Raw genomic sequence first — 114,247 nt, 5'->3', positions numbered from 1 at the left:
CAATGATAGCAACTCAATTCGTTTTGATAAGCCAAGGCTTGATTAGAATTTTAAGTCTTTTAAAAAACCATGCTAGGTCCTGGGCCATGGTCTGCTAAATAGTCTATGGCCTGTCAGGAAAGAGCTTCTGGAACACTGTTCTTCACATTTTGGGAGGTATGGAACCATTTGAAAATCCAGTGAAAGCCCTGGATCCTCTCCACAAGAGTGCAGCCCCTGACACCATTTCACACACGATTTCAGGGGTCCCCATGCTTCTTCCCATGCCAGGTAGAAAATCCTGTTCTACAGCAGAGTGCGGGATCATCCTTTCTGCCCAACATACACTTTCCTGGTGCCTGACACTTTCCCACCCCTGCTTTAAGGGGTTGTTCAGATGTACCCTCCTCCCCAAGACCTCTCCCATCCTGACCATGATCTGTGCTAGTGGAAAGCACATTGGCCTTGTGTCAGGCTGCTAGGGCTTGAAGTCTAGCTTTGAGACACACTGCTGTGGGACTCAGTGCAAGTAACAAATCCCCTTGGAGGTTCAGCTGCAGCCAAAAGAAGAAAATACCAGTCTCAGAGGGATGGCGTTAAGATTAAATCCGATTTGGTTCTGTCAATTCTGCCTTGCGGAGCTCATCACATGTATCCTGCTATTTAATCGATTTACTGAACACCTCTGAGGTGCCAGGCCTTTGCTACGCAGGCAGGGATGAAAAGGGCAGTTGCTCTAAAGGAGCTGAGAGCCTAGTGGGGATGAGCAGGCCCACAACAGGCATGAGATGCTTGCTGTAGAGGGGAGTGGCCAGGTGCTCTGGGAACCAGTGGAGGGGGTGGAATCTGGGGATGAGGAGAGCAGGGTATGAAGGAAGCCTTCCTGAATAGGTGGTGTTTGAGATGAACTTGGGGGATCAGGAAGTGTTTGGCGGTGAATAGAAGCAAGGAAAGGTGTTGCAGGTAGCATGGACAGCATTTATTAGGGCTCAACAGCAAAGTAGGGGAAGGATTTCATTTGTTCCCCCACATATCCGTGGTAAAGTGCAGGCATAAATATTCACCTTTGTTGAAGCAGCAGTGCCTTACAGGGGTCTAGCAGGTGGTATGAGCCTGGTCTAAGCCCAGTTAGTACTAGCTGAATGAATTAGTAAGTGAATGTATATATATATATATATATTTTCTTTCCAGTTGCTGTTGAGTTGACTCCGACTCATAGCGACCCCATGTGTGTCAGAGTAGAACTGTGCTCCATAAAATTTTTGATGGCTGCTTTTTTCGAAAAAAGATAACCAGGCCTTTCTTCCAAAGTACTTCTGGGTAGACGTGAACCTCCCACCTTTTGGTTAGCAGCCAGGCGCTTAACTGTTTGCACCACCCAGGGACTCTGAGTGAATACTAGTCAGAAATTTATACTAGGTGAGAGACAGCTTTTAAATGTACAACTTAACATGATGTCCAAAGGATTGTGAGCAAAAGGGATCACAGTTTGGTAGTGTTCCTATGCTACTGTGAGGCTGGGCTCCTTAGCATCCTGGTTGAAAGCTTGTTCATCATTTCCCTCTCGAATGTGCTTGCGATTCTTCAGAACAAAGTGCCTTAATGCTACTACGGCCTCCCCAGTTCATGTTTAGCCACACTACACCCTGGCCCCACCTCTAGTAGCAGTGTCACCACTGTCACCACTGTCACCACTGTCACCACTGACACTGAAATGAGAAGCATCCTCCCCTTCTGGAGAGGAATCGACGTCTTAACACCTAATCGTACTGACTACCCTGTCCCTGTCTTCTGTGTAAATTTACCTTCCCCAATTTTACCATGGCTGAAGGCAGCTTCTGAGGCTGACGCGCCGCTAAGTCTAACTTTCCTTTCTGCAGCCAAAGGGCATGGTTATCCCATATACAGGGCTGACAATGCCTTTTTGAGCAATTCTTTCCCATGGAGGAACTGAACTAGGAAGATCATAAACTTTCAAACTCAAAAAACTGAATGGTTCTTAGGCCATCCAAACATGGCGGGGGGAGGGCAGGGGAAGAGATTTCGTTATCTGCCGACTGTAAAATCATGAATCCCCTAGGTCCCAAAAGATGCATTTTTTTTTTTCTTGAAAGAGCAGTCTCCCTTTTAGCTTTATCATACAGGAAAGAAATATGTCCAGTTTAGATGACTGTTAGCTTTCCTAAAAACTTTGCTGAGAAAGTAAACGTATTGTTCTTTTAAAATAGGATTTGGAGGTGACAACTGAATTAGAAATTCCATTTGTATTACTACCTCCATGAGAGTCTGTCAGTACTACTTCTTAGAGTATAAAGAGAAAACTACCCTCGCCTACTTGAACTTTCTTCCACTCAACTAAGTGAGCCATTGGGAGCATCTTAATGAAACTTAAGTACCAATACAATGCCTACGCAGGCCAGTTAAGTTATAGAGAATTAAGAATCTAAATATAAGCCAGGCAGTAACTGGTTGTTGCCTTCTTAAAAAGCTCTTTCCCACCAATATTCCAAACACTCAAATGGTTTGTTAATAAATAACATCATCTAGTGATTGTTATTGGTATTTCTTAGCATATATTGCTTTCTTGTATTATCCCTCAACTTTTACATCCTGATTGAAAATATTTTTTTCAATTTAAACACATAACCAAGAATACTTTTATAAGGAATTTTTCAGATCTTTTAATTTGAAGCAAGTTTTGACATTGAAACTTGATTATTTGGGGGAAAGTAAAAGATGAACTACGTAACTCATACGTAAGAGAAAAATTAAGTTCTCTATCTAAATTTTCAATGACAAGCTTATCTTTATTGGACACTTACTACATGCTAGGCACGGTTTTAAATGTTTAGCTCATTTGATCTTAACAGTACTCTCCTTCATTTTTAAATGAGGAAACTGAGACACAGGTTAAGTAACTATGTCACAGGCTAAGAAGGGGTTTGAGCCCAGCTGATTCTGGAGCATGCGTCCTTACCCAAGATAACATAGTGCTTGAAGAAATGCTTAAAGAAGGTAGCCTTGCTCATCCCATGAAACCTTATGCCTTCCAGAAAAGCCACATTTTAGAAGAATATCTAACCACGAGAAAATGCTCACAATATAGTGTTCAGTGCGGGAACAAAACTCTGTATACATAATAGCATAATGGTGCGTGCGAGCGTGCGTGCGTGCGTGTAGGTGCGTGTGTGTGCGTATAGGGGTGTGTGGGTGCGTGTAGCGGTGTGTGGTAGTGTGTGCGTGTGTGGGTGCGCGCACGCACATACATATGCACAAGCCCATACTCACAGATGGAAAAAAACATACCCAGAACCCAGTGCCGTCGAGTCGATTCCGACTCATAGCGACCCTATAGGACAGAGTAAAACTAAAACATACGTAGAAGTAAACGTGTTAGCAGGGTTTATCACTGCATCAAGTTATTCCTGATGGTTTTTATTTACTTCCTATTTGTTCTGTTTTCCGAATTTTTTGACTCCGAACATATACATTTTCATTTATCAGAAAAACATTATTTCAAAACAGAAGTTTTACAGATCTCTGCTGTTCAGAAAAACACACCGAAGAGAGCCCCTGGACGTACGAACCGGGCTCAGGGCGTGCTCCCTCCCATAAGGCTTTGGTGGGTGGATCTCACCTGCCTCTCCAAGACAGAGAGAAAGAAGGGTAGATGCAACCCTGTGCCGCCCTCCCTGGCGCCTGAGCCTACTTTTCCTCTCGCGGTAGTTTAGCCAATCCCTGGGGTTCAGAGAAGTTGCCATAGGGAGCCCCAGGTCGTCGTCAACAGATGGCACCGATGAGGTCTACACTTGCAGTAAGGGGGCGCTTGGGAAGGGGTAGGATCGAGTGTCCTCTGCGATGGGGCGAGGAAGATCGGCAGCAGCTGCCCCAAGCGCTGGATCGGAGACGCGCAGCTGCCCGCGGGTCTCTCCCGCCTGCGCCGCGCACCATCGAGAGTGTCACAGCGGCTCAAGCTGGCGCCACCTCTCCCAGCCCCACCTGAGCCCTCCCCTGTCGGTCCCATCACCTCTGACTTCCCGCCTCCCGCGCGGGCTCTCACCCTCTCGGTTACCTGCAGGGACACAGTAGCGGCGTCCAGGCAGCGGCTGGACCCCGCGCTGCGCTCAGGTCCCCACCCTCCCCGCCGCTACTTCTTTAGGGCTGCTGACCACTGCCAACTGGCTCCCATTGGCCGCGCAGCGCGGCCCGCCCTGCTCTCATTGGGCGCGGACACCAGGGGGCGGGGCGGGGCGGGGCGGGGCGTGGTCCTCAGAGCCGCGCGGCCGCGCTCTCGCCCTGCTAGAAACTGCAAAGGCTAAGGAAGGGCGTTTAAATGAGTTCCTCTCGCTGCTTGGCTGGCTCCCCTGTTCTTTCTCAAGAGGTTGTTTGCAGGGAAACCAGAGAGGTCTCCCCACGGCACCGACCCCACTTGGGATTCCTTTTTTATGTATACCTCTCTTCTCTTCATAATTCCTCGAAACCTGCACTGTATTTTTTTTAGATAGCCTTTATTCAGACTTCTCAAGTCTCCTTATCCGTGTCCGTAGGCACTGTTCATCAGGAATGAGAAGAGGCTTGTAGTTTGGGTCTTTTCTTCTCTTTATAAAGCAAAACTCTTAAATTCTGAACACGTTCTGCAACCATCTTCTTTGTAACTATGGCGAGGGCACAGGACTGCAAGGCCTATTAGTTTGACGCACATCTCCAGCAGAACAAACTCAATGTCACTCCCAGTCTGCAGACACACAGAACGGAGTTGTGATTAACATTGTATTAAATTGCCAAAGAAATGGAACCAGATTTCCCGGTCATATGAGGAGTTAAAAATATTTGCTACTTTTTACTGTATGAAACCTCTTGTTTTTTCCTCGAAATTATTTTCGTGGCGATAGCAATGTATTTCCAAGTAAAGGACAAAAAGCAAATGTTGGGAAAGTGTGCTGGGAAGGAGCTTTAAAACTTCTAGACAATGGGAAATGCACAGGCCAAAGGCAGCTTCAGAACAGTGAGTGCCTTGTTGGGCCTAGCAGTGGCTGCTGGGGAGAGCCCTGTCTATCAGTGTTTAATCAGGCAAATACTACACTGAGGTCCAATACCAGGCTGTATCTCCAGTTGAGACATTTTGGCACCATAGTCATAAGAAACTAGGAGGAGAGAGGGAAGATACAAAGTGCTCTGTTTTATTCTTGAAGTCTAGAATGTTCTTTTAAGACCTCTTTTCAAAGCCACACTCGTGGCTGTCTAGTCTCAAGGAGCAAGAGGAAAGAAGAGTCAATGAAAACACTGATGTCCTTGGCCCATTGATAATAATATACTAGATACAGTGAAAATTCAGTGGAACGTTTAGGGCATGAATCAATTTGGACAATGGAGTTGTTTTTTTTTTTTTTTTTTACTGTTTTATTAAATATTGATTATAAACAGAGAGAGCCGTGGTGGCTTAATGGTTAAGAGTTCAGCTGCTAACCAAAATGTCAGAGTTCAAATCCACCAACCACTCCTTGGAAACCCAGTGGGGCATTTCTACTCTGTCCTATAGGGTGGCTACGAGTCAGAATTGACTCGACTGGCACCCAACAACTATATATATATGTATGTTATGTATGTTCTTGTTAGGTGACATCGAGTCGCTTCCAACTCATAGCACCTGTGTACCACAGAACAAAACACTGCCTGGTCCTGTGCCATGCTCACAATCTTTGCTATGCTTGACCCCATTGTTGCAGCATCTGTGTCAATCCATCTCGTTGAGGGTCTTTCTCTTTTCCACTGACCCTGCATGATGTCTGTCTCCAGGAACCAATCCCTCCTGACAACATGTCCAAAGTATGTAAGACACAGTCTCACCATCCTTGCTTCTAAGGAGCATTCTGGTTGTACTTCTTCCAAGACAGATTTGTTTGGCAGTCCATAGTATATTCAGTATTCTTCACCAACGCCACAATCCAAAGGCATCAATTCTTCTTCCATCTTCCTTATTCATTATCCAGCTTTCACACGCATATGATAGGACTGAAAATATCATGGCTTGGGTCAGGTGCACCTTAGTCTTCAAGGTGACATCTTTGCTTTTCAACACCTTGAAAAGGTCCTTTGCAGCCGATTTGCCCAATGCAATGCGTCTTTTGACTTCATGACTGCTGCTTCCATGGGTGTTGACTGTGGATCTGAGTAAAATGAAATCCTTGACAACTTCAATCTTTTCTCTTGTTTATTATGATGTTGCTTATTTGTCCAGTTGTGAGGATTTTTGTTTTCTTTATGTTGAGGTGTAATCCACACTTAACGCTGTGGTTTTTAATCTTCATCAGTAAGTTCTTCAGGTCTTCTTAACTTTCAGCAAGCAAGGTTGTGTCATCTGCATACTGCAGGTTGTTAGTGAGTGTTCCTCTAATTGTGATGCTGTCTTCTTCTTCATATAATCCAGCATCTCCGTTTATTCGCTCAGTAACAGAGTGAATACGTATGATGAAATAATATAAACTTGTTGCACGCCTTTCCTGACTTTAAACCACAGAGTATTCCCTTGTTCCGTTCAAACGACTGCTGCTTGATCTATATACAGGTTGCTCATGAGCACAATTAAGTGTTCTGGAATTCCCATTCTTCATAATGTTATCCATAGTTTGTTATGATCCACACAGTCAAATGCCTTTGCATAGTCAATAAAACATGGATAAACATCCTTCTGGTATTCTCTGCTTTCAGCCAGGATCCATCTGACATCAGCAGTGATATCCCTGGTTCCACGTCTTCTCTTGAATCCGGCCTGAATTTCTGGCAGTTCCCTGTCAATATACTGTTGCAGCTGCTCTTGAATTATCTTTAGCAAAATTTTGCTTGTGTGTGATATAAATGATATTGTTTGATAATGCCGCATTCAGTTGGATCACCTTTCTTTGCAATGGGCATAAATAATGGATCTCTTCCTGTCAGTTGGCCAGGTAGCTGTCTTCCAAATTTCTTGGAATAGACGAGTGAGCACTTCCAGCACTGCATCCATTTGTTGAAACATCTCAGTTGGTATTCTGTTCATTCCTGGAGCCTTGTTTTTCACCAATGCCTTCAGTGCAGCTTGGAATTCTCCCTTCAGTACTATCAGTTCCTGATCATATGCCACCTCTTGAAATGGTTGAACATCGACCAAATTCTTTTTGGTATAATGACACTGTGTATTCCTTCCATCTGCTTTTGATGCTGCCTGCATCGTTCAGTATTTTCCCCATAGAATCCTTCACTATTGCAACTCAAGGCTTGAATTTTTGTTCAGTTCTTTCAGCTTGAGAAATACCAAGCGTGTTCTTCCCTTTTGGTTTTCTATTTCTAGGTCTTTGCACATGTCATTATAATACTTTACTTTGTCTTCTCTAGCTGGCCTTTGAAATCTTCTGTTCAACTCTTTTACTTCATCACTTCTTCCTTCTGCTTTAGCTGCTGGATGTTCAAGAACAAGTTTCAGAGTCTCTTTTGACATCCATTTTGGTCTTTTCTTTCCTGTCTTTTTTTTTTTTTTTTTTTAATTAAGCTTCAAGTGAACATTTACCATTCCAATCAGTCTGTCACATGTAGGTTTACATACATCTTACTCCCTTCTCCCACTTGCTCTCCCCCTATTGAGTCAGCCCTTACAGTCTCTCGTTTCGTGCCAATTTTACCATCTTCCCTCTCTCTCTATCTTCCCATCCCCCCTCCAGTCAAGAGTTGCCAACACACTCTCCCGTGTCCACCTGATTTAATTAGCTCACTCTTCATCAGTATCTCTCTCCCCCCCACTGACCAGTCCTTTTCATGCCTGATGATTTGTCTTCGGGGTTGGTTCCTGTCCTGTGCCATCAGAAGTTCTGGGGAGCATTGTCTCTGGGATTCCTCTAGTCGCAATCATACCATTAGGTGTGGTCTTTTAATGAGAATTTGGGGTCTGTATCCCATTGGTCTCCTGCTCCCTCAGGAGTTGTCTGTTGTGTTCCCTGACAGGGCAGACATCGATTGTGGCCGGGCACCAACTAGTTCTTCTGGTCTCAGGATAATGTAGGTCTCTGGTTCAAGTGGCCCTTTCTGTCTCTTGGGTTCTTAGTTGTCATGTGACCTTGGTGTTTTTCCTTTGCCTTTCCTCCCGGTGGGTTGAGACCAATTAATGTATTTTAGATGGCCGCTTGTTGGCATTTAGGACCCCAGGCGCCACAATTCAAAGTGGGATGCAGAATGTTTTCATAATAGAATTGTTTTGCCCATTGACTTAGAAGTCCTCTCAAACCAAGTTCCCCAGATCCCAGCCCCTGCTTCGCTGACCTTTGAAGCTTTCATTTTATCTTGGAAACCTCTTTACTTTTAATCCAGTCCAATTAGGCTGACCTTCCTTGTTTTGAGTGTTGTCTTTCCCTTCACCCAAAGCAGTTCCCATCTACAGATTGATCAATAAAAAGCCCTCTCCCTCCCTCCCTCCCTCCCCCCTTTGTAACCACATAAGTATGTGTTCTTCTCCGTTTTTTCTATTTCTCAAGATCTTATAATAGTGGTCTTATACAATATTTGTCCTTTTGCAACTGACTCATTTCGCTCAGCATAATGCCTTCCAGATTCCTCCATGTTATGAAATGTTTCAGAGATTCGTCATTGTTCTTTATCGATGCGTAGTATTCCATTGTGTGAATATACCACAATTTATTTACCCATTCGTCCGTTGATGGACATCTTGGTTGCTTCCAGCTTTTTGCTATTGTAAACAGAGCTGCAATAAACATGGGTGTGCATATATCTGTTTGTGTGAAGGCTCTTGTATCTTTAGGGTATATTCCGAGGAGTGGGATTTCTGGCTTGTGTGGTAGTTCTATTTCTAACTGTTTAAGATAACGCCAGATGGATTTCCAAAGTGGTTGTACCATTTTACAATCCCACCAGCAGTGTATGAGAGTTCCAATCTCTCCGCAGCCTCTCCAACATTTATTATTTTGTGTTTTTTGAATTAATGCCAGTCTAGTTGGTGTCAGATGGAATCTCATCGTAGTTTTAATTTGCATTTCTCTAATGGCTAATGATCGAGAGCATTTTCTCATGTATCTGTTGGCTGCCTGAATATCTTCCTTAGTGAAATGTGTGTTCATATCCTTTGCCCACTTCTTGATTGGGTTGTTTGTCTTTTTGTGGTTGAGTTTTGACAGAATCATGTAGATTTTAGAGATCAGGCGCTGGTCGGAGATGTCATAGCTGAAAATTCTTTCCCAGTCTGTAGGTGGTCTTTTTACTCTTTTGGTGAAGTCTTTAGATGAGCATAGGTGTTTGATTTTTAGGAGCTCCCAGTTATCTGGTTTCTCTTCATCATTTTTGGTAATGTTTTGTATTCTGTTTATGCCCTGTATTAGGGCTCCTAGGGTAGATCCTATTTTTTCTTCCATGATTTTTATCGTTTTAGTCTTTATGTTTAGGTCTTTGATCCACTTGGAGTTAGTTTTTGTGCATGGTGTGAGGTATGGGTCCTGTTTCATTCTTTTACAAATGGATATCCAGGTATGCCAGCACCATTTGTTAAAAAGACTATTATTTCCCCAATTGACTGACACTGGTCCTTTGTCAAATATCAGCTGCTCATACGTGGATGGATTTATATCTGGATTCTCAATTCTGTTCCATTGGTCTATGTGCCTGTTGTTGTACCAGTACCAGGCTGTTTTGACTACTGTAGCTATATAATAGGTTCTGAAATCAGGTAGGGTGAGGCCTCCCACTTTCTTCTTCTTTTTCAGTAATGTTTTGCTTATCTGGGGGTTCTTTCCTTTCCATACGAAATTAGTGATTTGTTTCTCTATTCCCTTAAAGTATGACATTGGTATTTGGATTGGAAGTGCGTTATATGTATAAATGGCTTTTGGTAGAATAGACATTTTTACTATGTTAAGTCTTCCTATCCATGAGCAGGGTATGTTTTTCCACTTAAGTGTGTCCTTTTGAATTTCTTGTAGCAGAGTTTTATAGTTTTCTTTGTATAGGTCTTTTACATGCTTGGTAAGATTTATTCCTAAGTATTTTATCTTCTTGGGGGTTACTGTGAATGGTATTGATTTGGTTATTTCCTCTTCGGTGTTCTTTTTGTTGATGTAGAGGAATCCAAGTGATTTTTGTATGTTTATTTTATAACCTGAGACTCTTCCAAACTCTTCTATTAGTTTCAGTAGTTTTCTGGAGGATTTCTTAGGGTTTTCCATGTGTACGATCATGTCATCTGCAAATAGTGATAGCTTTACTTCCTCCTTACCAATCTGGATACCCATTATTTCTTTGTCTAGCCTAATTGCCCTGGCTAGGACTTCAAGTACGATGTTGAATAAGAGCGGTGATAAAGGGCATCCTTGTCTGGTTCCCGTTCTCAAGGGAAATGCTTTCAGGTTCTCTCCATTTAGAGTGATATTGGCCGTTGGCTTTGCATATATGCCCTTTATTATGTTGAGGCATTTTCCTTCAATTCCTATTTTGGTTAGAGTTTTTATCATAAATGGGTGTTGAACTTTGTCAAATGCCTTTTCTGCATCTATTGATAAGATCATGTGGTTTTTATCTTTTGTTTTATTTATGTGATGGATTACATTAATGGTTTTTCTGATATTAAACCAGCCTTGCATACCTGGTATAAATCCCACTTGATCAGGGTGTATTATTTTTTTTATGTGTTGTTGGATTCTATTGGCTAGAATTTTGTTGAGGATTTTTGCATCTATGTTCATGAGGGATATAGGTCTAAAATTTTCTTTTTTTGTAATGTCTTTACCTGGTTTTGGTATCAGGGAGATGGTAGCTTCATAGAATGAGTTGGGTAGTATTCTGTCTTTTTCTATACTTTGAAATACCTTCAATAGTAATGGTGTTAAGTCTTCTCTGAAGGTTTGGTAGAACTCTGCAGTGAAGCCATCTGGGCCAGGACTTTTTTTTGTTGGGAGTTTTTTGATTACCATTTCAATCTCTTTTTTTGTTATGGGTCTACTTAGTTGTTCTACTTCTGAATGTGTTAGTTTAGGTAAGTAGTATTGTTCCAAGAATTTATCCATTTCTTCTAGGTTTTCAAATTTGTTAGAGTACAATTTTACGTAGTAATCTGATATGATTCTTTTGATTTCATTTGGTTCTGTTGTGATGTGGTCCTTCTCGTTTCTTATTTGGGTTATTTGTTTCCTTTCCTGTTTTTCTTTAGTCAGTCTAGCCAGTGGTTTATCAATTTTGTTAATTTTTTCAAAGAACCAGCTTTTGGCTTTGTTAATTCTTTCAATTGTTTTTCTGTTCTCTAATTCATTTAGTTCAGCTCTAATTTTTATTATTTGTTTTCTTCTGGTGCCTGATGGATTCTTTTGTTGCTCAGTTTCTATTTGTTCAAGTTGTAGGGACAGTTCTCTGATTTTGGCTCTTTCTTCTTTTTGTATGTGTGCATTTATCGATATAAATTGGCCTCTGAGCACTGCTTTTGCTGTGTCCCAGAGGTTTTGATAGGAAGTATTTTCATTCTCGTTGCTTTCTAAGAATTTCCTTATTCCCTCCTTGATGTCTTCTATAACCCAGTCTTTTTTCAGGAGGGTATTGTTCATTTTCCAAGTATTTGACTTCTTTTCCCTAGTTTTTCTGTTATTGATTTCTAGCTTCATTGCCTTGTGGTCTGAGAAGATGCTTTGTAATATTTCGATGTTTTGGATTCTACCAAGATTTGTTTTGTGACCTAATATGTGGTCTATTCTAGAGAATGTTCCATGTGCGCTAGAAAAAAAAGTATATTTTGCAGCAGTTGGGTGGAGAGTTCTGTATAAGTCAATGAGGTCAAGTTGGTTGATTGTTGTAAGTAGGTCTTCCGTGTCTCTGTTGAGCTTCTTACTGGATGTTCTGTCCTTCTCCGAAAGTGGTGTGTTGAAGTCTCCTACTATATATGTGGAGGTGTCTATCTCACTTTTCAATTCTGTTAAAATTTGATTTATGTATCTTGCAGCCCTGTCATTAGGTGCATAAATATTTAATATGGTTATGTCTTCCTGATCAATTGTCCCTTTTATCATTATATAGTGTCCTTCTTTATCCTTTGTGGCGGATTTAAGTCTAAAGTCTATTTTGTCAGAAATTAATATTGCTACTCCTCTTCTTTTTTGCTTATTGTTTGCTTGATATATTTTTTTCCATCCTTTGAGTTTTAGTTTGTTTGTGTCTCTAAGTCTAAGGTGTGTCTCTTGTAGGCAGCATATAGATGGATCGTGTTTTTTTATCCAGTCCGTGACTCTCTGTCTCTTTATTGGTGCAGTTAGTCCATTTACATTCAGCGTAATTATAGATAAGTAAGGTTTTAGTGCTGTCATTTTGATGCCTTTTCATGTGTGTTGTTGGCCATTTCATTTTTCCACATGCTTTTTTGTGCTGAGACGTTTTTCTTAGTAGCTTGTGAGATCCTCATTTTCATAATGTTTAACTTTGTGTTTACTGAGTCGTTACGTTTTTCTTGGCTTTTTTCTTGAGTTATGGGATTGATATTCCTTTTTGTGGTTACCTTTTTATTTACCCCTATTTTTCTAAGTAAAAACCTAACTTGTATCCTTCTATTTCGCCTTGTATCACTCTCCCTCTGGCAGTTCAATGCCTCCTATATTTAGTCCCTCTTTTTGATTATTTTGATCGTTTATCTATTGATTTCCATGATTTCCTGTTGTGTGTATTATTTTGTTTATTTATTTTTTAGCATTAGTCTTAATTTGTTTGTTTTTGTGCTTTCCCTATTTGAGTTGCGTTGATATCAGGACGTTCTGTTTTGTGACCTTGTATTGTGCTGGTACCTGATATTATTGGTCATCTGGCCAAACAATCTCCTTTAGCATTTCTTGCAGTCTTGGTTTAGTTTTTGCAAATTCTCTAAACTTGTGTTTATCTGTAAATATGTTAATTTCTCCTTCATATTTCAGAGAGAGTTTTGCTGGATATATGATCCTTGGTTGGCAGTTTTTCTCCTTCAGTGCTCTGTATACGTCATCCCATTCCCTTCTTGCCTGCATGGTTTCTGCTGAGTAGTCTGAACTTATTCTTATTGATTCTCCCTTGAAGGAAACCTTTCTTTTCTCCCTGGCTGCTTTTAAAATTTTCTGTTTGTCTTTGGTTTTGGCAAGTTTGATGATAATATGTCTTGGTGTTTTTCTTTTTGGATCAATCTTAAATGGGGTTCGATGAGCATCTTGGATAGATATCCTTTCATCTTTCATGATGTCAGGGAAGTTTTGTGTCAGGAGTTCTTCAACTATTTTCTCTGTGTTTTCTGTCCCCCCTCCCTGTTCTGGGACTCCAATCACTCACAAGTTATCCTTCGTGATAGAGTCCCACATGATTCTTAGGGTTTCTTCATTTTTTTTAATTCTTTTATCTGATTTTTTTTCAGCTATGTTAGTGTTGTTTCCCTGGTCCTCCAGATGTCCCAGTCTACATTCTAATTGCTCGAGTCTGCTCCTCTGACTTTCTATTGCGTTGTCAAATTCTGTAATTTTATTGTTAATCTTTTGGATTTCTACATGCTGTCTCTCTATGGATTCTTGCAACTTGTTAATTTTTCCACTATGTTCTTGAATAATCTTTTTGAGTTCTTCAACAGTTTTATCAGTGTGTTCCTTGGCTTTTTCTGCATTTATCCTAATTTCATTTGTGATATCTTTAAGCATTCTGTAAATTAGTTTTTTATATTCTGTATCTGATAATTCCAGGATTGTATCTTCATTTGGGAAAGATTTTGATTCTTTTGTTTGGGGGGTTGGAGAAGCTGTCATGGTCTGTTTCTTTATGTGGTTTGATATGGACTGCTGTCTCCGAGCCATCACTGGGAAACTAGATTTTCCAAGTAGTCGGCTAAAAAAAAATGCAGTCAGATCCCTATCTGAATTCTCCCTCTGGCTCCGGGTATTCGGATGTTAATGGGGTCTCCTGGGGAGGGTGGGGGAGGGATCTGAGAGCTAGGAGTGTAGCACCACAGAATATAGAGCTGAACACCACGTTTGCGCTCCGCCCCCGTTCGCCAAAATCCGGGCTGGACGGGTCCCTGGTTAGGACACTGCTTTCCTTGCTCGGAAACCAGTCACTTCCTCCTGAGGGCTTCCTCCGGTGCACGGCACCACTCGTGGGCACTGGGTGGGCGTTTCCCGCACGAACGGGTGGGCCCGCCCCCAGGGTCTATTCAGGCGATTATAATTGGGTCCCGCGGTCACGCCCCGCCCGTGCGCGCACCCAGATCCCAGCGGGATGACTTCCGGGTTGAGACGCTGCTTTCCCTGTTCCGGAACCAGTCACTTCCTCCCGGGGACTTCTCCTTCCGGTGCGCCACACCTCTCGCGCGAACTGGGTTGGCGTCACCTGCACGGCCAGGTGGGCCCGCCCCCTGGGTCAATTCAGGGTAATAAAAATGGACCCCGCGCTCACGCCCCGCTCGTGCGCGCCCCAAGTCCCAGCAGGACGGCACCCCATCTGGGACACTACTTTCCCCACTTCGGGACCAATCACTTCCTCCCGGGGGCTTCTCCCTCCGGTGTGCCACACCTCTCGTGCAAACTGGGAGGGCGTCACTCGCACGACCCGGTGGGCCCGCCACCTGGGTCAATTCAGGGTAATAAAAATGGACCCCGCGCTCATGCCCCGCCCACGTACGCACCCAGATCCCAGCGGAATGGCTCCCCGTCTGGGATGCTGCTTTCCCTGCTTTGAGACCAGACACTTCCGGGGATTTCTCCCTCTGGTGTGCCGCGCCACACGCGCGGACTGGGTGTGCGTCCTCCCGCACGAACGTGTAGGCCCCGCCCTGGGGTCACTTTAGGGAAATATAGTTGACCCCAACCCCGCTCGCGCCCCGTCGGCTTCTCACCTAACTCCCGCCGGGACGGCACCCCAGCTGGGATGCTGTTCTCCCCCCTCCCAGATCAGTCACTGCCTGCCGGGTGCTTCTCCCTCCGGCTGCGCCTCTACGCCGCCTGCGCCAACCCGCTAGACTTCCTCCCGGGATGGGTTCGGGGGGGAAGGGGTGGGCCCCCTTTCTGTGCCGTCTGCCCCCCTGGGCTCTGCCCCAGATTGGGCTCCGAAGGTCACCTGCCTGGTGCGCTGGCTCCTGGTTTTGAAAACAGTCGCTGTCTGCCCGTATTTGTTCGTTTTCCGTCTCTAAGTCTGTGCTTGTTGTTCAGAGTTCGTAGATTGTTATGTATGTGATCGATTCCCTTGTTTTTCCGAGTCTTTGTTGCAAGAGGGATCCGCGGTAGCGTCCACCTAGTCCGCCATCTTGGCCCCGGGTCCTCCTCTTTCCTGTCTTTTTAATGATCTCTTGCTTTCTTCATGTATGATGTCCTTGATGTCATTCCACAACTCTTCTGGTCTTCAGTCATCAGTGTTCAAGACGTGAAATCTATTCTTGAGATGGTCTTTAAATTCAGGTGGGATATACTCAAGGTTGCACTTTGGCTCTTATGGACTTGTTCTAATTTTTTTCAGTTTCAGCTTGAATGTACATATGAGCAATTGATGGTCTGTTCCAGAGTTGGATCCTGGCCTTGTTCTTACTGATGATATTGAGCTTTCCCATCATTTTTCTCCACAGATGTAGTTGATTCGATTCCTGTGTATTCCGTCTGGCGAGGTCCATGTGTATAGTTGTCGTTTATGTTGGCAAAAAAAGGTATTTGCCGTGAAGAAGTTGTTGGTCGTGCAAAATTCTATCATTCGATCTCTGGCATCGTTTCTATCCCCAAGGCCATATTTTCCAACTACCAATCCTTCTTCTGTTTCCAACTTTCACAGTCCAGTCACCAGTAATTATCAATGCATCCTGATTGCATGTTCAATCAATTTCAGTCTGCGGAAGCTGGTAAAAATCTTTAGTTTCTTCATCTTTGGTCCTAGTGGTTGGTGCATAAATCTGAATAATAGTTGTAGTAACTGGTCTTCTTTGTAGGCATATGGATATTATCCCATCACCGACAGCATTGTACTTCAGGATAGATCTTGAAATGTTCTTTTTGGCCGTGAATGAAACAACATTCCTCTTCAAGTTGTCATTCCTAACTATTCAAAATGGGAAATCCCAGTCCATTTCAGCTCACTAATGCCTAGGATCTCAATGGTTATGCATTCCATTTCATTTTTGATGATTTCGAATTTTCCTAGATTCATACTTCGTACATTCCATATTCCAATTATTAACGGATGTTTGCAGCTGTTCTCATTTTGAGTTGTGCCACATCAGCAAATGAAGGTCCCAAAAGCCTTCCATGTCATTAATATTGACTCTACTTTGAGGACGCAGCTCTTCCCCAGTCATCTTTTGAGTGCCTTCCAACCTGGGAGCTCATCTTCTAGCACTGTATCAGGCAATGTTTCAGCGCTATTCATAAGATTTTCACGGGCTAATTTTTTTTCAGAAGTAGCCTGCCACGTCCTTCTTCCTAGTCAGTTTTAGTCTGGAAGCTCAGCTGAAACCTGCCTGCCGTGGAAGACCCTGCTGGTATCTTAAGACTGGCGGCGTAGCTTCCAGCATCTCAGGAATACCCAAGCCCCCAAATAGGACAAACCAATGTGGGGAGATTATATATATATATATATTTGTTGTTGTTGTTAGGTCCCATCAAGTTAATTTTTGACTCATAGCAACCCCATGTGACAGAGTAGAACTGCCCCATAGGGTTTTCTTGGCTGTAATCTTTATGGAAGCAGACTGCCAGGTCTTTTTCCCATAGTGCCACTGGGTCAGTTCAAACTATCAACATTTTGGTTAGCAGCCAAGCACTTAACCATCGCACCACCAGGGCTTTTTCTTAATGTGCGTGCGTGTGTGTGTGTACATACACATACACACATTTATTTAAAAACTAAAAGGCTCTATTTATCAACCTACCAGCCAGCTTAAGAAATAGAATATTGCCTTCACCTTTGAAGCCTCCTGTGACCCTCCTGGTTTCAATCCATCCTATCCTCCACATTCATTCATCCATTCAAATATTTATTAGCGTCTCACTGTTCTAGGTTTTTGAGAAATACCAAGTCAACAAGACAAAACTTTATTCTTGTGTTGCATTTTAGTAAGGGGAGATGTTAGGTAGTAAGTGTTGTTTAAAAAAAGAGTAAAAGGGAAGGACAGTCTTGGGTATGTGGGGAATGGATGAGGTGAATTGCAATTGCAAATAGGGTGGTCAGGATAGGTCTCTTTCAAATGACACATGAGTAAAAACCTGAAGGAGGCGAGAAAACTGGCCAGGCAGATCTCTAAGGGAAGAGCCTTCCCCAGCCAAGGTAGTATCCAGGGCAAATGCCCTAAGGATGGAGCTCCCCTGGCAGGTATGAGGAACAGCAAGGAGGACAGTATGGCTGGAGCGTGTAGTGGGAGAAGAGGTCAGAGAGCAGGAGAGGAAGACCAGGCAGATCATGGAAAGTCTTGTCCAAGTCCTTTGCCTTTTAGTGGGAGTGAAACAGAACCTGTGAAGGATTTTTAGTGGAGGGCTGACATGATTTGGTCTACGTTTTAAAAGATCACCACTTGTACTGTGTTGAAAATAGACTATAGGGAGACAAGGATGGATGCAAGATCCTTATTGTAATAATAATCCAGAAAAGGACTAAGGGTGTCTCAGACTCAAGTGGTAAGAGTGGAGGTGGTGAGAAGTAGTTCAGATTCTGGATTCATTGTGAAGGTAGAGTCAACAAGAGGCCCTGATGGATTCTACAAGAGGTGCTAAGGAAATAACTGAGGACAACTCCAAGACTTTTGACCTGAACAATTAGAAGGACCATAGGTAGAATAAGTTTGGTTGATGGAAAATAGCTGACACTCGGTTTTGGACATGTTTCATTTGAGATATCAGCCATCAAAGTGGAGATGTCAATAGGCAATTGGATAGCTAAGTCTGGGCTGAATATATAGACTTGGGAGTTATGAACGTCAGGATGGTATTGAGAATCTTGATATTGGATGAGCCTAGAGATGAGCTTCAGAGGACTCCAACATTACAGAGTTAGGGAGAAGAGAAGGAACTAGCAAAGGCAATTGAGAAGAAAGGATCATTGAGGTAGGAAAAAAACCAAGAGTACATGGTATCCCAGAAACCAAGTCAAGAAAACACATCAGATGAAAACATATGTCAAGTAAGATGAGGGCCGAAATTTTGAATTAGCAATGTAGAGACCACTGGTGAGGCTGACAAGTTTTAATACAGAGGTGGTGGGCAAAATCCGATTAGAATAGGTTTAAGAGAGAATGAGAGAAAAAAAACCAGAGAGAGCAATTACAACAATTTTTTAGAAGTTTTGCTGAAAATGAAAGTAGAGAATCGTGGTGGTAGCTAGCAGGTGAAGTGGAATCAAAAGGCTTAAAAGCATGTCCATTTTTTGATAGGAAAGTTTCAGTAGAGTAATAAAATGATGATGTTAGAGAGAGAAGAGGGAATTGCTGGGACAGTGAACCTGAGAAAGTATGAGGAAGCGGGAAATGGTGCAAAAGCTGAGGAACTCACTTACGAAAGGAGCAAGGAATAGTTCATCTGTAACAACAGGAGGGAAGGTAGGGTACATAGGTACAGCCATTGGTTGGTGGGCAGAGGTGGGAGTCTGGAAGTTTGGTTCTTTTAGTGAATTAGAAAGCAAGATCATCACCAGAGGGTGAGGATGCAGGAGAGCTGTTTGAGGTATGAGGAGCAAAGAGAGTGTGTAACATGGTCCCCTAGGAAAGAGAAAGTGAACAGACTGAGGACATAGATGATTGCTGGGCAGCATTAAGAGCCCATCGAAGTCAATGGTCATGGATTAAGTGAGGTCAGCCAGTATGGTTGTTAAATTTTTCTTCAGCTACATGGAATTTGTGGGTACAGGGTTTGATACAAACAGGGTTGGCAGCCCTGGTGGCACAGTGGTTAAGTGCTCGGCTGCTAACTGAAAGGTCAGTAGTTTGAACCCACCGGCCACTCTGTGGGAGAAATGTGGCAGTTTGGTTCTATAAAGATTCACAGCCTTGGAAACCCTATGGGTCAGTTCTACTCTGTCCTATAGGGTCACTATGAGTAGGATATAGTTTGGCCAAGTGAGGACAATGAAATGAGAGAAGCAGGGCAGCAAAAGGTCTATGCATAATGACTGACCATGAATTTGAGTTGGGTAAAGAGGAAAGAGAGGACATTAAAGACACAGGGGTAGTGACAAGGTAGTGGAATCAGTGAATTGGGGGTTCTGGGGAGGTGCATCAAGGGATTGCTGGAGTTGGGATAAGAGATGGAGGGGCTGAACATATGGAAGTAGCATTCCCCAAGGGTAACTATTACAGTGAAGTTTTATTTTATCATTCTTCCTTTTTTTTTTTATAGGCTTATCACATTTCTGTATCTGTATATAATACATGGTCTAGTGTTTCATGTTATTCATCCTTACATGAATAAAATTATATTTATATGCATTATTCTATAAACTTCCTTTTTTTAAAAAATCTCATCAATGGTATAGTCCTGAGGTTTATACATACTGATGTATTTATGCATCATTTATGTTCACTTCTGTATAACATTCCACTGTATGAATACAAGTTATTGATCTATTTCACAGTTGATAAATATTTGGCTTTTTAACACTTTTTGCAATTACAGTGTTTTTCTGTGAACATTCCTGTACGTGTCTCAGTGCACATGTGAAAGAGTTTCTCAAGTATTTTCTCAAACTTTGCTGACTTGCACCTGTAGTAGGAAATGATTACATGGTGACTCAGTAAACACACACACACACACACACACTACAGAACTGCAACAAAATTTTCACCAAACAATACTGGTCCTCACTGATTGCTAGGAGATACTAAATACTGATACTTTCTATTTTATTTCATTTAATAAAATGTTGGCCATGACCCACTAAACCCACAGTTTGAAAAATACGTAACTAGGTGATAGAATATGTGCATCTTGAACTTTAACAAGATAACCTAAATTATTCTCCAAGGTGTTTTCGCCAATTTACATTACAATCAGCAGCATATTGGATTTTCTGTTGTTTCACACCCTAGCCAACACTTAATATTGACCAATATTAATTTTTTCACCAATCTGGGGAATGTGAAATGATACATCATCATAGTTTTTATTTGCATTTCTCTGATTATCAGTGAGGTTGAGCATATTTAAATGCTCATGGGCCATTGGAGTTTCCTCTTCTGTTAAGTGCCAGTTCATATCTTTTGGCTATTTTTGGTAACTGGTTATCTTTATTTATTGTTTTTTTTTTTGTTGGGTTCTTTATAAATTCTGAATACTAAACCTTTGGCAGTTATATATACTGCAAATATCTTTTTCTAGTTTGTGGCTTGTCTTTTTACCTTCTTATGGTATCTTTTGATGAACAGAAGTTCTGAATTTCAATACAATTGAATTAATCATTTTTTTCTTTTATAGTTTGCACTTTTAATATCTTGTTTAGGAAACACGTCCATACACTGAGGTCATAAAGACATTCTCGTATATTGTTTTCTAAAAGTTTCACAGTTTGGACTTTCGCATTTAAGTCTTTAACCCACCTGGAATTGATTTTTTTTTTTTTAATGCAGCAAGCTAGGGAACCAATTTTATTATTATTTTTTCCAAATGGATAGCCAGTGTCCCAGCATAATATATTGAAAAGTCCCTCGTTTCCCCCACTCATCTTCAAATGCCAGCTCAGTTATAAGTGAAGATTCTATACAACTATGGGTCTGTTTTGGGGCTCTCTACTGGGTTCCATTTGTCTGTTTGTCTTCCACACCGTCTTATTCACTATTTTGTTCTTTTTCAGAAACGGCTAGTTTTGGCCTTTTGCTGTTCCATATAAATTTTAGCATTCATGTGTCAAGTTAAATGAAAGAAAAATCTTGAATTTTTCTTGGAATTGAATGGAAACTATCAATGGGGGAGCCGACATTTTTGTGATACAGTTCTACTGCTTATGTATCTCATAGATCTTTTCCAGCTAGCTATCTCATTTAATGTCTTCAAATAAAGTTTTCTAATTTTCCCTGCAGGAAGTCTTTCTACATCTTTTATAGATTTATTTCTAAGCGACTATAATTTTTGATGCTGTTGTAAACTGAGCATTTAAATTTTTCATCTCTTATTTGCTTGCTACTGGTGTGAAAGGAAATTGACTTTTTTCCTTTCTTTAAATAAATACTGATTCTTTATCCATCAACCTTAGCAAAATCTCCTTTTAATTGCAATTATTTTTCAGTAAATTATTTTGAGTTTTCTCTGTAGCAAATATATAGTCTGTGGCAGTTTTATTTATTGCCTTCTGTCTTAGGCTGGGTTCTCTAGAGAAGCAAAACCAGTAAAGCATATAAATATATATAGAGAGAGATTTATATCAAGAAAACTGCTCACACAATTGTAGAGGCTGGAATTTTATGTCCCAGGTCCGTGGATCAGGATAGAGGCTTCTCCTGATTCACGTAGCCACAGGAGCTGGCGAACGCAAGATTGGCAGGTCAGAGAGTAATGCTTTTGTTCGCAGGCTCTGAAGATCAATGAGTCCCAAGATAGGCAGGTAAACTCAAGTCCCAAGAATCAGAGGTCAGATGAATAGGATGCAGCTACAGGATCCAATGCAGGCAAAAGCCAGAATGTCCAGCACAGGCAAAAGCCAGAATGTCCACTTACATTCAGATGTAAAAAAGGCACCCAAGGAAACTTCCTTTTAGCTGATTGGCTATTCACAGCAGATCCCATCATGGGGGTGATCACATATAAACACCGAGAAGTGTGGTCCGGTCAAGTTGACACACTATCTTAACCATCACACTTTCCAATTCTCACACGTTTTCTTTGCTTCATTTTCTGCTTTATCTGGGATCTCCAATATAACAATGAATAGAAATAGTAACACTGGACACCCTTAACTTGTTCCTTAAATGTAGTAAGTTCAGTGTTTCACCATCAAGTGTGATGTTTACTGCAGTGGTTTTATTCATATATATATATATAAATCAAACCAAACCTGTTGTCATCAAGTCAATTCCAAATCATAGAGACCCTGTAGGACAGAGTAGAACTGCCCCATAGAGTTTCCAAGAAGCACCTGGTGGATTGGAACTGCTGACCTTTTGGTTAGCAGCTGCAGCTCTTAACCACTATGCAACCAGGGTTTCCAAAGTATGTGTGTGTGTGTGTGTGTGTGTGTATATATATATGTGTGTGTGTGTATGTTTTACTCCCAAGGAACCTCTCTCCAATTTCTAGTTCACTAAGATTATTTTTTATCATGAATGGATATTGAACGTCATCAAAAGCTTTATTTTTATGCTTCTACTAAAATGATCATATAATTTTTTCTCCTTTAATCTTTTAAAGGAATAGTTTATATTAATTGATTTTAACCTGTTAATTAGACCTTGCATTCTTCATTAATCCCAACTTAGTCTTGATGGAATATTTCTTAACATATTGCTGGATACTGTTTGCTAATACTTTAGACTTTTTTGTACTCATGTTTATGGGTAAGGCTAGTTTGCAATTTCCTTCTCTCAAACTCTTCTTTTTGGTTTTTAGTGTTACTGTCAGGCTAGCATGAGTTGGGGAAACATCCTCCCTTTCCTGTACTCCGGGATGAGTTATATAGGAGTGAAATAATTACAAACGAGAGAAGGTCACACAGATAATGACATCTGAGCTGATTTTTCCCGTTGCTGCCTCCTTCACTTCCAGTCCCTGGGGGTAAAGCCCACTTTAAAAGTACACAGGAAGCTGAACTCTTTATCCCATCTATTCTTCAACTTCCAGCCAGTGAGTGTTCTATAATGCAACTATCATTATTCACTCTCTCTGCTTATACATTTCAATGACACCTCATTTCTTATGATACACTCCAAACTGTATGGCATCAGAAGTTGCTCTAGAGCTAGAAAAACCCTCCGTAAAAGTTATATATGAAGCAAGCTGCATTCTTCCAAGGTCAGGTTTTTAAAAACATAGATTAGTATTTTTAGTCCATGTTATATTTTTTCCTGTTTTGTGACATTTCTGTCACTGAAATTTTATTTTTTATTTATTAGTTACTATCGGGGCCCTGGTGACACAGTGGTCAAGAGCTCAGGCTGCTAACCAAAAAGTCGGCAGTTTGAATCCACCAGCCACTCCTTGGAAACCCTGTGGGGCAGTTCTACTCTGTTGAACTATAGTGTTGCTATGAGTTGGAATTGACTCGATGGCAACGAGTTTGGTTAATCAGAAGGATTAGCTTTTTCCTTAACCTAAGTAGTTTAAAATGGTTGTATGAATTAACTACATTAACTACTGTGATCTGGCTATCCACTTCTGATAGTTGGTTTTGTGTGGCTAGTTGAAATTGTTTAGGGTTTGATTGGTCTGACATCTGTCTATGACGAATATTCACAAGAGTGTAAGAACGGTAGTCAGTGCCAGAGCGCGACTCATGCTGGTGCTGTTTACAAGAAATGAATCTGCTAGTGCTACAGGAGTCATTACAAACAGGCCTGGTGGGAGAAAGTAAAAACAAGGTGTCTTAATGCTTTCTAAGTCAAGTTATAAGACAAAGTCAGTGATGTCAGAGACAGTGAATTAATGATTACGGTGCTGGGTGTAGATCATAAATTTAGGTGAATAAACGATTTCCTACAATGAGCACATCTAATAAATAAAATTTACTGAAAGAAACAACAGACAACTAATATAATTCCCCATAACAGATAACTAAGTAAGCATAGCCTGGAGATTAAGGGTTACAGTTGGCATTATTTTAAGGTCACGATGTCTCAAGGGGACTTCTTGCAACAAAATAAACTAGGATAATTTCATTGTAACAAATTTAGAAGCAGTATATATCTCATGAGAGGCGCTCTCATCCCAATTTGGCTTAATGTTTATATTTTTAGTCTTCAAAAGAGAGGTCTCATAAATAGCTTCCAGCTTTTACCCAACCTAGCAAGTTATAATGGCTAGCTTTGTCTTCTCAGAGCACCACTCTCAGCAGTCTCCCATTTGTTTAATGTTCCTCATTAAACTTGTGAAGTTTGCAGCCTTTGGTTTCAATTATAATATGTAGCTGGGCTCAATTAAATTACATACTGCTTGTCTTAGTTATCTAGTGCTGCTATAACAGAAGTACCATAACTGGGTGGCTTTATGAAAGAGAAGTTTATTCTCTCACAATCTAGTAGGCTAGAAGTCCAAATTCAGGGTATCAGCTTCCGGGAAAGGCTTTCTCTCTCTGTTGGCTCTGGAGGAAGGTCCTTGTCATCAATCTTCCCTTGGTCTAGTAGCTTCTCTGCACAGGAACCTCGGGTCCAAAGGACACGCTCTGCTCCCAGCACTCCTTTCTTGGTGGTACAACGTCCCTCTGTCTCTCTGCTCACTTCTCTCTTTTATATCTCAGGAGATTGGCTTAGATTGTAGGTTACTCTTGTAGATCGAGTTTACATAACTGCTGCTAATCCCATCTCATCAACATCATAGAGACAGGATTTATAACACATAGGAAAATGACATCAGATGACAAAATGGTAGACAATCATACAATACTGGGAATCATGACCTAGCCAAATTGACAGATATTTTGGAATAACACAATTCAATTCATGACAGTGCTTATAAACACATCTTACATATTAACAATGTTCAGTTAACATATTCTGAAACTGAACTCTGCCAAACAAAATGCCTAACATGCAGGTATTTCCCCCTTCTTCTTCTTCTTCTTTTTTTTATTTTTTTGCCAAAGAACCCTAATTTTATTCAGTTATGGAGCCATAATGTGTTCAGGGAAGGTGGGTCCAACTTCAAGAGAAGAATTGTAATTGACCTAACCCAGTCTGGTTTGACTCATTCACCTTTGCAAGTGATTGGATTAGGTGTGGGCATGATGTGACCCAGTTCAGGCCAATGAGCCACAAGGGGAAGTATTTTGGGGCTTCTGAGATTTTCTTTCTGATGAAAAAGAAACACATGAGAGAAAATGTACTGCCTTTAGATGTGATTTTGTAGGATGTGATGACTGGAGCTGTGACTGCTAAACTGTGGCCTTGAGGGGACAAACTTGAGGGTAAATTTCAACATTCTAAGCAAGCAAAAGGGAAAGATAGAAAGACTAGGTTTTTGATAAACTTATGTGCTACCAAATGAGGTAGTCCTGGAACTGCCAACCTCCATGCTTCAATGACAGTTAGGTAATAAACTCCTTTTGATTAAACCACTTTTAGCAACATGTTTTGTTACCTGCCGACTGAAGGGGTTATTGTCCCTGAAATTGGATTAAAATGCGAGCATCTTTAGACTATATAATTTATGCAAATGGTATGTGTGTGTATGAAGAATAAACATGTTCTTGTACAACAGCTGAGTGTTCTGCACTCTCATTTTAGGCCAGTGAGGTCTTTACTGTGGTCTAGCCCAGGGCCCAAGGCCTCTCGTCTGGTGAGGGACTTGCATACAGGAGACCACAGGTGAGCACTTCTCAACCCTGGCTGCACATTCACCTACATGGAAGAAAAAACAAAAACCCGATGCCTGCTTCCCATCACCAGAGATTCCGATTTAACAGCTGTAGGGTAGGGCCCAAGAAGCCCTGGTGGCACAGTAGTTAAATGCTCAGCTGCTAAACAAAAGGTCAAAGGTCCAAATCCACCAGCCGCTTCACGGGTTAAAAGACCTGGTGATCTGCTCCCATAAAGACTTAAAAAAAAAAAAACCCAGCCTAGTAAATCCTACGGGCAGTTCTACTCTGTCCTATAGGGTCACTGTGAGTCAGAATAGACTTGACAGTGCACAGCAACAACAGGGTACTGCCTGAGCATCAGGAATGATGTAGCAAAAGTTAAGATCCATTGTTTGAAATGATAACTTAGCTCCCCTTCTCAGTACAGCCTGTGAATAACATATGTGGTCCTTCACGATCAAGTCCTTCTGACCTTTCCAACTTTATCTCTCACTGCTCTCCTTACCCACAAATAGGCATACTCTACTCCTTAACTTAAAGCGGACTACTTTAAGTTCTCATTTCTCCAGGATTACATAATGCTGCTGCTCCACTGTCTGGAATGCCCTCACCCTACCTCCTTAACCAGCCAACTCATATTTCCTACATGGCACCTCCTCCAGGAAGTCTTCAGGAGAAGTATCTTTAGTCTGGTCTATAAGATACCATATGGCCTGGCCTCTAGCCACCTCACCTTTCCTCTCTTCCTGTGTTCACCTTCTTTCAAGGGCAACAGGGCACAGGGCCTCCGCCTGTTCTCACAGGCCAAGCACACTCCTGCCTTAGGGCTTTTGTACTGGAACACTCTTCTCCCAGGTATCTGCATGGCTCGTTCCTTCACCTCCTTCGGGTCTTTGCTCAAATGTCACCTTCTCAGTAAGGCCTTCTTTTATCACTCCATCCCAGCAGCTCTTTTCTCCCCTTCCTGCTTTATTTTTTTTCCCCATATACTTGTAATCATCTGACGTACTATATACTTTACTTTTTGTTAGTGTCTGTCTCGCCCATTAGAACTTGTTTTGTTCAATGCTTTATCCCAAACATTAGAATTCAATAAACTCTGTACCTTTTGAAAAAAGGAAGAAAAATAAATGTTTTTTTCATTCTTATATATCCAGCATCTAACACACTGCCTGGCACATAAAAATTGGTAATAAATATTGTTAACAAAGTAGAAGGTTATTTATATTTTTGCACCATATATATACACAGTCATATGTACATGTTTCTATCTTAAAAGTGCTTCTCCATCATTTGCTCTGCTCATGTTGCTTCAGCAAGAATTTGATGATAACCTAATTTATGTAAGTATCTATACCTTAAATAATTCTAAAATTTAGGGCCTGTTTATGTACCATTATGGCATATTCTGTACAGTCACTTGCAGACCATTTTCTATCATGTATATACTTTATTGCTAGAATTGGTACTGGCTCTGTAGGACCTAAGGAAAATTGAAACCGTCTAGCATTATGCGAAGCCTCTTCCCTCAAAAAAGAACATACCAGACTAGCCTCTGATGATCTGATTTAAGGTCTTCCAAATTTCTCTTGTTTTTTTTTTGTTTGTTTTTTGTTTTTAATAGGGAATAGCTCTGCTGAGGATCTGAAGACCTTGCACATTTCCACATGGCCAGGTAGCCAAGGCTTGGGTACAGTCTGACCCGAGTTTTGGTGGAATGCCCCACAATTCCTCCATGAGCGTGGCCTCCTTATCTTATAGGAGACCCCCACAAGGGTGTTTCTCATCCATCTCCCTAGTGTCAGCTGAGTCTAGTGCTTTCTCCCTCATCCTCCCTCCCCACCTTAGGGTATAGCTGCAGGCTTCTGTGTAATTCTAAGAATTGCTTGGCTGAAGTTTAAATTTGGTTCTTCAATGGCAGAGTGACCCACCACTTGTACCACCTGTCATCTGGCCTCTGGGACTAGGGATATTGTCTCATGGAACTAGGGATGCAGGAAGTTGACATTCTTTCTTGCTTTTGCTGCCTTGTAAGTAATAAATAGTTAGGCCCTTTGTCTCCTTACCGGCCATATCTATGGAATTGTGGAGAGCCAGACTAGCAACTGCCACCATGCTGCTGCTTAGGGGGACTGTGCAACTCTTGAAGCTCCTCACAGTGACATTGCCTCTATGGAAACAGATACTCTTTGAAACATTACATAGTCCTAACTAGCAGGGCTTCTGATAGCACAGACTCAAAGCCTGTTTTTGATTTTGTAGCGAATTATTAAAAGTTTATTTTTAGTAACTGATTTAGAGTTATGATAACTTATTGCTGTTTTAACAATCGTATGGTTGCTGTCCAGTCAATTCCGACTCAGAGTAACTGTCTAAGACAGAGTAGAACTGCCTTACAGAAGCAGACTGCCACATCGTTCTCCCATGGAAGGGCTGGTGGTTTCGAACTGCTGACCTTTCAGTTAGCAGCCACTTGCTTAACCATTATGCCACCAGGGCTCCTTTTTAACAGTCACACACACAGCAAAGGTCAGAATGCAATAAAGGAAAAGAATAATCTGGTGGTTCTCTTACATTCTTCTATTGACAAACTTTCTTGTTGGAACTTTAACTTAGTTCATAAAAGAATTACAGCCAATGACATAACTTGTCACCCAGCAAGCATCTTAGAGCACTGTTTCATCACAGAAAGCAAATAAAGCTAACAACAGTCCAATTGTATAATTAATAAAAGAAGAAAGCAAAGATGAAACCAAGGTTTTGCAAGATAAAATAATGGAAAGAGCTGATATTAAAAAGTAAAAACTGATAATTCAGCATGCCCATTGCCATACATCATTCAGCATAGGATACTAAATATGTGTTAAAGTAATAATTTATTTTATTTTATATTTACTGTGCTTTAGATGAAGGTTTATAGAACAAATTAGTTTCTCATTAAACAATTAATATACATGCTATTTTGTAACATTGGTTGCCAGCCTCATGACGTGTCAACACTCTCTTTCTTGACCTTAGGTTCTCCATTGCCAGCTTTCCTGTCCCCTCCTGCCTTCTTGCCCTTGCCCCTGGGTTGGTGTGCCAAGTTAGTCTTGTTTTCCGGACCTGTCTAATCTTTGGCTGAAGGGTGAACCTCGGAATGACGTCAGTACTGAGTTAAAAGGGTGTCCAGTGGCCATACTCTCAGGGTTTCTCCAGGTTCTGTCAGACCAGTAAGTCTGGTCTTTTTTTTCTTTGTGAATTAGAATTTTGTTCTACATTTTTCTCCAGCTCTGTCCGGGACCCTCTACCATGATCCCTGTCAGAGCAGTCCGTGGTGGTAGCCGGGCACCATCTAGTTGTTCTGGACTCAGTCTGGTGGAGGTGGTGGTGGTTGAGGCCCATTAGTCCTTTAGAGTAATCTTTTCCTTGTGTCTTTGGTTTTCTTCATTCTCCCTTGCTCCAGATGGGGTGGGACCAGTGGAATATCTTAGATGGCCACTCACAAGCTTTTAAGACCCCAGATGCTACTCACCAAAGTAGGATGTAGGACATCTTCTTTATAAACTATGTTATGGCAATTGAGCTAGATGTTCCCCAAGACCATGGCCCCCAGGACTCAGCCCAGTAATTTGGCCCCTCAGAGTTTGGATGTGTCTACGACACTTCTATAACCTTGCCTTGGTCAAGTTGTGCTGGCTTCCCCAGTATTGTGTACCGTCTTACCCTTCATCAAAGTTGCCACTTACCTATTGTCTATTTAGTGTTTTCCCCTCCTCACCCATCACAACCCCTCACAACCATCAAAGATTGTTTCTTTCTGTGTGTAAACTCTTTCATGAGTTTTTATAATAGTAATCTCATATAATATTTCTCCTTTTGTGATTGACTTATTTCATTCAGCATAATGCCCTCTAGATTCATCCATGTTGTGAGATGTTTCACAGATTCATCGTTGTTCTTTACCGTTGCCTAGTATTCCACTGTGTGTATGTAGCATAGTTTGTTTATCCATTCCTTGATGAGCGCTTAGGTTGTTTCCATCTTTTTGCTATTGTGAATAATGCTGCAATGAACATGGGTGTGCATATATCTATTGGTGTGACGGCTCTTATTTCTCTAGGATATATTCCTAGGAGTGGCATTGCTGGACCATAGGATATTTCTATCTCTAACTTTTTAAGGAAGTGCCATATCATTTTCCAAATGGTTGTACCAGTTTGCATTCCCTGAAGTGATACTTTAAAGACTATTTTGAGAATCATGGAAAACGTTATATAGAAAGAAAAATAATATAAACTTTAATCTATATTAAGACTGTAAAAACACATAAATGTGAAATCAACTAGAAGGGAACACTGAAAGAAAATGTGTTTTGAGGTGATTGAATCATGTGAGAATTTAAAGATAAAACTTTTTTGTTGTAATGTTTGTACACTACAAATGGTAGAAAATATTATCTGAATTATAACTGTTCACTTTAGTTAACTTTATTGCCAGTCTTAAAATAGACAAGCAATAAAAGCAGAGAAGCCATAGTGAATTTTTTATTGACTGAATTCTTGGAAGGTTGTCACTGGATTCATCGTCACAGCTGTATATATCAAGCAGGAACTCTTCCAGGAGCCGTGCTAAGGATCTTACATAAATTACCTCTTCTAATCCTCACAGCACGTATTATTTTTATCACTTCACAGAGGAGGTTAATTAATTTGCCTAGGGTCATATGCCTAGTCAGTGGTGAAGTTAGGATTTCAGCCTAGGCAGGCTAGCTCCACAGCCATGGAATACAAGAGCTGGTAATTTTCATGGAAGGAGCCCTAGTAGTGCAGTAGTTAAGCACTCCGCTGCTAACCAAAAGGTCTGCAGTTTGAACCCACCAGCCACTCCGCGGGAGAAAGACGCAACAGTCTGCTTCTGTAAAGATTTACAGCTGTGGGAACTCTATGGGGCAGTTCTCAAAATGTGCTCCTGGACCCAGCAGCAGCAGCAGCATCTAATGCAGCCTTGGCTCCACTCCTGACGTTCTGAATCAGAGACTGTGGCTGGGCCCAGTGACAGGGCCAGAATCTGACCCGATGCAGTCTGCCTCTGGGGTCTGCATGGTTAACCACCACACTGTGTATTAAGGCAGTAAGATCTTAACACAGAGGAGGGGGAAGATCTGTACGCCTTTCTGTAGCTTCTTTCAATGGCTCACAGTAGGGGCAGTGCCATGCAGTAGCTACCAAACTTTTGGATTTAAAAGGCCAGTAAGATTTAACACAGTCCCTGGGTGGCTCAAATAGTTAAGCACTTGGCTGATAACTGAAAGGTCAGCAGTTCAAACCCACCAGCCACTTTGGCGGGGTGGGGCGGGGGGAAGATGTGGCAGTCTACTCCTGTAAAGAGTATATATAGCCTTGGAAACCCTATGGGGGCAGTTCTACTTTGTCCTATAGGGTTGCTGTGAGTCAGGATCGACTCAGCAGCAACAGGTGATCTTCATGGAGCAACTGTAAACTGAGATGATAAACTATCAGTCTGGAACCTTAAGGGGGATAACTGCATACCTATTTCCTTCCTATTACACTAACATTCCAATTAGATCTCTGCATCTCTATTTGTCTTACAGTTTAAAAGCTGAGGCTACTTTAGAACTGCATGATGTTTGTAGTTTATCATAACAATGAACTAACATGAGTCACTTTATGAAACAAAAGCCTGTTGTTATGCTCAAACTTGTAACTTTGATCTTTTCAATCTAATTGTGTTAAAAATCACATTGTACTCTACCCTGTGTATCCTGCAATAATCTTTGACCAAAGGCAACACAAGTTTTGGTTTTATTTTTCTGTTTACTTTATGGCCAGTTACGTACTACATAAAAAAAACCTAGCTGCCATCAAGTTCAAGTTCACTCTGACTCATGGCCGTTCCACATGAGTTAGAAGAGAACTGTACTCCTTTGGGTTTTCAATGGCTGATTTATTTTCTTTGGAAGTAAATGTGGGGGTGTTCTTCTTTCATTAACCGTTTGCACCACCTAGGGACTCCAAGTACTATGTAAACCAAAAAACAAACAAACAAAAAACCTTCCTAACCCATTGCAAGGGAGTGGATTCTGACTCAAAGTGACCCTATAGGATAGAGTAGAACCACCCCATAGGGTTTCCAAGGAGCTGCTGGTGGTGGAACTGCAGCCCTTTGTCAGTAGCCAGGCTTTTAACCACTGTGTTGTAAGGGCTCCATTTTACTATGCGGGTTGTGAGAATTAAAAATATAGAAACTAGACCAAAAAAGAGTAGTGAAGATGAGGCAGGGACAGAAGGCTGGAGAGCCTCAAGACCAGAATAACAGGCCCGTTGATCTGGGACTCTATCCTGTGGGTGATGTTACAAGAGAACCTACACATGCAGCCCGTGACGCACAAAGTCTTACATATCTCTCTCGTTTTTCAAGACCCCACTATAGGAGTGGCATCTTACATCTCTCTCTCAAATTGTTTTTCAGGACCCCAACATAGGAGTGGCATCCTGCATATCGCTCTTGTAAGTTTTTCAGGACTCTACCATAGGGTGGTATAGTGGTTAAGACGTACAGCTGCTAACCAAAAGGTTGGCAGTTCGAATCCACCAGGCACTCCTTGGAAACCCTACCGGTCAGTTCTACTCTGTCCTTTAGGGTTGCTATGAGTCGGTATCTACTCGATAGCAACGGGTTTACTATAGGGGATGATGTTACAAGATAACCCACTTCCGGGACTCTCATGAAGTTCTACGTACTTTCCCTACAAACTGTTTTCCAAAGATGAACAGAATCAGCCAATCCCCAGGGCATGCACAGTGAAAATGGGTACAACCTTACAGCCTTGTCAAGTGGCCACCGAGACTGTGCAGTGGTGATGTGACATCGTCCAAACTGACTCCACCGTGGATTCCAGATGCGCACCCACCTAATTTCTTAACCTATTTGTCCTAGAGGGTCGCTCGACGGCACTGGGTTTGGGTTATTTCTCAGAAAGCCCCGCCTTCCCCCCCCCCAAAGCAATGAATAAAACATGAGCTCCTTTCTGCCTAAAGCCCTTTATAACTCCAGGAAAACCTCCGTTCAGGGAGAGACTGGAGGCTAGCATAGGCAGAAGCTCCTCTCCCCTCCTCGCTCGCGAGCCTCTGCTTTCTGTCACTAATAAACCTTTATTCATGTGGAACCTCTGAGCCTCTCCTGGTCACTCACGGTCAGTAGAAGGCAAGAACCTAGGCAGGACTTGATTCCAAGCTGGGAAACCTTGCCCTGCGACAAAGAGATTGAAGAAAGGAGCAGGATATATAGAACAGGAAAAGGAAGGGGCCCAAATTAGAGCGGAACAGAAAAAGAAGGGGTATAGAAGCTTTTTAGGCCAGAAGCAACCTACTGTCTTCTACGTTCTAGCGAAGGGTAGATCAAGAGGTTCTGATCACTGACCGTTAAAGTGTTAATCAGCTGTTTTACCAATTCCTGACTTCCCAGCGACTCCATTCCTGACCGCTGAGTTCTCTGTTGGTTGGAGCAGCCACAGTGAACATTGGGAGGAATATTCTGAACTGCCTTTCAATTACTCAGAGCAGCCCTTATTCTCCTCTCTTTAAGGTGGCTCAAGATTCTCCACATTGTTATCTGTAAACCACCTCCTCAATTTATCTTGCTTTTCTTGTTCACAGGGATTAGGCAGGGATTCGATGGAGACTGGCTCAGTGGGACAGGCAAGGACTGGGGTTTTGGGTGTCGCGTCCATTCCCACTCATAGGGACCCTACAGGACAGAGTAGAACTGCCCGATAGGGTTTTCCAGGCTGTAAATCTTTACCGCAGCAGACTGTTACATCTTTCTCCTCCAGAGGCTGATGGGCTCTGGTGGGTTGGAACCGCCAATAGCCGCAGAGCGCTTAACTACTGCGCCACCAGGACTCATCACATCTCTTGCAAAAACAAACCCGTTGCCATCGAGTTGATTCCTATTCATAAACCCACCTATTCATAAAAAAGCGACCCTATATTGATCCTGTCGGACAGAAGTCTCATAGGGCTTGCAAGGCTGTAATCTTTATTTACCAAAGCAGACGGCCATATCTTTCTCCCCTGGAGCAGCCTACGGCTTTAACCACTGAGTCACCAGGGCTACCCTCCGTCTCTGAGGCAAGCCTAGGCAAGACAAATACAGAAAAGCGAGAAGAGATAGTGCGCTCAGATTTATGGGCGCTGTAAAGTTCGAATCTGCCAGGCGCTCCCTGGAAACTCTATGGGGCAGGTCTACTCTGTTCTATAGGGTCGCTATGAGTCGGAATCGACTCGACGGCACTGGGTTTCAGGTAGAACTTGGGTTAGAAGAAAGAAGGTGCCAAGGCGACAAAAGATGCCCTGAGGGACTTTCATCCATAAAAACATTCACTCAAAAGCCACAGAGCAGTCGAGACGGCGATTACGTTACCGTAGCAACCGGAGGGTATCGCGAGACAAATATCGCGCCTGCGCACTGCCGGTTCAAGGCACGGCCGGGAGGTTTCACCGCCGGGCCGACTTTCAGGCGTTTGTAGGCTGCCTTTCGCTTTGTCGCTTCCGCGTCACGCTGCTCTTTGGACCTACTTTCCCCATTGGGAGTGGTTTAACTCAGGGTAATGAAATTCGAAGATTATTTTAGCGATTCTGCAGCGCCCCATTTGTAAGGCGGGGCCTGAGAAAAGGCGAGCGCTTTGTGCACACGCATCGCGGCCAGTTTGTAGCCGCAGCCCTCGCGAGCCGGTGGCCGCGCTGTCGCCATCTTGATTTGGCGCTGGGGAAGGGGCACGGAGAGGAGGTAAGAGGGCCGGTCTAGGGTGGGATCGAGCTTGTGCCCACCCCCAGCTGACACGCAAAGTGTCTACGGCTTTCTCGGACGCCCGTCGCGCCGCCGCTGCGCCCGCCCGCCTTCCCGGACTGGCTTCTCTCGCCCGGGGCGAGCTATCCTCACTCTGCCTGGAATATCTCCCCCCAAACCTGTGTGGAGGATCTGTTGGATACTAGGAATGGAAAGATAAAACGCGACCCTAGCCTTTCAGTCCTACACAGTTTGGAAATAGAGACGACAAAAAAATAATTACAGTTCCTTATGCTAAGTGGTAAAGTAAGGAGCCCTGGTGGCGCAGTGGCTAAGCGTTGGGCTGCTAGCCGAAAGGTCAGCAGTTCTAACCCACCAGCCTCTCTCGTTCTGCAGGAGAAAGATGGGGCAGTGGCCTTCCATAAAGAGTAGTCTTGGAAACCCTACGGGGCAGTTCTGCGCTGTCCTGCAGGGGTCGCTATGAGTCGGAATGGGCTCCACGGTACACCACGACAACAAATAAAGTAGGAAGGTACCAGGTACAGTGGCGGCATATACTCGGGAGGATCAACTCTTAGGAATTCAGCGATTGAGAACTGGTGCCATCATCCCTTCAGTTAGAGTTATGTCCTTCCTTAGTAGATCAGTAGGTTGAGTAGGTTTTACCCCGTATTTCAACTAGCATGTATTTCTCACCATTCACTCTGCGGCAGCTCCAGTGCAGGCCACCATCCCTATTTCTTACCTGGCCTACTCCCATAGCCTCTTTGCTGCTTCTAGTCTTGTACGCTTCCAGGCTGTCCTTTGCCCTGAATCACAGAAGTCTCCTTGTAACACCGTTCTAGTCATGCTGTTCCTCTGCTTTAAACGTGACAGTCACTTCCCACTGCAAGGCTTGCAGGGGTCCTCACCATCTGTTCTTACCTGCCTTACCTAATACCTCACCACTTTCTCCACCTTCTCTGCTACAGTGATGTGGTTTCATTTCCTTTAATGCTGTTCCCTGGAAAACCATTTTCTACTTCCTACTCCCTTTGGTTTTTTTTTTTTTTTTACTCCCTTTGGCAGGTATTCTTCAGATACAGGGTAAAAGGTCACTTCTGACCCTCTAAAGTAAGTTTTTTTTTTTACTCCCTTTGGTTTTTTTTTTTTTTTTAACTCCCTTTGGCAGGTATTTTTCAGATATAGGGTAAAAGGTCACTTCTGACCCCCTAAAGTAAGTTGTTAGTTGCTGGCTTGACGACCCCATGTGTGCAGAGTAGAACTGTGTTATGTAGGATATTCAAGGCTGTGACTTTTTGGAAGCAGCTCACCAGGACTGTCTTCTGTGTTGTCTCTGGGTGGCTTTCAACCACCATCCTTTAGGTTTGTAGTTAGGCGCTTAACTGCTTGTGCCACCCAGGGACTAGCAAGTTAAGTTAGGCCTGTTACACGTTCTTTTAGCTTCTGTTGTTCCCTAATTTATTATTACCTGTTTGACATGTCTTCTTCATAGACTCTAAGCTCAGTGAGGTCAGTGCCTGTACTTACCTGTTTAATACTTTATGGCCTGGTGCATTGTGGATAATCTATAAATGTTTAAGAAAGCGGTCACTGGGGTGAGGATGGGAGTGGTATTCCCGGCAGAGGGGATAATTCAAATAAAGGCATGGTTGTGAGAAACTCTTGGCCTCATTAAATAGTATGTGATTCAGTGTTGGGGTGTAATGTGCATGGTGGGACATACGGAGAAAAGCTGGTGGGGAGACAGGGCCAGAGTGTGGAGGGCCTTGAACATCACCTTAAGGAGTTTGTAGTTGATCCTATAAGTAGTAGAGACCTCCAAAACATAGCTTAAAAGACACCTGAGGGAGGCTTTCCCATTTCACTCCCTTTCTCCAAAGCTGTTACTTTATCAGTACAGGTGTCCCCAGCTTATAATGTATTCAAGTTATGACAAACTGCACTTATGACCGTCTTATTTTTTTAATCATTAGTAATACGTACTACATACAGTGTTGTAGATTGGAATTATAAAGATACTGATGATAAAAGGCGGTAATAATGAAAAAAAAAGAGGTATTTAACTTAAGCCAGAACTGATTTACCAGAGTCGTAGGAATGGAACCCTGTCATAAGTCAAGGACTACCTGTGCTTTGTTCTTGGATTATGTTGTATGAGACTCTTATTATTCTAACAACCTGGATCTCTTTGTCTCCACACTAGATTTTGAAGACAGGAGGAGTTAATATATATCTTGCTATCCCTCCAGAGCACAAGACTGTAAGTACCAACCCCGTGTTGTTCGAATGCTGAGATGTATTAACTGACCTGCAGTTTGGCAGGAGCTATATTAACATATGTCTGGCCACTCAGTCATTTATTTCCCTGTTCTTGACCATCTTCAATGTGATGCCAGCCTCTGCCAACCAGTATATTGGCTTTGGATGAGCTGCTTTTCTTCCTGATTCTCTGAGCTTGAGGGGGAGCAGGGAGTAGAGGTGGGGAGAATGGGGAGGACTGTACAGTTAGGCTGGTGTGAAGGCAGCAGAGATACTGGGTGCCTGTTATTGTTAGTTGCCGTTCAGGTTGGCCCCCGACTCACGGTGACCCCATACACAATGGGATGAGATCCACAGGGTTTTCACTGGCTAGTTTTCAGATCAGCAGGCCTTTCTTCCTCGTTCATCTTAGTCTGGAAGCTATGCTGAAACTTGTTCAGCATACGAGCAATACACAAGCCTCCGTCAACAGATGGCAGTGGCTGTACTTGAGGTGCACTGGCCTGGAATCAAATTCAGCGGGTAATACTGACACAAATGAGGTTTCATTTCTAACCCCAAGGAGCTGAATTTTGGTTTTCTGTGAGAAAGTAACTAGGAGGAACATCGGAGACCAGTAGAGGTGGGGTGACCATTTCTCAGGGCTGTCACATGGGGAAAAGGTAGCCTGTCCGACACCAGTGACTCCTAATTATGGTTCTCAAGTTCACTTGGGAAGCATTTTTACAAGTACAGATACCCTGGTCCCATCCCCGAGAGATGGCAATTCAGTGGATCTGGGGTGAGGACCAGCTATCTGTTTGCTTTTAAAAGCCACAAATGATTTTTGAGGTGCAGTTAGTGTTGAAAGAGCATAAAATTTGTATTTGGAAAACTAGTGACTTTGGGCAAGATATTTAACCTGAGACTGTTTCCTCACCCACACATTGAGGATTCTGTAAGAATTCTGTGAGAGTCAAATAGTACGTGGGGAAAGTGCCTTATAAATTCTGGCTCACTCCACAGGCACTTGTTCTTCAACCTCAGTATCCAGCCTGGTAAGTGGAAATTTAACTGGAGAGGACTTAATCCTGCATGGGGTACTTAGGGGAGGGCAGGCCTAGGTGGGATAATGACCTGGAACGAGGGAGCATCAGTCATCTGGTTCCCAGAAAACAGGGACTGTTCCCCACACTCTAGACTTTTCCAGGTCAGCTTGTTTAAATTCCTTTAGTTCTGCCAAGTGCGCCCCTCTGGTTCTCAGCCAAGTCCCTGGAAGGAGAGGAAGAAAATTCAGGAAAGAAAATGGTCTATGCAGTTGCCTCTGGGATAGATAAACAGGACACACTCCCTAGACCAGTGGTTAATAACATTTTCTCCCATAAGGATCCCTTTTATTATTACTCTTATTTTTTCTTAATGGATTACTATCTTTAAAATTTTATTATTAAGTTTCCCTAGTTTAGTCAACTGCCAGGCAGAACAATGAGCTTGGAATAAGCATAGGAAAGAAGGACATGTCCATCTGTCTCAGTGTTTTGGGAAGGATATACAAGAAACAGTGATGCACTTGTGGAGGTGGCCTGGGGTCCAGGGAGGAAGAGATTTGTAATAACAAGGGCACAGAATGAGAGTGTTTGGATTTTTAATTGTGTACGTGTATTACTGTCCCAGTGTCTTAAACAGTCATACCTGGTAATTATGAATGGCAAAGGGTCTTCAGGAGTCCTGGCGCCCCAAGTGGTTAAGTGCTTAGCCGCTAACTGAAAGAAGGGCAGTTCATTCCTATCTAGCAGCTCCATAGGAGAAAGACCTGGCAATTTGCTCCTGTGAAGATTCCAAACCCACTGCTGTTGAGCTGATTCCAACTCATGGCAACCCTACAGAACAGAACTGCTCCATAGGGTTTCTAAGGCTGTAAATCTTTACAGAAGCAGACTGCCACATTTTTCTCCCCCAGAGTGGCTGGTGCGTTTGAATTACCAACCTTTTGGTTAGCAGCTCAGCACTTAACCACTGTGCCACCAGGGCTCCTCCATGAAGACTACAGCCTAGAAAACTCTATGAGGCAGTTCTACTCTGTCACATGGGGCAGTATGAGTCGAAATTGACTCGACGGCATGTAACAACAACAAAGGTCTCTGTGGTCCTCAGATTGTGAGCTCTGCGCAGTGACTTGTTCGCCGCTGAAAGTATCTACAGTGCTGCCTGCCCTTCGCAGGCACTCATTGAGTAGTTGTTGAATGAATGAAAATCCAACTAGAGAGCAATTTAGAAAGTGATAACAAATCTTTAAGATTAATGCCATACAGCCGCCAAAAGGATAATTGTGAACAAGTAGAAACATGGAACATTTTTAATAAGTGAAATGAACAAATAGAATTTCAGTCTGATTTCAATAATGTAAAACATACTACCTACATATGAATAAAAGACAAAGTCAATATGAGAAAATGGAGGAAAGTAAAATTACTTAACCTTAAAAGAGAGGTTAAGTGTATGCTCACATAATTGGACCTATATAATTAGGCTTGCTATAGCTGGTCAAGAATCAGAAAGTACAACCACAATACTCTTAGGACATGCATTTCTAATTAACATTAATTTTCCTGTGTCATTTTGCTTCTCTATGAAGGATTTTCAGAATGGCTGCAGCTCCTCAAGCTGGGAGGGGATCTGTTCGGAAGACAAGACCTTTAGTTGTAAAGACATCATTGAACAATCCATATACTATCTGCTGGAGTTCTCTAGAGAGAGAGGATATGCACTTCATATTACAGACACTTGAAGACAGATTTCAGTATATTGGACTTCGGAAGATTGAGGATAAGAAGAAAAGGAAAAAACAGCCTTCTTTCCAAAAGCAAAGCAGAGAAAAATGTAACATAGATGTCGATATTAGTGAAGATCTGAAAGAGAAAAAGCCAGATGATAACCAACAAGTGTCAGGGTGGACTCCCGTGCACGTCAGGAAGCAGCTTGCCATTGGAGTCAATGAAGTGACCAGAGCGCTGGAGAGGAACGACCTGCTTTTAGTCCTGGTGTGTAAGTCAGTCAAGCCTGCCATCATCACCTCACACTTGATTCAGTTAAGCTTATGCAGAACTGTGCCTGCTTGCCAGGTTCCCCGCCTCAGTGAGAGAATTGCACCTGTCATTGGCTTGAAATGTGTCCTAGCCTTGGGGTTCAAAAAGAATACCACTGACTTTGTTGATGAAATAAAAGCTATAATTCCCAGAGTACCCAGTTTAAATGTACCATGGCTTCCAGACAGAATTGAAGACTCGAGGGAAAATCAAGAGACTGAATTTTTGGGAAGGCAAGACAAAGAGATTTTGGAAACTTCATCTGAAGACCTCTCTAAACATAAGCGGAAGCTGGTTGAAGGTCAGCAGGGTTCTGCTGTAGTGTTACAACCCCTGAAAATAAAGAAAATAATTCCAAACCCTAATAAGATAAGAAAACCACCCAAAAGTAAAAAAACTACTTCAAAGTAACCTTGAAAAAACTTATTTTACAGAATTTGTAAACTGACACCTGTAAAGAAACCTTGGAACTAATAAAATGAGCTACTCTTACCTGTGTTCTTAGCGTACTGTTTGCTAATGTTCTTTCAAACACGTAAGACTCTGTATAGCGCAGATACGCTGTGCTTTAAAAATGCTAACTGCAGAAAATATTCAAAAGTGTGAATATCAAAACCAACGTTTATTGACACTAATGTCCATGCTTATGTAAATTTACTTTTTAAAAAGGCTGGTACGATGTCACCAAGAACATCTGTATCCTGTAACACTTCATGTTTTCTATCAAACTTGAAAAATGTGCCACAGTCAACCTGGTTCTAGTTAGCAGGGTAAGTGAAACTGGATTGGAGATGCATTATTAGTTTTAAGGGAGTTACTAGATGCTAAATATGCTGTCTTCAGAAACATCTTTTTTTTACTTCATGTCAATTTGCCTTTCTTTGTAGGATGGCACAGGCTTGGGAGAAGGGCTTAATATCTGCAGAAAAGGTCAGACAAGGTCTTTCAGCCAGTTAGAATTCACCCCTTCACATGGTTGACTTATTTTCTTAGGTATCTAACGTGTATAAAAAGTGTTATGGTAGTTAGATGAAGTATCACAGTGGTTAAGAGCTTGGCTGCTAACCAAGAAAAGTCAGCAGTTTGAATCCACCAGACGCTCCTTGGAAACCATATGGGACAGTCCTACTCAGTGCTACAGGGTTGCCATGGGTCAGAATCAACTTGACGGCAAGGGTTTTCGTTTTTTTCAGGTGAACTATGGCAAAGAGGTGGGCCTGGGCAATTATAGAGTGCCCTTCACGTCAGGAAATGGAGCACCGTGGAGCCTAAGTTACCGTCTGTAATTCAGGGGGAAGCTGTGGGTTTGCCAGAATTAATTTTCATCGTAAATTCTGGTTGTATTATAGATTATGGTACTTTAGTTCATTAACATTTTTCACTTAGTGCCATCTTGGGGGGAAAAAAAGGAAGAATACTTCATAGACTATTTTGGTTATAGAATGCAGAACAAGGTCTTTTGAATCTGTAAGACATTATATATTACATTTAAATTGAATGTTTTAATAGCTACGTTATAAACACAAGCAGTTCTACCAGTTCTCTATTTTAAAAGTTCATTGGTAATCTGCTTAAATGACAGCAAGACAAATCTATCATTAATAATTTTAAGATAACTCTGTTTAAGAATTCTAAAACAATTGGAACCCTGTAAATGACTCTTCAAAGAAACAGTTTCATTATGAGGTAAGCTCATGACAAACTGGCAATTCTGCAATTATTTGAAAACCTACTTCGTATGAGACTGCTATAAAAATGAGTGGGACACAGTTCCCAACAAAAGCCTTGACTCCAAATTAAGTTAAAATCACCTTTACTTAATGCTGGTGTCTCAAAAAGTTTGTTTTGCTTCTTGGAACCTTTATCCCTATTAAAGAATGGTAATGCAACTGGGTTTGAGCCGTCCTAAATAGGAAGTTGGAAATCCTGGTTGTGTAGTGCTTAAGTGCTATGGCTGCTAAAAAAAGGCCAGCAGTTTAAATCCACCAGGTGCTCCTTGGAAACTCTGTGGGGCAGTTCTATGAGTTGGAATCGACTCAATGGCAACAGGTTTGGTTTTTGGTAAATAGGAAGTCTTCCACTGCATCTTCAATAAAGTGAACAGTGCTAGTCCTAACTATGCACTACTCTGTGGCCCAGGTGTCCCCTCTAGTGGTAGTCCTAGGGATCCCACAAGCTGTGGGGTAGTCATTAGGATAAGGGCGAGATGTAGAAAGTAGCTTTCAACTCAAGGCCTAATGTAACTCAGAGGTCAACAAACTTCTGTAAAGGGCCAGATAGTATAGATTTTAGGCTTGTTGGCTAGTCTGTTGCAGCAATTCAACTATATTTGTTGTGTGAAGCCAAAAGGCAATATATAAATGAATATAGCTGTGTTCTCAAAAAACTTTATGGACCCTGAAATTTGACATGTCACAAAATGTTACCCTTTTGCCCCAGCCCCCAACCATTCAAAAAGGTAAAAACCATTCCTTAGCCAGATTTTCCCAGGGGCCATGGTTTACTGACCCCTGGTATTGACTGGCTTCACAAGACTACTGATAACATGAAGAAATGCTATTATGTTGTCTAAAAAATTAATTTTTTCTGGACTGAACAGCCTAGGCACTGGTACAGTAAAGGCAGGAAAAAGTATATCTACTTTTGTGGTATCTGAGTCAAGGCCAATCTGTGTGGCCTCATTTAGCATCTTTTTTCCTCCTTGGACTATTGGCAATATATACATAAATATGTACACTGTGAGGCTTTTTCAAATTCTAGATAAAAACACCATCAGTAACAAAATTATGAATACTTATTTACAAATAAGACATTTTCCATTAGCATGGCAGCGTTCATGATAAAGTCAGCTTAAAGGAATATGTGCAATTGTGCATAAGCAATAAAAATATTCAAACTCTCAATGTCCTGATAGTACTAATAAATTCCACTGGGCATTTCTTTTGACTTTAGAGCTTTTATTTTCTTTTCCTCACATAACCTTGATGTTGCTGAGAAGAAACGAGTTTGAGCAGCAGCAGAAAAGTCTAGTCAGTCATGGGTGTATACTCTTTCAGAGAGCACACTTAATGTTTGCACAAAACTTTGCTTTTGAACCAGGTTCACTGATCTGTAAAGATCAAAGTAGAAATTTGTGTCTTTATTGATTTGGCAACTTTGCTTATGGAGAAATAAACGTACCAGTCACCAGCACACTTTGATATTGCTCCACGCTTAAATATTCACCACTTGTCATTGTGTTATGAAAGTGTTGATTCCATAAATTTTCCTTACAATTATCATGTGAGGCAATGTAAGTAAAAATTTTCAGAATGGATCCTTGATTCTCTTAGACTGACAAGTATACCACCACTTAATAAATAGAAATGCAGCAGTCTATCTTCACACAATAGCAAAGAATTTCTTACGTGATTCCATAACTCCTTTGCAGTCCATACAAAAACAGCCCCTTTGCTAGAGAGTGGAAAAATACCTTCTCTTCATCAAGAGACAACCAAAAAACTGAAAGTTAGAGGAATGTGCTCTTTATACCCTTTCATCCCTCCCACAAATGGCTAAACAGTGCAAAAAGGATGAAATTTTATGTTCTAGCTAGAAGTGTCAGCATTGGTCACATACGGATGTTTTTCCATCTTTTCTGATTGTTATCAACTGCTTCAATTTCACTTAAGTTGTGCTTTTATTCTTCTTTGGAATGGCAGTTCCAGGAATCATTAAATAGAATATTAACAAATGATGATGTCAGAGTTCTAGAAATAAAAATATCCAACTACTGTAATACGAGTCCAACCTACAGGAAGGGAAGAAATGGAATAGTGAGAACAAGTAATCAAGAAAATTTAAATGATAATGAATTACAATAGATCTGTATTTAAAAAAAAAAAACCCAAAAAAACAAAACCTCTTAAAAATCCTAAGGGAAGTAAGCATGGGGTTTTCTAGGTAAATGTATTTCTTCTCTGTACAAACTCTGTGTCCATGTCACTTACCTTTTCAGAATCTGTTCCTGGACACCTCCAGTTGTACAAGTAATATTGCAAATTGCCATCTCCTATACCAAACTTGAGTTTTTCCAAGAATGTCTTATTTTCCATCAAATCTAGTGCATTGAATACATCAAATCCTTTCTGCCAATGTAAAAAGAATTTAAAAATACCAAAGGACTAGAGTGCTTTCTACATTATGCATTTTGGTATAACATTTAATTATTAAAAGCTCAAATATTGATGCCTGCAATATACAGTGTAGTTTAAGAATTCAGTTCAAAACTCTTGCTAAACTAATAGTGAATTTGGTGGAGTCACCAAGATAATCCAGAAATGCTGAATCAAAAAATCTGGTGTGAGGGCTAACTCTGACATAGTAAAACAATTATTAAGATTTCAAAAATATTTTGTACCTGTTTTAGAGGAACTAAGGGGGCTCCATCTCCAGAGACTATTAGTTATTGAACGTTCTAATTTTTGACTTAGCTGAAGCTACAGCAAGGAATCAAAGTTGTAAAGACTTTAAATAGTATGTTTTGTCTTGGGTTGATACTGAGAATTAATTTCAGTAAAATTTTCATAGTTAAAATCAAATTTCTTTAATATATTAGACAATGATAAGATAACATGTAAAATGTGGTGCAGGTGAAGTTTCTTGGGGGTTTTGCCTTAAATGATTACTGGCCTTTTTTGTGAAACAGCTGAAAATGGGCAACAGGACCAAAGAATCTGAGGGTAATGTTGATTTCTGGATCCCTAAGTAAGACAGCTTTTAAAACGTCTTATCAAATACTAGGAAGATGCTTTTCTTGTGCTCTTCTCAATGTCTTATAAGCAATATTTTCTCACATTCAATAATTACATCAAAATGCTGATTTCAATGTCTTTTTTAAAGAAAAAATCATTTGTAGCAAGAATCTGACAATTATCCCAACTTCTACACAGAGGAAAGAGAAAACTAGCACAATATAGTAAGGTATATTTTGAATTGAATTCCTTTCATTTTAAAATTCAGAGACTAAATTGAAACAAAAAATTTATTGCTGCTAATTATACACTGTAACTCATGTATTTTCCTTACATTATGGGCTTTATATATTATAGAAGTGTTAGATGTATCTGGTAAGTACAAAATATCTTCTTGTTTTTTAAGTTTGGCAAAAGAATTAATGACAAAAATAGCCACTAAAATTTTAAAAGAAACTCTTATCAAAATTATTCCTTTGAATGATAGTCAACAGTAAAAAATATCTGGAATGAATTCCACCTGTGTGGAAAAAAATACAGTGAGATGTTTATATGTCCTGACATAGTATTTTGAGAAAATGGCACAGAGAAGCAATGAGTTGCTTACCAACTTGGCTATAATGAGCGCGTCATTCATGAGGTCTAAGAGGGGTGTCTCCGTGTGAACGTTGTAGAAGGAGTACGCAGCTTTGAGGCTCTTATGGACAGGGTGATGCATGACTGTTGAAGGGAGTGTGTAGAAGCTCAGGAAGTCAGTTAATTTACCACTTGAGCTCTATAAGAACAAAGGTGATGTCAGGTCAATACTTCCTTGAAAAAGTTTAATCCACACATTTAAACTAACTTTTTGATCTTTGACTTGCATCATAACTTTCTGTGAGGATGCTAAGCAATAACACCTCATACTTCCTTCTTGGTAGTCTGATTTGAAGCCCCTTATAGTATGTTGAGTATGTTGAGGAGCCCTGGTGGTGCAGTGGTTAAGCGTTCAGCTGCTAACTGAAAGGTTGGTGGTTCAAAACTACCAGCTGCTCTGCAGGAAAAAGATGTGGCAGTCTGCTTCCATAAAGATTACACAGCCTTGGAAACCCAATGGGGCAGTTCTACTCTGTCCTATAGGGTTGCTATGAGTCAGAATCGGCTGGAAGGCAATGGGTTTTTTTTTTTTTTTTAAAAACAGTATGTTGGAAGTCCCTGGGTGGTGCAATTGGTTAAGGGTTGGGCTACTACTAACTGAAAGGTTGGCAGTTCAACCTCACCCAGAGGCATCTCAGAAGACAACCTTGAAAACCCTATGGAGCACAGTTCTACTCTGTAACACATGGAGTCACCATGAACTGGAATCAAGTCAAATGCAACTGGTACGCTATGTTGGGTAAAAGCCCGGAAGAGCATGGAGCTATCTTAGCCTAAGTGCTAGCTGGCTACTTGCATAAAGTTCTTGTTGTTATTAGGTGCCGTCGAGCTGGTTCCAACTCATAGCAACCCAATGTACAACAGAACGAAACACTGCCCGATCATGTGCCATCCTCACAATTGTTGCTATGCTTAAGCCTGCTGTTGCAGCCACTATGTCAATCCATCCTGTTGAGGGTCTTCCTCTTTTTTGCTGACCCTCTACCAAGCATGACATCCTTCTCCAGGACTGATAACGTGTCCTAAGTATGTCAGATGTAGTCTCGCCATTCTTGCTTCTAAGGAGCATTCTGGTTGTACTTCTTCCAAAACAGATTTGTTCATTCTTTTGGCAGTCCATGGTACATTCAATATTCTCCAACACCACAATTCAAAGGTGTCAATTCTTTTTCAGTCTTCGTTATTCGTTGTCCAGCTTTCGCCTGGACATGAAAAAAAAAAAGGACATGAGGCAACTGAAAACACCGTGGCTTAAGTCAGGCGCACTTTAGACCTCAAGATGTCATCTTTGCTTTTCAACACTTAAAGAGGTCTTTTGCAGCTGATTTGCCCAATGCGATGCGTTGTTTGATTTTTTGACTGCTGCTTCTATGGTTGCTGATTGTGGATCCAAGTAAAATGAAATCCTTGACAACTTCAATCTTTTCTCTGTTTATCACGATGTTGCTTATTGGTTCAGCTGTGAGGATTTTTATTTCCTTTATGTGGAAGTGTAATACATATTGAAGGCTGTGGTCTTTGATCTTCATCAGTAAGTGCTTCAAGTCCTCTTCGCTTTTAGCAAGCAAGGTTGTATCATCTGTATATTGCAGGTTGTTAATGAGTCTTCCTCCAATCCTGATGCCCTGCTCTTCTTCATATAGTTCAGCTTCTCGGATTATCTGCTCAGCATACAGATTGAATACGTATGATGAGAGGATACAACCTGATGCACACCTTTCCTGACTTTACACCAAGCAGTATCCCCTTGTTCTGTTCGAACGACTGCCTCTTGATCCATGTAGAGATTCCTCATGAGCACAATTAATTGTTCTGGAATTCCCATTATCCACAATGTTATTTCTCTTAGTCTGGAAGCTCAGCTGAAACCTGTCCGCCATGGGTGACGCTGCTGGTATTCAAATACTGGTGGCATAGCTTCCAGCATCATAGCAACACGCGATCCCCCACAATACGACAAACTGACAGATGCATGGGAGATAAAGTTCTTAGGAAGGAGAGTATCCTCAAAAGAAAAGCTTCCCTCCAGTTGACTAAATGAGTGATAAAAGCAGATTTATTGTTTTTGCAGAAATAATAGCTCTAAGGATTAGAAGGCTACCTTCTTCTCCAGCTAAAAGATACAATATAATATCTAACACCAGCTTAGCCCAGAGCAAGAATTTTATCAGCTTAAAATTGAAAGTGAAATATTGAGCTTGGAAGCTATTCTTCAGAAGTTTGTGAAAGGTATTGGTTCTGTACCAAAACACACACATGTGACTATCTGAGAAATCTGCAAGTATCAAAAATAAAACAGAAGGTAATCAATGGGGTTTATTTCAGCATCACTGGCATAACTTCTAATAAAAGGAAACTAGCCAGTACTGTTGGGGTTGTTTTGATCGGATACGGTGGCTTTGCCGCATTTTGGAATATGATATGCTTGAATTATATGGCTAAAGAAGCTGGACCACATGCATGCCATTGCTAGTTTTTCCAGCAGAAAATTCCAAAGAGATGGTTTATCTGATTTTTGAGCGCTTCTGGTTCATTAGACTTTTTTCCAGACATGAAGAAATTAGAGGGATTAAACTAAAGTGATTTTCTATTGCTCTACATTAGCACCTCAGTACTAGAAATGAATTAAAGACCTAAACATTCAGCTTTAATGAGGATTTTACATTCTCCTATGAATTTATCGATGCTGTATTTTATAGGCACATACACTGTGATCACTCAGGGCAGCTTTAGAACCTGATTAGCTCTGCCTCCCTCCCAATTATCATTATCTGCTTTCTAAAGAACTGATTCTTCATATTCACATCAACGATAAAATGACTCTTTCCTTCTTTGGTGCTAAAACGTTACTAGAATTATTATCTGACTTTTGAGGAAGAGTGGAGTAATCATCTCCTTTGGTTCCTCCCACAGTCCTTCATAGCCAATTAATTGTAAAGACTGCTTGACTTAAAAAAAAATCTACCCACAAACAGCACCATGACTTGGTGGTTTATACATAAGTTCTACCCGATCTCCTACAAACAGATAACTCCTACATTATATAAACTATTCCAGGAAAAAAAGAAATAGAGGGAAAGCTCTTCAACTCATTACCTAGTCTAACTTTGATAACAAAATAGGACAAGGACAGGGTACAAAAGGGAAATTACAGTCTGACCTCAATCATGAGTATAGAAGAAAAAATCCTAAATATTAGGAAACTAAATCTAATGTGTGTGTATGTGTATAAATAAAATATACCATGACTCAGTAGGGCTTAAAGCACAGATGTAAAAATAGTTCCATTTGGCAAACAGTTTAAACGTATTTCAACAGGTGCAGAAAAAGCATGGAATAAAAGTCAACATCAATTCATGATTAAAAACTCTCAATCCCAGAGGCCTATTTTTCTCCTAGTACCCAAGACTCTCCTCTCTCTACCCCTCTAGGCAGAGACTCCAGGGTGGCCAAGGGGCACTGGCAGAGGGGATCCTGCCTCAATAAGCACAGCCTGGGAAGTGTGCTCCATACTCTTTAGGCAGGGGAATCCCACCAAAAGTGCCTGGCCAGTGAAGTCCCTTTGGTGTCCTGAAGTCCCTCTGATGCCCCAAACTTGTGACTCCCCTCCCCCACCAGTAGACACCAAGTAGCCCAGCCTGAGAAAACCTCTAATCACTCTGACAGTATAAGCACAGATCGGTGGGAGTCCCAGAGGCACCAGATAAACTGACACTGCAAAAGCTCTGAAAACTAAACTGTCATTGGAACATCAGGCAACAAAAATGGACCAGGACCTGCGCGCTAAATCTAAACAAGGTGACTACTAAATATTTAAATAGGACCTGGAGTTTCCTAACATAATAGGCAATATGTCCAGGATACAAGTGAAAATTACCTGTCATTCCAACAACCAGGAAAATCACAACTTCAGTGGGAAAGGACAATCGACCGATGCCAACACTGAGATAAATCAAATGTTGGAGTTAGCTGACAAGAATTGTACAGCAACAACTGTATGGCAACAAACTGGATAACCTAGATGAAATGGACAAATTCTTAGAAGCACACAAACTACGCAAACTGGCTCAAGAGGAAACAGAAAGTCTCAAGAGATCCATAACAACTGGAGAGATCAAACCAGTAATCAAAAACTTCCCAACAAAAAAAAAGTCCTGGACCAGATGGCTTCTCTGGGGAATTCTACAAAACATTTAGAGAAGAACTGACACCAATACTGTTTAAACTCTTCCAAAAGATAGAGAAGAAAGGAATACTCCCAAATTCACTGTACGAAGCAAACATAACTCTGATACCAAAACTAGACAAACACACAAGAAAAGAAAACTACTGGCAATATCTCTTATGAATACAGATGCAAAAATCGTCAACAAAATACTAGCGAACAGAATCCAATCGCATATTAAGAGAGTCGTATGCCATGACCAAGTAAGATTTTTTCCAGGAATGCAGGCATGGTTTGACATCAGAAAATCAATGTAACACACCACATCAACAGAACAAAGTAAAAGAACCACATGATCACCTCTATGGATACAGAGAAAGTATTTGATAAAATCCAACACCTTTTCTTGATGAAAACCCTAAAGATGATTGGAATAGAAGGGAAATTCCTCGATATGATTCAGGGCATATATGAAAAGCCAATAGCCAACATTATACTTAATGAAGAACAAGACAAGGGTGCCCGCTCTTACCACTTCTATTCAATATTGTATTAGAAATCCTAGCAAGAGCAGTAAGACAAGAAAAAGAATAAAAGTTATTCAGACTGGAAAAGAAGTAAAATGATCTCTACTTGTAGATGATATGATCTTACATATACAACATCCCAAAGAGTCCTCAAGAAGACTTCTAGAGCTAATAGAGGAATTTAGCAAAGTTGCAGGGTACAAGGTTTAACAAGCCAAAATCCGTTGAGTCCTATACACAAGCAATGAGAAATCTGAGAGGGAAATTAGGGAAACAATTCCATTTACAATAGCATCTAAGAGAATAAAATACCTAGGAATAAATCTAACCAGGGATGTGAGAACTTATACAATGAAAACTATAAGACACTGCTGAAAGAGATTAAAGAAGACTTAAATAAATGGAAAGATGTTCCATGTTCATGGATTGGAAGACTTAATATTGTTAAGATGTCAGTACTACCCAAAGTGATCTACAGATTTGACATAATCCCGATCAAAATTCCAACAGCTTTCTTTACAGATACAGAAAAATCAACCCTCAGCTTTATATGGAATGGCAAGAGGCTCTGAATAGCTAAAACAACACTGAGAGAGAAGAACAAAGTAGGAGGACTCACATTTCCTGATTTTAAAACATATTATATAGCTACAGTAATCAAAATAGTTAGGTACTGGTGTAACAATAGATGCACAGACCAATGGAACAGAACTGAGAGTCCAGACATAAACCCACACGTTTATGGTCAACTGATTTTTGACAAGGATGCTAAATCCATTTGATGGGAAAAGAAAAGTTGCTTCAGTAAATGGTGCTGGGAAAACTGGATTTCCACATGCAGAAAAATGAAACAGGATCCATGCCTCATACCATACATACACAAAAACAAGTTCAAAATGGATTATGGACCTAAATGTGCAAATTAAAACCACAAAATTCTTAGAAGAACAAGCAGAGGCAATGCTGTCAGGTTTACCTTTTAACAATGGATTATCTAATATAATAGCAAAAGCAAAAAAATACAAAAACAAAACAGAGTAGCTGCTGAAGCTTCAAACACCTCATGGGTTTTGGTTCTTCTTTTTTGGAGGTTTAAGGTCATGGCTTCATGGGACATCCCAGTTAACTGGCCTACTAACATGTTTAGTGCTTCTGTTCTACCTTCTAGTTTGTTGCACAGCACCTGAGGTCTTAAAAGCTTGTAAGTGCCCAACCAAGGCACAATTGGTTGCTATTCACCTGCAGCAACAGAGAAAGGAGAGTCTGGAATAGGAGGAAGATACGGAATGTGCGGCTAATCACCTCCATGAACAACTGCCTTCTTTGCTATGAGACAAGAACTGAATGGTGCCTAGCTACCATTACTGAACATTTTGATCAAAGATTCCATAGAAGAATTCTGACCAAAAGGGATAAAATGCAGAAGAGAATTTCAAATTCTCATGTACCCTAGACTTTCTGAAGCCATGAGGGTGGACGAACCGCTGAAACTATTGCCCTGAGATAATCTTTAAGCCTTAAACCCAAAATATCCCCTGAAATCATCTTAAAACTGAACAGTAGTTTAGGTTACATAGTAAAAATGGTCTGTCTTGAGCATTATGCTCTTTTAAAAACTATCTATACGGGATCGAATTGACAACATCGATTCGAAAGATTAGATAGGAACCTTAGGGGGCACTGAATTTATGTTGATTAGGGTAGAACAGCTCAGAAAAGGAGGGTGAGAATAATTTGCACGACTGGAAGAATGTAATCAATGTCACTGAATTGTTCATGTAGAAACTGCTGAATTAGTGTACCTTTTCCTATTTATATTCTCAACAACAAACTATAAAGACAAAATTATAAAGCAGCCATCACAAAATGCTTAAACAGTTGATTACAAACTCTCCAGAAACAAATAAATAAACAGAAGTTAGAGCAAACACATGGCATCTATAGAATCGAAAAGACAATAACAGATAATCAAAAAAACTCACTAGATGGGGTCAATAGTAAATAAGAGCGCAGATGAGAGAGGACAGAATCAGTGAACTTGAGGACAAGTCAGTAAGATTTCCTTTATCTGAACAATCTCTGGTGAGTGAAAAGAGCCAATCCCCAAAGGTTACAAACTTTATGATTCCACTTATATACTATATTTAGTATTCTTGAAATGACAAAAACTTAAAAGTAGCAATAGATTAGCAGTTACCAGCAGCTTATAAAAGGGAAACATGAAGGACCCTTGTGATGAACTGTTTTGTATCTTGAAAGTGGTGATGGATACACAAGCCTACACATGGGATAAAATTGTAAAGAACTAAATATACTCACACACACAGAAACGAGTACAAGTAAAAAAATATGAAAATACGACTTTGAGAAGGACATTGTATCAATATCAAAATTATAATATTGTACTATACTTTTGCCAGATGTTACCCTTGGAGCAAATGGAGTAATGGGTACACGAGAGCTCTCTGGTTATTTTTTGTGGCTGCACGTGAATCTACAGTTAGCTCAATAAAAATTTCAATTAAAGAATATGGAAGACTTTTAGGGAACAAACTAATAGAAGGTAAGTTGCATGATTATTTACTGTTTTTAGCCTTCCTTAAGGCCTAAAAGAGTGGCTGGCTAAGAGCAGGTGCTCAATAAATAAAAGAAATTATAAACATTATTAAAGGACATAAAGGGAAACCTAAATAAGGAAGTAATATTCCATGTTTATTGATGGAAAGACTCATTATTTTAAAGATGTTAAATCTTTCCAAATCAATATATAAACTCAACCCATTTCCAGTCAAAATCCTAATAGTTTTGTGGACCTCGACAGCAGATCCTAAAATGTCTATAGAAGGGTATAAGATCCAAGAAGTTTTTAAAGAAAAAAATGAGAAGCAAGTGCTCTCATTTAAAAGAAAACAAAACAAAAATCAGCACTGTGGAGTGACAGACATATAAAACAACGGAACAGAATAGAGCTCGGAAGCAAACCTATTTATATATGGGAACTTGGTATATGATAACAAGGAGGCACCACAAATGTGTGGGGAAAGGACTAGTTATTAAGAGTGCTAAGACAACTGACTATACGTACAGAAAAAATACTAGATTCCTACCTCAAGCCATATATAAAAATAAATTCCAAGGATATTAGGCCAAGTGAAGGAAGGAAAGCTTTAACCATATGGGAGATTTCACATTTGATAAAATTAACACTCAAAATATACGATAAAAGACAACATAAAACTAAATGGCAACCCACAGACTAGAAGGAATCTATAATACGTACAATTAACAAAGTACTGGTAATCAAAATATACAAAAAATATACAAATTAACAAAAAGATTATAGCCAAAAAAAAAAAATCCAACTTATTTAAGAAAGAAAAATGGTTAATAGATGTATAAGAACATGTCAAATTCATTGGAAATGAGGGAATGTGAATTAAAAACAGGATACCATTTCATGCCCTTCAGACAGGTCTAAATTTAAAGTCTGATAATAACAAGTGTTGGTGAGGATGTGAGGACACAGAAACGCTCATGCTGCTAATGAGCTACTTTGGTGAGATATTTGGCAATCTCTAGTAATGTCAAAGGTACGCGTCTGACCTTTTGACTCAGAAGCTCTACTTCTAAGTACATGCTCTATGGCAACAGTTTTCAAAGTGTAGTGCATGAACCCCTATGCGTACCTAAGACCCTTTTGGGGAACCTATGAAGGCAAAACGATTTTCATTAAAAAACAAAACAAAAAACAGTTGCTCTCAGGTGGATTCTGACTCATGGGTCTACCCATGTGTGTCAGGGTAGAACTGTGCTCCATAGGGTTTTCAATGGCTAATTGTTTCAAAGTAGATCTCCAGGCCTTTCTGTTGAGGCATCTCTGGGTGGACTCGAACCTCTAACCTTTCAGTTAGTGGTTGAGCACATTAACTGTTTGCACCACCTAGGGATCCTTTCATAATAATAAGTTATCTGACTTGTTCACTGTGCTGACATCTGCACTAATGATGCAAAAGCAGTGGCAGATAAAATTGCTGATGCCTTAACACAAAACAGGGCAGTGGCACCAAACCATACTACTCGTCATTATGTTCTTCAACCACAACTTCACAGTTAAAAAAAAAAAGGTCAGTTTCATTTAAGCATGTCCTTGGTAAAGCATTAAGAATTATTAATTTGGTTATCAAGTACCCATCTTTTTAAATTCTGTGTGATGAAATGGGAACTACAAGTGTCTTAGTTATCTAGCGCTTGCTGTGACAGAAATACCACAAGTGGATGGCTTCAACAAACAGAAGTATGTTCTCACACAGTCTAGCAGGCTACAAGTCTGAATTCAGGGACTCAGCTCTAGGGCAAGTCTTTCTCTGTAGGTTCTGGAGGAAGGCCCTTGCCATCAATCTTCCCCTGGTCTAGGAGCTTCTTCATGCAGGAACCTCGGGTCCAAAGGACACACTCTTCTCCTTGTGCTGCTTTGTTGGTAGTATGAAGTCCCCCAACTCTCTGCTTGCTTCTTTCATCTCTTGTAAGATAAAAGGTGATACAGGTCACATCCCAGGGAAACTCCCTTTACATTGGTTCAGGGATATGATCTGAGAAAGGGTATTATATCCCACCCTAATCCTCTTCAACATAACTCAATCTTGCCTCATTAGCCACAGGCAGAGATTAGGATTTACAACACACATGAAAATCATATCAATCACAAAATGGAGGACAATCACACAATACTGGGAATCATGGTCCAGCCACATTGACACACATTTTGGGGGAACACAATTCAATCCATGACACCATGTAAAGCATATCTGTTGCATACTGGGATATAAAGGCTGTTTTAAGGAGAAGCACCTGTGTGATTGAGTTGTGAGACTTTCCTGGAACACCACTTTTACCTCAAAGTCTGAATGACAAACTATGGTCATTCAGACTTGAGTATCTGGCATATTTTCTTAAAAATGAAAGACCTAAGCCTGTCACTTCAAGAAAAACAAGTGACAGGACCTATGCCCAATGATAAAACTTGAGCTTTCAGGTGCAAGTTTTAGAAAATCTATATCCACTACTATACTGTAGCTTTGTTATATACTTTTCTGATGAGAGCAGTGGTGATATTAATGAATCCAATTTTTTGGATATTGTATAATGAAATGTCAATATTTGGAAGCTCTATGTAACTTACTAAATTGTTATTTTCCAAAGACCAATGTATGATGTTACAAAATCATACATGGGTAAAAGATTCATTCAAAGGACAAGACAGACCAATTGATTTTAATGCCAAAGAGTACAGTTCGTTGATATGATTTCAGATAAAAGAATATCCACAATTACCTGAAAAGGCTACTAAAATACTCCTTTTCCATATTCATGAGAGGGAACATTTTCTTCACATGCTTCAACTAAAACAATATCACAACAGATTGAATGCAAAAGCTAACACCTTCTCCTCAGTTGTCGACTATCTCATTATCTGACATTTAGCATTTACGACAATAGTCAAAAATCTACTATCCAATTATTTTGCACATTAACAACATAAGTCTGGCAGTAACAAACACTAAGGTGCAAGGCAAGAGTGATGCTAGCTGTGATGGTTAAGGTTGTTTGCCAACTTGGCTGGGCCAAGATTCTCAGTGGTTTGGCAGTTATGTAATAATGTAATTTGGCAGTTATGTAATGACGTGGAAACCCTGGCGGTGTAGTGGTTAAGTGCTACAGCTGCTAACCAAGAGGTTGGCAGTTCGAATCCACCAGGCGATCCTTGGAAACCCTATGGGGCAGTTCTACTCTGTCCTATAGGGTCGCTTTGAGTTGGAATCGACTCGACGGCAGTGGGTTTGGTTTTTTTTTTTGTAATAATGTAGTCATTCTCCATTTTGTGATCTGATGTGGTCATCCTCCATTTTTGCATAATGCTTATTTTGCATAATGACTTGGTCTTAGGAACTTAACCATGTTGATAAATGAGGAGAAGGTGTATGAGAATCCAGCTGTCTTCTACTAAGCCAGACATTAAAGAAATTTGCAAAAATGTAAAACAAAACCATTTTTTCACTAGCTTTGTTGTTTCAGAAAAGTTATTTTTCATAAAAAATGTTACGGATACTTAACAAAAAGACAATCAAAAATTAGGCAAAGGACTTAAACAGACATTTCACCAAAGAAGATAGGCAAGTGACCAAAAAGCACGTGAAAAGATACTCATTAGTAATTAACCCAGAAAACCCTAGAGAGATGCAAATCAAAACTGCAATGAGATACTACCTTCCTCCTATTAGAATGGCAATGATCAACAACAACAACAAAACAGAAAGTAATAGGTGATATTCAGATTGTGGAGAAACTGGAACCCCCAGCCATTGCTGGTGGGATGTAAAATTTGTACAAAAACTGTGGAAAAGCATTTTGGCAGTTCCTCAAAAAGCTGAACATAGAACTACCATAATACCTAGGAATTCCAATCCTAGATATAAACCCAGAAGAAGTGAAGGCTGGAACACAAACAGAAACCTGTACACCAATGATCATTGCAGTACTTTTCATAACAGCCAAAAGGTGGAAACAACCAAACTGTTCATCAACAGATGAATAAATAAACAAAACAATGAAATACTACTATCTCAGTTACTTAGTTATGATGGGTTTAGTTACTTAGTGCTGCTATAACAGAAATATCACAAGTGGGTGGCTTTAACAAACAGAAATTTATTTTTTCCCAGTTTAGGAGGCTAGAAGTCCAAATCCATGGCACTAGCTCTAGGCGAAAGCTTTCTCTCTTTGTTGGCTCTGTTCCTTGGTGATCTTCATGTGCCATGTCATCTATCTTCTCCCGTCTCTGCTTCTCTCCTTTGCTTGTTTAGTCTCTTTTATGTCTCAAAAGAGATTGATTCAAGAAACACCCAACCCTGATTCTGTCTCATTAAACAAAGACAACCCATTCCCAAATGGGATCACAAACACAGACATACAGGTTAGGATTTGTGACACATATTTTTTGAGGACATAATTCAATCCACAACATTCCACCCTTTGGCACTCCCAAATTCATTCTTTGCCACAGGCAAAAACACTTTCACCCCATTATATCATCCCAAAAGTCTTGTATCAACTCCAAGTCCAAAATCTTATCTTCTGAAACATCTAAATCAAGTATGAGTGAGACTTTAGGTGTATTACATCCTGGAAACCCTGGTGGCATAATGGTTAAGTGCTACGGCTGCTAACCAAAGGGTTGGAGTTCAAATCCACAAGGTGCTCCTTGGAAACTCTATGGGGGCAGTTCTACTCTGTACTATAGGGTAGCTATGAGTTAGAATCAACTTGATGGCAATGGGTTTTGGTATGGACATCCTGGAGTAAAATTCCTCTTCATCTGTGAACTTGCAAAATCTAGACTACAAATTATCTGTTTCCAAAGTACCTCCATGGGACAGGCATAAGATAGGCATTTCCATTACAAACGGGAGAAACTGGAGGGAAAGAAGGAATAACGAGCACCAAGCAAGCCCAAAATCCAGCAGAAAATTTATATTAGCTCTCAAGGCTTAAAAATAATTCTGTTCTTTGGGACCATCTGGGCAAGGGACCCGCCCTCCAGACTCTGCATGTTGGCTATGCTCTCTGGATTCTGGGTGGAGGCCCCTTGGCCCTGAGCTTCAGCTCCACCTTCTAGGCCTACTGGGAAGGAAACTCTTGTTCCCTCAGCTTTGGCGGCCCCATGCTCCTAGCACATCTGACTGGCGACCCCACTTCCTCGGCTCTGGCAGGCCCTGTTCTTCTGACCCTTGGGCATGACAGCTCTGCCCCCTCAGCTTTGGGCAGCAGCCCAATCCCCCTAGCACTCATGAACTGCAGCTCTACACTCCAAAGCTGAGCTGGGGAAGACCTGACTCAAACTAAGGAAACCGTGATTACGCCCTCTGAAACCGATGCAGCCTGCTTCCATACTCCTTCCAACAGTTCTGCTGATTTCCGAGCTGCTCCAGGGATGATCCTTTTCTTTTCTTGGAGGAAAAGAGATGTAGCTCCTTTGGCCTGTTTCCTGGCTGTAGGATTCCAAGAGACAGACAGTATTCTTTCCTTCCTGTTCTTTCTCTGTTCCCTTCGTCTAAGCAGATGGGTTTTCTGCTGTGGTAGTTGGTTAGATCCATTAGTCACAGACTTAGTCTCTTTAACAAAAGATTGTACAGCCATGTCCTTGGTGAAAATTCTAGGACACGTGTCCTTAGTTTGTACAAATAGAATTTTCCAAATCTTTAAGTTCTTTTTTCATTTTTAAGTTCATCTGTTTCGTCTCAAATTTTACTATAAGCGGCAAGGAGAAACCACACAGCCTCTTCAAGATCTTGTTTAGAAATCTCCTCAGCCAAATTTCCAAGTTCATCACTTACAAGTTTTACCTTCCACCAAACGTTGGAACGTACTTCAGACAAGTTTTCTGCAACTGCATGAAAAACATCACCCTTCCACCACTGTCCAATCCCACATTTGTTATTTTCTTTTAAAGCCTCACCAGAAGCACATTTAACGTCCACATTTCTAGCAATGTTATGTTGCTGGTGCCGTATGTATTCTCTAAGATGACAGAGACTTTCTCTATAGCTCTCCTCACTTCTTTCTGAGCCCTCACCAGAATTGCCTTTGACATCCATAATTCTACCATAATTCAAGGCAATCTAGGCTTTTACTATTCAAACCCATTGCCATCAAGTCGATTCCGACTCACAGCGACCCTACAGGCACCTTAAAACTTTTCTAGCCTCTACCCATTGCCCAATTCCAAAACCACTTCCACATAGTAGGTATCTGTTAGAGCAGCACCCCCACTTCTCAGTACCAGATTCTGTCTTAGTTGTCTAGTGCTGCTCTAACAGAAATACCACAAGTGGGTGGCTTGAACAAACAAATTTATTTTTTCACAGTTTAGGAAGCTAGAAGTCCAAATTCACACTGCCAGCTCTAAGGGAAGGCTTTCTCTGTTGGCTCTGGGGGAAGGTCCTGGTTCCTCGGTGATCTTCATGTGGCCTGGTATGTCTCTTCTCCTGTCTCTCTCTGCTAGCTTACATTTAATCTTCTTTATATCTCAATAGAGACTGACTCAAGATATAGCCTACACTAATTATGCCTTATTAATATAACAAAGTCAACCCATTCCCAAATGGGATTATAATCACAGGCATAGAGGTTAGGATTTACAACATATTTTTGGGGACACAATTCAATCCATAACAACTACCCAGCCATAATGAGAAATGAAGTCCTGATGTATGCCACAACATGGATGAACCTTGAAATCATTCTGAGTAAAATAAATCAGTCACGAAAGGGCAAATCTGTATGTCTCATGGATACGAAATAAGCAAATATACAAAACCAAAGATTATTAGTGGTTACCAGGGGTGGGATGGAGGTGGAAAAGGGGGAGTTTTTGCTTACGTTAATGGTGGTAGAATAATTTGGGAGAGGATAGCGAGAATGGTTGTGCAACTTGAAGAATGTCATCAATGTCACTGAATTGTACGTGCAGAAACTGTTAAGATGTCGTATGTTTTGTTACATATATTTTTACCACAATTAAAAAATATTATTTAGGTGACATATAATTGATTTATTATAGGTATATCATTATTAACTAAAATAATAAATCTTCTTAAATTTTTAATTTTGAATATTGTAAATATCTACAGAAATAATCCACAAAAATAAAAGCTCTTTGTGGTCCTTAATAATTCTTAAGGAAGTAAAGGAGTCCCGAGATCAAAAAGTTTGAGAACTCCTGCCTTGGGGAGACTGACAATATGCATTAAGATGTGTGTACAAAAATGTCCACCTTAGCATTGTTTTTGAAATAGCAATTTAGAAACAAAGACTACTCGATTGTTCTTCAGAAATATCCTTTCAATTCACCCTGCTCACTCCCACCATTACTGTCCTAGTTTAGCTTGTAATCCTATATCTAGACAACACATGACAGTGCTTGGTATACACGTTCAGCTCAGTGCTTACGACTGAATGGTGAGTGGGCCATTATAGTAGATTCTATAGGGTCGCCCTAGCTCTTTTCTGTCCTCCAGGTATTTACCAGATTAAATCCTAACTTCTCAACCCATCCCGTTTCAACCAAAAGAGCTTCCAAGTGAGATGTCATCTGAACAACAAATTCCAAGATTTAATAAGAAAAGGGCTTAAAAGCCACTATGTTAAATTCATCTAACCAATACTCAGGAAATCTACTCTTTTTCTTCCACCCCTTGAACAAGAGTTGAGCTAAGGGAGATGAATTATGCCTTCTCAGCTGAAGGCAATTCAGTTCCACCCAGTTTCACAAAACCAAAGGAATAATAAACTTTGGGATTTCTCCACCTCTAATGAGGTCATTCAAATTGGCCATTTTCAAAAATAAGAAAGGCAATTAATGACACAGAAAAGTATCCTAATTTTCCATTAATAAGCGATAAAAATGTGCTCTTATCCAGAAATGGAAACTGTAAGAAGAAAATCTGGCTGTATCGTGATGAACGGAAATCTGGTATAAAGGCAGTTAAGTCATGAAGAGAAAAGAAATGGACACTATATGATCTTTCCAGAAAATAAACTTCATCGTACAGTATTTTCATACTTCTCTTTACTATCTTATCACCTTATCTTTACCTCTACTACAAATGTATCAATAATGTGGTCTTGGGGAAGGAACCAGTGGGCTACTTCCTCTTCATCCATCACCGGTGCTAGATGAAACTGCTTCAGGTAACGGTTGATTAATTCTTGAACCGCTTTGATGTCTTTTGGTCCCATTGGTCTCAAACCTGAAGTCTTTGTAACCTTGTTAGAGTGAAAACAAAACAAATTCAGAAATTTAAACATGAGAAGAGTACAACTACTTCGCTACTCAAAGTGTGGTCCTCAGACCAGTATCACAGCTTGTTAGAGAGGCAGAACCTTGGCTCCACATCAGGCCTACTGAATCAGAACCGTGATGACTCGTATACACATTCAAGTTTGAGAAGCACTGGTTAGAATACACGCTAGACAATGTGTTGTATCAGTCTTATGTCTGTGTGGCAGGTCTTTGATCAATATTACTGGTGACCCAAATAAAATCAAAGGGAACACTCAGTACAAGTTGATACAGGCCGATGCCAAGAATTTTAACAATCTACACGGTAGGGCACAAAGAATTTAGCATGCATTCTGGAGTATCATGTTTTAATCCTGCTAAGTCTGACATTTTGAAAAGAGTTGAAAAGTAACTCGTTTTATTGCATATCCCATGAAAAGGATGTAGTGATTTTGTTCTACGGCACATCAAAAATTATATAAAAGTAAATCCTATCTGTCAGGATGGGAAGGCAAGCATTTTGGTAGCCAAGTATTTTCAAAAAAGCTAATGGCTACCAATTACTGCACCTGGCTTCTCACGTGATCATGACTTACCTGGGGCAGGCGCTGGCATCCACCACTCTACCCAGATACCACGCTAGAACTCCATAATTTTTAAATTAGACTACAGGAATAAAAAGGTCAGAACAGGTCCCCATGGGAATTTGTTCAACCACTTGTCCTCAAGAACTCTCCAGACACTACTTGGCTTTTTAGGACCGACACTAGTGTACTTATGACTAGAAGTAAGAAAGCCTATTCCATTTTTTTTTTTTTTTATATACAAACAAGCATACAAAAAAACTTAGAAATACGATTTCATTTTTCCAATAAACTTGATTTTTTTTTTTCTTGGAGGTATACTGGATAAATTCTGAGAGATGAATAACCCATATATAAATATTGCTACTCTGCCTTTTCTGCCCCAGATTATTTTAAATATTCTTAAATAAAAAACTCCCTGTAGAATTAGATCGTTACAATTCCTACATGCCTGTAGGCTAGTAATATGGTAGAATCCCAAGGCAGAAAATAGGTTTGTTTCTTGGGTGTCAGTTCTGATTGACTGCAATTGACTGCTTGAAGTCCTGTGCTGAGATTTCTACGGTTCAGTGATAAAGAGTGCTGACGGATTATTGATGAGTGAGGGCTGGGGGAGAAGTGAGAACTCATGCTTTGTATTCGGACCCAAAAGTTCTCAGCTGTGTTTACTATGTGCCACTCAACTATGATTTATGTACTCTATATACAGTAATGTAACCTAAAATACAGTTTAATTATCTAAACCCAGAGAATTTAAGTCCTTAGCATTTCATTTAAATAACCCAACCCACTGCCATCGTCAATTCTGACTCATAGCGACTGTATTAGAAAGGGTAGAACTGCTCCAGAGTTTCCAAGGAGCACCCGATGGATTCGAACTAATGACCTTCTGGTTAGCAGCTGTCATGCTTAACCACTATGCCATCAGGGTTTCCAAGCATTTAATAGAAAACTTATGTTTTTAGTCTTTTTGTGGATTTCAAAGCCTCAGAAATATCCAGGTCCCAACTTTGATCCAAGACCTTCAAACAAGCAGAATAATAATAGCCTGAATATTTGTTGAATGAATGAATGAATATCCCCATGTTTTATATGAAAATCATTTACCCAGGAAGCTGAGGTAAGGCCTGTGGACAGGGAGAAAAAAAAAAAAATCCACCGTCAATGCTGACATTTCTATGGCCTGGCCTTTATGTGCAAGCCAGGCATGAAAACTGTATTTTTCTTTTGTTTCTTTCTCCCTAAGCCAATTTTAGTATTTGAAGGCATTTCTACAATGCAAGCCATGGGAACCTATGTAATTCCAAATACTGTTAACTAAAATAAATATACATTTCTAAACGATAGTAGGAAGACCAAAGTCATATGAAATATATACTGCAGTTGTTTAAAAAAACCCTTTCTCTTATGAGGAAGACCTTAATTAAGTTTAGATGGCCTTTTTCAATATCAATTTTTTTTTTCCTGCAGCTACTGATTCAGTAACAATCAACAATATTAGACTAATTAAGGAAAAGCACCAGGATACATAATATCTGTTAACACAGAATATTCAGAAATGAGAAAAAAACTGATCAACGTTTTTCTAGAGTAAAATATTCTTCTGGAGCATAATTCTAATTCACTGAACAATCATACTGTGAAATCACTAAAATCAACATACCTTTTTGCCTAGCTGACAACTTCAAAGCAACAATTCTCAATTTGTTTGGTCTCAGGACCTCTTTACACTCTCAAAAATTACTGACTACCTCAACTCCAAAGTGCTTTGTTTATGTGGGCTATAAAACCAAAAAAAAAAAACAAAAAAAACACCAAACCCACTGCAATCGAGTCGATTCTAACTCACAGCAACCCTACAGAACAGAACTGCCCCACAGGGTTTCCAAGGAGTGACCGGTGGATTTGAACTGTCAACCTCCTTTTGGTTGGCAGCTGAACTCTTAACCACTGTACTGCGAGGGCCGTAACTATTCATACTTATCACATTAGGAATTAAAACTGAGAAAGCTTTAAAATACAATGTATAGGCACACATTCCATATAGCCTTTAGAAAACTCTGCTGTATACTCGCAAGAGAATGAAAGTGAAAAATTCAAATAATGTTTTAGTGTTATTATTAAAATAGTGCTGATTTCACAGGTCCTCTTTTCTGAAAGGGTCTGGGGACTTCCAGGGGTTCCCTGGACCACACTTTCAGAACCACTGTCTTACATCCTTTAAGGTCAGAAAAATGGGTAGTAGAATTTAGATGAGGAAGACTCAGTGAAACAGTATGTTTGGGTGAAAGGAGAAATCATAAACTTGGCAATTTGTAAGCACGTCAACCATGTTTTCACAGGAGCATTAATGCAGAAGAGAACATCAGGGTTTATCAGCTACTCAAAATGTAAGGCCCAGAAAACATGGGAAGAACTTTGACTTCTGCTGACTAACAATAGTACATGTCTCTCAGAGCCTAAAGTTGCTTCTGTCTAACATCATGAAGTCACATACTCTCCAAAAAATCTCAGGAAGAATGAAATAAATTTAAAAATGCAAAATAAATTTTCAGGAAGACGTGGGAAGAACTGAATGAAAACGGTAAGCTTTAGTAATATCCAACAGTGAAGCGGTAGTGTTTTCTAAGAGTCCAATAAAAAGCAAAGAAACATTTCCAGTAATCGAGAAAATATTATGTTTCATAAAGTAAGCTCTATATCTGAATCATGGCCAACTCATGTCCATTACTTGTTGGAACCTATGTCTATTAAAATCTGCTAATAAGTACATAAGGAAATAAAGTTCACAGCTCTACTAAAAAACAGAAGTACTGTGGGTGTCTGCCAAACTATGTGGCTTGAACTGTTTTAGAGCCAAGATTTCAGAGTAGAGATATAAGCAATGATTACAACTATTTATTTGATTGAAAAAAAAAAAAAAAAAGAGTAGCAGGACACTGAACACTTAAAAAAAAGAGCACCTAGTGCTACTAAACACAGAAAATCTTAGGGGGCTTAGGATACGTCTTAGCAAGCATAGCCTTCTTGGAACATAACGCTAAAACCTTGGTAGATTAATTTCTGACTCCTGCTTTTCATCTGCATCAAATTCCTTCACCTTTAAGAGCATTGAGGAAAAAAAAAAATCTCAACTTTGCTTGTAAATCCTGAACACCAAATTAAAAAACCAACGAACATTTAAAGAATACATAAATGTGTCAATCTTGGGAAAATCTTAGTATTTTAGATGCTAACAGCTAGCAATGTGTGCTCTGGGATTGCTCTGATACTGACTATTCGGCTCTGGGCAAATTAATCTTGTTTCAGTGTCCTCTTCTGTGAAATGGGGAGAGCAAGACGTCAGAACCAGCCCTCCTATATACTTTTTATGAATAGCTAATGAGATTATGAACGTGAAATGTCAAGCACAATGCTGGCCACAATAAATGTCACCTCTTATATTCAAAAGTCCATAAAGCAGGCATGATAAGTAGAAACAATATGATCCATCAGGAAACGAGACTGGATCCATAATACAGCAAAACTGATATTCAATAAGGGTCTTCTTTTTTTTGTTTAACAGTACAAAAATGTTCTTATATGATGCAACTGCTAGCCGCGTGGTCACCCACCCGGACCCACGTGAAAGAGAGAGATGGTCTGGCACATGCTTTACTGTCCAGCTCCTAACTCAAGACAGAGACACCCAGCCCACTGCTGTCGCCACCTTCCAGTTCTCCAATATCTGTACTTACATCGCTTCTATCCTTTTTTGTTTACCATTAATTTACTCCTTGCCTCTCCATCCCTATGACTTAAAAATGGGAAAGGGCGACTGGGACAGGTCACTGAGAGCTGTCTGGAGTTTTGGCCACTGTCCTTTCCTGTCTTAACCTACGCACTAATGACTGCATAGCGAGACACTCAGTGGGACTGGGTCATGGTGTCCCCCTGCAGGGAATGCGTGAGAGGCGACAGCAGAAGCAAAGGCATCTGAAGTCCTCCCCTTATTAGTGATATGCCCTTGGCTGAGTGTCACCTTCATAAGCCTCAGTTTTTCATCTGTAAAATGGGGATATTAAGAAGTACCAAATTCAAAAGGTCATTGTGAGGGTAAAGTGGATAATGCACATGAAAGCACTTCACGCACTTCAAGTCACTGAAAAAAAGAAGACAGTAGCTATGATAAACAACATGGCTGGAACAGGACTGCTCTACACAAGGAATAACAGCTACGGCTGTTAACCAAAAGGTTGGCAGTTCCAATCTACCAGCTGCTCCCTGGAAACCCTGTGGGGCAGTTCTACTCTCTCCTATAGGGTCACCGTGAGTCGGAATTGACTTGACAGCAATGACTTTTTTGAGGGTATACAGGGAATCTAGTTTAACTGTAATTAAGATGCCAGCATTTGGTTTTACAACCAATGCCTGACCAGTGATTTATTACCAACTTGTCAAAACTCTATTATCTATGAATCGACCGATTCTTGTGCAAACGTGTAAAGGCTGACGGACATAGTCAAGTCAAAAAATACTTTACCCCCCAGCGAAAAAAGCAGGCATGCTTGATGTTTTTATTTCAATTTGCATACAGCAAAGTATTTAAAACCTGGCAAGGAGGATATTCAGAAGGATGGCACCTTAACAAGGGTGCATTTCACCCTAGCTGTGTTCTGTGGCCCTTTTCTCGCTGCATTTGTGCTTCTGTGTGACTCCGTCCCTCTCAATCTCTTTGAGTCTTGGCCATTACGCAAATTGTTTCTTGTTTCCAAAGAAAACTGACTAGTAAATATGAACTGTAATAGCAAGAGTGTGGCCAGTGTGGCCTCGCTGAATATGTTCCTATTTCACTATTTCGGGGCAGACACCTCTGATGTGCTTACCATCATTTCCGTCACCCTAGCCCGAGGGGCCTGCTCCTTCCCCAGGTCGTGTGTCATCTCACCTATGGTTTTTATTTTCACCTGTTTGGATACGTTCTCCCTCCCTCACTGGCCTCCCACGGAGGCAGTGAGTTCATTGGTTCAAGCCCTCACTGTCCGCAACGACAGATAAAACAGATGGGAGGAACATGCCTTCCAATCCTCTGCCAGGTTGCGAAGCCCAAGAACAATATTAACATTTCCAACTATTTGGCTCCCTTCACCTCCACTTCTCTCCTTGTGAAATTCTGCCTAAAGTCAGAAATTATTTGATTCTTTTATGTCATCAGATAAATAGCTCCGCAGTGCAGTGAGTTACTTAATATGGCCCTTCCAGCCATAGTCTTTGTAACTCCCAACAAATGGCTGGGTGAGGACTATGCAAATGAGGTACTTGTGGCCCATCAAGGGGATTGGATAGGTTGCTAATAATATAAATAAGGGGCATGGCACCCTAGTGCAGATGGACCATACAAATAAGGTATATGGAACTCTAACAAAGGGATTGGTCAGTTTTACCATCTTGCTAGGCTTAAATGAGCAGACAATCCAGAGCAGACAGTACCTACTACCAACAAGAAAGAAGAGCTAGAAAAGGATCCCTATGTTGAGACCTCTTTGACCCAGGAGAGAGAGAGAGTTTTAATATCGGCGATAACAAGAGATGGTGATAAGCAGTAGCAGAGAAATGGGAGCAGCAGAGGCAGCCAAACCAGGAGACCAGCAGGAGACAATGCAGTGGGCTTCCTGGCCCCCGGAGCAAGATGGTTAAGGTGGGGGTGCTGACCCTTGGAGTGAGACAACAGGGTGCCTTTGGGGAGGGGCTTCCTGGCCAAGTTGGGGGCCTCCAGGTACTTAGCAGCAGAGCTAAAAGAGCTTTCTAACACTTGCCCGAGCAGGGCAGAGGCAGAGGGGCCAAAGAAAGGTGTGCCTGTGAGCACGGCTGAGAAGAACCTGTCCTGATTGAAGAACTATATCCAGAGTGTTCCTGAAGCTGAACTGTAACCTGTTTCTTCTCTAATAAATCCAGTAATTGTGAGTATTGTCTGTGAGCTCTGTGTGGCCACTGCAATGAATTATCAAACCCAGCAGAGCAGCAGAGAGTGCCATGAGAGGGACAGCTGGTGTCCCAACTGGTAAAAAGGCTGGAGATAGAGGCACGTTTGACCTCACAGGAATCAGTCTTGGGCTGCTGATCTTGACTCTCCTTCCTCCATGTGAAGTTAGAGGAGGTCAGACACCCTACCATACCATTTTTACAGCTACTGATTACATCTATCTGGTAAACACAAAACTGGACACAAGACAAAAGGCACCATAGTCTACTGTACCGAGAAAGGCTATCACAAGTGAAGTCCTCACAGTGTTCTAGAGAAACATGGCTACGTTCCACATGAATCCTTCAATCAAGTTTAAATATTTACTAAATTACTTTGTAATAACACAAAAGAAAGAGTACCTCTGACAAAACTGAAACTCCAATCAGAAGATCCATCTGTGGTAAAGACTCAAAGAGGGACCCAAAGACTCCCATGCTTGTTGGATTCACGCCCTTGTGTAATCTGCTCCCTTTAAGCGTGAATGGGACCCGTGGCTTGCTTCTAACCAAAAAAATACGCCAACAGTGACTGGGTATCACGTCCATGAATAGATTACATAGGATTCTGACTTTCACCTTGCTAGCACTTCCTCTCTATAGACCCTTTCTTGTTGCCTTTGATGAAGAAGCTTCCATGTTGTGAGCTGCCCTATGGAAGAGCTCATTAGCATGGACTGAAGGTGGTCTCTGGCAGCCAGCAAGGAACTGAATCTTGTCAACAACCACTGGAGCTTGCAAGCAGATCCTTCCTAGTCACGTTTTCAGGTGAGACCCCAGCCCTGGCCAACGCCTTGATGGCAGCTTCCTGAGAGACCCTGAGGCAGAGGACTCAGCTAAGCTACACCTGGATTCCTGACCCAAAGGACCTATAAGATGATGAATGTGAGTGTTTTTAAGCTGCTGAGTTTGTGGTAACTTGTTATGTAGCCAATATTGTTATAAAGCCAATATTGGCAAGCATATTTACACTTTTCCCTTTTAAGACAAACAACTTTTCATACTGAGAATTTGCTAGTTTAAAAGTATGGTAATTTAATGAAACATTATTTCTTCTCCCCAGGTCTTTTGTCTAAACTTTATTCCTTAGTTCCATTATGCTGATATCGTCAGAAGCCTGAACATGTCTTACCTCTTACTCGACGGCTTATGATACTCGAAATTGCAAAACTTACACATTTTGAGTTCAATCCCATTCGACTACAAACCAAAGAATCTAAAAAGCCTTAAAAAAGAAAGAAAGAAAGAAAAGCATAGTATTTTTAAATGAGTGCCCCTGCTTTTCCTAGCCCCTTAGTTCTATGGGTCGTTCTAACTACACAGTCACTTTCTCAGATACGTGAGCCAGTTTTCAGACCTGCAGATAATTCTTTTCTGCATTAAAACTTCAGTTGTTACAGCTTCGAAAAACTACAAATCATTCTTACTTACGTCTGGAAGTCTGTAGAGCTTCATTGTTCTCTGTAAAGTCATATTTCGACTCAAGTGAGAAAATTTCACTTCTACCAGTTTTCTGGGGTTTAGTGATCGATGCCAGTATCTGCAACACAATGAAGGTTTTAAAATCTAATTGATTTCTAATTCTACAAGGTTTCACTCTGTCTCAGCTGAGCTACTATGTAAGCATTTACTGAACATGAATGCTGGACACTAGCCCTCTTCTTAGGCAAAAATTTAATCAGTTTTTTTTTTTTTTTTAACCTCTCCTAATATGTCCTGCATTGCTAGTTATGGTCCCTTAGAGCTTGTGACCTTTCATCTCTTTCAATACAGAGAAGTCTTCAAGCTGCAAAAGAAATGTTAATAATGCCTGGTTTGTAAGTATTTAGTTCCCGTCACTGATTCTACAAAAGGCAAGCCATGAAGTTTAAAAACATGAAAATACTTCTCTCACAGCACTAGCCTTCACTTCTATATAATGCACACCAAAGAAAATAACTTTTTGAGAAAAGAGCCTGAATTTTTCAAGCGATGCCAGCTTAGGCGCTGGGATGCTCTATTGAGGGTGTTACAAATGCACCTTTGAAGTCTTTTACTCTGTTTAGTTATGAATGTAGTAATTGAAGATTCTATAGTAATTTTACAGTTTTACCTTTTATACTATCTTAGTTTCAGCTTGATTTGAGTCCATAAAAATAGTAGAGGGAGATAAGCTCTTTCTGATGCTTTAGAGAAAATTTAGTCAAGTGACATTCTGATAAACAAATTTTTCTCACTGGAATAACTTTTGAAAGCTTGGTAAGAGCAGATGAAGTCACAAAAGCAGAGTACAGGCCTTCTTCTTACTCTTAGAAAACAGGTATGTCTGGGCCCTTCTAACTGGTGTTTATCAAGCTTCTGGAACAGTCCCTGACAGGGCTGCAAAGCATGGTATAGAACCAGTGGGGTAGGGTGAAAAGGAAATGGTATTTCGGGATCACAATGCCCTGGGTTTCTCCATGGTATATGACACAAGTCTTTCAAGGGGAATAGAAATAGAAATATAGATCCAGCATCATCAGCAGGAAAACGTTAAAAAAACTTTTTAATTGCCAAGCAGCAGTGTGGTGTGGGGTATACTGCAAAGCATACTGGACTCAGTAACTCTAGGTTCTAGTCTCCGTGCCTGCTCTCAACAAACCACATAATCACGAGCAAGCCAAAATCCCTGAGCCTTCATTTTCTTGGTTACACATGAGAATAATAAAACCAAACCCATTGCCATCGAGTCAATTTCAACTCATAGCAACCCTACAGAACACAGTAGAACTGCCCTATGTGGTTTCCAAGAAGTGCCTGGTGGATTCGAACTGCCAACCTTTTGTTTAGCAGCCACAGCTCTTAACCACTATGCCACCAGGCTGGGAGTGAGGCTCAGCATGCCTCGTGTATGTAAGGTGCAAGGTAAGAATACGGTGCTATTACCTGCATGTGGCCACTGGCTTAGGAAGAACTACCCCAGCAGTATAAACGGCCTGAAAAATCCCTTCCAGGTTTACTCTTCTGGTTATTTCTCGAATTAACACTGGGGCGACCCGTTTTGATCTCAATTTCTTGTGAACGCAAAGGAAGTTGATTTCTACCATCTTCTTCACACTAAGAAATAAGGTTGTCAAAATTAAAGCAAACATAAGATGAAAACATTTTTTCTAAATAAGACAATACCCATAAAATTTCCAAGAGTGAAAAAATGAAAAAGGCCTCCTTCATGACAGTCTTTAAGAAAATGTTCATTCAGATATCATACAAATTCAGATTAATACACTAGTCCCCATGCCACCACCACCACCAGTTGCCACCGAGTTGACTCTGACTCACAGTGACCTCACGTGCATCAGAATAGAACTGCGCTCCACAGCGTTTTCAAGGGTGCAAACCTTTGGAAGCAGACCACCAGGCCTTTCTTCCGAGGCATCTCTGGGTTAGAGCCACCAACCTTTCAGTTAGTGGTTGACTGCTTAACTGTTTGTGCCACCCAGTGGTTCAAACCAGTTGCCATCAAGTTGATTCCAACTCACGGCAATCCCACGCGTTACAGAATAGGACAAAATAATTGTAAGTGTAGGCCATGGAGACTCAAACCTCCTTGTTCTAAATACATTTTAGGACATTGGCCTTTTATAACATTTCAGCTAAAAAATGGATCAGACATCTCTTAAAGTTTCTGTATCTGTTTTTCCTGTAATGAATACAACTATGGCAATAACTGGGTCATGTGTGCTCCAGAATCTGGTAAGATGTTACTTTGAAATATGATACAAATCCACAGGTTCTCTGTGTGGTGGCAGTTTTTGAGCTAGAATAAGCCTTCTGGAGCTTCAAAGCCAGCTCCATCCTCTGGCTCCAGGTATGCAGGCATTTCTCTTGCATACTGCGGTAATTAATTGCATTCCTGGGAGAGTACCTAGAAGATCTGCTGTGTCTGAAATACAATATTCCTTGAGATAAATGTGTTTAGCAGTAAATAAGCTAACCTAATATACTTGCAGGCAAACAGACCTATTATGCTAGACTTTTAGGACTGGAGACCCAGAGCAAAAATGCATCAAGCTTACCCTGGGAATAGAACATTTTTATCCCTCCTAAAACATTTTAAGTAATCCTTAAAAGCTCATTATAATCGCAATTCTAAAAAAAAGTTGATATTTTCTTCAATTGCCACACTGGTGAACAGTGTTGCTGACCCATGAACAGCTGGGGAGGCAGCCCTAGAAGGTACTGACAAAGAGAGCTGTAAGCTCATATATTCCGAACCAACTCCTAACGGTCCCCACACATCCCCAAGGCAAGTAAAGTGACACTGTGCCTTCCTGCTCTGGTTTGACCTGTGTTCTTATACTTTCCTAGGGAAGTCCTGCTGGCAAGATGATGGAAGAAAGGACAAAGAAGAAGGAAAAGAAACACATAGAAACCAACCAGCTTTAGTACGTACCTGTCATAAATCCGAATGTTTGCGGGGACGGCACTTATGAACCCTACAAGCTTTTTATTTGAAGACACTCTGACTCCACAGTGCCACTGAGGGAGCCAGCCCGGGGGACGCAGAGCCCTGCAGTCAGTGCAGACGAGAGAAACAAGAGCCAGTTAGTGTCCACTGACACAGCAACGGACACGAGCCATCCCAACCCAACCAACACCATCCACAGCATCACGCCAGGCTGAGGCTTACCACAACAGGAACTCGGGTGAATAGTCAAACCGGAACATGTTGTCATCATCTTCTACATAATTCTCATTTAACAACGTGTATAACTCCTTGAGCTACAAGATGAAACAAGTGTCCTATTTATGGTGCTCAGAACCAACTCAGAAGCAACTGGTGTGAACACGGGTGTTGGATTATAGAGTCTGACTCACCACTTCAGCGCTGCTCAAATCTAGAGTGTCCCACATAAAACCCTGTGGCAAGGAATATGGTTCTTGACGTACATTGTCTTTATCGGGCTCAATTGCACCATGAGATGTTATCACTTCATCTGGAGAGGGAGGGAAAATGAAGCAGAGAGAGAAGTCAAAAAAGACAGAACATTAAGTTACAAAGTATCCTAACAACCCAAACTGTCCAGTTACATAAACAAAGTCATATTTGGGACCCTTGGGTACAAGGTAATCTTTAAAAATATGCTATTATTTCATCTATCTCTGGAGTAAAACAGGGTAGTTAGGTGTGGTGAGGAACAACTGCTGTTTCACCAATTAAATAAAAGTAGAAATCCTTGGTCATCAAGCGAAACAACTGATGTCATAAAACAATGATTTTTCAGCCTCAACCCCTAGATAACATATTTATCATGAAGCACCATTACATGCAACATAGGTTTGATGTGGCAAGCTTTAGAGATTTCTTTCTGCGCTGCATTTCAACAAACTGGGGGATAGTGGGAGGATGATAAAAGGGCTGCAGAGACCTGCGACCCCTTCTAGCAAAATCTAAAGTCAGTTTCAAATCTGTTTACTCCTCTCCATTGCTAGTGCCAGAACTCCAGTCCAAGTCATCACAGTCTCCAGCCTTTCTCCAAAGATGTTTGCTTCCGTTTTCTGCAGAGCTTCCCAATGTGGTCAGAATAAAATCCAGGCTCCTACCGCGACCGCTGCCTGCCCCTGCCCTCGGCGCCTTCGGCCCGCCCCTGCCCTCGCCCTCGGCGCCTTCGGCCTGCCCCTGCCCTCGGCGCCTTCGGCCTGCCTCTGCCCTCGGCGCCTTCGGCCCGCCCCTGCCCTCCTCCCGCGCCTTCGGCCTGCCCCTTGCATCCAGCTTTAGCCACACCGGCCTCCCTCAGGCTGGCCCCATCTCAGAACCTGCGCTGGTGCTTCTCCTCTGGCTGGAGGCCCTCTCCTCTGCTGTCGATGGAGCTGGCCGCTTCCATTTTTCCAGACACAAGGTTACACGTCCCTTCCTCACAGCATCTTTCCAGGACTAAAGTTTTTACCTACCTAAAGTATGCCCTCTCTACCCTGCTGCCTGGCCGCCATTTACCCTACTCTTTCTACTGCTATTTGCTCAGAACGTACTCTCACCCAAAAAACCCAGAACAGTTGCCATCAAACAGATTCTGAATCGTGGCGACTCATGTGTTTCAGAGTAGAACTGAGCTGTACGGGGTTTTCAGTGGCTGTGACCTTTTGGAAGTAGATCACCAGGTCTTTCTTCTGAGGCGCCGCTGGGTGGATTCGAATCACCAACCTTTTCGAACCACCAAGGACTCCCAGTATGCACCCCAGTGCCTGTCATTCCGTATTGGACACTCAACAAACATCTACTGGACAAATGACCCTCGTGTACTGATTCTTAACATCATAGAATGTTTCTACAGGTAGAAGGCACAGGGTTTGTACCAGCTCCAAGGAGCTCTAAGGATCTCATTTCCTCTTCTTTCTAACCCCTAACTTTACTCTTATCTCTGTTTGTCAGCCCATCTCCCCAGAACTCCATATGAAGACCTTAGGTTCCCCTGGTCAGCCCAACTGGCCACATTCTCAATGGCTCCATAAAGTCCCTTCTGAGTGACTGCATAGGGCCTGGGTGTTCACAGAACATCCACAGGACAACCTGATTCAAGCAATTCTAAAGAGATGAGTGTGTTTAGACTGAGCCGAGACATTACTCTGGATACACAGAACTGGAGCCAAGCAGTCTCCCTGATTTTCCAGTGCTGTCCCAGGGCTCAGAATTACTCTTCCCCAAACAAGTGGGACATGAAGAGGTTTCTCCCACCTGAGCAGGAGGAGGGCAGGCACCCAGGATGGAGTCTGTGTACCTGCCCCCTCTGCTCTGGCCTTTGCCTGAACTGAGGTCATACCAAGAGTTCTAGAAACTGGAGAATCATGCAAGGATTAGGATAAGGACCAAAATGTGGTGAACACTTGAGCCATCTTCTCAAAGAGTACCCTGGAGTTGGGTGCCAGAAGGAAGTGGTTTTATCATTAGTAACCTAACAGCTTCCAGCAGCTCAAAGAACTAGAGTCTGCTAAACCCAATACATTGAGATCAACAAATTTAGATTCCTTTAGCTGATGGTAGGAGCCCTGGTGGTACAGCGGTTAAGCGCTCGTCTCCTAACTGAAAGGTCAATGGTTTGAACTTGCCAGCTGCTCCACCGGAGAAAAATGTGGCAGTCTGCTGCGGTAAAGATTCACAGCCTTGGAAACCCTATGTGGCAGTTCTGCTCTGCCCTGCAGGATTGCTATGAGTTGCAATCGACTCGATGGCAATGGGTGGTTTGGTTTTGGCTTGGTAACTCAGTTCAATGTCATTTAAAATCCCAGAAATTCATTTAGAGTCTTCCTAGGGTTTCCAGTAAATACGTATCTAGCATCTGAAACAAAAAAGGCAAGCTAAGATAACTCCTTCCTTTTTTCCCTTTTTTCTTTCTTTCAACACTGAAGCTCATTCTTTTTAATTTACTTGGGTAGGGCTGGGTGGAAGAGGAGTGGGAGCTTTAAAAAGTTTGAAAACCACTATTCGAAGGCACAGAAAAGGGTCGTTCTTATTTATATTTGATAAAACTGATGATTTGTACATGGTGTTGTTGGTAGGCACTGTTGAGGCGATCTTCGACTCATAGTTACCCAGTGTGACAGGGTAGAACCGCCCCACGGGGTTTTCTAGGCAGTAATCCTTATGGGAGCAGATCACCAGGTCTTTCTACTGCAGAGGCACTGGGTAGGTTCAAACTGCCAACCTTTTGATTAGCAGCTGAGCACTTAACCATTGTGCCACCAGGGCTCCTTTATTTGTGCATAGCTGGGCTGTTTAAAAGCTTGCATGGCAATTAACCCCTTTATATTATACAGATTCTGGAACCTAATCAATCAAAAAAGAAAAAAACAAATAATTATATGGCAATCTATCTTCATATACGTATAAGATAAAGCAGGTTTAGGTTATAATACATTTTTAGAAACTCTTATGGGACTTATCTTTTTAGCGTAACGCAAAAAGAGGAACAATTAAATTATGTTATGGCAGCTTAACTTGTAAAAGTCTAAGTGGTCTCACAAATCTGATGAAGTAGGCACAAGCACCAAGGGAAGAAGGCCTACTTACAGGTAATTTCTAACATAAACCAAAACCCCTTACAAAGGCCTTCACGAGGTGTCCCGATTCCCTTATTATACTGTCATATTATTGAATTGATACTAATTAACACCACTGGTGAGTGTTCAGAATCGTCTTATTAAACAGTACAAAATTTTTCATTTCAGTAATATTTAATACAGCAAATTCTCTGTGTCTTTTGGAACAACTGAGGCAGAAAACTATGAAAAATTTATGCACAGGCAAAACAATGAACTCTATGATGTTCAGAAGCAAGCAAAAAAAAAAAGGTAGGAAGGGGGGAGAGAGACTCCCTCTTTTACATATACATTTTTTTTTAATACACTAACGTTTCAGGTGTGGACAAATGGGATATTTTAGAGGGATAGTAATTAGACTAAAATTGTATTATTTAAAGTCAACATCACTACCAAAAAATACAATAATTTATGGAAAAAAAAGTTACTTTTAAGTTAATTTCTAACATGAGGTATAAAACAGGTTATATAAGTCGAGCCTCTTTTGTTGTTTATCCAGTATTGTTTGTGGAAAAAAGCAGAAGCACTTACTTAGTTTGGGTACTGGCTGCGTGTCCCAAAACTGGTATCTGTGTTTCGCAGCCTCATCAATGTTCCTGGCTGGGCCCTGGCACGCGGATAACAGCTCCATTGCTCTCTGAATATCCTGCAACTTCTGCATTGGAATGGTGGGATTCTATAATAGCAAAGACATACAGACACAGAATATGAGGACACTGCCACTGCCTTCACACCTAGGGCACACACGTCTCTGCCTTGGAGACTATGACACCTGGAAACTAGTCATTCTCATCTAAGCCTGGTCAAGGTACTGGGTTCAACTATGTTACCATATCCAAGTATAAGCAAATGTATGATGTTAAAGATAACAACAGTTCTATAGTTTAATGGGGCTCTGTGGCAGTTTGGGGAAACTCAAGTCAATCACTCCACCCGTCGCTGCAGTTTCCTAGCCATCTGCAAACGCTCTTCACCGGGACTCGTCCAGGAGGGGCAGGAAAAGGAGGGACATGCAACACGTGCATTACTATCCCAGGGCAGCCAGTCTCAGCCACTATGGGGGTTTCACTGTTAGGGTTAATGCTTGGGAATAGCAATGGGGCGACAAGGCAAATAACTTCCAGAATAGAAACTAGGCAGAAAAGGGAAATTTTAGTTCATTAAAAAAAAAAAGAAGAAGAAACAAAATGAAATCTGAATTTAGGGCTGAGCTGGGAAGGAAGTGATCATCAAGGAAGGAAACATCAATGACTCCTCCTCTTCCCGGACTCGGCCCTGCCCTTCTCCTAAAGCTGACGCTCCTCGAGAGAGAGAGACCTTCCAGGAAGGACAAGCTGTCTCCTCTACAAATCTGATCCTTGGCAACCACAGCCTGCTCTCCCCAACCCAAGTGCTGCAACACAGCCTCCTTTTTCAGTAAAATATATTTTCAGTCTATAAACTTGACAATACCTTTACATTCTAAAGTTCCTTCCTCAAAGCCCGTATTTTTGTCATCTCTAAAGATTTCCCAGCCTCCCCTTTTTTAAAATCCCTCAAATAAGGTAATAATACATGGGAAATGAGACCGTACTTGAAATGAGAAGGCAGGACATGGGATTAAAAATGAAAACCTGTGTGTGTTTTAAATACACAAAATAATAGACAATTTTTAGAATTTTGATACCATACAGAGATTGCTCTTAGCCCTAATTCAGAAGTGGTTAGAAAAAACTTCAGAGCCCTTCAGTTTTCCTGGATACACCATGAAGCCCAAGGAAAGGTACAATCGATCTTCCATGGCTTACAAACAGCAGCCTTGGACTTCTGTTCAACTTTGAATCTGAAGTCTGAGGTCTGGAGCCAGCAACTTAACTTGGGAAGCTGACCCAGTTGACACAGCACAAAATTGCATTTATTTAATATAGAACTTGCTGTGATTGCTCTACTCACTGGGTTTCCTTACAATTCTTGCAACTAAGATGGTTTAAGGAAACAAAGTGCTGAAGTCTAGCTGGAAGCAGGCTTGCTGTCTCTACTTATAAGTCTAACACCACAGCCCAGACTTACCACAATGTTATGAGACTGCTTATCTTATATTTTCATTGAGATCAAAATCCTAAGGCTCATGTCTTAATCACAGAAGCCAATTTAACAAAATACTACTGCGACTCTCCTAATGTATTGTATTTTTTAATTATTTCTCTTGTTCAAGTCTCTCATGAACTTCCAACGTAAAAATACTTGATTTCTAGCAAAATGAAATTTATATCTATTTTAACCCCAACAATATAATCTACAACTTAAATAGCAACTGAGATCTCAGCATAATCAACTAATAAAATACTTGCACACATATCATTTATCTTAAAAAGGCAAAAAAAAAAAAAACTCAGTCTTACAAAAATGTATCCATAGTGTCTGTACCCAATTTGTTATGGCAATTTTTCTTTTGAGATATTTGAGTTAAATCCTCTATCACTAATATAACTGTTGCCGAAGTTGATTCCAACTCACAGCAACCCACGTGTTACAGAGTGGAACTGCCCCATAGGGTTTTCTTGGTTGTAATCTTTATGGAAGAAGATTGTCAAGCCTTTCTTTCGCAGTGCGCTGGGTGGGTTCAAACTGCCAATCTTCAGGTTAGTAGCCAATGGCAAACTGCTTGTATCTCCCAAGGATCTTTAACACTAATGTATCAAACTCAAAAACGTGTGACTCAGCATCTCTGTTCCAAAGGAGCCAATGATATCCCAGCTTCATGAAGAAGACCTCAGAGTGGCTTATATCCCACCTATAATAAGCTTCATCAAGTCAACCAACACTGTCTACATGAAATGGCTATTCATGAAATATTTATATCTCAATGCTCACTATTTAAATTCATCCTTTAAGAAGATTTAAGTAAGCACAATTTTCAAATCCATAGAGACAAAGTGGTAAGGAAAACTCAGCTACATAAATTCTTAAACCTATCCGTTCCATTAAACAACTTCCGTAGTTGCACCACCTGGGGAGAAATGAATTAGTGTTAGGAAGGGTGAGAATGTACACTGACCCTGAATTAGCTCGCACTATTATACTCTGTCCTTTTGTAGGGTCACTATGAGTCGGAATCAACTTGATGGCAGTGGTTTTGGTTTTATTATACTCCTAGGGAAGAGTAAGGCACCCCCCTTCTCCTCCATACTTGTACCTTGTGGAACACTTAACAGCAACTATACTGTTTACTTAACACTCTCCAAATTCGCCATCTTGGAAAAAAATGTCAAGTCATCTACCACTAAGAAGTATACAAGAATCCACAAACAAATATCATTTTTATTTTGGTTCATGAGTATAGCCCAGAATATGCTCCAAACAGAGTCTACTGTACTTCATGGTATTATCTACAGTGGACATCAGTTTAAGGAGAAGGAGCCTCGGTTTTTTAAAAATGCAGTGGAGAAAAGCTCACATTGAAATAATTTTGACTTGGTTTGAACTAGAAAAAAAAAATGTGTAATTCTCTACCATCTAATGCTAACAGTTCCTCCTGCCCTGGTTGGCTCTAGTTTCTCACAAGCGACCAGGGGTGGAGTAAGGATCAGAATCATCAGAGGGACAGAGGATGGGAAGAAGCTGATGGAGATGGCAGAAGCAATAAGGAGATGTCCACAAACTGCGTATGAGCTAACACCACATTTACCTGATGAAGCAAGGTTCAGAAACGAGAGAAATATTTTGCAAGCTTATAGCAGCGTCCTCATTATGAGTTACCTTGCAAATTACGTCTAGTTGGTAGAATATTCATTACATGAGAACCAAGTGGAACAGCTAAGGAGGAAGGCTCCATTTCCTCCTCAAGCCACAAAGTCAGTCAGGGAAAAACTGGGGCAAATCATTTCATTTCTCAGAGACTGCAGATGTAGTAGGAATAAGCACCTGCAAGACGCATCTCAGGGGATGCAATATAAGCTTTATACAAAAGATTTTAAACCCCACAAAACTTGCATGATGGCAATAACTGCAATATACACAGCACTTTAAACCCATGAACGTCGAGTCAATTCTGACTCACAGTGACCCTACAGGACAGAATAGAGCTGCCCCATACGGTTTCTACTGCCACATCTTCCTGTCACAGAGCGCCTGGTGGGTTCTAACTGCTGACCTTTTGGTTGGCAGCTGAGTGCTTTAACCACTGCACCACTAGGGTTCCTTACACAGTGCTTTACGATATAAAAAAATCATTTCATAAAAACTATCTTATTTTAACCTCACAACAACCCTGTGAGTTGGGGTGAAAGTATCATCCTCATTTTACAAATAAGGAAACTGGCTTAATGATGGTCAGTAACTTATCCAAAGGCACACAGCCTGTGAGTAATCAAGCCAGGACTAAACCCAAGGTTTCTACCTCCTGGGCTATTTCCAGTAAACCACATACTCCGACCTACAGTCAATTATCAAAATAATCTCTATCTTGTTGTACTTGTGATCTTGCCCCTTTTCACCTTGAAGCTTCCTGCATCAAGAGGGCTTTGTGCTTCCCAGCACACAAGGATGACTGGGGATTAGCTCCAAAAAATGGGTGGCTGCCGTCTGTACTACAGATGCCCAAGGGACACAAACCAACCCTCTGCCTGCTGGCAATCTGCCAACACAGAACCCAGCTGGATAACTGCTACTTTGGCCTAAAACGTGTGTTTCTTCAGGAGGAATGTGAAGATATATGTCCCACCCTTGGCAAATATAATTAAGAATGGCCACCGAAGACTGGCCTGATTCAAAGTCAATATAAGACTTACCCATGGCTGCTCCGGCTGAAATCTGCTGCCAGATGGTGTTGTGCTATTCAGGTAATTAGACAGACACCCAGAGAAATTAAAATGTGAATATCTTCTGAACTAAAAGTCATCAAATATTAAGTGAAACTTAAAAAACAAAACCAAAAAAACCTAACACGCTTACATTGAGATTTCTTCTGTGGCTACAGTCTAAATACTAACTCACTGAGAAAGAGGAGAAGAACGGGAGGAACCCACAGACACACAAAAGCTCAGTTTGTACCTACTGGTTATTCGAGTGCCGAAGGCAGTTTTAGGAAGGCCGTAAATACCCTCCTTTCACCAGTGCCATTCAATGCGCAGTCACAACAGAAACCCTAACTACACACCTGACTCAGCCGAGTGTTAGGCTATATAAACCCACTCTCACATGCATGAGAAACCACAGAGGTTAAAATAAAGACAAGGCTCTCACTTTTGAAGGCTGTTGCATTTTAATCTCCTGGGAATCAGATGCAGAATCTGACTTGGTGCCTCCAGAATTTGGCTTCTCCTTTTTTCTCTTTTGTTTCTTCTTTTTCTTTTTGGCTCCCAAATCCCCTCCAGGACTTCTGTCAGGAAATTCAAAGGGGTAAACAAGAACAACAAGTAACTGTTATATAAAATATCTTAAAGTAATCATTCAGAAAAACACATGTTACACAGAGTGGAAACACTATGTGAGGATGTGAGTGGAAGATGAAACTTGGTCGGATTAAGAAACTGACAGACAGACAATGGAAGAGAATATTAGTCCACGTTCAGTCACACTGCAGGATGCTTAGATGTCATTTATGCAGGAAGACTGTAATATAAACCATATTTTATAACTGAAGTCAAACGACTTTCACAGTTAGGATATCACTACCTCACTAATCTACGTTTCAGTCAGTCTCGTAAGGGAGGCTTTATATCTTGTAAAAAACTCCACTGTAAAACGTCTCTTGGGTATAACAAACCATCAATCTTGCTGCAACAGAACTAAAGAAACTGCCCCTCTTGAGAGGGAGATATTTTTCTGACAAAGATTTTTTCCTAGCAGGACTAACAAAAAACTCTACGTAAAAATAATATTAACCGTTAGAACATTTCAGTTCGGAATCCTTGTCATCTTACGACTGTTATACTCTGAGAAAGCAAAAAGACACACCAAAAAAACACCATAAGGAGATTTAAATTTTTCATTTACTTGGGCTTGCTCTCCCACAAAAATTCTCAGGAAGTAAATTAAAATTCAGAGTCAGAGATTATTACTGCCTGAGGTAGGCCAAACTACTATAACCAATCCCATTAGATTATTCTAAGTCAGTCAGATCTGTGTCCCCACCAATTTTCTCTTCCTAATTTTTTCCTAATTATAAAACACATGTTCATCATACAAGATATAAATATCAACAATATATATTAACATCTTTTATAATACTGTCCTTCAAAAGCTACCGACAGTTTTTCTGGTATAGATTCTTCTCAAACTGATTTTTTTTAGCATTTCCTTGTTTTTACTCTGAGTGATTTTTAAATAAAAATGGAATCTTCAACATACTATTTATCAACTTGCTTTTCTTCCCTCTACTTAATGTACCTTGAATATATTTTCATGTCAGGATATGCTGGGCTGATTTCTTTTTAGCAGTTGTATAGCACTCTAACTGGTGGCTTAAAACACTGGTGGTATAGTGGTTAAGTGCTACAGCTGCTAACCAAAAGGTCGGCAGTTTGAATCCACCAGGAGCTCCTTGGAAACCCTATGGGGCAGTTCTACTCTGTCCTATAATGTCACTATGAGCCAGAATCGACTTTTTTCTGATAGCATTTCACTGTGTAAATATATCATATCTTGTTTAGCCATTCCTTTATTATAACTGGAGTCCCTAGGTGGTACAAACGGTTAACACACTAGCCTGCTAACCCAAAGGCTGGAGGTTTACGTTTACTCAGAGGTGCTTCAGAAGAAAGGAAACCCTGAGAGTATGGCCCCTGGACACCCTTTCAGCTCAGTGATGAGTCTACTCCTGAGGTTACCTTTCAGCCAAAGACTGAACAGGCCCATGGAACAAAACAAGACTAAAGGTGCACACCAGCCCTGGGGCAGGGACTGGAAGGCAGGAAGAACAGGAAAGCTGGTAGTAATAGGGAACCCAGGGTTGAGAAGGGAGTGTTGACATGTCGTGGGGTCATTAACCAATGTCGTACAACAATGTGTGTACTAATTGTTTGATGAGGAACTATTTTGTTCTGTAAATCTTCATCTTAAATTCAATAAAAAAGAAAAAAAAATGCCCATATCCAATACAATATGGCCATTAAAATGGTTTTATAGCAGTACATTCACAGACCTGGGAAAATGTTCCCGATCCAACTGAGTGAAAAAATACTGGAAAATGTATATGCAATAATATATAATCCCATTTTAAATATATGAGAATATACGTGTATGTATACTTATATAAGTTCATGTGTGTATATTTGTATATATGTGCATATGCACATTAACAACAGCTATCTCTGAGAAGTAGGCTCGTAACTGCTTCTGACAGAGATCTAACTGGCCTTGTGGTGGTTAATTTTACGTGTCAACTTGGCTAGGCTCTGGTGCTTAGTTGCTTGGTCAAACAATAGTGAAAAAAAAAAGGTCTAAGAACTGAACTGAACTAGAAGGTAAAAGTAAGTGAACGCAGAGAATGAGGGGTAACGTGGAATGGAGAAGCTCAGCCAGTCATCCTGGCCTGCTGTGGCCATATTAGGACAAAACCAGCAGTGACTCCAGGTGAAGCAAACAGCAAGGCAACTTCACGACTTTCCCAAAAGGGACAGGGAAACTCTATAGACACACATGGAGAGAAGCAGAGGCAGGGAGGCAGCCAGGATCCAGAGCTGGAGATACTCAGGAACAGTGGTCCCTGGCCTTGGGGGTGAGTGTCACGCATGAGGGCAGTAGACCCGCAGAATTCTCCTACCCAACTCCCTGGGAGTTCCCCCCTCCCTGACACTCGAGAGGGGACAGGTCCCACTTGCTAGCTGTAGTGAATGCGAAGCCCCCCGGCAACCATGTATCCATCCAGGGAGATACACTCTCCCTCACCCCATCCTCCTGATTACAGGTGGTAGTGGATCCCATACCCCAACCGCCTCGCCTGACCAGGGGACCATAACATGAGCCTCTCTTCTTTCCCCTACCCCCTACAACCCCGCTCACTACCCCCCTTGCCCACTTGACGAGTCATACCAGGTGTGCTCCAGTGTGTGCACTACCTGCCACCTACAAGCCCCCCAAGGGCCCAGTGGGGGCACCAGCAGCAAGACAGTGAAAGAGCCCACCTGCCACTCCTTCCTTCTTTCCCCCAACCAGCAAGGAGTGGAGGAGATGTGGCTGCGTGTGTACCCGACACCTCTTCTTCCTTCCCTCAGCCCTGCACAAGACAGAGGCAGAGGCAGCATCACTGTGTACGCATCCACCTGGCACAATTCCCTCTCTTCACCCGCCCAGAGAGGGGTGGAGGAGCTGCAACTTCACATGTATCCCTCATGAGGCATTTCCTCCCTCCCCCGCTCACCACAAGGTGGACATGGAGTAAATGCGCACTCATTCACCTGCTGTATCTTCCTCACTCACCCCACCCACTGATAGGTGGATGCAGAGCAACTGAGTGCACACCCACCTGCTATTCCTTCCTCCCTCCCCCAAACCAGGAGTAGGCTGAGGTAGTTAGACTCTGTGCACTTTTGCCCACAGCCCCGCTCTACTGTCCACTCCCCCTTCAACCAATGAGAGGTGATAACCCTACCTCCACTCACCTGGTACACTGGCTGCTCTGCCTGCAAGGAAAGCACTACTCCCCACAACTGCACCACTGAACCGAAGACACAGACCAAAGCCTGACCAACCTACCCTCAGCCACCCTGGAAGACCCGAGCTCTAACTCCTACCCACTGCCTCACTCGCCTGGTGGCAGGTAGGGAGTACCCCAGCATGGCCAGTCCAGTGACCAGGCCACCATACCAGCCACACTTGCCAGGGATCATCAAAACAAAACAAAAAAGAAACAGGACCCAGGAAACATTTATACAACTAAAAAATAAAAACAGTAGCCTCTTAATGTTCTGAAGACAACAGATAACAGCAAACCACCTAAAGAAGCAGGGCAAGACGGCCCCAGCAAATGATCAAAATAAAGAACCAGAAAATCTCCCTGAGGAAGAGAATGTAATAGAGCTTCCTGATGTGGAATTAAAAAGACTTATGTATAAAGTCTTCAGAGGAATCAAGGAAAACACAGACAAAACTACAGAAAACACAGACAAAAACCATGGAAAGCACGGACAAAATGCTATAGGAGTTCAGGAAAACAATACAAGAACAAATGACAAAATAGATCATTGGAAACCATACAAAAACAGCAATTAGAAATCCAGAAGCTTAACAATAAAATTTCAGAAATTAACAACTCAATGGAAAGTCAAAGGAGTAGAATTGAAACAATGGAAGACAGGATCAGCACAATAGAAGACAAATTCTTTAACATTAATCCGTTCGAGGATCAAAAAAAGAAGAAAAATGAAGAAGGCTTAAGAGTTAGGTATAATTTATCTGTGATTGGAATCCCAGAAGAGGAGACAATAAAAAGCAGAAAGCATTGTTGAAGATTTGCTTTAAAAAATTCCTTAATATCATGGAAGACGAGAAGATAACCATCCAAGAAGCACAACGAACCCCATACAGGATAGATCCCAAAAGAACACTGAGATATATCATTATCAGACTTTCCAAAACCAAAGACAAAGAAAGAATCCTGAAAGCAGCTTGGGAAAAACGAAAGATCACGTACAAAGGGGCATCAGTAAGACTAAACTCTGATTACTTGACAGAAACCATGCAGGCACAAAGGCAATGGGATGACATGTATAAAACTTTATGAGAAAAACTGCCAAGAATTTTATATCCTGCAAAAATATCCCTCAAATATGATGATGAAATTAGGACATTTCCAGATAAACAGAAGTTAAGGGAATTGGTAAAAACCAGATGAACTTAATAAGAAATGTTACAGGGTGTCCTTCAGACCGAAAACTAACAACCCCAGACAACAACTTGATATTAAAACACATGACAACATCAGCCAGATATCAACCCAGATAAAGAACTCTCAAAAATAAAATAAAGCTAGAAGACAGAAAACAGGGAACCAGAGATGTCAATCTGTAAGTGACGATCACTTTAAAACATCAAGGTGGAATAAAGGGTACAGGTTTACAACTTCCCTATGGAGAGGAAGTCAAGGCAATATAAAGAAATAAACGACTGCTTTAAACTTAGGATGATAAAAGTAAATTTCAGGGTAACCACAAAGAAAGTTAACAAATCCACTCAACAAAATGTAAAAGAAGAAACCTGAGACCTGGAGAACTAGATAGTGCCTGGCTACCACCAATGACTATCCTGACAGGGAACACAACAGAGAGTCCCGGACAGAGTAGGAGAAAAATGTAGAATAGAATTCAAATTCACATAATAAGACCAGACTTAATAGTCTGACAGAGACTAGAGGAACCCCCAAAACTATGGCCCCCGGGCACTCTGTTAACACAGAACTGAAACCACTCCCAAAGCTCACTCCTCAAAGATTAGACAGAGCTATAAAACAAAAAATAACTCACGTGAGGAACATGCTTCTTATTTCAATCAGATATAAGAGACCGAATAGGCAGCCCCTGTCCAAAAGCAGGACGAGAAGGGAAAAAGGGAGAGGAATTGGACAAATGGACACAGGGAACCTGGCATGGAAAGGGGGAGTGTGCTGAAACATTAACCTGAGCTGTCAACTTTCACCTAAAGCACAATTAAAAAAAAAAAAAAAAGATAAATAGACCCATGGAACAGAATGGACAGTCCAGAAATAAGCACCCCCCCCAAAAAAGAAGGAAATGAAACAGAACAGAAGAAACAATAGAAAGAATCAACAAGACTAAAAGCTGGTTCTTTGAACAGATGAATAAAATCGACAAAACACTGGTCAAAGTGACAAAAAAAAAAAAAAAACAGGAGAAGATACAAATAATCCAAACCAGAAATGAGATGGGTAACATTATAACAGCACCATCTGAAATAAAAAAGGATCCTTACAGAACACTATGAAAAACTTGCTTCAACAAATTTTAAAACGCAGAGGAAATGGACATACCACCTACCTACACTAACACAAACTGAGCTAGAAAATCTGAACAGATTCATTACAACAGAAGGAACTGAAGAGGTCATTAATAAAACTCCCATCACCAACAAAAAGTCCTGGCCCAGATAGCTTCACTGGAGAATTCTACCAAACATTTAGAGAAGAGTTAACACCAATTCTATTCATACTATTCCAGAATATAGAAAAGGAAGGAATACTCCTAAATTTATTCTATGAAGTCAGCATAACCCTGATACCAAAGCCAGGCAAACACATCACTAAAGAAGAAAACTACAGACCAATATTCCTCATGAATATAGATGTAAAAATTCTCATAAAATCTTAGCCAACAGAATTCAACAGCATATCAAAAAAATAATACTTTACAAGTGGGATTCATACCAGACATGCAGGGATAGTTCAACATTAGAAAGTCAATCAACACAACCCACCACATAAATAAAGCAAAGGAAAAGAATCACATGATCATCTCAATCACAGAAAAGACACTTGATAAAGTTCAACACACATTCCTGATAAAACTCTCAGTAAAATAGGAATAGAAGGTAACTTCCTCAACACAATAAAGGGAATTTATACAAAACCAACAGCCAACATAATCCTCAACAGAGAGTCTAAAAGCATTCCCTTTGAGAGCAGGAACCACAGAAAAATGCCTTATATCACCATTCTTATTCAACATTGTATTGAAGTCCTAGTGACAGCAGTAAGGTAAGAAAAGGAAACAAACGGCATCCAAATTGGTAAAGAAGAAGTAAAACTATCTGTATTCACAGATTATATCTTATACACAGAAAACCCAAAGATTCCACAAGAAAGCTACTAGAACTAATAGGAGAATTCAGCAAAATGGCAGGATACAAGACCAACATACAAAAATCAGTTAGATTGCTTTACATCAACAAAGAGAACTTTTAAAAGGAAACCAAGAAAACAATACCATTTACAATAGCCCCCCCCAAAGACGAAATACTTAGAAATAAATCTAACTAGGGACCTAAAAGACTTATACAAAGCACTACTGCAAGAAACCAAGAGACCTACATAAATGGAAAAACATACGATGCTTTTGGATAGGAAGACTTAACACGGTGAAAATGTCGATATTACCCAAATTGATATATAGATAAAACGCAATCTCAATCCAAACCTCAACAGCATTCTTCAACGACATGGAAAAACTAATCACTAACTCTATATAGAAGGGAAGGAGGCCTGGAATAAGTAAAACATTACTAAAGAAGAACAAAGTAAGAGGCCTCATACTACTTGACCTCAGAACCTACTATAGAGCCACAATAGTCAAAACATGCTGGTACTGGTACAATGACAGACATATAGACTGATGGAACTGAATCAAGAACCCAAGTATAAATCCACCCACGCATGGACAGCTGATTTTCAACAAAAGACCAAAGTCTCTTAAATAGGAAAGAGACAGTCTCCTCAACAAATGGTGCTGGCAAAACTGGACATCTGTTTGTAAAAAAATGAAACGGGACCCATACACAAAAACTAACTCAAAATGGATCAATGACCTAAGTATAAAACTTCAATCTATAAAGATCATGAAGGAAAAAATAGGGACAATGCTAGGCACCCCAATATATGGCTTAAATAGAATACCAAACATAGCCAAAAACGCACACATAGCATAAGACAAACTAGATAAACGGGACCTCCTAAAAATTAAACATTTATGCTCAACAAAAGACTTCTCCAAGAGTGAAAACAGAACCTACAGACTGGGAAAAAAAAATTGGCTATGACATATCCAACAAGGATCTAATCTCTAAAATTCATATAAAACTTCAACATCTTAAAAAAAAAAAAAAGACGAACAATCCAATTAAAAAATGGGCAAAGGATATGAAAAGACATTTCACCAAAGAAGACTATTCAGGCTACTAACAAACATATGAAGAAATGCTCGTGATCATTAGCAATTAGGGAGATGCAAATCAAAACTACAATGAGATACCATCTCACCCTGACATTACTGGCAGTAATCAAAACAACAAAAAACAAAAAAATGCTGGTGAGGTTGTGGGGAGACTGGAACTCTTATACATCGCTGGTGGTACAATGGTACAATCAGTATGGAAAATGATATGGTGCCTCCTTAAAAAGTTAGAAATGTCATATGATCCAGCAATCCCACTCCCAGGTATATACCTTAAAGAAATAAGAGCCATCATACAAATAGACATATGCATACCCATGTTCATTGAAGCATTATTCACAATTGCAAAAAGATGGAGACAACCCAAGAGCCCACCGACAGACGAACAGATTAACAAACTGTGGTACATACACACAATGGAAGGGTACATAACAATAAAGAACAATGATAAATCCCTAAAAACATCTCACAACACAGATGAATTTGGAGGGCATTATTCTGAGTGAAATAAGTCAATCACAAAAGGACAAATACTGTATGAGACCACTATTATAAAGTAACAACGAAAGGTTTACACACAGAAAAAAAAAATTCCTTGATGGCTACTAGGGATGAGAGGGAGAGGGAGGGAAATTTACCAAATAGGTAGCAGACACGTGTTAATACTGGTGAAGGGAAAGGCAATACACAATATGGGAGAAGTCAGTGCACCTTGACCAAGGCAAGAGAGGACACTGAGAGGAACACAAGAATAAAGGGCAACTACGGTAACTACTATAATAAACAAACAAAAAAACCCATTACCATCGAGTCGATTCCAACTCATAGCGACCCTATAGGATAGGGTAGGACTGCCCCATAGGGTTTTCAAGGAGCACTTGGTGGATTTGAACTGCTGACCTTTTCATCAGCAGCTGTAGCTCTTCACCACTTCGCTGCCAGGGTAACTACTATAGCATAGACAATCCTGAATCAACAGTATTAACAAACAATAATTTGCAAATGGATACACAGGTAGATAGATACGCCAAGACGTGTGCATAAGGGAGAACACTCACTGGCGGATACAGGTTTGGTGGTGGATATTTCTACATACCTGACTGTAGGTGCTCCTCATACGTTAACATAGCTAACAGAGCACACAAGGGGCATGCTTAGGGAAACCTCTTAAACATAACCAAACACCTCACAGGATAAAGTTCCTGGGCTCAAAGGCAAAGGACCACAGGCTCAGGGACATCTATATCTGCTGGCCCAACATTGTTCATAACGACAATGTTCTACATCCAACTTTGGTGAGTAGCATCTGGGGTCTTAAAAGCTTACCAGCAGTCATCTAGGATACAACTATTGGTCTGTCTTCCAGACTCGAGGGAGCAATTAGTCCAAAGGACTAACGGATCACATGAACCACAGCCTATATGATTCCAAGACCAGAAGAACTAAGTGATGCCCAATACCATTTCTGACTGCTCTGACTGGGCATCACAACAGAGGGTCCCAGACAAAGAGGGAGAAAAACGTAGAACAAAAAATCAAATTCACCAAAATGACCAGACTTACTGGTCTGACAGAGACTGGAGGAACCCCCAAGACTATGGTCCTAAGACACCTTTCTAACCTGGAACTGAAGCCATTCCCAGGGACTACCTTCCAGCCAAACAACAGACAGGCCCATAAAATAAACACTAACACCCTCAAGGAACATCCGCCTTATAACAACCAATTATACGAGATCCAAAGGGCGGTATTTGCAAAAGCAAAGAAGAGAAATCAGAAAGGGGTAGAAAATCAGGACAAAAAGGAAATGGAGAACCCAAGGCCCAAATGGGGAGTGCTGACACATTGCAAGGAATGAAGTCAAGGGCTGTGAAACACTATGTTGAAACTACAGAAAGGGAATCTAATTTGCTCTGTAAACTTCCACCTAAAGCACAATAAAAAAAGAGAAGATACATTCTAGTACCTACATCTTTGTGCATTCATGCTACGTCCAAAGTATGTCCAAAGGTGAAAACTAGATCAGAAGGCACGTGCATTTTTAGTTTCAGTAAATCATGCAGATTGCTTTCCTAGATACATTTCCACTCCCACCACCAGTAAATCAGAGCACCAGTTTCCCTACGTTTTTTTGCCAGCACTGAAATATTCTTTTTCATCCTTGGCAGTCTGGTAGGTAGAAAATAAATCTCATTGTAAATAAATAAAATTTCACTGTAGATTTCATTTCTTTAATCAGGAGTGAGGCTACACATCTTTTCATATGCTTATTGGACACTTATTTTTTTTCTGTGAATTGCTCATTCATACCCTTTTTCTAAAAGCCATTTAAAAAAAATTGATTTGTAGGTACTCTTGGAGCCCTAATGGCTAAATGGTTAAGGGCTTAGCTGCTATCCAAGAAGCTGACAATTCGAATCTACCAGCCGCTCCTTGGAAACCCTATGGGGCAGTTCTACTCTGTCCTATGGGGTCGCTATGAGTCAGAACGGACTCAACAGCAGCAGGTCAGGTCTTATAAAAGTATGGATAGCAGCTATTATTAAGTATTTACTTTGCATACTTGATCTCATTTAGTCCTTGCAACAGCCCTAGGAGATGGATGTACTTTATCCTTGTATTTCACACTGAAAAAACTGAAGCCCTGGGTCACCAAGTTAGCCAACAGTGGGGCTGGGATCTGAAATGGGACATCCAGAGCCCACGCTCTTAACCACACCACCAAACCGCTGCCTAGTTTGTGATCTATTATTTATGTTGAAACACTTTACCCCGTTTATTTTGTTTAGTTTTCATTTTATTGATGGTATCTTTTCCTGGACAGAAGTTTAAAACTTCTATGTAGTCTAATATTTGAAAATTTTCCTTTGCGGCATTTTGGCTTTTAAATCTTATCTAGAAAGGCCTTCCCTATTACAAAATTACCCTTTTATTTTTATGGCTTAAAAAAAAAAAAACTGCTTTCTAACCCATGTGGATTAAAATGTGTACAACACAAAGTAATGTGCCCCTACTTTTCAAAAATACATTATAAATATAATGGAGCCCTTATGTTATTATAGAGTTCAAATTGTACTGTGCAAAAACAAGCAAATGTAATAAGGGAGACTGACATGCCTACTTACTGAATACTCCTTTTCTCATCCAACAAATACACAGTGAGATACATTTTTAACCAGGCATTGTTACAGGTATAATATTTACATAATCCAACTCGCTTGGACACAACAACATTTATATAGTAGTTAGAGGCAGAGCTCCCCAACTCCTGAATGACGAAGAGCTACTGTTTCATTTCCCAGAAGCCTTAAGGAGACTGGAATTTGGGAATAAGAACTGACAACTGCACTACTTCATAACCACTGGGATGGCTATAATAAAAACGATAAATAATAACAAGTGTTGGTGAGGCCATGGAGAAACTGGAACCCTCATATGCTGTGGGAATGTAAAATGGCACAGCTGTTTTAGAAAACAGTCTGACAATTCCTCAAAAGGCTAAACATAAAGTCACCATATGTCCCAGCAATTCCACTCCTAGGTATATACTCAAGAGAAATGAAAATGTATGTCCACCCAAAAACTTGTACATGAATGTTTACAGCAGCTATTTATAATAACCAAAAAGTAGAAACAACCCAACTAAGGCTGTGAGGTGGGGCCTGAGTTCTAGACATCGGAATACAAACGGAAGTGATACACGCCACTTCCAGGCTGGCCACACATCATCAGTCCATCAACTGATTAGTGGATAAATAAAACGTGGCTTATACCTACAATGGAATGTCATGCAGCAATAAAAAGTAATGGAGTACTGACTACATGGAAGAACCTTGAAAACATTATGTTCAGTGAAAGAAGCCAATCACAAAAAAACATGTATTGTGTGACTCCATTATATAAAAAGTCCAGAATAGGAAGATCTATAAAGACAGAAGAAAATGATTAGTGGTTGTTAGGGAGTGTGAGGATAGGAGGCCTGGGGGAGTGACAACAAAGGAATATGGGTTTTTTTGGGGGGTGATAATATTCTAAAATTGATTGTGGTGATTATTGTACAACTCCGTGAACTTACTAAAAAGCCTCTGAATTGTACATTTTAAATAAGTACACTGTATGGTGTGTGAACTCCATCTCACTAAAGCTGTTAAACATCCAACAGGTGAAATCCCTGGGGCGGCGGGGAGAATAAGATGGTGTTAAGACCTGAGTATACCAGGCGTCGGCTACTGCTGCCTAGCTAATGGTCTGCCTCCTGACGGAACCCAGGTGCTCTGGAGGAAGACCTGTGTGACAGAAAGAGATGTCTCATCACCTGGGTTGGAGAGATGTCAGATAAGGCTTCAGGGTAATAAAGGAAACCCATGCTCGAGACTCTTCTTGAAAAACCAATGGAGAAAAACTGATTCGGGCACTCAATGCCTGAAGCTGATCACTGACTCATAAAAATTTAGCCATGGAAATCATGTAGCCCTTTTAAAAAGATCCCTTGGATCTTTAAGAACGGAAGTTCCGTGTCCCTCTTCCCTAAGCTTTCATAAGAAAGATTCACAATTTTGTCTTGTGAAGATTCAAAAAGTTCTCAATTTTACTGCCTCAGAAAGTACGGATACTTCAGTCTGTGACTAGAGAGAATCTTTGGCAAGTACCAGGTATAAATCAAAGAACCCCTTCTCAGCCATGGAAATATTAAATATTTAATGAGCACATTCAGAAAATCTCTTGCAAGAAGTTCTCACGGAATTTACAGACAGGATTTAACAGAATATCCAGTTTTTTTTTCTGGGAAAAACAACGGAGGCAGAGGCTGCTAGGTAACCACAAACATCCACTCTCCCTTTCTTCAGACTCAGAGGTAGACTACATTTCCCAGCTTCCTTGCAGTGAGTGGGGCCTGAGTTCTAGACAATGTAATGTGAGTGGAAGCAATCTATGGTACTTCCAGGCTGGCCACACATCCTCTTGTGTGTGCTTCTCCATGCTCTCACTCCCAGACCTATCTGATAGCATATAGTGGCAAGAGGCAGAACTCCCCAACCCTTGAATGAGGAAGAGCTACTTTTCCATATCCAGAAGTCTTAAGAAGACTGGAATTTGGGAATAATAACTGACAATTATACCACTTCACACTCACCAGGATAGCGATCATCAAAAAGACAGATAATTACAAGTGTTGGTGAGAATGTGGAGGAACTGAAATGCTCATACGCTGCTGGTGGTGCAGACTGGATGCAGACTGAGGATGAGACACAGGAGACGGGAGAGCCACAAGATGGAGAGGCCTTTGGTCTGACTGACGAATGAAGAAGAGTCCCCTAGCCTGAACACCTGCTCTGGGCTGTTACATGAATAGGAAGGACACTTCCATTCTGTTGAACCATTACAAGTTAGGGTCTGGCTGTAGTAGCAACTTAGTCTTAACTAACACATTAATTAAGAGAAACATCGAAGGCACTCAACATATGGTATGTGAATTCCAAAGGTAAAAAAAAAATTTAGATTTTACAGGGTACCACCAGCGAGATCACTTAGCTTTCCCCCACAGTGAGATCAAAACACCTTAGTAGTTTGATAATATAATTATATTACAAATATTTTCTCTTTGATTTCCAAATTCTTGCAGAGAAAATGGTGGGGTTATAAGTGATTTTAATCTTCTTTGTATTTGTATGAATTTTCTAAGCTGTCTATAATAACCACAATATCTTTGTAACTAAAGCATTATTGAAATATACGTGAAGCTCAGGAACAGGCGAGATCGATAAATAGACCACTAACAACCCATGATATACAGGAACTTGATATATGTTAAAGATGTCATCATAAATCAGTGCTGAAAGAATGAACTTCTTAATAAATTGTTATCAGAAAAACTCTTTCTTATAGGAAGAAAAATGAGTTAGTTTGCTACCTCCCATTACACACAAAAACAAATTCCAGATGCATTCAAGACCCCAACTTGGAAAATGAAACCTTAACACTGAGAACAGTGATTCTTGTCTCTTTAATTCACATGTGCGCGGTGCCTAGTAGTGTCTGGCATACAGTAGATGCCAAGTAAATATCTGCTGAATGAACAACAAAGAATAAAACAACAACTTCATAATGTCAGTTAGGGATGAATCTCTTAAATAAGGATCCAAAAGTGTAAGCCATAAGATAAAATGTGATAACTTTGACTACATCAAAATTAAATATTTTATGGCAGAGTGTTTATAAACAAAATCTTTAAATAAAAAAAGGCATAAGATATTTGTAACCCAGGAGCCACAAGGTGGTACGAACAGTTAATGCACCTGGTAGCTAACCAAAAAGTTGGCAGTTCAAGTCCATCTAGAGACACCTTCAAAGAAAGGCCTGGGATCTACCACCAAAGTATCAGCCATTGACAACCCCATGGAGCACAGTTCCACTCTGATGCACATGGGGTCACCTTAAGTCGAAATTGACTTCATTGCAAGTGGTTTATTTATTACACACATAATGAAATACTAGTAGCCAGAAAACATAAAAAGCTCTTTTCCCTTTCACATTTTATCTCCAGTATGGTATAAAGAGGCAACATAATACCCTGGCCAGGATTACAGGCTTTAGCTGGAGTCTGACTACCTGGGTTTGAATTCGGACTGAGTACATCACTTAACCTTTCTGTGCTTCAGTTTCCCTATCTGGAAAAAGGATGAAGTTTTTCTTTAAGAATATTAGAAAAACGTGAGGATAAGAATTCAGTGTAGTACTTGGTACACAGAAATCACTCAGCAAATGTTAGCTATTATGATCATAGTATTTGTTGCTTTCCCTCTTATCAGAACATAAGATCTAAAAGACAGGGCTTTCTATTGTATTTCCACTGCCTAAAGCAGTGTCTGACATATAAAAAGTCCTCAATAAATATTTGCTGAATGAATGAGAAATCAATAAGAAAAAAACAAAAGACTGACAGAAGAACAGGATAAGGATGTGAACACTTCACAAGAGACTCTAGTATCTAATAACTTATGAAAAGATGCTCAATCTCACCAGCAAGGAGAAAAATGAAAATTAAAACAACCTCAGATACCTTAAAAATAATTTTTTTTTTATTTTCTTTTTTTCAGGTAACCTTTTTACCCATTGATTTAACAAACATTTTGAAGTCTACTAATATCTGAACAATATGAGGAAAAACAAGTCTCATTTACTTGTACAGGTAGTGAAATGTAAACGTACCACCTCTCTGGAGAACTATCTGGCATTGTGTCGCTGTGGTCATCATTGTCATCCTAGTCACTGTCATCATTGCCTTCGTCATCGTCATCATCATCATAACAGCTAACATTTCAGGTACTCTCCTAAGTGCTTTACAAATATCAACCTTGTTCATTCTTGAAACAATTTTGAGAGGTTAACCCGTAGCCACTGAGTCAATTCCAACTCTTAGCGACCTTACAGGACAGAGCAGAACTGCCCCCACAGGATCTCCAGGGCTGTAATCTTTATGCAAGCAGACTGCCACATCCTTCTCCTGAGGAGCAGCTGCTGGGTTCGAGCCATGGACCCGCTGGCTAGCAGTTGAGCACTTAACATCTGTGCCACTAGGGCTTCTTTTGGGGGGTTAAGTCCTATTATTATTATTCCCATTTTATACAAAACTGCAATATAGAGAAGTTATGTAACTCATCAAAGGTCACTCAGTTAGTAATGGCAAAGCCAGGGCTGGACTCCAGAATTCCTGTAATTACTATGCTATACTGCCTCTCATTTATGCATTTCTACTAGCTGAACATCTTTTTGGCTACTTATTGGCAATTTTTATGGCTCCTTTTGTGAACTGCCTGTTTGTGATCTTTGAACATTTGTTATTAGCTTACTTGATTATTTGTAAGAGATCTTTAGTATTGTGTGTATATGTGTGTTCTGTGTGCACGTGTGTGTTCCGTTTGAACACTGAATCACTCTACTAGAAGGAAAGGTACTAAAAGGGAGAAAAATACATGAAGCGGTTTTGGTACAGCTTCTGAAAAACCGCAAAGGTAACTGAAAGATGCATCACACTGCACTATGTGATGGAAAAGCACCCACACCCAGAGCTGTGGGAAGTCGGCTGAGTCAGGTGGCTGGCCCCAAGTCTTCCTTCATCAAATCCATCAGGCACTCCTTGGAAACCTTATGGGGCAGTTCTATTCCGTCCTATAGCGTTGCTATGAGTCAGAATCGACAAGATGGTAATGGGCTTTTTTTTTCATTTCACTAGTCTTTTCTTTCTAAAGTTACCTCAGTATTATCAAACAATTTTGGTTCCTACTTCACATAAAAACCCACTTCTGATAAGAGTTAATATTAAATTATACATATAATAAAATGCTATCAATATTCATGGGTAGCACAGTGTGAAGTTTAGGTTGTGAAGTAAAAAATGGTTTACAGGTAGTCCGAGATCAGAATAAAGAAGGGAATATTTAAAATGCTAAAAAAAATTTTCTGTCTTTAAGATCATTATATATAATTGAACGACTAAATACAAATTGTTCAGCCATTCAACACATTTCTTTAAGGCTTTCTTTAGTGTATCTTAAGCAAAACTCTTCCTAAAGATGAAATGATGAACAAAATAAGTAGAAAAACCAAATTTTTAAAAAAGGCTTGAGGGAGCTGGCAGAGTATATCCTCCATGAGAGTACAAATTGGTGAAAATTACTCTATTTCTTACAGTCTTCTGTCATCCATGAACACAAGTGCTATTCTGATTAGCTTGATACACACTAGGTCTGACTCATATGACTCTTCCCCATTTCTGGGCCTTTCAAAGTTTAGCAAATGAAGATAATTACGAAAAAACTTTTTTTTCCAGCTGAGATTCATTTTAATATTTTATTAGCACTGTTACAGTTAACAATATTAACGTGTGTCAGCAAGGTTAATAATTTGAGGTGCTTTTCCAAATTATATTTCTATTTCTAAATTCCCTTGCGTATCAGTTTTTCATTTTTTTACTTCTTCTTTTACATATCCCAATGGTGATCATGGAACTAGTCGATTCTTTCATTAGATTCATGGTTCCGTATTTGGCTGAAATCCTTGTGGTTACAGGGTATGGCCAAATAGTGTGCTTTTTTTTCCTCCAGAGAATTTCTGTGAAGGGGCAAGGCTGTATGGTGTAGCAAGAAAACTGTCATCTTACAGGGTTAAACCTATGAAGAAGAACAACCAAACCAACCAAACCCGTTGCATGGAGTCGATTCCGATTCATAGCTACTCTATAGGGCAGAGCAGAACTGCCCGATAGGGTTTCCAAGAAGCAGCTGGTGGATTCAAACTACCAACCTTTTGGTTAGCAGCCATTGCTCTTAACCACTGTACCACATGGGCTCAGAGGAAGAGCAAGGAGGGTGGAATAATAATAACGTAATTGTCAGTTTCTGAATAGAAACAGATCCATGGTTTATGAGGGCTAATGGAACTCAGAGGATGGTGGCTCAGAAAGAGTACAGCTGTAGATGGTTTTTAAAGAAGAAAAAAAAAAAACAAACAGAAAAACATCAAAATAGAGAAAATGAGATAGCTCGATCCAGGGTAGAAAGGTTGGGAGATGAATTTGTCATATGTGCCTAAGAGCAAAGGCCAGAGAGAAAAAAACCAAAATGCCTCACAATTTCTATGGACAAGGTGTCAATGGTCACAGGCCAAGTCAGTGAAGCTGCACAAATGGCCCTTTTCACGAGAAATCACAGAGCTGAACTTGGAGCCCTCAAACACAAAAGGATATGCACTACCCAAATCCAGAAGGGAGCTAAAAGTCCACTTTGGGGTGGTAGAGGAAAGAAAAAAGGACAATAAATAAGGCACAGAAACACCCCAGCGCTCAGAGGAGTTGCCTCAAAGGAAAGGAAGAACTGGTAGTGTCTAGAAGGGACAGCTTAGAGCTGACACAAGCCAGGAGAGAAGCATGGACCGGGATCTCTCTCTTGCCAAAATTTATTTTTTCCCCTTACCCTTGGTCAGTGACCCCCAAAAATTAATCGAAGGAGAGCACCCCTCTTGATGCAGACAGTCTAAGATCTCTCCCAGGTTTGTGGATGGACTGTTCAGGCCCAGGCTCTTTCCCCTGCCTTCTGTTATTCCCTGAGGGTAGGGACTGAGCCCAGGACAGGGTAGGGACTGAGCCCAGGACAACGCAGGTCCTTGTTAAAGCCAAAATGGATTATTTAAAGTTGCCTCTTCAATTTACATATGAAGGCACTGATACTTACAGAGGTTCACTGACTAGTCCAGTATCAAAAGTGGGTGAGTGACAGAAGTTTTTTGATTCCTGGTTTAATACTCATTTCAGTCACCACACTGTCCCCCTAAAACTTGTTAACTGAAAAAGATCTAAAAATATTTATTAAGAAATACTCAGGGCAAGGGATATATGTACAAAGATACTAATTTTAGCACTGTTTATTAGCATGAAAAACTGGAAACAACTTCACTGTCTATTAATAGGGGACACCCATTAAAGTCCGTTGCTGTCGAGTTGATTCCGACTCACATCGACCCCTACAAGGGCAGATTTGAACTGCCCCATTGGGTTTCCAAGGAGTGACTGGTGGATTTGAACTGCTCGCCTTTTGGTTAGCAGCCCAACTCTTAACCACTGTGCCGCTATAATGCTACATCCATTTAATGACATAGCATACAGCTTTTTAAAAAATGAGGTTACAGCTATGTGTTTTGGTACACTGCCATGTGTTGTTTAGTGTCCACGATACATTCTGTGAAATAGAACCTTATATGATTTGGATGTTGTACAAACACCATATGCTTAGCAAAGCTATATGGGATACCTTTGGTTTCACTTTCAGATCGATACTTCTCCTTTCGCGCTTGCTGTTGCGATCACTAGCACTGGTTTTGCTGCATTTGGGAGCCATGATGCACTTCATGGTAATATTTTCAAAAGAAAAACAAAGAGATAACACTATGACACTCAAGAGAAGCACAGTATATGAAATTGGATGCTGCTGCCTAACACAGTGAACTTTTATTTGTAAGTAAGGAAAACTCACATTAAAATAATGATAGAAAGTACAGTACATACATATAAGCCATTAACAGGCATTTATTATAACTATCAAGACATATGTGTTATAGGTTATATATTTACTGTACCATTATATTCCTGTCGGCACCATCACTCTGGTATACAAGAGACATGAGATGCATGAGTTGCACGCAGGAAGCTGTTGTGTTCATTATGCCTGGTTATGTCTGCTCCATCCCAGACTCTGATCGGGATTTCTCAACTCTATTACAGCCTTATGGAACCACAGATATAACGCGGTCGGACATTGCCTGAACAGAAGTTATGTGGCACATGACTGTTTAATCTACAAAACGCACTGTTAAATGAAAAAAATTAAGGTGTAGAAGTGCAGGGTACGCTAGCATTTGTGTTAAATACATGTATACATGTGTTGTGTGTACACACACATTCTTATGATTGCATATGTTTAGAATAACACTAGAGGAAATACACAGAACTGGTAATAGGAACTGCCTATGGGGAAGGAAACGCAGTGCTGGAAGAACGAGGCTTACTTTTCACTGTATATCCTTTTCAATTTTGTAACGCGCTTATATTTGTTACCTACTCAAAAAATTAGCATCCATATCTGAATGGAAGAAGTAAAACTATCTCTATCCACAGATGACATGACCCTATAGGAAATTCCAAAGAATCCATAAGAAAGCTACTAAAGCTAATGAACAAATTCAGCAAAATTACAGGGTACAAGAACAAAATGCAAAAATCAGTTATGTTTCTATACATTAGCAATGAACAGCTTGAACAGGAAAACTAAGGAAACAACTCTGTTTATAATAGCAACTAAAAGAATAAACTATTCAGAATAAATTTAACCAAACTCACTGCTGTCGAGTCGATTTAGACTCACAGCGACCCTGTAGGGCAGAGGAGAACTGCCCCACCTGGATCTCCAAGGCTGTAAACGGTTGCAGAAGCAGGTTGCCATATCGTTCTACTGCGGAGCCACTGGTAGGTTCGAACTGCTGACCTTTTTGTTGGCAGCCAAGTGCTTTATCAAGGGAGGTGAAATGACTTGTATACCGAGAAGTATAAAATATTACTGAAAGAAGTAAAAAGTGTGGCACAAATGATTAAGCACTTGACTATTAGCCAAAGGTTGGTCATTTGAACCCACCCAAAGGCACCTCAGAAGTAAGGCCTGGCAATCTGCTTTCAAAAGGTCAAAAGGTACACATGAGGTCGCCATGAGTCAGAACTGACTCGACAGCAACTAACAACAACAACAAATAATTGGAAAGACATCTCTTGTTAATAGATTAGAAGACTCAGTATTGTTAAAGTGTCAATAGCACCCAAAGTGATCTACAGATTCAATGCAGTCCCTATAAAAATTCCAACAGGACTTTTTCACAGAAATGAAAAGCTGACCCTCAAATTTATATGGAATTGCAAAACCCACTGAAACCAAACCTGTTGCCATTGAGTCGATTCGACCTTAAAAAATGAGCAAAATAAGAGGACTCATACTTCCCAGTTTCAAACATACTGTGCTGTTGTTGTTAGTTCCTGTGGAGTTGACTCTGATTTGTGGAGACTTTATGCACAAAGTAACAAATGTTGCCAGGTCCTTCATCATCCTCACAATTGCCAGCACTTTTGAGTCCATCATTGCGGTTATTGTGACAACTAATCAAGCTACAGTAATCAAAACACTCTGGTACTGGTATGAGGATAAACATAGACAAATGGAATAGAATTGAGAATCCAGAAATAAACCATACGACTGTGGCCAATTGTTTTCTGACAAGGGTGCCAAGTCCATTCAATAGGAAAAGAACAGTCTCTTCAATAAATGGTACTGGGAGAACTAGATCTCCACAAGGAAAAGAATGAAGTTAGATCAATATTTAATATCATATACGAAAATTAATTCAAAAGGGATCAATGACCTAAATGTAAGAACTAAACAAATAAAATTCTTAGAACAAAATGTAGGGGTAAAGCTTCAAGCCCTTGTTTTTGACAACAGATTCTTAAATATGACATCAAAAGTACAACCAACAAAATGCAAGATAGATAAATTGGACTATATCAAATTAAAAACTTTTGTGCATCAAAAGAAAGACTTTATCAAGAAAGTGAAAAGACAACCTACATAATGGGAGAAAATATGTGGTAACCATGTATCTGATAAGGGTTTACTATCCAGAATATATAAAACCCATTGCCATTGAATTGATTCCGATTTATAGCAACCCTACAGGACAAAGCAGAACTGCCCCAAGGCTGTAATCTTTACGGAAGCAGACCGCCACATCTTTCTCCCATGGAGCCACTGGTGGGTTCGAGCCATCAACCTTTCGGTTAGCAGCTGAGTGCTTAACCACTGCATCACCAAGGCTCCTAGAATATATAAAGAACGCCTACAATTAAAAAAAAAAACTCAATTAAAAAGTGGGCAAGGGACTTAAACAGACATTTCAAAAAAGAAGATACACAAGTGGTCATTGGCACATGAAAAGATGCTCAAACTCATCAGTCATCAAAATGCAAATCAAAACTACAATGAGATACCACTTCACATCTTCTAGGATAGCTATTATCAAAAAAAAAAAAAAACATGAAATATCAAGTGTTGACAAGGATCTGGAGAAACTGGAACTCTTATCCACTACCGATGGAAATGTAAAATGGTGCAGCTATTGTGGAAAAATATTTTGGTGGTTCCTCAGAAAGTTAAACATAGAATTACCATATGACCCAGCAATTCCACTCCTACATATATACCAAAAAGAACTGAAAGCAGGAATGCAAATAGATACTCGTACACCAATGTTCCCTGTGGCACTATTCACAATAGGAAAAGATGGAAATAACCCAAGTACCCATCAAGAGATGAACGGATAAACAAAATGTGATACATACATGCAATTAGATATTAATCAGTCATAAAGAGAAATGACGGTCTGAAAGACATGCTATCACATGGATGAATCTTGAAAACATCATGCTAAGTAAAATAAGTCAGACACAAAAGAAGAATTGTTTTATGATCTCACTCATGAAATATCTACAACAGGCAAATCTACAGAGATGAAAGTATTTTAGTGGTTAACACAGGGTAAAGGGAGTGGGGAAGTGGGGAGTTCCTGCTTAAGGAGTGTTGAGTTTCTGTTTGGGGTGATGAAACCTTTCGGAGATAAATACTATGACAGTTGTACAACATGGTGAATATAATTAATAGTAATTAATGCTGCTGAGCTGTACTCATAAGAACGGTTAAAATGGCAAATCTTTTTGTTTATATATACTTTACCACCATAAAATTTTTTGAAAAGAAAGAAAACAATAATTAAAAAAAATAAACTAAGATGTACACAAAGCCACTACCATTCATCCATCAGTTTGTTGCACTGTGGTAGCTTGTGTGTTGCTGTGATGCTGGAAGCTATGTGACTAGTATTCAAATACCAGCAGGGTCACCCATGGTGGAAAGGTTTCAGCAGAGCTTCCAGGCTAAGATAGACTAGGAAGAAGGACCTGGCAATCAACTTCTAAAAAATATTGGCCAGTGAAAATCTTATGAATAGCAGTGGATTTTTGTCTGATATAGTGCTGGAAGATGAGCCCCTCGGGTTAGAAGGCACTCAAAATATGACAGGCGAAGAGCTCTCCCTCCTCAAAGTAGAGACGACCTTAACAATGGGGATGGGGTAAAGCTTTCAGAACCTTCATCTGCTGATATGGCACAACTCAAAATAAGAAACAGCTGCAGACATCCATTAATAATTGGAACTTGGAATATACAAAGTACAAATCTGGCAAAATTGGAAGTCATTAAAAACAAAATGGAACCCATAAAGATCAATGTCCTAAGCACTACTGAGCTGAAATGGACTGTTATTGGCCATTTTGAATCAGGCAATCATATGGTCTACGCTGCCAGGAATGACAAATTGAAGAAGAACGGTGTCGCATTCACTGTCAAAAAGATCATTTCAAGATTTATCTTGAAGTACAACGCTGTCAATGACAGGATAATATCCATGTGCCAACAAGGAAGACCAGTTAATACGATTATTCGATGCTAGAGATTGAGTTACAGAATTTTGCAAGACTAACGACTTATTCATTGAAAATATATATTTTTTTCAACAACATAAACAGTGAATATACACATGGATCATGCCAGATGGAATATGCTGGAATCAAATCAACTACATCTGTGGAAAGAGACAATGGAGAAGCTCAATATCATCAGTCAGAGCAAGACCAGGGGCTGACTGCAGAATAGACTATCAATTGCTCATATGCAAATTCAAGTTGAAACTGAAGAAAATTACAACAGGTCTACGAGAGTCGGAGTACGACCTTGAGTATATACCACCTGAATTTAGAGACCATCTCAAGAATAGATTTGACACACTGAACACTAATGACCGAAAACCAGATGAGTTGTGGGATGACATTAAGGACATCATACACGAAGAAAGCAAAAAGTCATTAAAAAGACAGGAACAAAAAGAAAAGACCAACATGAATGTCAGAAGAGACTCTGAAACTTACTCTTGAACGTACAGTAACTAAAGCAAACAGAAGAAATGATGAAATAAAAGATCTGAACACAAGATTTCAAAGGGTGGCTCTAGAAGACAAAGTCAAGTAAAACGTGCAAAGACATGGAGATAGAAAACCAAAAGGACGTACACGCTCGGCATTTCTCAAGCTGAAAGGAACTGAAACAAAAATTCAAGCCTCGACTTCCAATATTGTAGGATTCTATGGGGAAAATATTGAACAGCACAAGAGGCATCACAAGAAAATGGAAGGAATACACAGAGTCACTGTACCACAAAGACCTGGATGACATTCAACCATTTCAGGAGGTAGCATATGATCAAGGACCTATGGTACTGAAGGAAGAAGTCCAAGCTGCACTGAAGGTATTGGCGAAAAACAAATAAAATTCTGCTTAATATAATTAAAAAACAGTAGCAGCAGTACATGAACAGGGAACTGCTAGAAATTTAAGCTGGATTCAGAAGAGGATGTGGAACGAGGGATATCATTACTGATGTCAGATGGATCTTGGCTGAAAGCAGAGAATACCAGAAAGACGTTCACCTGTGTTCTATCGACTATGCAAAGGCAATCAACTGTGTGGATCACAACAAATTATGGATAACACTACGAAGAACGGGAATTTCAGAGCACTTAGTTGTGCTCCTGAGGAACCTGTACTTAGACCAAGAGGCACTCGTTCAGACAGAACAAGGGGATACTGTGTGGTTTAAAGTCAGGAAAGGTGTGTGACAGGGTTGCACTCTTTCACCATATTTATTCAATCTGTATGCTAAGAAAATAACTCAAGAAGCTGGACTATATGAAGAAGGGGACATCAGGATTGGAGGAAGACTCAATAACAACCTGCAATATGCAGATGACACAACCTTCCCTGCAAAAGGCAAAGAGGGCTTGAAGTACTCACTGATGAAGATCAAATACTAAAACCTTCAGTATGGACTACAGCTCAACATAAAGAAAACAAAAATCCTCATAAATGGACCAATAAGCAACACCATGATAGACAGTGAAAATACTGAAGTTGTCAAGGATTTCATTTTACTTGGATACACGATCAACAACTATGGAAGCAGCAGTCAAGAAACCAAACGACATACTGCACTGGACAACTTTGCTGCTAAGGGCTCTTTAAAGTGTTGAAAACCAACGATGTCACCTTGAAGACTAAGGTGGACCTGGCCCAAGCCACAGTGTTTTCCGTTGCCACATATATATGTGAAAACTGGACAATGAATAAGGAAGACAGAAGAAGAACTGATGTCTTCGAATTATGGTGTTGGCAAAGAATATTGAATATACCATGGGCTGCCAGAAGAATGAACAAGTCTGCCTAGGAAGAAGTACAGCCAGAATGCTCCTTGGAAGCAAGGACGGCAAGACTTTTTCTCATGTATTCTGGACATGTTATCAAGAGGGACCAGTCCCTGGAGAAGGACATCATGCTTGGTAAAGTAGATGGCCAGCAAAAAAGAGGAAGACACTTAATGAGATGGACACAGGGGCTGCGACAATGGGCTCAAACAAAGCAATGACTGTGAAGATGGTGCAGGACCAGGCAGTGTTTAGTTCTGTTGTATATAGGGTCGCTGTGAATCGAAACCGATTCAGTGGCACCTAACGACAACAACATACAAAGCCAAAGCTACACAGGTGTTACATTCGCACATAGGTTAAGTGGTGTGGGATACAGCCCCAAAATAACCACAGCTTATAAGACAGCTCACTTGTCTCTCTTGTAAAGTCTCAGCTAGTGGGGAAGTTCTGCTCTAAGAAGATGGCATAGCCAAGGTTCCTTCTATCTTGTTCCCCACTATCCTTTGTTCACCTGGTCCAAGATGATTTATCTTTACATCCACATCCCAGCCAGTGGCAAGGGGAGGGAAGACATTCCATGTGTCAAGAAAAAGTGTTACTTCAGAAGGAAGCCCACTAGTAGTCTCAGCCACAGACATCCAGCAAAAGAGGATTAAATAAATGGTGGTCTTCTACACAGAGACATATGGTAGGATAGTGAGCCATTTTACCACTCAGGAAAAGACTAGACTACACAATGATGTGTTCATGACGTATCTAATTAAAAAAAAGGAATTTACAGGTCAGTAGGAATCGCATATCTGCATTTTTGTAAATATATTATGAACAGAAAAATGTATGTATGAAGGCACAACCTTTTTGCCTGACAATATATTCTGAATGCTCTATAGTGAAAACAATATGCTTTTGCAAAAACAATTTAAAAAAAAAAAAAAAAGCTTCATTTGGAAAAAGAAAAAAAAAACTCTGCCTTCATGGGTTCTTCCTTCTCTTTAAGATGTTAACAAATACTCAATCAGTAGAGAAGGGCAAATCCACTCCTCCCATTAAAAAAAAAAAGATCAGTTAATATGATCTCCTAAAGCAATGGGAGATCATATTAACTGAAATCAACATCGTTCTCTGGGAAGTATTACGGGAACTCTAACACAGTGTGCGCAGCTGTGGAAATAAATGAGCCCTTATTTCCCTGGTTTGTGTGTGTGCTTAAGCCAGTAACAGAGCCCAGTGTGCTAAACAAAACAGAAACTGTGAAGTTAAAATCCTAATTCAGTTTGTGATCCCCACCAAGCAACTTATACATTGGGTTTTCTCCTCAAGCTGAGAGGCCACCAACTTATAGGAAACCTAAAGCAGCCACGAAGCACACTACTCATCTCAAGTGTTCAACAGGCTCAGGCTGAAGCGCTGGGTAGGATACAGGTGCGCTCAGGTGGATTCCTCCTAGAGGCGCCATCTTCCCAGAGATGTTGCTCATGTTCAGTATCAGATGCCTGAGGCCCCTTTTGCTTCTTACAGGAAAATGGCTTTGTGGAATCCTGAATCATTGCAATGCTAGGGGAGGGGGACGCAAAAGGGAAAGGAATGCTGATACACATGAGGCAAAAGGTGGGACAGGAATCCCTGGGTGACACAAACAGTTAGTGCACTCAGTTAATGCACTAACCCTTAGCTGCTAACTGAAAGGCTGGGGATTTGAGTTCACTCAGAGGTACCTCGGATAAAAGGTCTGGTGATCTACTTTGGAAAGTCAGCCACTGAAAACTCTGTAGAGTAGCTCTACTCTGACACACACAGGGTCACCATGAGTCAGGTGGAGTCAACTTGAGACCCACTGGAAAAAGATGGGATAAATGTAGAACTCCAACCACAAAAGAAGTATTGCCTGAAAGAAGCATACAAAAAAAAAAATCTTATTGCAAATTATATTGAATTAAATTATGTTTAAGAGACCTAAAGAGAAACTCAAAAGGGCTCTCTATAATCCATTTGCAAGATTTTTTAAACAAGGAAATATATTCGTGTGTTTTTAAATTTATTAACACTTAGTGTGCCCATGACACCGGTAAATTTTGGCTCCAAAAGTGCTCTGGTTGGTCATCTGTGACTTACAGGAGATAAACTTGAAACCATCATCAAACAAATTATTCTTTATTGAAAGTCCATAACACAGTGGAGCCAGGCTCTGGAAAAGGTTTGTTCTGGACCAACGAGTGTTATCGCCATCTCAGATTTAAATCTTAGTAGTTATTTGATAATTTCAAAATGCATTTCTTGAACGGAGGAGGTTCCCTTGGAAAAAGCTGTTTAATGCATCTTTCCATTTAGATTTTTACAGCTGTTAACAGATCACATTTCAGAAAGGGCAGTTCTGCACCCGTAAGTTTTTCTGTAACGAGAAAAATCTATGATAAGTTTTTACATTTTCCCACTGATTCCATACTGAGGGGAAGTTCCTACAGCTAGTCCCCACAAGACACAGAAAAGGCAGAAGTAACAATGTAACATACCAAACAAGAGGATAACTTCAATATTTTTTTCTAAATTGAGGATGGGGGAAGAGAGTTTATGTTCATGTCTTTGTTAAAAGAACTCTGAACTCTTAAGTCTTTGCCAAATATCAGGTCTTTAATTTTTCTAAGGAAAAAAAAAATTCTTAAGAATGTCTGGGAATAACCCTCAAATACAGCAACTACTGAATATGTACCCCAGGGATTAAATTAATCATTTATCTGCCAAGGGCAACTTCACATTTCTTTATTCCCTATATAAATATTCTTAATAGCCGCCTTCTATCCTGTGGTGGTGAATATTGAGAAAAGCTCTCTTAGTGGAAAAGGGATGAAAAAAATCACTTTGTCCTAGAAACACGTATTCTGAAGGTCAGTGTTAGTAAAGTGAGGAAAGAGATTGGGTTTTCCAACCAACTTAAATGCTAATTTTGAGGCCAACTGTGTGACTCAAGTTTTCAAAATTGGACAAAACAATGTTTAACATCGAGTGGTAGGCTGAATAAGAGGTAATGACCGTCACTACTACCTGTTGCCATTGAGTTGATTCCAACTCATAGCGACCCTACAGGACAGAGTAGAACTGCCCCATAGGTTTCCAAGGAACGACTGGTGGATTCAAACTACTGACCTTTTGGTTAGCAGGCAAGCCCTTAACCACTGCGCCACCAGGAAATGCATTTTGCAAGTGGAGAAGATGCGTATCAATGAGGCAAGGATCAGAAGACAGAGTTTAACTGGCAATGTGCCTTGTCCTCAATGGATTCCTGTAAAAATGACATGAGGGCAGTGTCTGACCTCCTCCAGCTTAACAAGGGCAAGGAGAATCAAGATCAACAGCTCAAGGCTGATCCCTATGAGGCGGAGGTCAGACGTGCCTCCTCTCTCTGCCATCTTTACCAATTCTGACCCCAGCTGTCCCTCCCACGACACTCTCTACTTCTCTGCTGGGTTCCATAATTCATTGCAATGGCCACACAGAACGCAGATAATATTCACGATAATGGGGTTTATGGAAACCCTGGTGGTGTAGTGGTTAAGTGCTATGGCTGCTAACCAACAGGCTGGCAGTTCAAATCTACCAGGAGCTCCTTGGAAACTCTACAGGGGTGGTTCTACTCTGTCCTATAGGGTCACTATGTCCGGAATTGACTCGATGGCAATGGGGTTATGGGTGGGGTTTATTAGGAAGTAACAGATTACAATTCAGGTTCAGGAAAGCTGAGGATACAGTTTTTCCATCAGGACAGCGTCTTCTCGCCTGGTCACAGGCATATCTCTCTGGCCTTCAGCCTCTGCCCTACTCTGGCAAGTGTTACAAAGCTCTTTTAGCTCTGCTGATAAGTCCCCAGAGGAACCCTAGGCACTCAGCTTTCTTAATCCGCAGGCCAGGAAGCCTACTGCATGGTATTCTGCCATCATTCCTCTGCCACAGCTTCTCTAGCTCTCTCACTTTCTCTCTCTGTCTCCTTCTTCTGGGAGCTTCTCAGCGCAGGGATCCTGGGTCCAAAGGACATGCTGGCTCCTGGCTGTTCTTCCTTGGTGGTGGTGGGATCTTCTCTTTCCCGCCTCTGGGGTGACTCATTTCAAGCCCAGTGAGATGGCAAAACTGACAAATCCCTTTAGTGTGCCACAATTACCCTATCACACAGTCATGCCCAATCACTTGGGTGGCAGTTACAAGACCATGGCTAGAAAGGCCACACAAAAGCGATCCATTGCACCGCAATTCCCTAAATCTCTTCAGAAATGAACAGAAGGCATGTATCTGGCCAAAGGAACACACTAAGGTCATGAGGAGTATAAGACATCCTCGAAAATCTACCGCCCTCTAACCTGTGAAAGCCCCTAGGGAGGTCATCCTATAGGGACATATACCCTTTGGGTAACCTCTTTAGTAATGCTGCCACTTACAAGAGAATAGACATTTTCAGTAATTTCGATTATTTCTGATAATTCATATAGAAAGCTAAAATGAAGTTAACTTCTATCTATACAGAAAGTCTTTGATAAGCAAATAACAGTATAAACAAGGTTACTTTAGAACATTTAAATTGCTTGAAAGTTTTCAAGCTCCCTTAAAAGACCTACTTATAGTACAATTGATACCCTTATTGTAAAGCCGGAATCAACAGTACAGCATCCAACAACAACTGTAAATCAAGTGCCCCGACAACAATTGTAAATCAAGTGTCGAAGCCAGTTCTCTACATGATCTTTCTGGAGAATCTGTTCTTGGCCTAGTTCTAACTGCTGTGTGGGGCTCAGTGGTTAAAGTGCTCAGCCGCTAACCAAAAGGTCTGTGGTTCGAACGCATCAGCTACTCTATTGGAGAAAGACGTGGCTTCCACAAAAATTACAAACTTGGAAACTTTACGGGGCAGTTTTACTCTGAGTCAGAATCCATTCGATGGCAATGGGTTTGGTCTGGGTTTTATTACTACAATTATCACTGGGCAGGAAAAAGCTGTGGCAGTTGGCTTCATCAAGTTTTAGAGCCTTGAAAACCCTATGGGGCAGTTCTACCCTGTCCTATAAGGTTGCTATAAGTCGGAATTGACTCAACGGCAGTGGGTCTGATTGCTGTATATTGTTTGAAAACAATAAAACTAACTTTTTTTTTCCCTAACGTAGTCTCACTTATTAAAATTGGCAATCCCTCCCCTTCCCCATGTTTTTTGATTCATTAAATTTTTTAGTGGTATGCCAGTTCCAACTTGGATGGGCCAAAATTAAACAAAGAACACATTTCCCATAAAAAGTAAGATATAAAAATAGTGAGACTCAAGTACCTGTACTTTATCATACTTAAGCCATTGATTTTAATTAAGCATAAAAGCCACTGCTCTTAATTAAACATAAAACATCACATTCATGGATTCTGGGCATTACCCACAAAATGAAATAACCTTTTAGTAAAGAAAATTCCATGAAAACAGAAGAAAAGCGCACACACACAGAACAATATTTAAATTTCTGCGCAAATTAAGAATCTAAATTGAGTATTTTCCCTTTATCAGAGGCTCTAGTTTCAACTTAAAGATGTCTAAAGAATCAGTAAATACATTGTACACAACTTGTAGAGGTAAATTAATTTTTAGCCACAAGGGTGGTGGTGTTGTTAGGTACTGTTGAGTAGGTTCTGACCCCATACACAACAGAGGGAAACACTACGTGGTCTTCCACCATCCTCGCAATCGTTGCTATGTTTGAGCCCACTGTTGCAGCCACTGTGTCAATTCATTTTGTTGAGGGTCTTTCTTTTTTGTTGACCCTCTATTTTACCAAGCATGATGTCCTTCTCCAGGGACTGATACCTCCCGATACCATGTCCAAAATATGTGAGACAGAGTCTCACCATCCTTGTTTCTAAGGTGCGTTTTGGCTGTACTTCTTCCAAGACAGATTTGTTCACTCTGGCAGTGCACAGTATATTCGACAGTCTTCACCAACACCATAATTTTCAGGTCACAAGGGTATCATTTAGCAAATTACTGACTTGTGCTCTGACCGCTACTAGTGACCTCAAAGTGAAAATTCACCTTTAAGAGGTTAGGTGTACACCCACTTATTCCTCTAAAGGCTCACTGTTCGTTACTTATTTAAACTGGTGGAGAATGAAGAGGCCAAGAATAGACAAGAACAGTCCTTCAAATTTTAACATTTACAAACTTGAACTACTTAAGGGAAATCCAGGTTTCTGCCTAGAACTATCATCAGTACAAGAGCCACAATTACTCCCCAAAATATAGCACACATTGTCTAAATGCAAATCCAAAAGGGCAATCCAATAAGAGCAGCAACTTGGATTTTTACTTATCTCCCTAAAAAAAAAAAATAATAAATCCCTAGACTACGATAAATCTATTACGGCAATCTTTTCCCACTAGAAGCTGATATCACGTCATCTGCTCTTGTTTAAAACATTTCAGTCCATTGGGCATCTCTACATTTTGACTAACTGTGCTGACATATAATTAACGTGCTGATGTACAAAACTGAAAACCTCTGAAGAGGGCATTGTGAAGCCTTTAGGTACTAATCTGGGAATTTCACACAGAGGACAGTGAGGCTTCAGGGGACAGGCTAGGATCAATGGGAACAAAGGTAAGTAATTCTTTGTGCCCTGGATATTCTTGTGTGAGTAAAAAGTCCTAAACAAACCCCCAACCCAGAGTATCAATCAACCAAAGAACAGAAAACAGAAATTAACAGCAAAGAGAACTCCAGAGTCTCACCTGGAAGGTAACAAGACAGGTCCTGAAGTTATTTGGGTAGTCCATCACCTTTCCATGTGGGCCCATTTCTAGCAATAGTGCTATTGTTTCAGAAACATATTTATATTTAGCTACCTAAATTTCTATCACTGTGTATACCAAACTAAGTCTCAAATTTCTGTGGCATTTTGCTCTCTTAAAAAAAAAAATTCTAGACTTGAATCATAACATTCAGCACTTGCAGCTGCCACTGAACTACTCGCTGAAAAAATAAAAAAGGCAACCCACAAATGGGAGATACATCTAGGCAGCTTTTCTGTTTCTTGATCTCTCATTTCATATTTTATAACACATTAAGGCTCGGTAAAAGTTCTTTTCTTAAATAAATCTGAAAGCAGACGTTAAATAGAATGCATATACTTTACACTTTAAATCATCGATCATTTAAAGAATCCTCTACACGTACTGAATACATAAACCAGCTGTGACTCAGGCCTCCCTACCATATTTTTTCAGCTGACCCATTTCAGTATCAGTCACTATGGTTCATAAAATCTCACTTCTAAGAGGCGGCAATAAACTCCTCTGTGCCAGCGCATATTTTGAATCCAACAGGGTAAAGGGGTAATGCAAACACTACCTTTTAAGAATGCCAGTCTTTATTAAAATGACCCCTGCTGCCTCTAAAAACAGAACTTCAATACCACGCTTAACCTGAAGCAATCTTTTCTCCAAGAGGAAAAGAGCAAATCGGGTCTGCGGAGGAGAAAAAGAGACAAGTAAAAAAAGATAAGAAACCTGATTAAGTGTTAAAATGCTTGGTGCATTTTGCTTTGGAGATCAAACACCACCTTTGCAAACAGGAGCTGGTCAGGGCTGCAGGACCTGCCCCTCAAGACTAACCTATGAGAGCTTAATTCAGGAGGTCAGACCTGCTCTAGATACCTCCGCAGACATGCCGAGTGATTGCAAGCCGAGTCCGGGACCCCTCCACCACCCTCGGCTCTAAGCTGCGCAAGGAGCGACAGTCCCCGACTCGGCATTTATGCTGACAGCGCTGGAGCCCGAGGGCTTGGCCCAGGGCGGGAGCTGCACCTCCCTCCGCGCCCCTAGTCCCGCACGCGGTGGGCCAGGGGCCGCTGCCAGAAAAGCAGAACTTTCCGCAGTTCACAGTAAGCAGCAACCGAACGACCACGGGCCCATTGCAAAGCCACTCCCCACCATCCGCTAGTCTTGTATCTTTTTTGTTGTGGCTGGGAGTGGGAGGAAGAGGATGAGGATCTGAAAGACTTGAGAGGATGACAAGGAGCAGAGGACGACTTCCTACAAACGTGCTACGGCTGCCTGGGCAGCGGGGCGGCTGGCAGAAGATGGGGGCTGCCCATAAAGAGAAGGGTTTCGTGACTCCTGTCGGCTCCTACGGAGAGAGTCACACGCTGGGAACGGCAACGAATCAAACCTAAGGGATCGAGGCTGGGGTCGGCCGGCGGGGATGGGGCGAGGGGTGGGCGGGGACGAGCGGCAGGTGACCTTCCCGGGAGGCCGGGGGCGCCAGGCGCCCGACAGCGACGTCGCCGGTCCCCCGCGGGGGCCCCTCGCCTCCCCGCCCACCCGGGGCCTCGCATCCACCGCGCGGTCTCCGATCCGAGCCGCGCGATCCGGATCTCACAATGGTCGGAGAATCGGGGCGAAACTAACGCCGGTTCCGTCACCCGCCGCCTCGCCCGGCGGCCCGGCCAGTCTCGGAGCGGCCCGAGAGCGCGGCGTGGGCTGGCCGGGCCCGAGGGGCTGGAGCGGCCGCACGGCGGCCCCACCCGCGCCCGCAGGACCCAGCGCCCGAGCGGGAGCCGCGGGGCGCGCGTGGCCCCGGCGCCTGTCGCGCCCGCTGCCGCCCTCCTACCCTTTGGCGTGCTCGGTCTCCTCCTCATTGTCCCCGTCTATCCCGCACGTGTCCTGGTCGTCCAGCTCCAGGCTCTGCTGGCTGGCCGCAGACTCGCTGTCCTCCGCCATCGCGGCGGCGCGGGCTGGGGGAGGCGGTGCGCGAGCCAAAGAGGAGGCCGGCGCTCCAAGTCGCGGGCGTGGAGGGGCGGGCGCGGCGGCGGCAGCGGCGGCGGCGGCGGCGGCGGCAGCGGCGCGAGCAGCGCCCTCTAGCTGCCGCCCTCCGTCCTCCTCCGCGTCGAGGAACCTGGGGGCCGCCGCGCCCGCCCCGCCGAGCTGGGGCCCGCCCACTTCGGCCGCGGGAGGACCCTGGGTTGGGGGTGACTGGAAGCCGCGGCAAACCGGAGGGGCCGAGCTCCGGAATGCGAGGACGACGCCGTGCGCCAGTCCTGGGCTCGTCTCTGAAGGTGGGATCATGCGGTTGCAAAATCCTGAGTCTTTATTTTTGGAATACAGGCCACAGCTTTTACATCTGTACATGTTAGGGAACACTTTAAGCCTTTACGAGGATTTTTACTCAGTGGAAGGCCTGCCAAGGCCAATGATTTCCATATCCCCCCTACACACACTTAATTATTATTATATTTCATCTGTATCTATATATAAAGTCGGCAAGAACTACGCAGCTAACCAAGAGGTCGGCAGTTCATATCCACCAGGCGCTCCTTGGAAACCCTATGGGGCAGTTCTACTCTGTCCTATAGGGTCGCTATGAGTCGGAATAGACTCAACGACAATGGGTT

At 41.0% G+C, this 114,247-nt stretch overlaps 2 protein-coding genes across 10 annotated transcripts; one reads left to right on the top strand and one right to left on the bottom strand.

Annotated features, from left to right (window-relative positions):
- The first annotated feature begins 33,878 nt into the window (after positions 1-33,878).
- RPP38 (ribonuclease P/MRP subunit p38) lies at positions 33,879-40,010 on the top strand. 7 transcript variants are annotated; one of them, XM_049881937.1, is made up of 4 exons: positions 33,879-34,009; positions 34,588-35,304; positions 36,398-36,454; positions 39,068-40,010. In XM_049881937.1, exon 4 carries the CDS (start codon positions 39,078-39,080, stop codon positions 39,927-39,929), a length of 852 nt encoding a protein of 283 aa, XP_049737894.1. In that variant the 5' UTR covers positions 33,879-34,009; positions 34,588-35,304; positions 36,398-36,454; positions 39,068-39,077; the 3' UTR covers positions 39,930-40,010. The 7 variants fall into 7 exon arrangements, with proteins under 7 accessions (XP_049737894.1, XP_049737895.1, XP_049737891.1 ...); XM_049881938.1 differs by having other exon boundaries at positions 33,879-34,191; positions 35,260-35,304; XM_049881934.1 differs by having other exon boundaries at positions 33,879-34,191.
- A 3,216-nt stretch (positions 40,011-43,226) lies between these two features.
- NMT2 (N-myristoyltransferase 2) lies at positions 43,227-113,626 on the bottom strand. 3 transcript variants are annotated; one of them, XM_049881932.1, is made up of 13 exons: positions 113,467-113,589; positions 80,276-80,411; positions 79,822-79,864; positions 75,584-75,728; positions 71,837-71,955; positions 71,649-71,740; positions 71,412-71,528; positions 69,905-70,075; positions 68,432-68,540; positions 60,230-60,400; positions 44,859-45,026; positions 43,508-43,645; positions 43,227-43,308 (listed from the first exon to the last, which is right to left on the bottom strand). In XM_049881932.1, exons 1-13 carry the CDS (start codon positions 113,492-113,494, stop codon positions 43,288-43,290), a joined length of 1,458 nt encoding a protein of 485 aa, XP_049737889.1. In that variant the 5' UTR covers positions 113,495-113,589; the 3' UTR covers positions 43,227-43,287. The 3 variants fall into 3 exon arrangements, with proteins under 3 accessions (XP_049737889.1, XP_049737887.1, XP_049737888.1); XM_049881930.1 differs by lacking the exon at positions 79,822-79,864 and having other exon boundaries at positions 113,467-113,626; XM_049881931.1 differs by having other exon boundaries at positions 43,227-43,645.
- Positions 113,627-114,247: the final 621 nt, after the last annotated feature.

This window comes from Elephas maximus, chromosome 4, assembly GCF_024166365.1.
Source record: "Elephas maximus indicus isolate mEleMax1 chromosome 4, mEleMax1 primary haplotype, whole genome shotgun sequence".
Lineage (NCBI taxonomy): Eukaryota > Metazoa > Chordata > Mammalia > Proboscidea > Elephantidae > Elephas > Elephas maximus.
This window is presented reverse-complemented; position numbering and strand designations above follow the sequence as displayed.

What these genes read in the sequence shown, in the direction of transcription:
- RPP38 (XM_049881939.1), top strand. Translation starts at nt 39,078, where the DNA reads ATGGCTGCAGCTCCTCAAGCTGGGAGGGGATCTGTTCGGAAGACAAGA.
- NMT2 (XM_049881930.1), bottom strand. Translation starts at nt 113,576, where the DNA reads ATGGCGGAGGACAGCGAGTCTGCGGCCAGCCAGCAGAGCCTGGAGCTG. An exon ending in GAGACCGAGCACGCCAAAGG is followed by an intron (nt 80,412 to 113,466) that starts GTAGGAGGGCGG and finishes ATTTCCTGACAG; the next exon opens with AAGTCCTGGAGGGGATTTGG. An exon ending in GCAGCCAGTACCCAAACTAA is followed by an intron (nt 71,956 to 75,583) that starts GTAAGTGCTTCT and finishes CTCCCTCTCCAG; the next exon opens with ATGAAGTGATAACATCTCAT.